The sequence below is a fragment of the Botryllus schlosseri genome, chromosome 7 (assembly GCF_051294905.1).
Source record: "Botryllus schlosseri isolate E-star chromosome 7, Bs_hap1, whole genome shotgun sequence".
Lineage (NCBI taxonomy): Eukaryota > Metazoa > Chordata > Ascidiacea > Stolidobranchia > Styelidae > Botryllus > Botryllus schlosseri.
The window spans coordinates 6,665,670-6,789,270 of record NC_137242.1 but is presented as its reverse complement, the minus strand read 5'-3'; the positions used below and the strand labels follow the sequence as shown (position 1 = coordinate 6,789,270).

Sequence of the window (123,601 nt, the reverse complement as noted above, 5' to 3'; positions counted from 1 at the left end):
GTCCCCTTTTTTAAGAATTTCTCTTTTTTTTTTGAAATTTAAGTATAGGTTAAAATTCGACTGAATTATAGGGAATCAGTTCTTAAGTGACGTTCCGGCGGGTATTTCAGGAGTTGAGCCGGAAAAATGACATTTTTTTAATAAACTAACGGATAAGTTCAAGAAAGTGTATAGTTCTGGAGTCGAGCTGGAGAAATGAACTTTTTTTCACGAAGTCGGGAAAATGTACCATTTTTCTGTTTTTACTTCAGTATTGTAAGTCTGAAAATTTTGAAAAAGTGTCCTCTTTTCACATTTCCGAAAAGATGATAACCCTACATAACACCTTCTATGCTACCATAAAATGTATTGGAATCGCAAACATTCTGGTTGCTCCTTTTAATATTTTTTGATATGACGATGAGGCGGGCGCAAAAATTTTCACCCATACTCTTATAGAAAGAGACTACGCTCAAAAACTCGATTTTGAAGATATTATCGCTGATTCTGCTTCAGCGAAAGCTCGAAAAGTTCAATTTTGAGGCTACTATTGATCGTTTATTTTCCTTATACAGTGGTTCTCGAACGGGGGTCCGCGAAGCATTTTCAGGGGGTCCACGACGCCTCTAAATTTGCAACACGATTGATAAACTAATTTTTCAATTTTCTAAGCTAGGGAAAGGGAAGTCCAAGGCAGTTTCGCTTCATAACTGCTAAACCTTCAGGACTCACATTAACTAAGAATAGACATTAGAATAAATAATACATTCTCTGCAAACTTATAATATGGGTAACTTCGCATTGTTTGCAAAATATTTCCGACTTGAAGTAGTCAGTCTCAGCACATAAGTGAACAGTCGTTTGAGATAGACATTCCCAAAGTTTTTTTCTAATATGTAGCCTACCAAAGGGTTTGAAACCACAGCACGGAATCTCTACAACAGTAGGCCTACAAACTGGTACACCAGTAGATTGCACAATGCACATCGGGTGGTTTCGAACCTATAATGGCCGTGAGCTCATTTCCAATTTGAAAATGTTCCGCGGTCCAGCTCAAAAATGACAGGCTGATTAATAAAAAAAGTCAGTTTGACAAAACTTACTGGCGGCCTATTTTGGAAGCTGATAACATCTTCGCGTTTCCCAGAATACAAGCAAACGACCCTAAGGTTTAGAACAACTGTCTTCGACTAAACTAAAGCATCCAAACGGCCTTAACCAACTCTAGGAATATTCCGTTATCTTATCATTGCATTTACAATTACACCTATGTCAGTAAATGATGGTTGTTTTTATTTATTTCGATTGCATTTTATGCAAAGGTGGTGCGTGGTCCCCACATAAATATCAAAATACGGCGTGTGAAATCGCGCGCAGCTCGAAGAAAATTTTCAAATAGCATAAATCTTCTTGAAAATAATATTATTTATCTTGATATACGAGAAACTCTGAGCCTACTTCAAGCCTTCAAAATTCCGGACATTTAGGCATATTTTAGAATTTCCTCCCGGACGCAGTTTTAACAGTGATTTTCCGGACATGTCCGGGAAATTCCGGACGTATGGCAACCCTACCCTAGTTATCAAGAATCCTATGTGTGAGGTAAATGTGTGACCTCCAGCGGCACTCCTGACACGTCCCAAGGGAACTCCGGTTAAGAACCAATGCACCAAGAGTTATATAATCATCAACCGGAATTGTAGTGTCTATGCTTTCGTTTCACCGAGGGACGTAAGAGCATTGAAACCTCGATGAGTCCAATCACCGCGCGCAGCAGTTGAAACGACATTGCGTGATGAGAGGATAAAATGGAAGCGTTGTCAGAGTGGAGTACAATAAGATATGTAAAAGGTACGGTTGAAAACAGTGACGTGAGTTGAGGTTTGCGGTTGGTGAGGCACTGGCCGCTAAGGCTATAGTCAGATTTACAAATATATCAACCCTATAGAATAGCTTATATTGGCTTTTGGCTACTTGCTTTTTCATGTTCTATAAGCATTCTTCACACGCAGGCTACGTAAAAGAGGTACTGCGTATTCAAAATTGAAGGAGCAAGCATGGAAAATACATGTAGCTGTTCAGTTCAACCGTTAGGTATTTACTCTGCACCATTGCACTACATGTTGGTCATCGCAACTTCGCAATTCATACCGCGCAGTCGGTTGGCTTGGCGAAGTCGATAGCAGATCAATAGCGTATTTTTCAATGCGCTGCGACTGTCGGACATCAATCGGCGGAGTACCTAATTGTTTCACTGCGCTGTCGTGGTACGTAGTCACATTCCTTGTCGATTTCGGATGCGTTATGGTGCTAACATTATTATTATTATTTGGATTTTCGGAAGCAGTTCGACAATAGCTTTCGATCAACACCAATCATGATGAATACGGGCGAGAGCTGTTTACGATGAATTGGGCTCAAGTCACAAGTAAGGCTTGACTCAACTTTGCCTCACGCCCTCACCTCTCTTTTAGGCTTATATTTTTTAGCAATATATATGTAAATTGTGTGCTTTGGGGTGTTTATTTATTTATTGGAAGAAGAAAAAGAGTGGCGCCTATCACCGTTAGGTCTTGTGCGCCACGACAGTACTCAAATTTAATGTAGCAGCAAATCCAATATATCGATTACAACTCAGCACATATTCTACAACGTATTTCAAAATGCCTGGATTCGTTCGTTAGTAAGTTGACGAGGCCAAATGGAATATTCATACAAACACAAGCACGACGCAGGAACGTTCTATGAAATTCATGCGAATGGCAATTCATTATAAAGTGCTCAACCGTCTCAGGTTCATTGCAGGAGCTACAATGTGGTGATGGCGTGATTCCAATCTTAAACAAGTGAGCGTTCAGTCCGCAATGACCTGAGCGCAATCGAAATAATATTCGGTCGCTTATGCGATTTTCAAGAGGTGGTGTACAGCACCGTAACTGCCGCACCCCAAACCCCCCAATTGGGGGGGGGCTGAGCTCGAAGGGGGCCCAAAATTATTTCGTGAATTAGCATAAATCAGAGAGTATTTTTTGAAAATTTGTGCAATTTTTTCGCGCTGCGCGCGAATTCAAGTAGCCACTTATCTATATTATTGGGTATTGGCCCATTATCGCGCCACGACCAACCAAGACATACAATAAAGTTTTAGGCCATATAACATGCGACTTCAAGAAGTGTGCCAGAACGATCGGCAGCGAGAAAAGCTTGGCCGAAAAGGTCCATATGCCCTTTTGCAGACCGAAGACTTCTTTATATAGGCTATACAAAATACATATAGGTTTAATTGTCCATAGGCGCCTAAATGACTGGCGCCGAATGTTCCTGTCTTTGCAATCTGAACCTCACACGACAAATACCATCCTGCTGGGAAAAATTTTATGCCAGTGAAGAAATACAAATTTGAAATCGTGTGCGTCTCTTAGTTTAGAAGCCTACGTTTGGGCGATTCTATATTTTGTGATATAGCAGACCGGAAGTCACGAAATAACATCATGTAACGAATTCATATCAACGGTTCCGCCCGCCCGAAGATATTTAATCATTATTTACGGGCCCTCCCGTTTTCAAGACATTTCACTCAGCTCTACCGGTAAATCTAATTACGTGAATAGAGAGGTCAATAAATCGATAGCATAATATATATGCAATCGCCGATCTGATTGACCGATTTTATCATAAATTATCGAAAATTTTCGCGCTTCGCGCTGGCTCACAATACAGTACAGTTAATTTCGTGACAAACGCGAACAACGTGATGGGGGGGGGGTCGTTTTATCACCCTATAGGAGCCATAGACCCACGTTTTTGGGGGCCTGACGAGATGCTGTTTCGTTCTTGCCAACGGGTATACGCCTGAAGATGTTAAATTATTATTGAGTGGTCCTACCTTTTCAAACACACCTCACTCAGCTCTACCGGCAAATCTGATTAGCTGAGTAGAGAGAAGATAAAAATTGATAACAATATATGCAATTCCTGATCATTCTGACCGAAGAAATCATGAATTCTATAATTTTTTCGCGCTTCGCGCGCTTAGGCGACAAAAGCTGACTCACTAAACAAAGTCCCAATAAATCTGATGAATAGCGGTAAACAGTGTATCGCCGGAGGGGGGGTCTGGGGGGCGAAGCCCCCCAGAAGTTCGGTCTATAACCCTATGGGGGGCCCAAGACCAAAGTTTTTTTGGGGGGCCTGACGAAGTGCTGTTACGGCCCTGGTGGTGTAGTATGATGAAGGGATTCACGAAAAAGTTTAAAATGAGAGCCTTTATCTTCTTCGAGGTAATGTTGGTTCCAAATTTGCTTGCAATATTTCAGTATGACTTGCTTCGCTTCACGCCTTGTCAAAACTGTATTTGTAGGGTTCCGCCCTTGAGATGACGTTGCTGCGGACTTTGCCAATTGGTCTGCCTTCTCGTTGCCTTTAATATTGACGTGTGCTGGTATCCAAATAAAGATATGTATTTTCTGGAATTCAAGCTCAAATAGATTAGTTGAAATTTCATTTGATACCTTACTAATCCGTCGGAAACGCGCTTTTTGTAGATGTTGCAATGCACTGCAACTGTCCGACAGTAGTAAATATTTCATGACGTACGAAACGTTTTTTAAAATCCACTTCAGTGCCTCGGAGATAGCAGTTAGTTCAGCTGTGAAGCTTGACGAATAGAAGGAACATCGTTTGGTTATCGACACGTAGTTTGGGATATGCACTGCACATCCCGTTCCAAAGTCGTTTTTTGAGCCATCCGTATAAATATGGTCGTATCCAATGTATCTTTCTGTTATGCATGACATGGAATCCGAACGTAACTGTTCAAATGAGGTATTGGACCGCTTGAAATGCAGTAGATGAAAATCTACGCAGGGGACAGGAATTTTCCATGGTTCCACAATCCACAGTTGTGTGTCGATACGTATCTATTGTGAAATGCTGGAGCAAGTCGACTTTCGACGGAAGGTTGAAGGTTCGAAATTTGGGATTTGTCAAACTGTGTATTTCGTGCCAGATATCATCAAATAATTCCTTTGCTGGATTGTTGTCGGCGGAATGGGCAAGCAGAAAACAGCGATAATTAAGGCAGAGGTGTAAATGCTGGGTGTGAAGCGGCATCTCGTTACATTCGGCTTCTAAAGCGCAAATCGGAGTGCTTCGCATTGCACCGCAACAGAGCCTCAGAGCTTGATTATGTGATTATGTGTACAATGTTCAAAATGAATCCTCAACATAGATAAAAAATTTCAACACTGATCGAAAGTTTACTACATTCTCCGTACTTATCCTGACGAGAAGTGAGGCTCTGCCTCACTTGCCTACCCTGATGGGACGTCACTGGTTGAAAAAAGATCAATTTATATATTTGATGTGGTGCAAACCTGTTATTGTTATTTTGTTTGTGGTCGCGTCTTTGATTTTCCTCCTCATCTCTGCTAGCGGTTCTGAACCTTTTGAACCTCGCGAACCGGTAAATCTTCAAAATAATTGTTGCGGATCGGTGAACCTTTTAAAATCAAAATTAACCCAAAATTTACCTACGACAAATGTATATAGCTCAAAGAAAATGAAGATTTGTAAATGTGGTCCAACTGAAGTTTCTGCAAGGATAAGCTCGCGAAGCCCTGTTAAAGACCACTATCTTGATTGTGATTGTTCAGTAAGATTTGAATGAAATACAACTTTGCTGTTTGCGATAGCCTCTATTATACGGATGGTGTGAACGTGATGTTCATGTTCGCGTTCTGTGTGTGAACCTCAGAAATTTAAAGGTTCAAGTTCACAAACGAACCTATGCGCACCTGCGCCTGCACTGTGAACCTTTCTCATATAATACAAATTTTAACGTCATTATAGCATCTGTGGTTGAAATTCTCTGAATTTCAGCTTCAGACCACTCTATCTATACATGGCGCTGGCAGCAATGTTCCCTCTAATTTTTCGCGAGTCTGCGCAAACATGCCAACTCACTGCGCAGGCCCTTGGACAACAGTGCGCAACCAGGCCCCCCATATTGTGATAAGCAGAACTTCTGGGGGGCTTCGCACCCCAGACCCCTCTCAGGCTATACGCTGTTTCCCGTTACTTATCCGCTTCATTGGGTCTGCGTTTACTGAGTCACCTTTTCTCGCCTAAACGCGCGAAGCGCGAGAAATATTTACAGTTCATGACTGAATCGGTCAATATGATCGGGAATTGCGTATATGTTCCTATCAATTTTTATTCTCTCTCTGCTCACGTAATCTGATTTACCGGTAGAGCTGAGGGATGTGTTTTTGAAAAGGTAGGACCCCTCCATAATAATTTAACATCTCCCGGTGTATATACCCGTTGGCAGGAACGAAACAGCACTTCGTTAGCCCCCCCCCATCCCCAAAAAACTTTAGTCTTGGGCTCCCATAGGGTGATAAACTGCCCCACCCCCCAGTACATTGTTCGCTTTTGCCACGAAATTATAGTTGTACTGTTTAGTGAGCCAGCGCTACGCGCGAAAATTTTCGATAATTCATGATAAAATCGGTCAATAAAATCGGGAAATGCATATTTTTTGCTATCAATTCCTTGTCCTCTCTGCTCACGTATAATCAGATTTTCCGGTAGAGCTGAGTGAGGTGTCTTTGAAACTGCAGAGCCCGTAAATAATAATTGGACATCTTCGGGCGGGCGGACCCGTTGGTATGACTTCGTTATATGATGTTATTTCGTGACCTCCTGTCTGTTATATTAAAAAATATGGAACCGCCCAAACGTACTAAACTGAAATATCACGCGATTTCGGATTCGTCGCATGTTACATGGCCTAAAACTTTATATGTCTTAGTGCGTCGTGGCGCGGTAATGGCCAACGCCGATATGCCCATTTCTATAAATCTAGCGTATTTTTATTGGGGGAGGATTACCCAACAATCAAGATATTTAGCGACTTGAAATCGCGCACAGTGCGAAAAATTTTTGAAAAAGTTGCATCAATTTTTGAAACATACCCTGTAATTTATGCTAATTCACGAAATAATTATGGGCCCCCTTCGAGCTCGCCCCCCCCCGGGTGCGGCAGTTACGGCCCTGCGACTACGAAGTGGGAGCAATGTACCATTTTTCAGTATTTTCCTCCGGTATTGCAAAAGTGTCCTCTTTTCAGATTTCCAAAATGTGGTAATCCTAGATATTACCTTATCGACAGAAAACTCCCGTTCAAACGAATTGAATAATATCAAATTTTTAAGCTGATGTAATTCAACGCCCTACAGTGCACAGTTGCAGCGTTTCTCGATCAACGTTTGCAAGGGGATGGATTTTTCAACTATGTTGGTGCTTGTACTTGCATATTCTGCATATTATCCTATCTCACCATGTGATCAGATTTGCCTGATGGAAGTGATGACTTCGAAAATTCACGGCATGTAATTGTACGGTAAATCTTACGCAATGTTTATGCCACACGGAGAAGACTATTCGTTAGTTTCTCGCAGATTAACTTCGCGCTAGCCCATTGGTATTTAGTTAAACCATGTTATTTCGCCATTCCCAGAAAAGATTGTGCTACTGAAATGATATCAGTATCGCTCACGCGTACGAGACCATACTAAAAGAAAAATCTCTATCGTGAGGCGCACGTCATTGCAAATTATCATTTCTTCACAGAGCGCAATATTTACCTTTACTGGCCGCACTTGTACCTCGGTTTCAGACTTCACCGATAACACTATTGGCCCCTGGCAATGTTCCCTCTGATTTTTCACGACTCACGAGTCTGCGCGCTTGCGCGGTCACTTGGAGAACAACAAGAAAAACAAGAAAAAAAGTCATCCCTACGGATTTTTTGTGCGCAGCTAAGATTTTCTGTGCGCAGAGACCGGTTCAGCACTGCGCATTTGCGCACGTGCGCAGCTTAGAGGGAACATTGGCTAGCAGCATAACAAAATCAACACTAAACGATCATGCACCTTGCCAAGCTAAACATTTTTACTTGCTTTGTTACAAAATCTTGCTCGAAATATTCAGCTTTCGGTTTGTGAATGTTTAGTGACTCTCCTGCTGTGAGCTTGACCCGCAATCACGCAACACCAGTCAGTGAATGATGCTTATTCAACCAATCAATTGATAAAAAGAATACATCGCTGTCCAACGTGAAAAATCTAGCAGGCGTACGGGATCCATCTCGATTTAATATGTCTATCGTATCATAAAAACCAAATCCGCGCGATTAGGGTGTTGGCTATCGGACAACTTGTTTATGTGGTAATATCGGTAGCAAGTATAGAAAGTTAGAAACCCGTATTACGGTCTGTTCAATATCAACGTAGCGATAGTCAGAAGCCGAATACATTGTCCGGTCTCGCCTAGAACGTTGAGACGTCAGCTTATATTCCGTTGCATTGCAAATCCTCATCGAAATTGTCGGTAAAGCGACGCGGAAGGTATTGATTTCATGGGAATATAATAGCATTCGATTGCTACAGTTGATACATTTGGTGACGTTTAAAATGTCAGCATTTACTTCAGCACTATCCTCTCTCTGCCAACTTTATCAGATTTACCGGTAGAGCTGAGTGAGGTGTTGTCTTGGAAAATGCAGGACCCATATGAGTAATAATTAAACATATTCGGGCGAGCCCGTTGGTATAATGACTTCGCTACATGATGTTATTTCGTGACCTCCTGTCTCCATGTCAAAAGAGATTAAAATCGCCCAAACGTACTAAACTAAAATAAGCACACGATTTCAAATTGGTATTTCATCACTAGCACATAAGTTTTGTTTACGGGATGGCATCTGTGTTTAGGGGTTCAGATCGCCAGGACAGGAACATTCGGCGCCAGCTATTTAGACGCCTATGGACAATTGAACATATGTATATTGTATATATATCGATGTTTTTTTGTCAGCATAAGGGAAGTCCTTTTCGGCCAAGGTTTTCTCGTTTCCGATCGTTCTGGCACACTTCTCGGGGTCGCATGTTACATGGCCTATAACTTCATATCAGAGATGAGCGAATTTGGAATTTCTACGTTTCTAAGTTTTCTAGGTTTGTCGCCATTCACCACACGACATATCAATCTCCCAGAAAATCGGTAAATCCAATCCAAATCCTAATTCGTCCAGAAAAAATATCTTATTCTATTCCAATCCTCATCCGACAAAATTTCACAGATCCGTTTTTTTCAAACCTTAATCCTAATCCATGCTCATCTCTGCTTCATATGTCTTGGAGAGTCGTGTCGCGGTAATGGCCGACGCCTAAATATCTATTTCTATAAATCATGCGTATTTTTCATGGGGATGGATGCCCAATAATCAAGATATTTGGCGTCATTAAATCGCGCGCAGCGCGAAGAACAATTGAATAAAGTTGCTTAAATGTCGAAATAAATACTCTATAATTTATGTTCATTCACGAAATAATTTTGGGCCCCCGTCGAGCTCGCCTTCAATTGTAGGGTTTGGGGTGCGGCAGTTACGGTCCTGACTGTAACACAAAAACCAAGTCCGCCAGATTGGTGTGTTCTGTTCAATTCAATTCAATATATTATTAATAATTTCATCATTTCAGTACACCACAAGACTGCGATACAATAAAAAGATAGGAAGGTGTCGAAAGGAGTCTTTGAAATCAGACACTCACCTGTCCTAGGCGATGTAAAATGGAGGCATGCATTGAAAAGTACAAGTAAAAGAAGTTGCAATGAAGTTGCAATCAAATTAAAAGAAGTTAATATAAAAGGACAAGTGGCAAAAGAGGTAGCATGTGTCGGAAGGCGAGATCGATATGTCAGTTCGTGGTCCGGTAAACTTGAGGGCTGACTAGCATTGATTCAGTAGAAATTGTTTGTATTTTTACTTTAATATGGACATGATTGGACTGTCAGATAGCCGGTGAGATATTGTTCCACACTGCTGGTCCGGCATATTTGATAGAGCGATGTTGGCTCGCACTAATTATTATCAATAATTGACCTCAACGAAGTTGATGTAAAGAATGCATCCTTGTCTAATGTAAAAATATAGCAGGCATACGGGATCTATATTGATTTGTGTATCATAAAAACCAAATCCACCCTATTTTATGCGTTCATGCAAAGAGGGGCAATGTGTATCGACCATTCGTGAGAATAGCAGCCGCGCGATATTTGAGAGCCCATAAGTTTTTGATCAATTGCAGCCGTCGTTACTGCTCTTAACTCGTGACTTCAAGTCGCGTTCCAGAAGTGAGTTGTAGTTGCGTCGCGTTTCCTTCCGGCTTGACGCTCTACCGACAGAGCAGATTGTTTTTCCTTCTGAACGTGAGTAGTGTACAGGAAAAGTCTATTCCAGAAAGTTTGGTTCGGTTTATTAGCAATTTTTAGAACTGTATCGTGCTGTAAGCTATCAGGTTCGTGTCAATAGAGTAAAAATTGAAGATCACGGTTGTGGCAGGGTAAGAAGCGTTTGATGCCCGATGCCCTGTTGAAGTCGTAACCCTGAATTCATCGTAAACTTCGGCTAACTCAACAGTTACATCCGACAACACGGTTCCGCGAAAGTTCTTGCCTAGTAGCTTTAGCGTATATATAAATACAGTATAGAATCGTAACGACGGTTTGCCTCAGGTATTTTATATTGATCAAAGACAGAACCATGACATATGCGTCTAATACATAATTTAAATACGTCTGGTTACATACGTGACCGGCTAAGAAGTTCGTACACTACAGCGTGATTTCCATACTCCTATCGATACGGGCAGAGAGTGATACGATATATTATGATGTGATGTGACAGATATCACAGACCAAGCCTAAGAAACACTCCAGTAGTGAATGCAGCAGATTGGCGTCGAATAAAGTGATTTATTTTGGAATGATCAGCCAAAAACATTATTTTGAGTTGCCTTGACAAAATTCTACAGCGCCAACAGGCCGGGAATATTGCATCGGACAAATATTACCCGTCTAGTTTGCTACGTACTTCGTGTCATGGCAAACTAAGCTTGCTGTCGCGCCGGCAACCAACGTCACACCGCACGCCTTGAGATCTTGGATTGCGCGATACCTTGATCAGTTGTGGCAAGTCCGGATGGTTAAAAATCGATAGAATGGTGTAGAAAATCGCTAGATATCGCTAAATCGTGAAACAACATCGCTATAAAAGTCGGTAAATCCGCAGTCATTTCTAAATATGTTAAATTGAACCATATATTCTTGTCAGCAAAATTTTGACGGTCTGTGTCAAACTACACTTATCATATTTCTAGTTCGTGATGCGCTAGAGTCATGTCAGTCCTCTCAAAACAGGACAAAATGCAGGGTTGTAACCAAGTCACAAGGCCCCGAGTCACAAGTTAATCTCAGTCGACTAATCGACCAGCGACCAATCCAGCGTTTTTTTTCGAAAATATCTGATATCAATCAGTTTTGAGCAGCAAACATGCACGTTTGCCATATCTTATGCGACGGATCGCCGATCTGCATTCAGGTAGCGTGCATGGATAGGAACGTCCATACTGACTCTCCTGGTCAATTACCAGTCGCCAAGGAAGCGAAGTTGGCCCTAACTTTTTCCCCGCCATAAAAATTTATAACTTTGTTCGCCAAACTCGTCAAGATCCTGAACAATCGACTCCAAACACGAAATGAATGTAATCATACTCGCCCAATGCAATGTTGTGTTGTATACAGGGTCCGATATATGAATTCTTTTACGACTACGCCAGACGAATATAGGGTTCACCCCCCCCCCAATCCAAAACTGAAATCGACACTTCCCTTTCAGTGCCAGTTCGTGTCACGCCTATATAGTGAGTGGTCATAACTGCAAACCTGGTCACACAGGCAGTGGCGTGTAGGAGCATATGCTGCCGCCATGCCCTGGCTTTCGTTGAAAATGCCGCCTAGAAGTAGACTGCAGCAAATTTTAAAATAGTTTCATGTTCACGCAATCTTTCCAATAAAAATAATTGGAAATATTGTGTCGCGTCTCAGAAGTTCTCTATTGCTTGAGAAGAAAATCGTTAAGGCAAAAAAAGACAAAAATTGGATATCAAATGTATTAGGCAAATTGAAGATAAATAATGCCCCCTCAATATTTCACTTTTCGAGTTTTCGCCGAAGCAAAATTAGCTCTTATATCTTCGAAATCAATTTTCTGAAGGCTGATGGTCTTTCTATTGATAGAATCGGTAGAGATGATAGCCGATCTTCATTCATGGTAGAACCAATGTTCCCTCTAACTTTTCACTAGTCTACACGCACTCAGCAACTCACTGCGCGGTCCCTTGGACAACAGTGCTTATAACGACTAAATAAATCATCACTTCGTTTTTTTTTTGTGCGCAGCTTAGATTGTCTATGCGCAGAGACTGTGTCAGCGCCGCGCAATTGCGCATGCGTGCAGCTTAGAGGGAACAGTGGGTGGAACATAAATACGAATTTATCACCAATCGTAAGATGAAGATTCAGACACAAGCATAAATATGGTGTCGAATTGAGGATAGGTAGGGTTACCATATACCCCTCTTTTAAGAGGACTTGTCCTCCTTTTTAAACTTTTTTGAAAGTGTCATCGGAGGACGCCCTTTTGTCGTCTTTTTTGAGATTTTATGCTCTTTTTCGAGAATTTTGGTCATATATACAGCAAAATCCGACTGAGATGCCGTAAATCAGCACCGAAGTGACGCTCTGGCGGGTATTTCGGGAGCTGATCGGAAAGACCTTTTTTTGTTTTAGTCAACCGACCACCGAGTGGGTAAAATTTACCATTTTTTGAGAATTCTCCTCCGGTTTTGCATGTCTGAAAATTCTGAAAAAGTGCCTTGAGGTGTAATTTAGCTAACCACTGTAAAACATCAAACGCTATTGCAGTACGATCAAATGTGTAGCACGACCATTAGGGTTGTTCAGAATTGATCGACTTTCAAAATGTCGTGGTTTTCAGTCCGATTCCCATGCCTTATACCATAAAAACATATTCTAGGTACTTTTTTTCGTAATTCATCCTTTGCGTCCGTGTGCACATTGAGCTGGAAGAATATCGGCTAAAAATAGGAGATTCCCCTAAAATTTGAGTGTCGCTATTCGGACTAGGCTAGTAAAACGTCATATATAAGCTGGTTTTTTGTAGCTATTGCGGTTGGAGTGCTACATAACCTCACTATAGAAAGTATTGTCAGTTCAGGACACCATTTTCATGTCCCACACTGCCTTAAAACTCCTCAAAACTGCCTAAGACTGATAGTCATTTTGTTGGATCAACTTGGCAAATACTACTTAAATCAGGTCCGGATGAAATGGTTGCGTTAGAGATATCGGCATATCTGTTTCCGTTATCTTCCACGGCTTGTAAGAGGCTCGCTCGCTGTTCTTTGTCATCTGTTTTGAATGCATCAAAGTCGGTATTCAATTTCACCAAACGCTCTGCTGCGCCGTTAACTATTTCAACGCTACTCACAAATTCTTGAGCAGTCACGAAATGCGAATCAGTATGCCATTCCGAAACTGGAAGACTACACCAATTATGTTCGACGTGTATAGCATTGGATAGAAACCATGATTCCGGTTCAATTAAAGCAACCATACTCTTCGACTCAGAGACATAGTCAGAGATTAGACTCAGAGGTATAGCCGACCTCTGCGAAATTGTTCAAGGATTGGCATTTGCAGCAATTTAGCAGCCATCGCTTCCTTCACTTTGTCAGGAATCTTTGGTTTAGCCGAGAACATTGTTGATACCACCGTTTCCTCGTTGAGATGCCAATGATGTTCTCGCATCTTTTTATATGCCACATCAGCAACTGTGAAATCTCACAATGAAAAGTCTGTCATGCCATGAAGGAATTTGAGATCAATATACTGTGCGTCACATGCATTACCAGTTTTCAACCAAGCTGGGACATAAAACAGGGCAACTTTCTAATGAACTCTTCAGAATAGCCCATTTGCTCTCTCCACATGAACATTTTTGACAGTACAGCACTTGACTCATCCATCCAGTGCTATTAGTAGCACCAGGCTTGCGAAAACGATTATCAATATATTGGGCAGCTACAATCGCCAAGGTGCCTGTTGCACATTCTCTGTAGTCATTTATTATCAAGACTTATTTCTGCTTTCCATTATATGGCTTCATCAGTGGAATTATTTCTTGCTTAGCTTCATCAGCTTTGATCGCCAACCAGCTGCATTCATCAAACTGAAGTGTTTTAGAGCTTCTTAATTGATCAATATCTTTCCACTTCTTGGAAGGTATTAAAATCTGTGTTTTCAGGGCCTGTGGTCGCAGATCCAAACACACTTCACTTCCAGACCTCCCCGGATGATTAGTTCATAAATATGATGGCGACAAGCAGAAGTAGAAAGTAGAAAACTTTCCTGTTTATCAATTCTTCAAGTAACAAAACCGCACCTTTATTTTTTCCATTGTTTGAGGATGTTGTGTCAAACACAAGAGCTCTGACATTATTTGTTAAATTATAGCAGCAGTTCAAATGACAGATCAGCCTGTGCTTTTCCTGTAGCACTCTCCAGAGTTCGCTTGCCAAGAAGTTTGCCTTTCTCAAATGCGTTGGAATACGCAGACTATGCCAGCACTGCCAAGGCATCAAATTTCCCTCCGAAACGACTTCTAGTGAGCTCTGCATCCCAGTGCAATGCAATGTGCCATGTTGATCTGTTTCTTTGCCTTTTTGTTTCGTTTCCTTTGAACAACGTGATGTTTATAATGTGGCTGTGAGTGAATGATACATTTGCAGTTGTATTCTTGCACGTGGTGATCCCGGCAATTGATGAACAATCTCTGGTACGGTTGAGGAGTGTAGGATAGGTGATCCAACAAAATGACTATCAGTCTTAGGCAGTTTTGAGGAGTTCTAAGGCAGTGTGGGACATGAAAATGGTGTCCTGAACTGACAATACTTTCTATAGTGAGGTTATGTAGCACTCGAACCGCAATAGCTACATAAAACCAGCTTATATATGACGTTTTACTAGCCTAGTCCGAATAGCGACACTCAAATTTTAGGGGAATCCCCTATTTTTAGCCGATATTCTTCCAGCTCAATGTGCACACGGATGCAAGGGATGAATTACGAAAAAAAGTACCTAGAATATGTTTTTATGGTATAAGGCATGGGAATCGGACTGAAAACCACGACATTTTGAAAGTCGATCAATTCTGAACAACCCTAACGACCATAGGTCATCCTTTATGAGGATTTGTCCTCGTTTTTCAGGTTTTTGAAAATGTCCTCCGAGGACGCCTAAATGTCATCCTTTTGGGCAATTCGTCCTCCTTTACTGCTTTTACAGCTGAGATAATGGATATGTTCGAGTGAAAATGGGCCTAAATGACGAAATTCGGAAACGACGACCTTTTTTTATTTTAATCAACCCACCAAATTTTTCAGCAAAAATAGTTGATCCAAACTGAAAGGCGATTTAGCTATTTAGCTTTAGCAGATTTAGCTTTCTGATTTGGTAAAAGTGCCCTCCTTTCACGATTCCAAAATTTGGTAACCCTACATGATGTAACCACTGGGATTCTTCATAGAGCCAGATTTCGTTAAAATTAAGATTTTTCATGGAAAACTTTGTCAGTTTTTGAGTCAAAAAGTTTTTTCAGTCCAAACTACTTCGTGAGGACAGACAGTTTCAACCAGACATGAAGATGAGTAGCGCAAATTTAACATTATGTGGGAAAACACCTAATTTGCATACGTTAGGTCAAATTTCGGTCAAAATCAAGTTTTTAAGATGGTGTCAAAATGTCAAAATTTTGATTTTTCAGGTCAAAATCTTCCGTTTTTAGGTAAAAAATCGCCCCACTCATAACAGATTCAAATTACAAACATAGCCATCCTAATTCCAAGTTGGTGGATTACTGGCTATTGACAACATTGCCGCTAAAATTTAGGCTTGTGGCGCAACGTTATTTTAACGCCGAAGAATGTGATAATTGAGTGGTAAAGCTAACCAAAAGATTTAAATTAATGAACAATATTCTCCGAAGTTATTAATTCGATCTGGTGGAACTGATTGAACCGTTCGGGACTGCCATAAACCAAGAAAGATTAATTGTAACTGCAGTCATTCGCGCCAAACCACGAATGAATAATAATGGATATCACCGTGGCCGTTATTGCGTATGGCGATATTGGTCCCCTCCAACAAATAGCATCATAATCAGTCACAACCGGACTATGGCGATTGAAATAAACCTGTCGATTAGATAGCTCTGCCATTCATATGCGATTATATTGTTTTCTAGAAAAAAAGTATAAAAAATTGTATCATAGCGTCACCTTGAAATCATAGTATCGTAATTGAACTATCATCATAATCACATGCTGAATCAAGTGACGGTAGTGAACCACAACAAAATGTTTGGTGACGTAACAACGAGAGAACTCCATCCCGATCCTTCTTCAGACAGGTCGCTGCAAAACTAAATGCGCAAATGCATCGAATTTACCAACATGGAAATGGTCTTAGTAAATATGCCAAGTATCCGAGACAGTGAAAAACTCCGTTTTACATGCGTGGGTTACCGCTCCCCAAGCGGATATTTACTGAGAGCTTGCGATTAGAACATTTTCTGATGAACCTTAATTGTGGAGCAACCCTCGGAAGGTACACCTATTAATATAGTTCGCAATATCGACTGGAAACGGACAGTGGGGCAAGGGGTGTACGCGATTTTAATTGAGCAAATGACGTCACAATAGTGTATTCCGACGTGAAAATGTGACTTTGTGGTGGTCACACACAGTTTGTATGGAGTATAGACATTAGGCATGGTTAACAAGGCTTACGTATTTCAAATTCTTCGAAAGAAAATATGAAGTACAGTAGTTCATACCTGCATATTTTGTATCGGTGGGTCTATTGCGCGCCGCGGGATTTCATATTCGCAAAATGTTCAATGACGAGTTCATTGAAACCTGGAATACCCAGAATGAGAGCGTTGAGAATCGTGAGCACATCGAACGCATCGAGCCTAATTACTGTGGCAAAGACGATAGAAAGCGATTTTTCAACTACAGCCCCGGCTAGGCATTTACAAAGCGAAAACACAGAAGATAATTCGATTTCCGTAGACTTCGCTATATATGGGCAATGGGCAATTTTGGGCGTGGGCTAGGCATTGACAAGCGAAAGCACAAAAAGAATGCGATTTTTGCCGTGATTTCGGTATCTATTGATTGTTGAGCGTCTATAAATAGTAAATCACTGTTGTTGAACAGAATTTCAGGCGGGGCAATGTCCCGGTTTCCCTATATGACGAAGTGGCGCAGTGCAGTGCACCACTAGCAGTGGTTCGAATCCCGGTTTGGACCAACTTCTATGTGTCGGAGGTTTCTCTGGGCTCCTCACTGCCTCACTGCACCTCACTGCACTGCAGTTGCAGTGAATTGAAAAGCCCAGACTGAAAGTGAGCCGTGCTTACAAGTCGGCGGCAGAGACCACGACGGGGACGCATGGGTGCGAGAGAGACTGACAACTGAATGAGCGAAAGATTGTAGAAGTCGTCCCCAAGATTACCAAAGACCAAGAAAAATGAACATTACAAAAATCAGTGTCGTGGTGCACATAGCCTGGAGAAGGCGAAAAGCACCACTGTAATATGTCAATAATAATAATAAAAATTCTGTGGGATGTACCAGTTATAACTGATCGCGAAATCAGAAGCAACCGCCCGGATATGATCATCAAACTAAAAAAGAAAAGAGAATGCTTGTTCTTTGAACTGGCTGTCCCAGCTGATCACAATATACAACAAAAAGGATCAGAAAAGCAGTCCAAATACGCAGATCTTAAAATGGAATGTGAGAAAATGTGGCGATGCAAAATAAACATTGTACCGATAGTCATTGGCGCTACAGGGGTCGTAAGCAAAAAAAACTCATGACACATATCCGACAGATTCCTGGTAGCGTTCGATTCGACATGATCCAAAAGATCACGTTATTGGGCACTGTGCATATTCTTCGGAAGGCGTTGAATGCACCACTGGACTAAAATTATACTAGTGAATCACAGCATCATTTCTGTAATTTCGATTCTTCATTTTCAATCATCTCTACCTCTGCTCTGTTACTCTTGCCAATTCTTCATCTACTGCAATTCTGTAATCTGACTTAGACTCCATGTATTGCATAGGAATAACAATTTGACTGCATTACTGAAATTTTAAAAAATTTACTCCAATCTCGCCATTTTCCTTTGGGTGCAGGTTGCTCCCCGGATTATGTGTGTATTGACCAGTTTCTTACTGTCGGCCAGGCCTGAGGTTAAATCAGTATCCCAATCCATCATGCTCGAGCCAGCAACTTCCACGGAAGTGGTACTTGCCATACATGAACTTAAATCTAACAAGGCAGTTGGATATGATCTAATTCCAGCCTGGTTTTTAAAACTGATTAGCCCACACATCGGTCATCTCATCGCCCATTTTTTCAATTTCATGATAGAAAATGGTGTCTACCCGAATTATCTGAAAACTGCCAGAGTTGTCCCGGTTTACAAAGCCGGAGATAGAACTAATGTCACCAACTACCGACCTATATCTGTCCTACCGTGTATTGGAATTGTTTTCGAAAAATTGCTCCTCTCCCGCCTGTCTTCGTTCCTCGCCAAGATGTCTATCATTTCTCCACAACAATTCGGCTTCCGCAGAAAACATCAAACCTCGCATGCCCTGCTAACAGTGGCTGAACAGTACTATGACATCTTGGAGAAACGAAGTGTGGGATGTAGCATTTTTCTTGATTTAAAAAAAGCATTTGACTGCGTCGATCACAGTATTCTTCTCTCAAAATTGGCGCGCTACGGGTTCCGGGGTCCACAACTAGAGCTCATGAAAAGCTACCTTACTGGGAGATATCAAATGGTTTCGATATCCAACACTTTGTCCTCCCCCCACCTTGTTACCTGTGGTGTTCCGCAAGGCTCTGTTCTTGGACCTGTCCTTTTTACTTTATATGTCAATGATATCTTTGAAACCTCATCATTGAATACCACACTCTTCGCTGACGATACTCACCTCCTATCTCACGCACCTACTACCGCAAGCTTGAATGCCGTCACCAGTGATCAAATGCCCAAAGTGCATGAGTGGACGTCCCATAATAGCCTTCGGGTTAATGCTGCGAAATCCCAATTATTGGTCGTGAACTCCTGCGATAACCTAACCGTTGACATCGCTGGCCAACCAATTTCCAACACTAAAAACGCCAAATACCTTGGTGTTTTACTGGATTCGGACATGTCCTGGAAGAGTCACATACAATCACTCAAACTCCGACTATCGAAGGTATGTGGTCTATTTCGCCGCCTTAGCTACATTCTGCCAGTCAGCGTGCTGTTGATACTCTTCAACTCTCTATTCCTATCAAAGTTACAATACGGAATTCTTTGTTGGGGTGCTGCCTGCAAGAATACAATTGACCCACTGCAAAAACTTCAACATCGGATCATCCGTATCATTGCCAAAGCCCCACGGGGGCCTGGATGTGCAACTGATAAATCGCTTCTCAAAAGATTTGGTGCTCTAAACTTAGAAGATATGAGGAAGCTAGAAATTGCCAAGTTTATGTATCAGTTCCATTGCGGTCAATGTCCCTCAAATTTCAATGACTACTTCACCTCGGAGACAAAAGCGCACAAGTACAGCACACGCGCGTCAACGAAGAACAACTACCATATGATCAGGACTGAATACAAGAAAACGCATTGCTCTATCAAGTATGCCGGACCCCAATTGTGGAACAGCATCTCGCCGGCTATCCGTCAGTCGTCGAGCATGTCCGCATTCAAGTCGAAATACAAGCAATTTCTTCTAAATCAACACTAGCCAGTCTTCAGGATTACCGGACCACGACCTAACATCGACCTCGCCCTCCGCCACATGCCACCCCATTTTGTCGCTTGCGTCTTATATTTCTCTGCATTACTTTTCATTCAGTGTGCATGCCTCTTATTTACTTCGCCTAGGCTAAGGTGGGTGTCTGATCTTAATGGCTACTCCAAGTTGTTTCGACACCCTCCTATCTTTTCATTGAATCGCAGTCTTGTGGTGTTTTGAAACGATGAAAATATTAATAAACCTGACTGACTAATAAAGAATATAATAATATGACGAGCCGCCACTAGAAACGGAATATAGCCCCGCGCGCACAAAGCCCTACTTCCTGAGCGCTAGTCAGCACTGTCTGAACTAAAAGATATGATGATATCGCCAGAGCATGGCGTCGGAAATTACCAATCAATTGGTTGCGCTCTCGTCTGCTACAAAGATGATGGAAATTTCGCCTTCGGCGATGTAGGCCTATGTGCTACGCTTTGATGCCCTCACTGTAACGCAGCGCTTATGAAGTTTTTGCGACAAACAAAGATGAGGAAGTTCACGTGGTCTTCCCTCGACTGGGTAGGCAGATTTTGAATTAATCTGAGATTTCAAATTGCTTGACACCACATTTTGTTGTATAAATTGTCATATTAGCAAATTTAGGCGTTATCCTACGGGAATTAGCAAGAACGATCGTTTGTCGCAAGATTGAGATGAGAAAGTTACCGGTAGCGGGTGTTTACGCTTACTGCTTACTATAGTTTCTTCGTAACGTCACGTGACTGTGGTTTCAATGGCAGATAGCAGGATATTCTCCTAATCACCTCATGAGCAATGAGCATTGAGCAATCTATTCCAGACAGTTCATAACTGTACCGCGCGGTAATGTATCAGGTTCGTGCGAACACGGTTCTGGCTGGGAATAGGCCGACTTCAAGGGATGGAGGCTTGCTACTGAAAAGTTTCGCAGTGATAGATTTCTCGGAGCCTGTACGTTTAGACTGGTATCAGCACTTTCATAGGTTTTACGCATAGTGAGTGGGACAAAATTAGTCTTACCATACGCGGTTTCAGGCGACATAGTTTCGCTTTTTATCGTGTCGTACAGACTAGTTAGCCAAATGCACCGCAACATTACCGTGTTGCTGCCGCGCGGGAGTGTCGAGGTCGACTCATTTTACAGCCAGCTGGTTCGAAATGTAGCAACGCTATGTGTAGAGCTTTGTTGTCGTAAATGTCCTGCTTGGATTTGCTCTTTATAGTGGTTTCGAGTTTTAATAATAACATTTTAAAATCTCCACGTCCCGTGATGCCAAGTCGGTTTCTGGTGCGAGTCAAAAGCTTTCTCATGGCATGAAAGAACGTTCTACCAAATGTGCGCGGGGAAGTGCAATGAGGAAAATATCACACTGATTTCACCCGACTCCAGGGAAAGTAATTCTGTTTGACTTAATGGTGTATCCAAAGCGGTTGATAGGGGATATCGAACTTTGGTTTGAACTCAAAATTGTTCTACAATGTATTCATTTCATGCTCGGAAACTTCGCAGAATGAATTGATTATCCAGTTAGGAATTTCTGATTGGGAATATTATGAAGTTTTTCGAGATGAATGATTGCTGTATGCTTCTACGTCGAAATCAGCATTACCCAGAAAGGTTAGAGTCATAGAATTTGGAGAATATATCCATCAAGTAAGCGATATCGTTTTTTGCAACCAGAACGTCATGCCCAATGCCAAGGTCGCAGTATTGTGAAACTTCTACGATCATATGAGTAAAACCGTAAAAGTCTGTTTCCCATAAAAAGTCATCTCACCTCGCTGTGTTGCTGTCCAAATAGGCCGTACTTAGTAGTTATCACAAGCACAATGAACCACGCTGTCTGGTGCTTCTGCGGACTGCTGAATAAGTCCATAAATGGAAAGGACCAACATTGTCTACTTTTCTGGTACATAGTTGATTGAATAGACCAGCGCCTAGGCCCTTCATGAATTGCCTTGACTGAATCGATTTTGCATGTTTACTGCGTAATGCATATTGTTCTGCTTTATTCATCAATAGTTTCAACCCTGCTCAGCAGTTGCATTCTAAACATCTGCCACTAGCATCTGCTCTCAGCGTCCCATACCGCTTAATTTATAGCCAGCGACCCCTACCCAATCGCCTCCTTCTTAATCGCCTATTTCACGGCCAACGCCTCCTTCAGGCTGGCGAAAGATTAACTTTATCTAGTGCTAGTGGAGCAGTCACCCTCGTGTGCCGTACCTGGTTAATTCATGCGCATTCGTCTCAATGTTCCCCTTTTGTACCTGCTTGCGTGTTCGTCACTAGAAATAAAGCATGTTATTGTTATAAGATGATGATTTTATTGATATTATGTCATTGAATAATTGAAATATCGGTGAATAAATTCAATTAATTTTAGTTACTGAGACCATTATTCTCTTTGATAAGCTATTAATCGTTTTAATTTACCGTTATAGTTGTGGTTGGGTAGTGCCTCGCTCCATCGATCCGTTTCCCTACTGCGGCTACAGTTTAGATATACTATGAGAAGGATTTACAAGGTGTTTTGTATACTGGCATTGACATGGATGGCCTATATATCTGTCTCTGTGATGAATACTCACCTGGCTACGGCCCACATGGACCCTGTGAAAGATGTCGGGCAAATGAACAAAAGATGGGAGTGGGATAACCAAAGCAATACCGTAACCGTCCAGATTTCGGTAAGATATGAATGTTCGGTATAGTCAGGCAGGACCGTAACTGCCGCACCCCTAACCCCCCAATTGGGGGGGGGGGGCAGCTCGAAGGGGGCCCAAAATTATTTCGTGAATTAACATAAATTATAAAGTATTTTTTGAAAATTTACGCAACTTTTTAAAAAAAATTTCGCGCTGGGCGCGATTTCAAGTTGTCAAATATCTTCAATATTTGGTACTGTCCCCCCCAAAAAAACTCACGTTGGCCATTGCCACGCCCCGACTCACCAAGAAATATAACGATTTAGGACATATTACATGCTCCAAGAAGTGTGCCAGAATGATAGGCAGCGCGAAAACCTTGGCCGAAAAGGACTACCCTTACGCTGACCGAAAACTTCGTTATATATACAAAATAAATATAGGCGCCTAAATGACTAGCGCCGAATGTTCCTGCCTTGGCAATCTGAACCTCAGAAGACAAATACCATCCCGCAGGGAGAATTATATGCCAGTGAAGAAATACCAATTTGAAATCGTGTGCGTCTTTTAGTTTAATTTGGGAGATTCTATATTTTTTGATATAGCAGACAGGAGGCAGGGTTGTAACCAAGTCACAAGGCTTCGAGTCACAAGTCAATTTCACTTTTACAGTTTTGACTCGACTCAAGTCGTGTCATTTTCAATTCACCTCCGAGTCAAGTCCGAGTCCAAGTCAGCGAGCAGAGGGTCGAGTCTGAGTCACGGTATTATGACTCGAGTTCAATAAGTCATTGTGTTGACTGCTCAGTTTCCAGTTAAAGTCTTGTTAAACCCACTTTTTACAACTCTGTTTGGGATATCGAATGGTTAGCATTTATATTATACTCATTTTCCTCACTTTTAGTAGTTTCTGGTCGTATTTTCAAGTACCAGTACCAATAGATAAAATTCCGATAGTGTGGTTACTTTAATATTCTTCGGAATTGCAATGAAATGTCGATCTTGGCCGTCTGAATCTCGGGTCATATTACTTGGTTCGAGTCGAATAGTATATTCATATTGAAATGAACCCGGATATTTTCGGCTGACACTCGTCAGGGGTAATCGTCAGCAACTAGTTGAGAATTGGAAAGAACATTGTATATCAACAATCGTATACAATGTTCTTTCCAATTCTCTACTAGTTGCTGACGATTACCACTGACGAGTGTCAGCCGAAAATATTCGGGTTTATTTCAATATGAATATACTATTCAATTGTATATATATTGAAGTTCTGTACCTCCAAGAAGCTCTTGGTTCGAGTCATACGCAATGAATCGAGTCCAAGTCGAGTCAATACAGAGATTGACTCGAGTCGAGTCATTTCCGAATTTTGAGAAAATGACTCGAGTCAAGTCGAGTCATCAGAAAATCGTGACTCGAGTCATTACACCCCTGACAGTACGTCACAAAATGACACCATGTAACGAAGTCATATACCAACGGGCCCGCCCGCCTGAAGATGTTTTATTATTTACGGGCCCTACAGTTTCCAAGACACCTCACTCAGCTCTCTCGGTAAATCTGATAACGTGAGCAGAGAGGACAAGAAATTGATAGCAATATATATCAGTTCCCGATCATGTTGACCGATTCAATCATGAATTACTGAAATTTTTTGCGGTTCGCGCGTCTAGGCGAAAATAAGTGCATCGCTAAACGGACACCCAATATAGATGACAAGTAGCAGCAAAGAGCGGCTAGCCAAAGGGGGTCTGGGTGGCGAAGCCCCCCATAAGTTCGGTTTATCACCCTATGGGGGGCCCAATGCCAACATTTTGGGGGGGGGGGGGCTGACGAAGTGCTGTTACGGCCCTGTAGTCAGGTATAATATTTGTATAGTAAGCAGATGCCATTTTCCTGTAATGCAGAAGTGAGGTCTTTTAAGAACTGCCGAGGGCATGAATTGACTAAAATTTTAGGAATAGCGAATTATTTTATAATTTTAAATTTCCTGCAAAATCACTCTTACTCTCGAAGCACACAAATGACATAAATAACGAAAAAAGTCACAGAGGTACGACTGAATGATAATTTCCTTGGTGCGAAGCACACGGTGACTAATTATCTCGATACAGGCGGTTACTGGTTAGTCATCCACTCTATAGTGCAGTCTTTAGGCAGGGCAGAATCTCTCATTATGACTGCAAAAATAACATACGGTACCTAAAAACGATTTTCGGAAATCAAAATGTCGACGTCTGTTGTGGAATCTGTTCTGTAGGCAAATATCACCGATTTCAGTTTATTCAGACCATTCTCGGTTTTGATTACAAAAGCCTGTTAAGTATTAGCGGAAATCAATTACGCAGGCGGAAGTCTGGTACCGAAGATTCGATGTCGCGATGTCGCTTGAACCAGTATGACATAACAATCGCTAATTAGTATGAGCCAATAGCACGCGAGGCACTATAATTGACACTTTAACGGGCCGGCCCTACGCCTTTCTTTAGGTGTGTGATACGCATCTTATTATTACTATTGTTATTACTAGGGCGGTTTTTTGACATGTCAAAGTTTTGTCAAAATTGTAGCGTTAGGTCAAAATTTGTCAAAATTGTTCATAAAGTCAAAATCTTTTTGACGTCTTTATTTCGTTTGTATCGTAGATTTTGCACTTTAGGTGAGCGTATCATTTGATACTTTACAGCTTGTAGCCTACTTTATAGGCCTACTGTTGTAAACGGGTATTGTCTGCTCATTCTGAATCATAAACGGTCAAATAAAACAAATAGGTAGACATGGTATTATGGTCAACGTACCGCAATAGCCTAACTGCAGAAAGACTTCTTGGGCATTGCATCATTCTTATATTGAGAAGCGCATGATGAAAAATTGTAATAGACAACATTGTCAGAATGAAGCAACATGGTGTGTCACCAGCAGTGTACGCACAACTTGAGTGTTGTCAGCCAATAACTGCTGCTGTTGAACGTCCCTGGCAAGTTTCTTAGTAAGGACATGCACTTTCTACCCAAGAATGTAGGAAAGTATCTCTCGTTGTATTACAATGTTTTTTAATTATTTCAACTATAACACGTATTGCAACCACTGGAATTCTTCATAGGGCCAGATTTCGTTAAAATGTTTTTTTTTTTTTATGTACAAAGTTGCCTGTTTCCACGCCAAACACGTTTTTTCGGGCAAAACTACTTCGTTAGGACAGCTAGTTACAACCGGAAATGTAGATAACTGGTACAATTTTGACATTATTTGGGAAAACACCTAATTTGCATACGTTAGGTCAAAATTAGGTCAAAATTCAGTTTGTGTAGGTCAAAAAAAGTCAAAATTTTGATTTTTTAAGTCAAAATTTTCCCTTTATTAGGTAAAAAAAACCCGCCCTAGTTATTACCTTGTTTGATATCATAGCAAATATAACATATTAATCCAATATTATTCAAAAAGGTGTTACATTCAACGCGTGTTCCGTTACACTAGAGTCAAGACTTCTATACCGAGGAAGAATTACTCCCGTGGGTTAAAAGGCCAACCTTTGATTTCGATTACCCGGGGAAGAACGGGGCCGGCTACGAAGTACCTTACCCTAACCGAGAAGAAAAACGGCTAATAAAGCAAGGCTACGACACTTACAGATTCAATGAATACGTCTGTTCGAGAATACCCTTGCACAGAACCATCGCAGACGGCAGACCAGATGAGTAAGTAGCGGGCATTTCGATGTCAAATTATTGTCTGAGACGCATCCACATCCCGTATCTGTGCATAGATGTAAGGCGAGGCGCTGGAAGAAACCAATGCCGCAAACGTCGATCATCATAACTTTTTACAACGAGGCCTGGTGTACTCTGATGAGGACGGTATTCAGCATATTAGAGACGACACCCAGAATTCTACTGAAAGAAATTATCCTCGTGGACGACGCCAGCACGATGGGTATGTCTATAGTTTTTCTGTGTGAAATACAGGCTCTTCCTCGATGATTTTAATATAGTGTTGTTGCGGTGCTTGCGATTTTAGAATGGGATCGTTACATAGTCAGCTCTCAAGTTCACCGGACCACTACCTGGCATAACGATCTCGCCTTCCGTCACATGCCACCTCATTTTGTCGCTTGTCCTTACACATTATCTTCGTTTATTTTTCATCCAGTGTACAGTCCCTCCGTTTACAGTGCCATGCCCAATAGGGTTGTTCAGATTTGGACATTTTTTTGGAAACTTGTTTTGCATAATTCCAAATGAAAGGTTAGCACATAAAAACACTTTCACAAGCGATTTTGGTCATTTTCATCGCGATCTGCTTTGCCCGCAAAGCCCCCAAAGACCCACGGGTTCATTCTCCTTACTACTGACGATTCACCAGAGTGTTTACGTCATATCTTTTCTGTTGTGTTGACCGTGTCACTGGTTCGCAGCTTTTGTGAAGTTATCTGTTGAAACGGCTGTGTAGGGATGGAAAATATATCTGTTTTAATAACTGTACTGAAATGCAGTCCTATAAAAGCCAGATATATCTTCGTTTCACCATGCACAACCAGTCTACCGTGTTCATGGGAAACATGTATTGGTTGCACGTTTGTTATGAATCCTATACCGAAGAAGCATTATCGTGTTGTGGTTGTGAGTCGGGAGCAGATGCGCAGATATTTGCAGCTGGTGTTAAGCTAGTAAATGTTACTGAAAGGTATGTAATATGTTATGTTAGTAATCTTTGCCTGTATTTTAGTGTATCTGTTGAATACCGGGTTATCTAATGTGATGGTAGACTAGAATTTGGTTGGAGAATAATTTCTGAAACAAAGCGGAAAATGGTTGTGGTCGGACATTCATCTGAGTGTATTATTCCATCCAATTTACCTACTCTACGCCAGGTTCTGCAGTATTTGCTGTATCGGAAAGAAGAATGCCCTAAAACTACCATGTATTGGAGTTGGTGGTAAAGAGTGTCTTGTCTGGTGCATTTTTGGACGTGAAACCACAGGTCCTGAAAATACATTATACAACAATTTCAAAAAAAGCTGGACAGAAATATACTTAAATATTGGATGTCCAAGAGCGCCACAAAGAGAGAGCGTTGGCTGTTGAATACCATTTAGCACAGGCTTAGCCAAAAAAGATTTGTTTTCAGGGGATGATTACAAGCTATGCGTCATCAACACCTTGACCGTTTTAGGTGATGCATTTCGTGCAACTCATCAAAAGCCTGGTCCTATTCATCATGTCATGTGGATGGGGACTGTTCTATATTCTCGGAATATGTTTATGTGGGCTGATCAGATGCATACTCTGGAAGTTTCATTACTCAACTGGAACGCATGAACTTGTTTCCAAGCTTATTCTATGTTCCCGCTTGGCTGAACTACGCATTGGGCGTGACACGCGGGGAAACGGCTTGCGATTCATTCAGGAGATGCGCGGTTACACAACTACCAATGAAGATGTTGCTGAATCTACTCAATAAGTTGAAGTAGCATCCATGATACATTGTAGAAGAAACTGTGGTTTATGCCCTATTCTCAAAGAAAAAGACACGTATGACACCAGACAAAGCATTGCAAGCCGCCTACTGAAAGTGGAAAAGCTGCAATCTTATCGACTCTGGCCACCCATTCTCTCATCGGAAATCATGGCATCTGTTCAACGAATTTGAGTGTTCTGGAGAATGGTTGAATCAGCATTTGGAAGAATGGCCTCAGTATGAATCATGCAATACAATGAGCCCTTTTGCCTTTTGTAAGTAATGTCGCAGTCATTACTCAGTAATGACGCTGCTGAACGAGGAGTTAAAACTCAACGCCGACTTTGCTTCGATCATCACAGATGATGAACTCCCAAAGGAAAATCTGCTGCTAGTTGTTGGGCGACACCATCAGAAGTATCACAACTTCAACAAATCCACACTGAAATCCTTATAAGCCTGCTTGAGACAAGAGCCTGTCGCTATCCACTTATTGTTTTTATGTTTAACTAATTCTCAACATGTTTTTTAATAAATTTCTTTCCATCTTTCACAATTGTCTCAAGTCACGTAATTGGTAGACCTACTATGTGCGGATTTGTGTTTTGCCTTATTTTGCTTTCAAGTTTGATAATGCAAATTTCATAATAACAAATTCAGAAACATAGTCTGTGCCAGATTATTTTAATGTGAACTCAGCTGTAAGCACATACCATAGTGGGTGACGACAATGACTAATATCATCATCATCATTGGTTTATTAGCAATTTTGTCAGTCCAATACACCACAAAAAAGGCGATACAATGAAAAGACAGGAAGATGTCGAAGCGACAAGGAGTAGTCTATGGAATCTGACACCCACCTTGGCCTAGGCGATGTAAAGAGGAGGCATGCACACTGAATGAAAGTAAAGAAGATAGTATAGAAAAAGAATGCGACAAGAAATAGGGCGGCATGTCATGGGAAGCGAGATCGATAGGTCAGTCGTGGTCCGGTAATCTTGAGGATGGACTGTATTTATTTAGTAGTAATTGCTTGTATTTCGACTTGAATGTGGACATGCTCGTCGACTGTCGGATGGCCGGCGGGATACTGTTCCACACATCAGGTCCGGCATATTTGATGGAGCGATGATCTTTTCGGTCGATCATATGATATTTGGACGACGTGGACGCGCGTGTGTTGTACTTGTGCGCTTTTGATTCAGAGGTAAAGAAGTCATTGAAATATTCGGGGCAACGACCGCAGTGAAACTGATACATAAACTTGGCGATTTCTAGTTTCCGCATATCTTCTATGTTTAGGACGCCGAATCTCTTCAGCAGCGACTTATTGGATGGGCAGCCAGGCCCCTTTGGGGCCCTAGCTATGATTCGGAGTACTTTATGCTGTAGTTTCTGCAGTGGCTTGAGTGCAGTTTTACTGGCAGCCCCCCCAACAGAGGATGCCATAATGTAACTTCGATTGGAGTAAGGATTTAAAGAGTATCAGAAGAACCCATGCTGGCATGAAGCGCCCAAGGCTGTAGAACAGGCCGCACTTCGGTGATAATTTAGTTTCTAGGGACTGAATATGACTCTTCCAGGACATGTTCAAGTCCAGTAAAACTCCGAGATATTTGGCATTATCTGTGTTGGAAACGGGCTGACCAGCGATATTAACGGTTAGGTTATTTTTTGAATTTACTGTCAGCAATTGCGATTTCGAGGCGTTTATGCAAAGGTTGTTCTGGGCCGTCCACTCATGGACTTTGGGCATTTGGTCACCAGTCAGGGCATCTAGCTCTGCCGTCGAAGATGCGGAAGAGAGGAGGTGAGTATCATCAGCGAACAGTGTGGTGTTCAATGAGGAGGTTTCAAAAATGTCGTTGACATATAAGGTGAAAAGGACCGTATTGAGATTATTGTTCCTGGTTCCGTAGGAACACTATGGACGTTTTCTGATAGTATGACATTAGTAGTTGGGGAACAGGTCCCCCAATTTGGCACCATGGCTTAACTGTCATGTTCTTTTGAGAAGCCTAGTGTCAGAATGTACCTAGGTATTCTATAATGTGACAACGTCTTGAACAGGGCAGTCCTGGGTTTTTGTGGTCTTGTGTGTGTGTGGGGGGGGGGAGTCGGGGGGTGCAGCTTTCTTTCAGACGTATCAAATACTGCGAAACATGATGTAGTAAGATAAGTAGACAGATTAAATGGACAGATGACTGAAATTGAGGCAGAGGTGACATCACATTTATACAATATGACTCATTAACATTTAAGAAGTGATAACCAGACAAGAATGGCTGTATTTGTTCATAAGTATTGCCAGGCTACATGTTACCAAATTCCGAAAGGTGGGACACATATGGCATGTAGAGGACTGTAGTTATGTTCAATCGTCACAAAGATTTGAAAAACTTATATTTCTAACCTCTACTCAGACGTTTTCTACCTCACACTTCACAAAAGCTACAAACCGGCAGTAGTGATCGTCGGTAGTAAGGAGAATTGACCTGTGGATCTTTGGGGGGTTTGCGGGCAAGGAAGATCGCGATGAAAATGACCAAAATCGCTTGTAAAAGTGTTTTTATGTACTAAACTATCATTTGGAATTACGCAAAATAAGTTTCCGAAAAAATGTCCACTGAACAACCCTAATGCCCAATGGGGTGTCTGATTTCAAAAAATTTCTTCAAGTCGTTTCGATAACTTCTTTTCTTTTCATTGTATCGCAGTCTTGTGGTGTTTTGAAATAACGAAATTATTAATCAAACTGATACTGATACATCTAGGGCTGCCATGTTTCAAACAAATGCCATTTCAATATTTTGTTTTTAAAAGTTATGTAACTTTGTAATAACTGTGTAAATACCTTCGAAAAACAACTCCTATGAGCCGTATGGACGACTTGCACTAGATCAGTGTTTCTCAAACTTCTATAGACACGCCCCCCCTTTATGATACTGAAAAATTTCGACGCGCCCCCCTTATCGTCATATTACAGAATGCAACCAGAATGCTAGCAATCCCAACGGGTAGGTTGATGGCATGGAAGGTTACGACTGCTGATGAGATGATTCAAAAATACGAAATTCGGACTATACACGGATAATAAACTATGAATTAGATGTAAATCGCGCCTAGCGCGAACAAATTTTTCAGTTGACCGCAGCTTCGCGCCCCTTCAGGTGCTTTCACGCCGCCAAGGGGGCGCGCCACCCTGTTTGAGAACCACTGCACTATAGCTAGTCTGAAATATCGGCATTGTTCAGAACAATCGGGTAACCGCAACACAATGGCCATAACAATGACCCGTTGCGACTCTCCGATTGTTCGAACAATGCCGATATTTCAGACTTGGAGGATGGATTCTAGGTGGATCAGTGCCTGATCATATTTCAATTTATATTTTTTGGAATCGGTGCAACAGTAGCTTTCGATCAAGACCAGATTCAGTAATTTCTGCACTCGGGAAGATAGCTTTTGGATTGCCTGAAATCCTACAGTCGCTTACGCAAAACAATTCCCCACTCCGGCCTCAGCGAAGCGGAACGAAGCTGCAAAATCGGTCGTTGCCGTTCCATGTTTAATTTCTATACCGGAACCCTCGAAATCAATGTCGGTTCAACAGTCACAGCACGTAGCTATACACAACTGGATCGGAATGGATGTTCTGATGGTGCCGACCGCCGACGGTAAAAATGCTGCATGACGAAGGGGTCCTGGTGGAAGCTTAAGACAGTGGTCGGAAATGTTGATCCGATATTTTCAATTATAATCTTAAGGAACAGTAGAACAACGCCAATCCCCTGTGATGCATCAAATGAAGATTCATTATGTCATGGCGGAAAAAAATACATGTTTTAAACATGTTTCTTTTCAATTGATTTTTGTTTTGAACGCAACTCTGTTTACATCAATTCCAAATTCGTGACTAGTACAAACAAGCAATAATTTTGCTCTATGATATCAATGTACAATGTCGGATTTGTTGGTGCCTGGGATAGCATAATAAAACCTTCCGTTGGTGTCAATTTCGCGTCAAAAGCAACTCGCAGGTTATCTGAATCTGTTGGATTTATACGGCACCGATACCTCTCGACTTGCGTAGGAACGTCATGTCTATAGTAGCCTACTCATTTTCCACAGAACATCTCAAGGGTAAGCTGGACGACATCCTTCCTAGTTTGAAAATCGTCAAGTTGGTTCGGTTGAAGGAAAAGAAAGGCATAGTTCCTGCGCGCATGGCCGGAGTGAAAGAGGTCACCGCTGAAGTCATCACTTTCTTAGACGCTCACTGTGAGTGATTGTATTCGGAAATTATGTATTATTTAAACTTGCTTTCGATTTGGTCTCCACTATACACCAGTGTTGGGATCAAGTCACTACCTTCGAGTCACGAGTCATTCCGAGTCATTGCACATTTTGACTCGAGTCAAGTCAAGTCAATCGATTTTCAAAGGTGACTCGAGTCAAGTCAAGTCACTCGATTTTTGGAGGTGACTCGAGTCAAGTCGAGTCAAGTCAAGTCAAGTCACGAGTCAAGTCACATTTTAAGTCAAGTTGCCTTTTCGAAGTATGAGGCATGATTACGTCATTGCAATTTGCTAGCTGTCTGAAATACAGATTGAGGGATCATTGATTCCGAACCAATGAACGAATACAGAGTGAAATATACCGGCAAGAAGGCGCTGTATCGCCCACATACACGTAGAACTGTTGAGCTACGTAAGTTATTGCATAGCCTTAGTTTATATAGTTACCAGCCACAATAGTGAATAGCGAAACGAATTGATAAGATGCAATACATTCCTCATTTACACATAGATATGATAAAATTCGAGCTTGCGCTAATGGTTGAGGACAATATAAACTATATTCGAATTCAATTTCAATAAAACAAGAGGTTCGGTAAAGGTAAGAACAGAGAATAGAAATAGACATTTTGCTATTTTATTATTTTAATACTAGAGTTTGCGATAACGTAACTGTAAGCTTCGATCACTTCGTTTGCGATCAATTTATTTATGACAGAACAATCGAGGCTCAGTGAAACGCTCGATCATTGAATCATTGGTCGCTTTCAAGGGTTACACCAGCGTTTCGTGAACAATTCGAACATATGCAAGATACAGTGATTTTTATCGACACCGATTACTTGATGACTTGAAATTGACTCGTGAATTTTGCTCCGAGTCACGAGTCAAATCGCATTTCTGATGCGTCGAGTGAAGTCAAGTCAAGTCATTTTAGCAAAGTGACTCGAGTCAAGTCAAGTCATACGAAAAAGGCGACTCGAGTCTGACTCGAGTCAAGTCATGACTCGAGTCATCCCAACACTGCTATACGCGCCAATAATGTGATTTTACATATATCGCAGGCTGTAGCGTAGGCTATTCTGACTTCAAGATGTTGCTCATAACGATGTATGGGCGTTGTGTCAGGTGTCAGCACCAAATACTATAGTAATGAAATCTGGATTTACGACGAATCCGTGGATTGACCAATTCAGCGATTAGTTAGAGATTGGAAGGAGATGATCCTTCTCCGCAACAGCAGGGTTTTCGATAGTAATCAGCATATTTTGGAATCCGTGAATGAGAGCTGTTTTGCTCAACGCATATATAATATATATTTCACTTCACTTTTACCTTGCTATTGAAAAATGTCTGCATGGTTCAAGCACTGATAGATAGACTGTGTCACATTCGACAATAGTGATATAGTTTCATCAATCAACATGAACATGAACAATGAACATTGAACATACACGGTACAAAAGGCCACAGTATAGCCAAGAAGCAACCCCAATGCGTATTATACACACATACACGCAGTCCTCTCCCCGATTTTTTTTGCCGGGTGGATATTTTTCATGTTATATTGAAGATTAAAGCCACTCATGATTTTTAACCATCGGTTGGGAAGGTAGTGAAGACTCAATCAAACGTGCGCGAAAGCCTCAAGAAAATGTAACGCGTACGAAAAGCGTAGCCCAAATATTACAGCATCTTGACAAGTTATGGTCTTACTATGATGTATATTTTATTGCTCGGGCAATAGCCGTATTGCAAGGCCCACGCATTTCCGAAGGTTTCAATTGGTAAGCATCACAGGAAGTCGAAACGGAAATGCAATAATTCGGATCAAGAGTGTGATTTTAAATTGCAACTCGGTCAAGTTTAGTGCTTTTAGTGCTGTACTTGGGAAACCGACACGCGCATATGTTAAGTAGATTCGTCCTAGATATATGTAGAAAGTTTATATTCATATTACCTATATATTGTAGAAGTGTATTTAAGGCAACATGCTTCTGTCAGCATTCTGTGTCCTGGAGGTAAACCAAAAGTAGAATCAGCAAATCTATGAACAGCTCGTTCCACACACATTCAACTTCACATCCTCTTCTAAGAATCGGCACAACCGACTTTCCCCCCTGATTTTGACAATTTGATTATCGAGGATGAACAGTTACAAAATCTTGTGAATGTTTCTGACACGCATATACTTTGTCATCAGGTCAATGTTTGGTTTGTTTTAAATAAATAGATATTATCACCATACTTGCTCGGTCGCTGTTTAATTAATTGAAAATAGTGCAGAAGCAGTCGGTTTTGTTGAGTGAATTCAGCTTTTATTCTCGCTGTTCGATGGAACAGAGTGAATACTGCACTTTCGTTTGATATGAAATGCCAAACTAACGCATTTTACATGGTTAATTCGGGTATACAAATGTGAATTCATGGCGATGCCAAAACTGCCGAAAATAAAATCTGAAAAATAACAAAAATATGATATTTTTTGGCATCTGACATATGTCAAAAATAATCATGCGGTTCAAGCCCGCTGATTATGATGTCGTAAGAGCGTGGATAATGCGAACAAATCAAATATGTACCTTCATGGCAGTGGTTTCCAACCGGTGGGAAATTGCCCACTGGTGGGGAATAGACGCATTTGTTCAAAATTATATACAGGACAGTCTACTACTCTACATATTCACGGAGACACATGCGCAATTACCGTTACCAGTCAACTGCTCCGGGATGTATATATCGGAAATTATATTGCTTGTTGTTGACAAAACCTCATTTTTACCTCTGGATAACCAATGATGGCGTCACAAACGCATCCAACACGACTAGTATGACGTTAAATAATGCTTTCACTGAATTTTGAGGATTACCGGAATAGGTTCGCAATACGTATTTTGAGGCAGTTATAGACAATTGTCTTGCGTGCTGGTGTGGTTCTGCGTCTTGTGTACTCAAGCAAGCAAATAGCTGCTCCGTAATGACAAAAGTTTCGGGTAGTGGGGAATGAAGGCTCAGAATAAATCTGAACCGGGGAATGAAGACAAAAACGTTGGGAACCGCTGTTTTATGGCAACCACAAAGATAATAATAATGCCAGTTATCCACCACATTAAATATAATTTAGCGCATTTTCAACCATATCTATTACATGGTACTTTGTGAAAATGCAGTGGATTGATGACGGCTTAACACAAAAGCTATATGTCAGCGAACTTGCGTAGGACGCTTTGGATTCTGTGATAGTGTCAATTGGGGTTTCAAGTCTTCTACAGTGGGAACGGTATCGAATCTATAAATTTCGATATTATAAATCGGAAAAGGGCTTACAATTTCAGTACGGTGCTCGAAAAAATCGTCTCTCGCAACTCGATTTGAATAGTTACAATAAATAAAAATCGACCCGGAATCGAATGATTGTGCCGCACGCTACCAGATACCAACGGCCGGGGCTGAATTCACATATGCGACTGCGTTAACCAGCAGCCGCCTATTTCGAACTTACTCCCACTCGGAAATCATTCTTGTCGATACGTTTTTGTTACAGTCATTCAGGATGTATTTTTCAGTCATTGTTTCGATGAAGTTGTTCAATCTAACCACGCAGGTGAATGCACTAAAGGATGGCTCGAACCGCTTTTGGAGCGAATCGCCGAGGATCCGACAGTGGTTGTGAACCCCGTCGTGGAAGACATGCCTCCGGATACGTTCGGTTTTAGCTTCAGACAAACTAAGTGAGCTAATGTTCAGCAAAAGCAAATATATGCGGAACTTGGCAATTGCACGTAACAATAACAATTTATTCAGTCAAAACTTTTCGAATGGCTCTCATTAGTAGCGAAAGCCGGTAATGCTTTGAATCAAATTCGAAATAAATAAGTGAATGTGTACTTGCTGAAGTTTGTTTTATACCATTACGATCTCACTATGTGGTATGGAGCAGCAGTTCTTAACCAGGCCTCCATGCGGGCCCTAGGGGGTACAAAACACCAAAGTAGGAGGTACGATATTCAGTGTAAAATTATACGCTATTTAAGGACCAAAATTATTTCGGAAATCAATATAAAGTAGAAGATCATCAGGTGTTTTTTTAATGTTGCAAATTCTCTTCGCGTTTCACGCGATTTCGTTTCAAACTAATAGTAGTCTGATAATAAATGATAGGACGTTAGTTACAGAAATTAGTCTAGCCTTTTTTCGCAATTATGAGAGAAAAGAGTCATTTGAGGCCATTAATGCTTCAGTCAAGGGGTGTGAAACCTGCTAGTGCGGGACTATCAGACACCGGCATTTCGATGCCGACGGTAAATTCCGCACCGGAACACACCGAGACATATGGCGTTCGGTGCACCTGTGGCCAAGCACCGTGAATTGCAAAAGAGAACGGCGGAGAACAACAATTGGTCCCATGGGACGAATCCTACGATATTGATATCTCCACTCGATGGAATGTCTACTGCCCCCGAAACCCAAAAGAAGTCGTACTGAAAACCCTACCTGGGGCCAATGCCATCGTTGGGGGGCGCGGCCTAGCAAAGTACTGTTTCGGTCCTGGATAGGGGGTATGAGAAACATTTCATGACGTCTCAAGAGGTACGAGCGTTAAAAAGGTTAATAAACATTAGTATTCAGACTGAGTCCAATAGTCACTATAATCTCACGATACTGTCTGCTAAAGAAAATATTTCCAACATTTCGAATTTGATTCGCAACTGATGGGAGTTTGTTGAAAAGCTTTTAATGAATATATTAGAAACATCACGGTTATTGCTTGTCATTTTTATGTCATCTGCTGTACACTTTTCATTCTGTGTGCATGCCTTTTTTACATGTTCTACGATCGAGGCAATTAGGGGTAGGGTTGCATTTGAAACGAATTGTTGTTTAAAACACTTTGTTTAAAATATGTTCTAAACAGTGTTTCAAACAAAGGCCTTTTAAAGAAATTTGCATTTTTTACGTATCATGTCATATTTGTGGAAATACTTTCCAAAAAACTTGTTGTATGAGCCTACAGCTATGCTTACCACTAGGGATGGTGCGAACCTCTGAAAGGTTCAGGTTCGTGTGAACGCGAACCTTTTTGAAAGGTTTTGTGTGAACACGAACGTGAACCTCATGGCGTCACGTGACGTCATATTGCTAATTCCACCCTACATTTCACCGAAGTGACAGCCCATAATAATATACACTATACTTAGCGACGACTCGTGCCACATAATGCTACAATGCTGAAGTACATATTGACGTTTTAAACGTCGCAAAATGTATCAACTGCGGGGAAATCAAGTGATATAATAATTCCGTAAAATCAATATCTTCCGTCGCTTTACATACAATTTCGACGAGGAATTGCAAGGCAATATAAGCCTTAACGGTCTAGGCCAGACCGGACAATGTATTCGACGTTTGAGTATTGCTACGTTGTTGATATTGAGCAGAGCGAAAACGGATTTATATACTTGCTACCGATATTACCCCATCAACAAGTTATACAGCAGTAGCCAACACTCCGATCGTACGGATTTGGTTTTTATGATACAATAAACATATGAAATCAAGATTGACCCGTACGCCTGCTAGATGTTTTCACCAGAACGGTATTAATTTCATTGATTGGTTGAATAAGCATCATTCGCCGACTACCTCGTGTATGCTCGGTTAGTGTTGATATTTTATGCTGCTAGCGTCATGCATAGAGTGGCCCGCAGTTGAAATGCAATAAATTCCAATCAAAGATGTTGTAATGAAGTGAAAATTGTAATATATGAAAAAGGTTCACAGTGCAGAACCTACCAAGGTTCACCCACAGAACGCGAACGTGAACCTCACGTACACACCATCCCTACTTACCACCCGATATAGCTGACATATACGATATAGGTTGGTTGGAACCCTAAAAATAGTCGGTTCAACAGCTGTAGTACGTAGATACTTTGTCAAAGGAGCTATATTTACCCTATATTTTCAATTGTCAATGTCAATCCACTATAACGTCACAATTGAATATTCGTGATGTCATGGCTTAAAAAAACAAAAAATGTTTCAAGGAGGGCCTCGTTTTAAACATGTTTGTTTTAAATGCAACCCTAATTAGGGGTGTTTGAGTGTACGACTACACCAAGACATTTCGACTATGCTTCCTATACTTTCAACTTGGCACCGTCTTGGTGAAATGAATAAAAAACTGAATTACACTGAGATGAACTTATATATAAACTATACGAAAGTTCTGAACTAGCTTTGGGATTAGGATTTGAAGCTTCGGATTTGGATTGGATTAGGACATACAAATTTCACATCCGCTCATCTCTGATACTTAGGGACGTGCCGATCTACACACTTCGATGGGATCTGACTTCCTTTTGGGGGCGTCAACGCCTGCGTACCGCCCAAACGCCGAACGATAAGCCCATTCCAACGCCCCTTATGGTGGGAGGTATGTTTTCGATGAAAACCTCGTATTTTCACTCGCTCGGCACTTTCGACGAAGGAATGGAGGATTACGGGGCGGAAAACGTGGAAATGTCATTCCGGGTGAGCTGGAGCTTCGTATTTCTGATTCGCGCGTCCCAAGAATTGCCAAAACTACTTCAAGTAGAAGAAGGAAATGTAAGGTCTGAAATGTACTACTGCGAGTACTTTCAAAAGATATATTTGGTCGATGGGTCACCGCATACATCTAGCATTCAATCGAAGGTGACCGCTTCGAAATTGCATGGAGCAGCTTCTAGACTTACGCCAAACGACCAACGACACTTGAAATATAGGTGCACTTGACGAAAATATGTTCATTTAGTTACCGTGATACGACGGCTCTTTCACTCAATTGTCATGGCAATTTTCTCTCGGAAAAGTGATGCAAGCATATACGAAAACTACAATGCACTTCGCACAATCCTAAGTATTTAGAGTAAGTAGTTTTTCCCCGGATCTGTTAAGTATAGGAGTAGATGTATAGTTAGGGTTGCATTTAAAATGAACGGCGTTTTAAAACCCTTTGTTTAAATAAAACATGTTTTAAACAGTGTTGTAAACAAATGCCTTTTTGAAAGAAACAAAGTCGTGTTTTTTTTCAAACGTTGTATAATTATGCGATAATGGTTTAAATACTTTCGAAAAACATGTAGCATGAGCCTACAGACGATTTGCACCCAGCATAGTCGACGTATACGACGTTGAGTGGCTGGAACCCTCGAAATCGTGGTTGAGTCGACAGTTATAACAAGAGTACACAGATAAATTGGTATGGAATGGATGTTCTGATGATTATGACCGCTGACCGTGAAAATGCTGCATAACGATGTAGTCCCGGTGGAAAATATTTTTGGTCTGTTTATGACAGTGGTTGGAAGCCTTTTTCGTCGAAGGAGCCAAATTTACCCTATATTTTCAATTGCCAAAGTCAATCCACTGTGACGTCACAATTAAAGATTCCTGAGTCATAGATAGAAAAAAAACAATCAAAACATGTTATAAACAAGGGCCATGTTTTAAACATGTTTGTTTTAAATATAATATGTTTTGAATGCAACCCTATGTATAATAAAATCAGTGCGATACTCATAAAAGCGGAGGTACTTGTTCGACTTTTCAAAGTATTACTACTTTATACAAGTTGGAAATTCTTAACTGACTACCACTGTTTTGATTCCATATTTACAGATATGGCTGTGCAATGGGTCGATGGAGATCCATCCCTGTTCACACGTCGGTCACATGCACCGACACGGCTTTGCATATCAAATGAATAAGTGGAACCGCAACAGCGTACGGGTGGCCGAAGTTTGGATGGACGACTACAAGAACACATTTTACTATGCAGTGCCGAACGCGCGTCAGGTGTTTAACGCGGGAGTTTTTATGGAACCCTTATGATTACGAATCGTATGCAACATATAGTAGTAAATTTATAATTGGATCTATGGAGTCTTATACTTGTTAGAATTGAACAGAGGTGGTCAAAGTAGCCAATAAAGCTACTCAAGTAGAAGTAGAAGTAGCGAAGAAAAATCTACCCAAGTACGAGTAGAAGTACTTCTTCCATAAGCAACCTAAAACTGCTTGAAGTAAAAGTAGAATTGACTGACTTTAAATCTACTCAAGTAAGCAAGTACTTGTGAAAACTATTGTAATTCGTTCGCATGGATTGTCAAAAGCAGCAAATTGAGCTATGCGAAAAGTGCCAAGCTTGATTCACATTGATGCATACCAGAAGCAGACATGGGGTAATCGCGATTAGTAATCGTAATCGATTACGACGATTACAGCATTTTCAAGTAATCGTAATCGCAATCGATTACATTCTAGAAAATTCAGAAGTAATCGTTAATCGTAATCGACTACTTCCAATATTTAATCGATTTCTTTGTGAAAGAACGATTACTTTTTATTTGTACGGGACTATGACATAAACTGAATATTCGTGAACAAGGAAGAGGTATTATAACAGTTAGTGATAGCACAAACGTCAGATTTTCGAATGCCACTGCTCATTATTACGTCAGAGCTGACTTCATTGCGTAAAAAGTATACAGCCATCCACACATAGTGAATAGATATTCGATATACATTAGTGTGATCGTAAGAACACTCACCGTGCTGTATATCATGTTATCAATACATTACAGACGCCACTACCCCGCAGCAGGATAATTAATCACCACTCTCCCTAGTTTAAAATAGTAACTTTTGTATCGATGTTTGTTTATGCTTAGTTAAACGCAGTTTACCGTTGCTGCTTGGCGAGCAGTAGGCCTATGTAGTACGAACGTACACTGAACAAAGGTTTGAAATTTTTTAGCCTACTCGTCAAATAAAACATTACGGTTTCCTCGACGAAGCATTAAAAATCAACAGCTCCTGAGATATATCATAACCCACCGTTTCTCGTAATATCCGCTTGCATTACATTATCTGTATTAAGTTGAAGGCAGAATTTTATGTTCACTTTCTCTTATTCTGATAAGATTCTGCTTGAAAAGTGCGCCAATCGCTATTTCACAATTCTTTACTCAACATTTGGACCTGCCGCCATAGCCATCGGCTTATATACAATGTTAGCGTGGCTTGCAGCTAGAATGAGGACAAAAACAGCAAATCGTCCCCCTCTCCAAACGCTGGTCTTGGGCCCCCGTGGGGAAGTTAATTTTCAAGTTGAAGATTTAATATCGTCGATAATATTGGTAATTGCATTATATTACTATTCATTTTTAATCCTCTCGCAGTCCCCGATGGTCAGATTTACCTGAAGAGCCGGGAGCACGTAATTCATAATTATAATAGGATTACCATATTTTGGAATCAGTAGAGGAGGACACTTTTTCAAAATTTTCAAACTTAGAATAGCTGTGGAAAATCCTGAAAAATGGTAAATTTGTTCCACTTCTAGTCGGTTGACTAAAAAAAAGGTCAACTTTCGCTCGGCTCGGCTCCCGAAATACCCGCCTGAGCGTTAATTCAGTGCAATTTTATGGTATCTCGGTCCAATTTTAACTAAAATTCTAAAATAAAAGAGGACAAAATCTCAAAAAGGAAGACATTTGGATATTTAGTCTATAATTTGTGTTGGTTTACGAAATACTTTTGAGTCCCCTTCGAGATCGCTCCCCACCCTATTAGAAAAGTTGGGGTGCGGCAGGACCTGGCAAGAATGCAAATCGTTGGGTGCGATATATCGTCCAATATAAAATGCGCAATTGGTAGTTTATGACGTAACAATCAAATGTCGCATCTTGTTAAAGAAAGTTTTTATCTCATTAGGCCTTTTCAGCGCAATCCATATATTGTCTTCCAATATAACTTCTAAGACGCAAAATAAATGTAATCGTGAGTAATCGTGATTACTTTTCCAATGTAATCGTAATCGTAATCGACTACTTCTTGATTTTGCTGTAATCGTAATCGTAATCTTAATCGCGTCATTCAGAAGTAATCGTAATCGCAATCGATTACATTCACGAAGTAATCACCCCATGTCTGACCAGAAGGTATCCAATTTTCGACAGCATAAGCATTCGTCCGCGTCATGGGATTTAAAATGATAATATCGATATGGAAATGCGATGCTAATCCTCTGTTTACTCGAACAGCACGTTTTAGAAATATCATGGTATGGCGCACTTCCCCATATTAAAAGGCCCGTATAGTTTGGTCGAAGAGCAATGCGGAGAAGTTGCATAGGATACGGGGTAAACACTTTGCGCGATTAGTAAACATTAATAAAAAATATGGTGATTCGTAAAAATGCCATATTGTGTATAGCTTTATTTCCGGAAATTAAAGGCATTACTACACGTGCTTTTATACTTACACATGTATGCTATCCAGACGAAAGAACTGACATTTATTACAACTCAAAGTCTATGATACTGGGAGTTGATTGTGAAATATAAAAGCGGACATGTATTTCGCGTCTTTAGTCCAGAAAGTTTCAAAGGTGGTATGCTAAAACAGCTCTAAAACTAAAAAAAAGTCAGAGTCCACTTTTCCAGATTAGGACACGCCATGGACTGCTAGATTACAATATGATAAGTAAATCCTAGATTGCGAAAAATCAGTTTCAAACGCTATGATGGGCCATATTTACCGTGATGAAATATTTCATATGGGCGAAGGGCGACAACCGACAATGCGGTGTGAATGGAACCACGCCAATCTACTACCTAAATTATATTCACCGATACTTTCGTGAAATCATCTTGGTTACTCCGTATCCACTGACCGCGAAGCGCGACGAAAATTCTGGGCTTTACTCAACTATTATAAAAATTAAATGTTGATACACCGTGAAAACAGCCCCGAAATTCCTATAGGAGGAAAACAACCTGAGTACTTCGAAAAAGTAGAAGTACTTCGTTACTGATCACCTCTGGAATTGAGCCAAATTTGGTGTGCAACGTTTTTTAGGGTAACCTGACAATTTGATCAGTGAATGGCTGGAATGTGAGAAAAAAGGGTATTTTCGGACAGCCCTGATGAATACACTATTCAATTGTATATTGAAGTTCTGTATACCTCCAAGAAGCTCTATTCTATATATGCGATTCATGTCTAGGCTATAGAATCCGACAATGCGTGGTGATATCGAAAAACTGCTCATTGGTCATGGCTCAATCCATTCAATATCTGTATTTTGCTTCCCAGCTCGACGTCGGAAACTACTCCGATCGACGGAAGCTGCGGGCCAGACTTCATTGCAAAACGTTCGACTGGTATCTGGACAACGTTCACCCGGAACTTTACGGATACCCCAACAGCGGGAAACTGTACGGAGAGGTGAGGCAACTTGACTTGCCAAAAATGACTCGTATCGACCAGAGGGGGCAGAAACGCAATGCCTTTGCCATGGTTGTCATGATTAGACTCGAGTTGGACTCGAATCGCAATTTTTTGGTGACTCGACTTGACTCGAGTCATTTTTCAAATGCGTAAAATGACTCCACTCGAGTCAATCTTTGTATCGACTCGACTTGTATTCGAGTCATTGTGCGTGACTCGAGACCAGGACGGCCAAGGCAGACATTTCATTGTAACTTCAAAGAATAGTAAGTCACCGCAATATTGGATTTCGTCTATCAGTCCTGATACTGGGAAATAGGGCCACAAACTGTTAAGACTGAGTACAATTACTATATTATGAATGCGAGCCATTCTATATCACCCTATAGCAGAGTTGAAAAAGGTGGGTTGAGCCGGACTGAACTAGAAACTGAACAGTGAACATAATGACTCGGACTCTACCCTCTGCTCGATGACTTTGACTCGGACTTGACTCGGTGGTCAATTGAAAATGACTCGAGTCAAAACTATAAAAGGGATATTGACTTGTGACTAAGAGCCTTGTCACTTGGTTACAACCCTGCTCTTAACGCCCATAGGAATTTCGGAGCACAATTTATGTTCATTTACCTGGATACAAGTGAAGCAATCTAACTCGGGAAGATCTTTACAAATATATACCTCCGGCGACACATATAGATATCTTTATCCAGCCGCGTACCATCGAAATCGATACCTCCATGGCAAAGAGCAATCAAAATAGCACGTAACCTAACCGCTTTAGCCTTGATTACCAGCTTATCGAGTGACTATCAACTTAGCACAAATATGACTGCCATTTGATCATGAAAATATCGCGCGTAGCGCACTTCGTTGTTTATGTAGCTCAGTGGTGTATAAGATCAAACAGTAGCCTTCCTTAGCAATATCGACGTAACAGGGTACCAAATTTCTCCTACGCGCTCTAACACTATTTCCACTACACAAATAGTTTTTATAGTCTTCATGAAGCATTTCAGTGAATCGACGTCACTTGCGACGAGTTACAATCCCATACTATATTGGATGGAGCAGTGTTTTCAATGTAACTAACTGAGGGAACTCATGTCGTTTTAGCGATATCAAAAGATCATGAGACCAAACCTTCTCTATGCGATCATGCCTATGCCGAATTAAACATGCCCATTTCTCTGGTAACGCTTCCCGCGCCACTATTGTACCGAATGTAGCTTGTCTGAGATGCTTTTTTTTATTGCCTAACACTTTCATGAAGCGGCCGCTTGAATGCCTCTAATAATGTAAATTCATACATTTGTGTCATTCCACTAGTGGGCCAACGAGGCCGCAAATGCAACACTTTGTCTGGACACCGCCGGGGTGACGGATCAACCGCTGATTCTCTGGGAATGCCACGGAATTAATGAGAAGCAGGTAAGCCCAAGTAGATATGAATTAAATCATTTGGTTACCATGCTTCTACTGAAATCAACGTAATCCGAATCACCCTTGATACAGAAATTTTCCATATCCCTCCGGAACGAATTCCGGAACGACATCCATTGTCTTCAACCGCGTGACTCTGACGTCATTTTAAGACAATGCGTGACTGGTGCGCAGGAACAGCAGTGGTCCTTTGATAAGGTAACCGGCCGTTCTTGGCTGAAAACTGACGTGCGATTGATTGCATGTTTATTGCGATTGTTTAGAAACATGGAAAACCGCGAATTCTGGACAACGGGGTTGAATTAACGGGCGAGGTGAGAGGCATTATTTTAGACTTGGGCGAAGTCAAAATATATCTTCCGTTATTTATCTGCTTAAAAGTAAAATACCAGTCAGTGCGGTGTCAACACACATCTGAAAGATGATTATTATTCGGAAAGACACTACCATGACCAGTGAGAACATATGATGTTAACGTACACTATTCAATGAAACTAACGCTTCACAAATTACCGTGGCCCGCTCTGCTTTCATGCGCTAGTATCGTTCCTTCGAATAATGCATTTTCATCGAACAATTTGAGTATATAGCGTACGGTTTAATCGGGACGAATTCGGGAGAATGGGCCGGTATCAAGACGTGGCAAAATTGGATAGTAGACAGATTCGGTTCCAGATAAATATTTATTCATGCTCATTCTTTCGCAAATCACACTTCCAAGTTCCAGTTCCATTTTATCCTATACTGCTTACGACCTTCATTGAAAGCGTGATGCGAAGAGAGCTTGATCTCAGTACGTTTTCAAACGCAGTTTTATAATTTTCGTCTCGTCTAGGAGAAATATGCCCAAAATAGACGACCTATAACTACTTATCAGACGGACAGATATAGAAATATTCGAGTCCATATGCGCTATGATGCTATAATATTGGAAGGAATTTTACATGGTTTTCATCATGTCAGCACCTATTATGAAGGACTGCGTCTTGCAAACCACGGCGGTTTAGTTACCGTAAATAGGCGTACGAACGGTACCGGCGCTCAATTGCTGACGTGACGACAACTGACAAAGGATAGTGCCGGTAACACACAAATATACCTTGCTCAACGTCTTTTCCGTACGACGCCACACTTCCATACGTCAAATAGCCTGTACAAGTGGGACTAAAGAACCCTATACGAAAAATATTTCTCTCTAGCTATTAGGCAATATTATATGATTCCATATTTTGGGAACTTCCAGACGGGAAGCATCAGACACGCGTCTGGGAAATGCTTGGAGGCGGTCTCCAATACAGTTCAACTCCTACCGTGCACTGATTCCAAGTCACAACTGTGGCGATTGCGGGACATGTCGTCAGAAAGAGTGCCCGTTGCCGGCGCATAGCTTCGGATCGAGGCGATTCGTCTCGCTACAAAGTTCGCGAGTCGCATCGCACGAGCAGCGTGTAACTGTAACGAGAGGTGACGTATTAGTACGCCACGCGAAGCGAGACGAGTACAAGCCTAACTGTTATTGTTTGCATATGCAGAGCAATGCGTTTTTTTTTACTGCACTCAATATCGAGTGTGTCATGAAGCTATGGACTCCAAGTTCATAATGGAAGATGACGAGTTTACACAGTGATGTCACAATTTTCTATGACTTAGAAATATTCGTGATTTGCAGCCTGGCTGAAGATAGTGCTCTTTGTATCCCTTTTTGCATTCGAATATTTACAAGAAAAACGACAAAATACTGACTATCATCTATTGAGTACGCATTTACCTGTTTTATTTTTACCATCAGCTTTCATTTATTAATTTCACACAACTGCACAGTTGTACAATGTACGTACATCGACATCACTGATTACATGCTGTCTTTACGCTGGATTATTTATACTGAAATGATTATCATTCATCTCTGTTCGTGTTCGACTGAGAAAGCATTAGTGGTGGAGCACGTACTTCTATCCTCCGTGATCTAATGTAGTACTGCATATAGTTCATATCGTTTCGGATCATCGTTATATGCAATACAGGTAGCTCAAATGTTCGTAACGCTGACCCCTAAATGTTATCTGCGGGTATTATATAATACATAGCATGTCACGTGCTTGATCTCCCTTTAAAACTATCTTCTACTACTGTCCGTCCATTGCGTACTTTCCAATATTTTTTCAGTTCAACATTCACACCTTTACAAGGTAACTGTGTAATTTCTCTGTAGATAGGTTTCAGAACTACATGCTAGCAGACGTAGGCCCTATTATAAATAGTTCACAGCCTACGTTCTGTTTATTCAAAAATTGCTGTAAGTTTTTTAACCCATGCACCGCGGGGCAACGCATGAGACGAAACTAGGCACTGTATTTATTGGCCGTAAGTCCGTGTCCGTTTTTAATAAAAGAATAAAGCATCTACGGAATATTCCTCACTTCAATAAATTGTTCAATAGAAACTGATTATTACGGTTCAAGAACCTGGCCGATTCCTGAGCTGCCTACTTCTAGCGCGGTCCGCTTTCGTTACAAGATTATGTAAGACTACAGCGCTTATGCTAATTGGATGACGATGAGGAGCCTGTACCTCCATAAATGAGCAAAGGAATAATGGAGTTGGCCTCAGGCGAATACGATTAGGCTCATTGTTCATTGGTGTCTCAGCAATGGCACAACAGATATACCGGCTCTAATACCGAGGGTCGATTATTATTAATAAGGCTAATCAGTCTTGCTAATTTGGTGGTGAACACTGGACAGCATCGAGGCGAAAAATAGTATAAGCATTTTGTCGTTGTACAGTGTAACTATATCAGAATGTGATGGCTACTTTACTTCAGGTTCAACTAAATCGAGAGATATGCAGGTTCGACGGTTATATTGCAACGACTGCTGGCTCATATTCTTGCGTAGATATCATGTTCTAGGTCAGTGGTTCCCAGCGTGGGCGATATCGCGGGGGGCGAAAATAGCGAAGGGGGCGTTATTGGGGGGGGGGGGTGATGACGCGTCAAACGGCTGACCTTTTTTTTTTAGTCAACCCACGGAAATTAAGTTACAAAAGTGTGTCAAATTAGACATCGAGCCGAAAGTTTGACCTTTTTTTTTTAGTCAACCCGCCGGTGATTACAGTTTGTATGCCCAATTTTCGGTACACAAAATTTGGGGGGCGATGATCGGTGTTGACCTTGAAAAGGGGGCGATGTGTCGAAAAAGGTTGGGAACCACTGTTCTAGGTGAAGCCTACATACAGGACCGAAACAGCAATGCCTCGCGTACCACCTGCACAAGTTACGCACGTCGAAGGCGGTCAAAAATGTTTCCAACGTGTTGACTGTTGAGCTGCCGAAGGCTGCCCATTTTAAGGTGTAGTATATATGATTTCTGTAGTGGATCCATTTGGAATTCCTGTGGTCAAACATTTCAAAATAGAATTTGGTTAGGTCTGAATCCCAATGCTTTACGACTAGATCTCTTTCCAGAAGGCCGTCATTGGGTGGGATTGCCCATACCCTAGGGTTACCATATGTTTGTAGCTCAAATTCCGGACACTCTTTAGCGCCCCTAGCGGGGTTTACAATGAGATATTGACACATTGTCAGTCAATATGAAGTCACACTAGCCAAGCTTCGCCTATCGACTGTAAGCAGGAGTGGATCAGTGGTACCTATAGGTTCTGAATTGAGCCATCTCTAATAATGTGAGATCTGATGATGGCTTGTGTCTGCAACAGATTTCTTTATGGGTTGGATGAAATCACCTGGTGAACCGTATCCGATCCGCCGTTCGTCTGTTTTTCATCCCTGCTATACTGCTAGATAGGTGCAGTTACTTGGATGTGGTTTATTTGGATGTGCGTTGTAGCCAGGTCCGAAACAACATTTTTCAGCCCCCTTCCGCCGAAAAAAGCAATGATCTTGGGTCCAGCATCGGGTAATCGAGGCAACCTCGTGAGGGCGTACTATCAGAGGGGGCCATAACGAAGTAATTCTACTTTTTGAAGTACTTGACGTAGATTTGGCCTACTCGCACTACTTATTAAGTAGTCATGATTTTAGACTACTTTTATTTCTACTCGACAGTTTTCAGTTTTTTAGTCAAAAATAAGCATCGAATCCATATACCTACTTACTTACTTGTGAACAACAACCCCTACTTCTACATGAGTAAAAATTCTGGCGTTACTTCTACTTCTACTTGAGTAGCGACGGTGACTACTTTGAGCACCTCTGCTGTGAATGAATTCTGCCAATACTTTTGATTTTTCCATATATATAAAATGCATCGGCAGGTTTCACTTCCGGTGGTTTCCAACATTTTATGGTCGCTACGTCATTTCCAATTTGAAAATCGTTCGTGGTTAAAAAATTGATAGGCTGATTTTTTATTTCTAAAAAGGTCAGCTCGCCCAGACTTACTCACGGCCTATTTTGGAAGCTGATAACGCCGAACATCTTCGCGATCCCCAGAATTAAGACATATACGATCCCCAGGTTTAGAGCAATTATCTTTAACTTATAAAGTATCCAGACGGCCTTAACCAACTCTAGGAATATACCGTTGTTTTATGATTGCGATTACAATTAGATTTATTTCAGTAAATGATGATTATTTTCATTTATGATTTGATTTTTGCGAGGGCAGTGCGTGGTCCCCATATTAATATTAATATACGTTGCACAGCGTGGGGAAAAATTCCAAATAGCATAAATCTGATTAAAAATAATATTGCGTAAGTTGATTTACGAAAAGATTTCAAGCCTACTTCAAGCCTTCGAAATTCTGGACATTTAGGCATATTTTGAAATTTCCTCTTGGACGGAGTTTTTACAGTGAAATTCCGGACGTATGGAAACCCTACCCGACCTATACGACGACGACAGCTTCAAAAATTTAGAATCATCCCCACCTGAACTAATAACAACAACAAATCTACTCGCGTACCACCTGGAAGATCTTTGCGTATAGTGGTACGCTTACTACAGGTTAGGAACCCTGGTTTATAGGCAGGCATACATGATAACACACTGTCCAATTACGCGCTACGATTTAAATATATCACCAAAGAACGTGAATTTCCCCGTCTAATTAAGAAAGGAGACGGTGTTTCGCGGTATACGCGGGTCGAAAGTAACATGTGCCGCAAGTAGTGCGGAGCGGATCGACAAATTCTCTGGTCCGGCTCCGATCCGGTCGTCCAATTCTCTGGTCCGGCTCCGATCCGGCTCCGGTCATATCAGGGAAAGTACTGATCCGGCTCCAATCCGGTCCGGCCAAAAATGAAAAAGTCCGGTCAGAAATCCGGCCCTACTCGGTACGGAGGTTCCGTGAATTGATGAATATGCTTCGTTTATGTTCACGCTGGCTAGGAGGTTACTTTTACGTGCGGTTGGTTGGTTGTTGTATAGTTATAAAAGTCATGCTTATCCATAAAGATTCTGGCCGGATAAAAAAAGTAGTGATCCGGCTCCGGCCGTAACAGAAAAAGTACTGATCCGGCTCCGATCCGGTCCGACCGAAATTGTAAAAATCCGGCCGGATATCCAATCCGGCTCCGGTCCATGCTCCGCACTAGCCGCAAGGTCACGTTTTTAATCTGGCGTCGCTTATATATTCGTCTGATTACTAAGTATATAATTTTTTTCTCATCGCACAAGCCTCGGTCCCGATTTTTGAAATGCATAGTGATCAATATTTTTCGAATCGCTTAATTGGCCATCAGTGGTGTGCTGATGACGCAATTACAGGTATGATGAATACCAACAATGCAGTAATTATATGGGGTAAGCGGTGGCGCATATAGCCTATCCCGGTTCGGTGGATATGTATGAGCAGTATGAACATGATTAATTTAAAAAGGTGGCGCCAACGAGGCAGCGATTCCTAAATTACCGCGGAATTATGGGAATTCAGCCGATAGTAAGTAGTATTGCATCTTATGAATTGTACTCGAGTATTGGTTGGAGCTAATCTCATCTTATAAGGAAATTGGCGGTGTCCATTTCGTTGCTTCGAAAGATCTAGGACCTCATTACGGTGCTCATTGACGGAATGAGTGGCTATATTTGTTCCTGATGTGTTTTCAGCCGATTGGGCTATGGTTGGATAAATTTGCGGCTTCCCGCCATAAGAGAGGGCAGCAAGAGTATTCGTGATGACATCGGCTATGAAGGTGAAAAATTGTTGGAAGAAACTGTAATATTTCTATCCGGTGTGAGAGATGGCGCGGATGGAGTGGTGACACCCGTACCTGAAAATGGTGACGGATATGTAGGACGTAAGTGCTAGTGAGCTCCCAGTAAATATGTCTTTAGCATTATTGTAGTTTCTTGCAGGTCGAGTAAGCGTGGGAAAATCAGTTTCCGACGACAGGTTATGTATGCGCTTGGGTTCGGTTTTGTAAGGTTTTTGTGGCTTCCCAATAGTTTATTTTGTTTTGCGCCATAATCGAGTTTATTCCGGCCTCTTGCTTGTATCTAGTACAGCCCGCGTACCCGGCAGAGTGTGATGAACTGCAATTCACGCAATATGTTTCGTTTTTGCATTGATCATCATATCTATGCCTCATTCCGCACCTTGTGCAACGTTGCGCGCTTCGGCAATGCTTAGCTTTATATTCGTAGTGGCTGCAATTGAAACACCGCATACGTGGCGGATTATATATAGGCTACGTGTCCGGAACATTAGGAAGCCAATAGTCACAACCGAAGGCAGCATGGTAGAACAAAAAAACTATTAATACCGAGCGCCTCGGGCATACTTTACCATCAGGTATGGTGAAACGTTTCGCAAGAATAACGTGCTGGTTTTCTAACACGCTTTCCAATTCGTCATCAGTCATAATCAAGAGAAACATCAGTTATTACGCCGCGACCATCACGACTCCTCATTTGATATAACCTCACACCGCACCTCAATCTTCTTACCTGCCTCTCCCGGATCTGCGGATGCGAGTATTTGCTATAGTTGTCACGAATTACGACATTCAACGAATAGATCTCCCGACAGCATGACCTTTATTTCCTCGTAAGACCGTCTGAGAACACGATGCAACGCTTTGTTAATCGCGATAGGGCTGTACTGTCGCAATGGCTTGGCTAAACCTTTATTGACCGCGGTGAGGTTACCCCTGGCAGCCATATCATTACCGGCGATACCTTTAGAAGCGGGACCAATTAATTCATCGCTCGCTGTACGCTTGTGACCGAGGGCTGGCCTAGGCATCTAAATTTCAGTAACACTAACTAAATATATATAGGGGTTCCAATATATATTACTATATATTACTTCAAAGCGACTACACCTGAGCTGCAAGTAGAAGTAACTCTAGGGTAACCATACGTCCTCTTTTAAGAAGATTTGTCCTCTTTTTTTAAAAAGTTTTTTGAAAGTGTCCTCGGAGGACGCCCTTTTGTCCCCTTTTTTGACATTTTGTCCTCTTTTTTGAGAATTTATGTCATATTTATGGCAAAATGCGACTGATATGCCGTAAATCAGCACCGAAGTGACGCTACGGCGGCTATATCGGGAGCTGGGCTAAAAGTTTACCTTGTTTATGTTTTAGTCAGCCACCTGACAATGTGGAGTAGTAAACGGTATTTTGGGCGCTGAGCAAGAAAGTTGACCTGACAATGTGGAGTAGAAAACGGTATTTGCGAGAAAGTTGACCTTTTTTTCAGACAACCGACCACAAAACAGGAAAAACTTACCGTTTTTTGAGAATTCTTCTCCGGTTTTGCAAGTCTGAAAATTCTGAAAAAGTGTCCTCTTTTCCGATTTCCGAAATATGGTAACCCTAAGTAACTCCGTTGTTGACTACAAATGTCGCTCGTTCCACAGAAAAAAGGGAGCCTCCGACCTCAATGACGTCCAACACTCGAGTGGGGGAAGGGTAACTAATAATGACGAGATTTTGGGAACACTAAATCTCGCGTAGCGCGAAAAAAATGAAAGAAGTTGCATAAATTTTCCAAAAAAATACACTCGGGGTCATTTACGTTTTACTTTCTGTGATGTTCAGCAATTCAAACCTTTGAAAATGCACGAGCCGCGAGGTTCGGATATCGCGCCATCAATAAAAAATGCTATGGTAAGAATAAGAATTTAACTTACAATTCTTATATGTTGAAGTATATTACCCCTTTGGAAGGGGGTGATGCATATTTGCATCAGTTTGAAGATAATTGTTGAGATCCAGATCGTTTCAATTTACAGTTATAGTTGTGGTTTTACCAGAGGTGGTCAGTAACGAAGTACTTCTACTTTTTCGAAGTACTCAAGTAGTTTTCCTCTACTTCTGGTACTTACTCAAGTAGATTTGATTTTTGCTACTTCTACTTCTACTCCATAATGTTTTGTGATCTACTTACTTACTTTTCGCTATTTTCAGTTTGTCAAGTAGAAGTAGTTCAATCTTCCAATCAGAAAGATAGCCTGAGGAATTTCGGGGCTGTTTTCATAGAGTACCAACATTTTATTTCCATAAAAGTTGAGTAAAGCCCAGAATTTTCGTCGCGCTTCGCGCGCAGTGGTATGGTCGTTGCCAGTATCATTTCATGAAAGTATCGATGAATATAATTTAGGTAGCGGGTTGGCGTGATTCAGTTCACACAGGGATATCTAGAACTAGGTATATAGATATCCCTGAGTTCACACCACATTGTCACTCTTCGCCTATATGAAATAATTCATCGCAGTATATATGGCTCATCATAACGTTTGAAACTGATATTTCGCAATCTAGCATTTACTTGTCATATCGGAATCTAGGGTGTCCATGGCGCTTCCTAACCTGGAAAAGTGGACTCTGACATTTTTTGTTAGTTTTAGAGCTGTTTCAGCATACCACCACCTTTGAGACTTTCTGGACTAAAGGCGTGAAAAACGTGTCCCACTTTTAGAACTAGTATTTATGTTTCATTTCCAATTCCCAGTATCATACACTTTGAGTTATAATTTATATCAGTTGTTTTGTATGGATAACATACATGTTGAAGTATAAAAGCAAGTGTATTAATGCCTTTAATTTCCGGAAATAAAGCTACAGAATATGGCATTTTACGGTTCACCTCATTTTTTATTAACGTTTACTAATTGCGCAAAGTGTTTACACCGTATCCTATACAACTTCTCCGTATTGCTCTTCGACTAAACTACGGACCTTATAATATGGGGGATGGCGCCAAACCATGCTATTTTCTAATACGTGCTGTTCGACAAAACAGGATAATTATCGCATTTCCATATCAATCCTATCATTATCATCCCATGATGTGGATGAATGCTTATGCTATCGAAAATTGGACACCTGCTGGTAAGCGTCAATGTGAATCAAGCTCGTCACCTTTCGCATAGCTCAATTTGTACCTTTATACAATCCATGTGAACAAATTCGGATCGTTTTCACAACTACTTACTTACTTGAGTATTTTTAAAGTCAGTCAATTCTACTTCTACTTCAAGTAGATTTAGGTTGCTTATGGAAGAAGTACTTCTACTCGTACTTGAGTAGATTTTTTCGTCGCTACTTCTACTTCTACTTGAGTAGCTTTCTTGACTACTTTGACCACCTCTGGGTTTTACTACCTCACTGCGTCTGCATCGATCCGTTTCCCTACTGTGGCTACAGTTTAGATATACCATGAAAAAGATTTCCAAGGTGTTTTGTATACTGGCATTGACATGGATGGCCTATATCAGTGGTCGGGAACCTTTTTTGGCCGAAGAGCCATATTGGCTCCCAACTCCCAACTCCCAAAGAGCCATACATTTCAATCAACTGTTACGTCACAATTGAAAATTCCTGACGTCATCGTAGCACAAATTCGAACTCACTACATGGGATTCCTCGTGTCCTGTGCGCCATATTTTCTCTGTAAGGACAGGTATTTATTGTTCGAAATATAGCTCGAAACGAGAGGTAAGGCGCAGACGGGTCAAGCCTCACCATTGATAACGCAATTCGAAAGTAGCTTGATATTTATAACAACTGATATTTATGGAATGTGACTATTACACCGATTCCGAAAATCTAAATACTTCTCAATTATAAACGAAGTATTCGGCGGTAACATAACGTTACGCTACACGCCTACATTTTATCGCCGGCACTACACGGAGCTGTACTTACCAATCAACGTGGATTATAGCTATGGCGTTGTCTGTAATCGAGTTTGTAATTGTGAATGTCACATCCACAACAGTTCATTTCGCGCCGTAGATCAGGAAGACAGTGTGTATTTGAAAACTGCGTTGGCATGTCTGCTATGCTCTTTGATTTATCAACGTATCGCCCAATTCAAGATTTCGAGTCGGGTACATATAATTCGCGAGTGATATTGGTCGCCGGCGTGACAGTAACTTAAATTTGATGATTTTGAAAAGAGGTGTGTCCGACCCTATAAACCTGAAGACGTCATTGTATTTACCTCTCAAAGACATGTGTATATAATGCCACGAGAATAATTATTCTGGCCGTGATGAAAATTTACCAACAAGTCGCTGCAGTATTGATCAATTCAGTACAAAAATACATATTTGGCAAAGAGCACTATCTTATACCCAAAAGAGCCATATATGGCTCGCGAGCCATAGGTTCTCGACCACTGGCCTATATGTTTGTCTCTGTGAGGAATATTCACCTAGCTACTGTCGAAGATGTCGAAGAAATGAACTAAAGATGGAGTGGAATAACCAAAGCAATGTCGTAACTGCCCAGAATTTCGTAAGATACGAATATTTGGTGTGGTTGAGTATAATATTCGTATGGTAAGCAGAAGTCATTTTGATGTAATGCAGGAGTGGGGTATTTTAAGTAGCCTACTGTTGAGCGCATGAATTGAATATCATTTTAGGACAGGGGTTGGCAAACTTTTGAGCTCGCGGGCCGCATTCAACATCTGAATCCATTCGCGGGCCGCATTTGAGTGAGGTGATAGCCTTTGTACATGATACCTAGCGACGACTCGGGCCACATAATACCACAATGCTGAAGTAGCCTAGATATTGACGTTTTAAACGTCGCCAAATGTATCAACTAGGGCAATCAACTGATATAAATCCCATAAAATCAATATCTTGCGTCATTTTACCAACAATTTCGACGAGGACTTACATGGGAATATAAGCTAGGGATATATAGAACTCCATATATCTCTCTCTGATATAGGTTTGCGCTTCAACTGTGTAGGCCAGACCGGACAACGTCTTCGGGGTCTGAGTATTGCTACGTTGATGTTGAGCAGAGTGTCAAACCGGTTTCTTTACTCGCTACCGATATTACCCCATTAACAAGTTATACAGTAATCGCCAACACCCCAATCGCACGGATTTAGTTTTATGATACAATAAACATATGACAGTGGTCGGGACACTTTTTCGTCTGAAGAGCCACGTTAGCCCTATATTTTCCATTTTAACTCTCAAGGAGTCATACATGGCAATCAATTGTTACGTCACAATTGAAAATGCGTGGCGTTATGGTAGTACTGATTCGAACTCACTACATCGGATTCGTCGTGGGTGCCAGATTTTCTCCGTAAAAACTCGTTGGCTACTAATCATCCTGTGATAGCGCAATTCATCGTAAAAAGCCCAGAATTTATGGTAACTGATATTAATCTAATATAACTATAGCACTGATTTCGAAAATCTAATTATTGGTCATATTTTTAATTCGGCGGTAGCGTAAACGTTGCACTACACGCCTACATTTTAACGACAGTACTAGGAAGCTACGTATCAATTTGGACGTGGATAGTGAAGTGTTGTTTGTATTTTGTATTTGTAATTGGAATGTCACATCCAAGGCAGTTCATTTCTCGGCGTAGATCAAGAAGACAATGTGTATTTGAAAACTAGATTGTCATATAGGCGTCCCCACGCAGACTTGGACAACTATAGAAATTTTTCAGCTTTTCCAAATTAGATTAGAATTAGATTACTGGCATTTCGCTCTAATTTAGTGAAATTAGACAACTAGAATTATCTAGTTGTCCAAGTCTGTCCCCCTGTCTTCTATTCTCTAGGTCAACCAACGTATGGTGCAATCCAAGATTACTCAGCGCAGCGCGCGATGCCGGGTACATCGAATTCGCGAGGGATATTGGTCGCTGGCGCTACAGCAACTTAAATTTGAGGATTTTGTAAAGGTGTCGAGGCCCGTAACCCTGGATACGCCACTGCCTTGACCTCTCAAATATATGTTTATGCTGCCACGAGAAAAATTATTCCGGTAGTTAAGAAAACCTGCTAACAAGTTGCTGCAATATCGATGAAATTAAGTAACAATTTAAAAATATGTCAAAGAGTCATATCTTATACCCAAAAGAGCCATTAGGTTGCCGATCACTGACATATGAAATCAAGATTGAACCCGTACGCCTGCTAGATTTTTTTCATCAGATAACGATATCAGTGACGTGCGGTGAGGTTCATGACTGGTGAGGCACGCCCCCCTCCCACATACAAGCACACACACAAACACGTACGCACGTAACAATGGCAGCGGGCATAGATGGCATTTTATGTGCACACCAATAACCGTTGCAATTCCATATTTTACAATACATGTAGGACTGGTCGCTATTTTGCTAAATGGGCAAGTTTAGACGGATAGTACTAGACCAAGTCAAAATACGCTAGATCTAGTGTAAAAACACTAGGAGTGGCACCACTGACCAAACAACGACAACGCAGGCTATGTAACAGTAGCTATCACATACCGCAATTAGGGGTTATAGGTATTGCAGTCGAACACAGCACAAAGGGCATTTTCAAGTGCCTGTACCAATAGACGAAATCCCAATACTGTGGTTACTTTACTATTCTTGGAAATTATAATGAAATGTCGGTATTGGCCTTCTGATTTTCGAGTCATATGACTTGGTTCGAGTCATGCGGAATGACTCGAGTACAAGTCGAGTCGATACACATATTGACTCGAGTCGAGTCGAGTCATTTCCGTGTTTTGAAAAAATGACTCGAGTCAAGTCGAGTCATCAGAAATTCGTGACTCGAGTCGGACTCGAGTCGAGTCATTACTCGAGTCATTACAACCCTGGGTTTGCATGACTTTTATGAGCAAAAATATAATAGCACCCGAGTGGAATATCACGGTATTCGAATATCTTTTCAAAGCTTCTACTTTATTGTAGTAACTTTCGTACTTTTGCGTTAGTCGTAAAGTTACAATTTCCAATTTTTAAAGTATACACTTCCAATTAACTGCTAAAGTATGCAAACCTTAACACATATCTACTACTACTTTTTGGACCTTTCACTCCACTTGAAATAGTTTTGACATGCCTTTGAAATCACTAGCCAGACTGTATAGAGTCAAGTGTACCTGTTTGATGCGGGTGTGATATGCGATTCATATCAAGTCTATAGAATACGACACTATATGATGTGATCGTAAAACTGCTCATTGCTCATTGCTGAATCCATTCAATATCTGTATTTTGCTTCCCAGCTCAATGCCGGAAGCTACTCCGATCGACTGAAACTGAGGGAAAGACTCCATTGCAAAACGTTCGACTGGTATCTGGACAACGTTCAACCGGAACTCTACGGATATCCTAATAGCGGAAAACTGTTGTACGGTGAGGTGAGGCAACTTGACTTGCCAAAATGACTCGCCCTGACCATAGGAGATCAGAACGGTTTGCTTCTGCCTTTCTGGAGCGCTCACGCTGTTTTTTACCGTCTTGCCCTATTCACTTTTGGACTATTCCCACTTCTACATGACGATATTTAGGAAATACCTACTTCTACTTGTAATTGAATATAAATTGATGGTATTAGTTCTACTTCCACACAAGTGGAAACACAGATTACTTATAGATCACCTTTGGTCTGGACTTGATTTGAACACAACGCGATAGAAATACAATAATACTCGAGACTGGAAAACCGAGTCGGTATATTATAGTCATTTATTACACATCAGCAAGCGTTCAGTTGGAGAGATGTTAGGCCATATCGGGGTCTATGATATTCAATGCCGTAGGCCCCGGCCATATAACTTCTAAAATACCCATATATTTATTGATTCCCAAGCCACATGCGAATACCGAATATGTCTCATAGTATTCGCGAGCAAATCATTATTCAAATTTCATTTTTACGATCCGCCACATCAGCGCTAAACTTTCATTTGTGTGTGTAAGCCGAGTCTTGTGATATCACAACCACCCCGGATGAGCGAAATAGTCGTGGTCATACTCGCACCACAAAATGTCAACTGTTAAACCACTGCGCACTGTACTTATCGATATCGAGCTATATGCAGTAGTTTTAAGATGACTTGACTCTCGAGTCTTGTTTTGTGAATGACTTGACCAGAGGTTCACTACCCTTAATGACTTGACTTGACTCGGAATCAACGTATGAAAAATATGGAATGACTCGAGACTCGGAGGAAAAATGCTCGAGTCATTTCCAGTCATTGAATATTTTACCTTACCAAGGCCACTTGATCAATACTAATCTTATGTTTGAATAATATATTAACATTTATTCCCGAAGCTTATCGGCTGAAACTCACCAGGGGATACCGTCAGCTTTGGGAATAAATATGAATCTATTATTCAAATATGTCATGAAGTTCTGTACTGCAAAGAGTCTCTTTAAACTTATGCTCACTGGATTCCATTTGGTTCTATATTTTCGACATCGTTAGTTCCATCAGCGTCGACATACCTGTAACTGCCTTCATTATGAGCTGAGTGGCATCATAATATCATCAGAACCATGCGGTGATATATATTGTGTTGGAGGAACTGACATTAGTCCTTAGCAATATTGACGTAATAGGGTGCCAATTTCGCAATTATATGAGAACAGTATATTCCTAGAGATCGTTAAGGCCGTTTAAATGCTTTATTCAAAGATAGTGGTTCCAAACGTGGGGGTCGTTTGCCTTTATTCTGGGTTCGCGATTATGTTGAATGTAATCAGCTTCCAAAATAGCCTGTGAGTAAGTCTGGGCAAAGGTTCTGACTTCTTTTAGTAATCAGCTCATCTAAATTTGATCTGGGCCACGGAACATTTTCAAATCGGAGATGGAGTCTCGACCATAAAAGGTTGCAAACCACTGGATGTGGGGTGTTTATAAAGCTCCGTGATGCGCACCGGCATAAGGCTGATAAACGATCTTATCGGTTGGGCATGAACATGACTTAACGATGTACAATTACGCTCCGTGTATTTTCGAATTCATCATCCTCCACCAGCTCTACCACTAACTCTGATCATGTGGGCGGAGAGCAGTAACTATCGATAGTAATATATGGAACAAACGAACAACCAATATTATTGACAGAATTCTTCGAAAAAATATAACGACAAGATGCATATAGAAACCAGATTCATATAGCAAGCCCCCCTGTTCAAAATCATTGTTGATTTGGGCGGGAAGGGGCTGAAAACATGTGCTTTCGGTCCCGGTTACACAACACACAACCACATACTCCTGAACCGGATCGTGACCACCTCTGGTCTATGAGCAAAGCTTTGCTAGTGTGACGTCATAACTCATTTTCAAATCCACTAGTGGGCGCTAAAGTGTGTCCGAAATTTGGGTCACAGAAATATGGTGATCCTACCATAGCCCCTTCCCCTAAAACAAGTCAAATACCACATTCAAACAAATCCCCTAGGTCATAGGCTCAGACGGGCTGATATACACTGTATGTCTGCCACTACACAAGCTTCCAGGCTTTTGGTTACGTAATAATTATAGTGCGAAAATATTAATTCTCTACGACTTGTGAGAGTTACGATTAGTGGTGCGTAGTAAGTCAAACAAGTTTTTACAATTGCGTCGCAACCATAAAAGTTACATTGACCTTAAATTTCCTAATAGGTTTACTTGAATTATTCCACGTCAGAAAAATGAAAATTACTCCCGAATTTCATTCGCACTTGATATGGATTTTCATTCGCACCATTCCCACCACCTTCGTCATTCGCACTGCAATTTTATTCATTCGTACAAGTGCAAACTGTCACACAGGGTGAAAGGCACTGCTCTACACAAATTTTTTGTAGCCTTCATGCCGCATTTTATCAACAAACGTTGCTTGCGATGAGTTAAACTGCAATACTATATTGGATGGAGCATTGTCGTCAATCTACATAAGTGTGGTGACTCATATCGTTTTAGTTTAAAACTGACACGACACCAAGTCTATATGCAATCATGCGTATGCCAGTGCCAAGTGCCGAATTAAACACGCAGACTTCATTGATAACCCCTCCCACACCAGTATTGTACCGAATCTAGCTCGTCGGAGATGCTGTTCCTGCATCGCCGAAACTTTTGACGAACCAGCCTATTCAATGCGGCCTCTAATGCTAGAAATTCAAACTTTTGTGTTATTCCACAAGTGGGCTAGCGAGGACTCAAGCGCAACACTTTGTCTGGACACCGGCGGGGCGATAGATCAGCCGTTGATTCTCAGGAAATGCCACGGAATCAATTAGAAGCAGGTAAGCCGAAGTAGATATAAGATAACTCAGTTGGTTAACGCGGTTCTGAGGAAATTAACGTAATCCGAATATCTCTTGATTCAGAAATTTTCCGTATTGGAAGGAATTCCGGAACGACCGCAATTGTCTTCAACCGCGTGACTTCTCCGTAATTTTAAGCCGTTGCGCGTCTGGTGCGCAGGAGCAGCAGTGAACTTTTGATAAGGTAAACCGCCGATCTTGGCTGATAACTGACGTGCGCTCGATTGCATTTTATTGTGATTGTTTAGAAACACGGAAAACCGCGAATACTGGGAAACGGGGTGAAATTAACGGGCGATGTGAGAGACACTCTTTTAGATTCGGGCGGGGCTTACGATATTGTAGGCTCCGTTGGGGCAATGTAAAAATATATCTTTTCCTTCATTTAGTTGTTTCAAACTAAAGTAGGCCTACCCGTCATTTTGGTGCCGACACACACCTGAAGGATGCTTATAAGTTGAATAAAGACCTTTATCGAGCAGATCACGTCTGATGTTGTTGCTTGTGGTATTCATGGTGTTTTCCGACTACATTGGTCATTTACAACAGGCCGATATTATTTACCACGATTCCTGTCGGATGTCAGTGTCAATAAAACTAGCGTTCCACCTTAAAAGCAGATCAAACGGTGGCAGGCTCTGCTTCCACGCGCTTCACGTCTTTGAATAATGCATTTTCATCGAACAATTTGCGTATGGGTGGTTTAATTACAGATAACTAACCTACGGATAGATGCGCAACACGTGATTCACGGTCGACTGATGCGACAACGGCAGATTTGTTGTCTCTTCATAGCATGAAACGGCAACGTAATTGCTAATCCCATAAATGACGACCCGAGCGCTCAAATTGAATAAAGTTGATCTTATTTGAAAGCTACAGTCGCGCTGATTCTGATAATATACATCAAACTTTCATCAAGGCAACGGAACCACCCCAAAAATAGCATTCAAAATCTGAAAATCGGCATTGTTCTAAACTGGCGCTGCAGAGCCTCAGTATGCAGTTGAAAGATATATTCTAGTTGGGTTTATCTCAAAATAAATATATTATTCAAGCTTAGTCTTTCGCAAATCACAATCCCAACTCGGCCTGCATTTTACTGCTTGCGACCTTCCTTGAAACGTGATGCGAAGAAAACTTTTGATCGTAGTATACGCTTCCAAACGCAGTTTTATAAGTACCGTTCCGTCTTGGTGTTAACAGCCCCGTAACTGCCGCATCCCAAATCTCCCAATTTGGGGGGGGCGGGGGCGAGACCGAAGGGGGCCCAAAATTATTTCGTGAATTAGCATAAATCATAGAGTATTTTTTTAAAATTTATGCCACTTTTTCAAAAAAATTTCGAGCTCGGCGCGATTTCAAGCTGCAAATATTTTTGATTTTGGGGTAGGCTACTCTTCCCCCAAGAAAAAATACGCAAGATTTATAGAAATGGGCATATCGGCGTTGGCCATTACCGCGCCACGACGCACCAAGACATATAAAGTAGGCCATGTAGCATGCGACTCCGAGAAGTGTGCCAGAACGATCGGCAGCGAGAAAACCTTGGCCGAAAAGGACTGCCCTAATGCTGACCGAAAACTTCGTTATATATACGTAATACTGTCTTGGTAATCTGAACCTCACAAGACAAATACCATACCGCAGGGAAAATCATATGCCAGTGAAGAAATACCAATTTGAAATCGTGTGCGTCTTTTAGTTTCCTAGTCTACGTTATGGCTATTCTATATTTTTTTATATAGCAGACAGGATGTCACGAAATAACATCATGTCAAAGATTTATACCAACGGGCCCTAAAGGTTCCAAGACACCTCACTCAGCTCTACCGGTAAATCTGATTACCTGAGCCGAGAGGACAGGCAGTTGATAGCAATATATTTGCAATTCCTAATCTTATTCACCGACTTTATCAAGAATTTTCGAAAGTTTTCGCGCTTCGCGCGTTTAGGCGAGAAAAGCTGACCCACTAAACGGCCCTCAAGGTAGATGATATGTAAGTAGCGGTAATTAGCGAATACCCTGAGGGGGGTCTGGGGAAGTTTGGTTCATCAACATATGCGGGCCCAAGACCAGCGTTTTTTTTGGAGGGGGCTGGCGAAGTGCTGTTACGGCCCTGGGTATAAATATGCCTAAATAGACAACCCAAAACCTTCTGATCGGACCGACTGATACAGAAATATTCCAAGTCTACAATACATACTATTATACTACAAGTCTTTCCGCACCCTCCTCTCTTTTCATTATTTCGCAATCTTGTGGTGTGTTGATTTGACAAAATATGTAATAAAATGATGATGTAAATATGCGCTGTGATGTTATCTTATCCGAAGGAATTTTAGGTAGTTGCCATGTCAGACAGTGTTATGAAGTACTATGTCGTACGAACCACAGCGGTTCACCACCGTAAATAGGTGTTCGGTACCGGCGCTCATCAGCCGACGTGACGACGACTGAAACAAAACTCGTGCCGGTAGCTGAATGTCGTTTGTTGAGCGTCGGTACATTACGGCACCACACTTCCATACTTCGAATAGCCTATACAAGTAGGACTGAAGCTCCTTAAGAAAAGTATTTCTACCCAGCTATATGCAATATGATTCCATATTTTGGATATTCCAGATGGGAAACATCAGACACGCATCTGGGAAATGCTTGGAGACAGTGTCCAATACAGTTCAACTCCTACCGTGCACTGATTCCAAGTCGCAACTATGGCGATTGCGGGACATTTCGTCGGAGAGAGTGCGCGTTGCCGGTACATAGCTTCGGATCGCGGCAAGTCGTCTCGCCGCAAAGTTCGTGAGTCGGCATTGCACGTTCATCGTGTAACTGTAATGAGGGGTGACGCAGCACGCCGCGTGAAGTGGGACTAGCATACGCCCAACTGGCATTATTTGCATATGAGAAGCAATGCGTTATTTTTTGCTGCACTTAATATCGAGGTTTGCATGAAGCTATGACTTTCAACCTCGTAATGGAAGATGGCGAGATTCAGCTATGCCTAGTAACCGGTTACGTCCATCCAATGTGAATACGGGTCAAAATATAAGACGAAGCTATTGCTGTGTTTATTGACCGTGTGTTCATGTCAATTTTTACTACAAGAATAAAACATATTCTTACTTCAATAAACTGCACGTTGCACATTTACCCGCGTTATAGAATCTGATCGGTCAAGAACGTGACCGATTCCTGAACTGCCGACTTCTAGCTAGGGTTGTGTTTAAAACAAAAATCAATTTAGAACAAACATGTTTAAAACAAGACCCTTGTTTAAAACATGTTTTTTTAGGCCATGACGTCATACATATTCAATTGTGACGGAATAGTGGATTGATATTCACAATTGAAAATATAGAGTAAATATGGCTCCTCTGGCGAAATAGGCTTCCAACCCTTGTCATATACGGACCAAAAATATCTTTCACCAGGATAACATCGTCATGCAGCATTATACGGTCGTTGGTAATTATCATCAGAACATTCATTCCGTGCCGATGATCCTTATATTTACGTAGGCTACTATAGCTGTTGAACCGACTATTTCGAGGGTACCAACCATTCCATATCGTACACGTAGGCCAGGCGCCGACAACCTTTTGTGGGCAGCGTGCCAAAATGTCAAAAATATCAAATTTTTACCAGCTTGCGTGCCAAACATTCAGTTTATTAATATTTACCGTTTCAAGCAAGGAATACCACCTATCGTTTTCTGCAGCTGGCAATGGCATCCGTTACGCCAATGGTTCTTGAATTATAGGTCGCGAATGGAATAAATTTTGGTCGCTACCGCACCCGACCTATCGCTTACGTGTACGCAAATCTACATAATTTATCTTCAGTCGCGCAATGATCGATCTTCTGTGGTTGATTTGGTCGTTTCCAAGTTACAGTGTTCGGCACCATATCCCGTAAGTGACAGGCCGATCAGTGTTGTTACGATGATATGGTGTGATGATGATGATGAAAAATGTACCCACGTCTGTATCATTCAAGTCGGTTTGGTGTTTATATACATAGCTCAGTGGTTTGGTGTCACATTAAGGTTGACTGACACTAGATTTGTCGGCAAGGGTCGCAGTGAAGCGGTGAAGATTGCCGTAGCTCCAGATATATAGGAATCGCTTGCACACCAGACGAAACTTAAAAAAGAATATCTCCTTCCACGAACACGATTCCAGATTAGCATTTTGACAAGGGACTCATTATTTTCCTCGACGGATCTCATTTGATACGTGCGGCTCTAGCTGCGGACGCTGGACTATTACGCGCTGGTCACTTCGGCGCCTTGACAGTGGACATATCAATGTCCAGCGTTTTAGTCGGCATGCGGCGGTTATTTTATTTAAAGGTTTTATCGCTAGCAATAATTCGCATGGCCGCATTTTGTCCAAACTTTATGTCTAGGTCAAGTCTTCTATAGCGTGAAAATGCCCACCGCCGGCATACAGTTCATGAGTTGTGCTACCGTAGGCTGCACAGAGAACATTCCTAGACTTAAGCATCCAAACGGTTTCATGCGATATTCGGTTGAGATTCTTTCATAACTACTAAAACGGTTGGCTCATTTCTGTACATTATACATAGCTTTTAAAAACATTTTCTATGTACATATATGTTTCTTTATTGGAGGTTCCCGCATTATAATTAAGTCATCAGGTTCCAATAAATCGCGCGAAGCGCGGAAAATAATTTCAAGATATGTAAAATCAGCCCTAAAAGACTCTATTTTATGTTGATTTATGAAATAATTTGGATCACCTACGAGCTTTGTACATTTTGAAAACTTCTGTTTCAATTTTTGCAAAAACGTGGTCTCACTAAGTCGTTTGCGTGAAATCATTTGGCGTGCCCTGAAAAATCATGTCGCGTGCCACAAATGGCACGCGTGCCGGGGTTTGGCGACCCCTGACGTAGGATGGTAATCGTCGCCCGTAGGCTCATACAACATGTTTTTGGAAAGTATTTAAACGATCATTGCATCGTTATACAACAAAATCTTGTTATTTGGAAAGGCCTTTGTTTAAAACATGTTATAAACAACCATTTGTTTTGAATGCAGCCATACTTTTAGCGCGGTTCACGGCCGTGTATGTAAGACATCGCTTATGAGGATTGGAGAACGATGAACAGACTGTATACCTCCATAAATCAGCAAAGAATAATGGAGTCAACCTCGCGCAAATACGAACATGCTCATTGGTGTTACAGCAGTGGAACGACAGATATATGTCGGCTCAAGTTCAGAAGGTCGATTTAAGGCTAACCATTACCCAGACTTGCAAATGTGGTGGTGAACACAGAGCTGAACAGCATCGAGGCGAAAGATGGTGTAGCAATTCGGTCGTTGTTCTATTTAATTATCAGAAGACAATCGCTATAGTGTATATTAGGGATGGCGTGAACGTGAGGTTCACGTTCGCGTTTTGTGTGTGAACCTCAGAAATCTAAAGGTTCACGTTCATAAACGAACCTTGGTAGTTTCTGCACTGTGAACCTTTTTTATATATTACGATTTTCACTTTATTATATAACATCATTGGTTGAAATTTATTGCATTTCAACTGCGGGCTACTCCATCAATGGCGCTGGCAGCATAAAAATTAGCACTAAACGAGCATGTACCTTGACAATCTCAAAAATTTTACTTGGTTTGTTATAAAAGTACGCTCGAAATATCCAGCTTTCCGTTCGTGAATTTAGTGAGTCTCTGTTGTGAGCTTGGCCCGCAATCACACAACATCAACAGGGAAATACACGACGTGTAGGGTAGGTATAGTCAGAGAATGCTGAAGCTTACTCAACCAATCAATGAAATTGATGTAGTTGTCTGATGTAATAAAATCTAGCAGGCGTACGGAGTCAATCTTAATTTGGTATGTGTATTGTATCATAAAAACAGAATCCGAGCGATTAGGGTGTAACATCGGTAGCAAGAATAAAAACCCGTTTTACACTCTGCTCAATATCGACGTAGCAATACACAGACGCCAAATACATTGTCCATCTGGCCTAGACCGTTAAGGCGTAAGCTTATATTCCCTTGCAAGCGCCGGAAGATATTAGTTTTGTGGGATTATCATATCATTTGATTGTCCCAATTGATACATTAGGCGACGTTTAAAACGTCAATAGGTAGCATTGTGGCATTATGTGGCAGGAGTCGTCACTGGGTATCGTGTACAATGTACATTCATATTAGCCAGCGCTCGGTAACCTATGGCTCGCGAGCCATATATAGCTCTTTTGGGTATAGAATATGGCTCTTTGCCATTAATTTTTAACTGAATTGATCGATATTGCAGCAGCTTGTTTGTAAATTTTCATCAGGACCAGAATAATTATTCTCGTAACCGTATAAACATGTCTTTTGAGAGGTACAGACAATTAATTGCCGTCTACAGGGTAAGGGGCTCGGACCCCCTATTTCAAAATCCCCCAATTTGAGCTACTGTCGCGCCAGCGACCAATATCGCTCGCGAATTCGATGTACCCGACTTGAAATCTTGGATTGCACGATACGTTGACTGATGAAAGAGAATAGCAGACTTGGCGACGCCCATATTACAACGAAGTTATCAACTAAATACGCACAGTCTTCCTGATGTACGGCGCGAAATCAATTGCCGTGGAATAAGTGACATTCACGATTACAAACTCGAATTACAAACGACGCCATAGCTATCGACGATCTTGATTGGTAAGTCGCTTTGTAGTACAGGCGATAAAATGTAGGCGTGTGGCGCAACGTTATATGTTCCCACCGAATACTTTGAGAATTAAGAAATCGATCAGTATTTGGATTTTCGGAGTCAGTGCGACAGTTACATCATACATTCAATTAATATCAGTTTATATAAATTCTAAGCTATTTACGATCGATTGCGTTATCAATGGCGAAGCTTGGCTCGTCTGTGCCTGCATAACCTCTCGTTTCAGGCTTTATTTTCAAATAATAAATATGCAAATCGCCTATTTTAGGGAGGAAAATGTTCAAAATTCAGCCATTCATGAACATCGATAGAAAATGCCAATATGAATTGAAGATTTCACAATTTTCGTGGCGACAGGTGCCTGCCTTGCCTTGCCTCCCCTGACCCCACGCCACTGATGTAACACACCATACATTGGGTATATACTGCTGTAGTGACCATGTTTGGCTCCACTTACGCATGTGATCATGGGTTCTCGCATTTAAAAGGAGGGTAAGTACGCAGCAACGTTCTCGTAACTCAAGGTTCGCATGCTCAAATAAAGTTATACCAGCATGATTAGTACGAGTTTTTACAGAGAAAATGAGGCGCAACACGATGAATCCCATGTAGTGAGATTGTATAAGTGCTATCATTACATAACAAATTTTCAATTGTGACGTAACAGTTGATTGACATTTATGGCTCTTTGGGAGTTGAAATGGAAAAAAATGGCAAATATGGCTCTTCGGACGAAAAAGGATTCCGACCGCTGATGTAGGCTATCACTTCACTGAAATGTAGGGTTGGAATTAGCAATATGACGTCACGTCACGTCACGAGGTTCAGGTTCGTGTTCACACAGAACCTTTCAAAAAGGTTCGCGCTCACACGAAACTGAACCTTTCAGAGGTTCGCACCATCCCTAGTGTATATGGTACTGATAACGAATTTCTCATTTTTCCGCAAAATATTGTAGGCATGGCTGATCCTGCCAACCGGAATTACGGAGTGATTGTGCCTCTGAATGAAGGCGGTTAGAGTAGATTCGATAAAAGTAAATTACCCATGCATCATTTTGTAAATAATTATCACCAATCAATTGGTTTTACTCTTGCAAATAAATTTGGCCTCGTGGATGTATCTGATGCGCTTTGATGCTGTCATCCAAAAACGGGCAATGTAAATTTGTATCACACCTACGCGATTATCAAAAACAATTGGAATAGCAGCCGCGCAAGATTTGGTCAATATTCGCAAATAATGCCGTTGACAACGGTCCCTAGTGTATCGACTAATAAGTAGTATGTTGTATGTGCAACCCGCGGGAAATTTGTACATTTTCGTAAATTTGTATTTTTGGACAGGATTATTCAACTTGAATTTCTTTTAAAACTTCACGCAACTAAGAATCACTGCATTCTGGATTCCAATATGGGTATACGTAGGCCTACCCACAAAAGATGACAATTTATTAAATTGGGTCTCTAATATATCACTGAAATATTCTCTAGTATATTACGAATATAATATACTACACATGCGCATATAACCGGAATAAATATGCTGTATAACGTTCCTTCCGTCGATCGAACATATTCGACTGCATGTAGCAGTAGGCTATTTGCGGATCGTTAAGTAGACTAAATATGTCGATAAAGTTTTGTTATTCACCCCTGCATGGTGTCCTAAGTAGAGCCCGACTGAGATCGGTTCGTCGATGATATCGAGTCGAGATCACACAGGGAAAGAATTAAATTATCGGTGTCGGCCATCCGCTGTGAAACATATCCTCAATTTTCGTGACGTCACAGCATGGTGATAGGAAGTCAAAAAACTATAATCCTTGACCGCTAGACTGGGAATATTGCTGTATTTCATATAGGTTACACTTTCAAGGCGTCCACATGCAGCCTTTTTAGTTCATTTCATGTTCGAGTATGACAATGGCTGTAAACCCGTTGCCATAATTGCTCTGAAGTTTTGAAAATGCACCGACTGAATCTGTGCTGGAATGACAGCTACAACCATAAATCTACTGATATGCACCATATTATGGATAGAGTTAACATTGACAAGCTTACCTTCAAACAGCATGGTCACTGGGTCAGATACCATATCTGCAGTCACCCTTCCAGTTGAATGTTCTGAAGGCCGTCTGGCATCATCAGTTTTGGCACTGTCTCTTGTTTTTGAAGCAACCTTCAATTGTTGGTTGGTGAGGTAGCATTTCACGGCTTGGCTAATTGTTGCCAATGCAAGATAACGGCCAAAATCATCTATTTCATGTTTTGTGCAATTATCAATAAACAATCTATAATAACATGATCATCAGTCAATTTAGTGAAGCACAATTGAGTACCGGTAACAAAATATCGCCTACATGTAATATTCACTATCTTTACAACGAACCTTAGACAAGCAAATCAAATCTACAATGTCCTGATAATTACAACCCCCCACCCAAATTTCAATGCAGGGTTGTAATGACTCGAGTCATGACTCGACTCGAGTCACGATTTTCTGACGACTCGACTCGAGTCATTTTCTCAAAATGCGGAAATCTGTGCATTCACTCGACTTGGACTCGAGTCATCGCACATGACTCGAACCAAGTCATATTTCTCGAGACTCAGACTGCCAAGACCGACATTTCATTGTAATTTCGAAGAATAGTAAAGTAACCGCACTATTAGGATTTCGTCTATTGGTACTGGAACTTGAAAATTCGACTAAACTGCTAAATATGAGGAAAATTAGTATATTAGAAATGCGAAACATTCGATATCACCAGAGTTATAAAAAGTGACTTTACAAGACTTTAACTGGAAACTGAGCAGTCAACACAATGACTTGGAATCGGACTCGAGTCATAATACCATGCCTCGGACTCGACCCTCTGCTCGCTGACTTGGACTCGGACTTAACTCGGTGGTGAGTTGAAAATGGCTCGACTTGACTCGTGTCAAAACTATAAAAGTGAGGTTGACTTGTGACTCGGAGCTTAGTGACTTGGTTGCAACCCTTTGTTAATGATGCATGTGCTTCTTAATCCAGACTTTAATCCTGGTGGCGAGCAGGATCAAGAAGCAGCAGTCGATACTCAGTCGATTCTAGCAGGATCTAACTAATTTAACTTTCTGGTCCGCAGAAAATTCAGCAATCTGCAAAATCTGCAGATCTAGTACGTGATCTATATTGTCGATCTCCACCAATAATCATGGAGATAGTATTTGCTCACATTGAATTTAGTACTGATATTACCTTTAACATGAATGTATACCAAACAAAGGAACCCATATTATGTAACGTTCATGCAAGGTTGTAGGTCGCAACACTAACTAGTACCATCCTTTATGAGACGTTGGATAAATATTCTGAAGACTTAATTTTATATCTCTCAAATACACGTATATTTAGTTAATCATATTCGCCAAAAATCGTCAAAGCTTCTTCAATGTACAAATGGCTCTCACTCTCTAAAGTTGCACAGCGCCTCTTCCTTTGATTTCGATACGCTGTGAGAAAGTTACAGATGCGTGTTAACGGTAATCACTCGATCTAAAATTACGCGCAATCAATTTTACCTGAATTTCAATAAACCACTGCATTCATGGAAACATATTACAAATGGCAATTAAAGGTGTATTTGGCGCGAAGCGCGACGAAAAATTGGGAGGTTTGACAGCTTTTGTCGAATGTTAATTTGCAATGAGAAGAATGCATAGAACAATTGTTAAATAATGATATGTCCCAACTACATTATCTACTGTGACGCGACTTTTCTTCAGCGCCCCCTCCCCATATAGCCCCGAGCCCAGCGCCCCCATATCGCCCCTGAGCGTTTCCGCCCATTCAAACTCGAAATTGCCTCTTGTGTGGCGGGCTGGAGCCAGTGTCACTGGTGTAGAGTGTAGAAAATACCCAGTGGTTTATTTACATGCATGTTTCTGTCCGTTATAGCTTGTTATTCACTAGCATAAAATATTTTTCTTGGCATTGAAATGGCTACTAAACTTATGCCGGTAACTTTAAGTTTTGTTATTAAATCTTTTATTGTTATTAAAATGTTACGCAACGATCAAAGCCTGAGAAACCCTGTCAGATCACTGTAGTCGAGACTATGATCAGGCCGTGGCATTTTTCAGATTTTATTTTTGGCAATTTTGGCATCGCCATGAGCTCATATTAACCATATGAAACGCTTTAGTTGCCGGCTGGAAAATGGCGGTAACCCCCAAAGGTCAATATAATGGAAGTTTGGGGTATTTGTCGGAACCCCTTTTTTCGATTTAAAAAAATCATCATTTTCACTCTACCTAAATATAATAATATAGTATTCATTTGAGAAACAAGAAAATCTATTTTGAGGAAACATTTTTGAGTATCTTGACCGATCCGGCCCGCGAGAAACCTGAAGATTTGAATCGGATGCGCGACTCAAGTTGGGTTTGACACCCCTGCTTTAGATAGACACGAAAGTGCTCGATTGCTGGATCTGGATCTGGATTCCAGATTGCTGGGCTCCACCCTCAAAACCACAAGTCGAAGATGAACGATTTGTTTTATTCAAATAAGAAAAATAATTTGCTTCGGTGTCGTAGAAATGTAATTTGTATGAATGACATAGACAACAACGAATCTATTTCTACAATTTGGAATGGGACTTTGAACAAAAGACCTGACGAATTGTATCTTAATATTGACAAACGCTGATTAGTATGACCAGTTTACAAAATCAAGATGATGTTTTTGTTATATGTATGTTATCATCAAACAAATGTGTGATTTGTTTCATGTCTTACGATTATAGATGTTATCCTTCGCGGTTGGAATAAAATGAAAGTTCGTTGAAATAGCATACTTACGAGTTCAATAATATTCTCAATCGACGAATGCGAATAATCCGACAGCTACAAGCAGAATTAAAAAAATTGATGCTATTTTGTGGTTATAGGGACCATGTTTGCGTTGATTTCAAGAATGACCATGACGAGTAAACCGGATAAATTAGTTAATGTGGTAATAACTATACCCGTAAGAGTTGCTGACATTACGATATCTTTTACACTGTAATATACGGATTCCCTTGCGATAAATTAATTCTCTTCTGCGATTGACATAGTGATCAAGTCTTGTATACTCGAAACATGATATGTTTATGTCGAGTGGTATATGCACCGAATAGTAATTACTTTGACTTACAGAATAGTAACGATTTTGCAGTTAAATAAAAAAAGACCGGTCATATGAATACAACCAGGATGAATTATTCCAGTTTGCAAGCTGTAGTGGTATAATCAAGTAAGTGAAAATTGGATTTAACACTTGTGAATGTTGTTGTGAATAACTTTCTTGAGCATGGTAAGATGTACTAGCAAATACATTTCCAACTACGACAAAAATAACAGGATAGCTAATAAAGTTGTAGGAGTTTCCTTAGCCTTGATTTGTGTAAACGATTAGGTTTGTGAAATGTTAGCTGATAATCACAACATACCATTCTGTAATACACCATCGCGATATCTTGCAATATAACACATGGATTCGCTTGTGAGAAATTAATTCTCACAATCTATCATTGATTGATCAGACATTCAAATCTGTTAGGATTTTGCCAAACTCATTCGTGACTCGACAATAATCAGGTAGCCGACCCGGTCGACTCAAGCGCTCGAAAGCCTGTTTCAAATCTATGTGACATTACCCACGGGAAACAATAACCACATTCACGGTTTTACTACAGCATGTTTCTAGGTGTCGGAGGTTTATCTGGGCTCCTCATCGCCGATCCCGCTGTAATACAGCGCATTGAAAAGCTCAGACGAAGAGAGAGCCGAACTCTTGAAAGGAGGCAGCGAATGATCCGGAAAAAGACTCAAGTCAAGTGGACAAAATGACATTATGAAATTTACTGTGCGGGCGAAAATGACCAAGTTGTTGAAAGCGCCAATTATATAGGTCAATAAAACAAACAAACAAACTACAGCAGTGATTCGTTACACTCGATAGGACAGTTGGGTGCTGGGTGGTTATATTTGTCATGTATGTATACTAGGGCTGTTCAAAAATAACCTTTTTTCCTGAATCTTGTTGGCTACGTGATTAAATTGTTAGGGTGCCTTAAAAAATGACGCACACCAAATTTGAATTCATTCCAACCAATATTCGCGGTTTTCGTAGAGTTTGAAAATTTTGAACTTGCCCAAAACGCCAAAATTTTTTTTTTCAAATTTTTCTGCCAACCCCATGAAATTGTTGGGCTGTCTTCAAAAACTATGCAAAACAAATTTGACTCAATTCCAAGCCGTAGAAGCGGAGTTATTTCAGTTTTTATTCGATAATTCTGGTATTATCCTTGATCGGTGGATAATCCAAGAATTATCATCGAAAAACTGGAATAACTCCGCTTCTACGGCTTGGAATTGAGTCAAATTTGGGGCAACATAACAATTTATTCACGTAGCGAACAAGATTTAGGAAAAAAGGTTATTTTTGAACAGCCCTAATGTATACTCAACGTGTACGCGATTATTCCGACATGCAGCTTGCGGAACGTTCATCCGTCGTATCACATTCAGCCTACTCATATACTGCCTAAGGTATTTATTAGAATCGATAGGATGTCAGAGTCGTTGCTGCACAAAACATGTAGGTGACTACGCGCTCGAACACCTGTTTTGAAAATTCGCACGTGGAAAATCAGCCATATGCACGAGCACGGATATCCAGAGTCATTAGTTGAACGAAATAAACAACTCGCGTACCACCAAGCGCCAAGCACGCTTTTCTGAAGTTCCGGTGTTTAGTTTATTTGTTATATTTCACGAAACGATACATGACGCTTTTTGCACATGAAGCATCTCAGAATGCCGCTTCTGTTAATTTCCGGTGTCTTGTTTGTTTATTATATTTATATGTCACGAGCGCGCGCATATAGGCTACTACTTACGATTCAGTTCACGGACTAATCAGGAATAGTGGATCCGTCGGTTGCATAGAGAGTCGTTCGGCTCAGCTGTCGTGTAACATTTGTAATGCGTTGTGAGACGACAGTTATAGCTGTCTTTGTATCTACCAGTCGGCGTAGAAAAACATTTACGTCATGCGATCGCGTATATGAAGTAGTAGCGAAGAGAATCCAGTGTACGTGGCCACGCTATGCAAAGGCTCGGTCATGTCATCGACGTTTTGCGATTATGCGAGCTAGCAAGTGATGAAAGGAGGTTTTCTTGCTGCAGAATTCAGTATGTAGATCACTGTCATTCCGGAAATATTGATAGGACGATCTGTCAGCAATTCGATGCGCTTCACCGACATAAAACTGATGTCAGCCCTCGAAGTAATCCCGGTCAAGAAGTGTCGTACGAACAGTAAGTACTTTATGGTGAGTTCCGTAATTCCGTGCGATTGTAGCTCTGCATGCATGAAGACAAACTAACGATTCCAGTGTTTCCAGTCCAAGGTTTTCCAATGACAGTCGTTTTAAATACTACTAATATATAATAACAAAGTTGAAACTAAGGCACTTACAACTAACCAAAAAAATCATAATTTTGTTCAATAGCGCTCAACCTAACAGAAGAAGGTAGAAGTTAATAGATACGTATGAAAAGACGATGCAAAACAAATTTGACTCAATTCCGACCAGTAAAAGCGGAGGTATGTGAGTTTTTAGATGATAATCCTCGGATTATCCTTGATCGGTCGATAATCCGAAAATTATCAACGTAAAACTCACATAACTCCACTTCTACTAGTTAAAATTCAGTCAAATTTGTTTTGCATCGTCTTTGAAGACAGCTCAACACTTTCATGGGGTGAACAGAAAATTTTTAAATTTTTTGTTATTTATTTTTATATAATAAATAGAAACTTTCTTCCCCTGTAGCAATGCGGCTACTGGTTGGAATTGAACCAAATTGCTGTGTAGGCTTAAATTAGGTAGCCTAACAGTTTTATCAAGTAGCCAGTGCGATTTGAGAAAAAAAAAGTCATTTTTGAAGAGCCCTAATGTGTAATTGTCCATGTCCATAGGCGCCTAAATGGCCGGCGCTGAATGTTCCTGTCCTGGCGATCCGAGTCCCACAACAAGACAATACCATATCGAGGGAACATCTTTTTCCAGTTAAGAAATGCCACTTTGAAATCGTGTACGTCTTTTACTTTAGTACGTTTTGGCGATTTCAACATCTTTCGACATGGCAGACAGGAGGTCACGAAATTGCATCATGTGACGAAGTCATTATATCAACGCCAGAAGATGTTTTATTATTATTTAGAGGGCCTATCTATTCCAACACACCTCACTGGATCAGCTCTACCGGTAAATCTGATTATGTGAGCAGGGACAGGATAAAAATTTACAGCAATAAATAGGCAATTCCCGATCATATTGGCCGATGCAATCATGAATTATAGATTTTTTTCGCGCTTCGCGCGTTTAGGGACGCTACTACTAATTGGGCACCCAATATAGATGATAAGTACCGGAAAAAGCCTAGAGCCCTAGGGGGTCTGGGGGGCGAGGCCCCCCAGTAGTTAGTTTTGAATACATTGAATATCCCCATTATTGATGCTGCGGCCCGCGGCGTCATCAAAAACTAGGAAATTGGCCCGCGAGCACATTTGAGTTTGAGACCTCTGCACTATATTATGGCTATAATTAATATTGACAAGCTTACCTTCAAACAGCATATGGTCACTGGGTCAGGTACCATATCTGTAGCCACCCTTCCAGTTGAATGTTCTGAAGGGCGTCTGGCATTATCAGTTATTGAAGTAACCTTCAATTGTTGGTTGGTGAGGTAGCATTTCACGGCTTGGTTAATTGTTGCCAATACAAGATAACGGCCGAAATCATTTATTTCATAGTTTGTGCAATTATCAATAAACAATCTGTAATAACTAAACGATCTGCAATAACATGATCATCAGTCAATTTAGTGAAGCACAATTGAGTACCGGTAACAAAATATCGCCGACATGTAACATTCACAATCTTCACAACGAGCCTCAGACAAGCAAATCAAATCTACAATGTCCTGATGTCCCTCAACTCGAATCACAATTTTTTAATGACTCGACTCGAGTCATTTTCTCAAATACGGAAATGACTCGACTCGACTCGGGTCAATCTGTGCATTGAACCAAGTAATATGACTCGAGACTCAGACTGCCACGACCGACATTTCATTGTAATTTCGAAGAATAGTAAAGTCTATTGGTACTGGAACTTGAAAATGCGACCAGAAACTGCTAAAAATGAGGAAAATTAGTATATTAGAAATGCGAACCATTTTATATCAGCAAACAGAGTTATAAAAAGTGGGTTTACAAGACTTTAACTGGAAACTGAGCAGTCAACACAATGACTTGGACTCGGACTCGAGTCATACGGCAGGGATATCCAGAACTAGTTTTACATATCCCTAGTCTACGGACTCTCGAAGGATTACGGACCTTAATTTAAGAATTCTGCTTTACACACACTTTCTTTGTTGTTTCAAACAAACTCCTGTGAATTCTTGTTGACATATTTATCAAAAACTTTTATAAATAACTATCTTTTCTAAAAAGTCTTATTTTTGGCATTTTCTTGATTGTTTTGGGATTTTGTTCTCGAAATGCCAAAAATAAGACGGCTTGCCTGCCTATGATCCATGGTAATACAATGTAACATACTATCATGTAGAGTGATAATATAGTATTCATTTGAAAAACAAGGAAATATATTCTGAGGAAACATTTTCGAGTATCTTGACCGGTCCGGCCCGCGAGCAACCTGAAGATTTGAATCCGGCCTGCGACTCAAGTTGGTTTTGACACCCCTGCTTTAGATGGACACGAAAGTGCTTGATTGACGAGTAAGCCGCTAAAATCTCGCGATCAAATGCGGAGCACTTGGGCTGTGTCGGGTTCAAGGTTTTCGGGAAGAAAGCTAAGCGGAACCACGAATCATCACATTTCTGTTGCAAAACAGCTCTGATTCCGACCTGACTAGCGTCTACCACAAGAGAAAGATCAGCATCGTGAATCGGATGGTCTAATATGACATTATCGTACAGTTCGGTCTGGATACGTTCGAACGCTGTATTAGCACTATCTGTAAATTTGACACGATCACGTTTATTCGATGCTGCATTGGCCACGTCATACAGTGGCTTCAAAAGTTCGGCCCAGTTTTTCACAAAATTATGGTAATAGCAAACTAGTCCTAGTAATAAACGTACTTGCCATACATTTTAGGGGCTAGGATAGTTCAAGGTTATTCAACCGTTGACGGTAAGGGAGTAATTCCCCTTGCATTAACAAGGTGGCCCGAAAATTCGATTTCTTCCTTGCCGAAACTGCGCCTATCGACATTTGACCAGTCCTAACTTACGAAACCTTGAAAACAATTCTTACTTTATTGTTGTCTAATCTTGCGGTACACAAGTAGGTTGGTTGTGAAAGCTTGTGGGCGTACGAGATATCGCCATAATTCGCCGACATAGTGGAAGTTAGTGCAATCACATCACGTGATGAATAATCCTTGAAGCAGTTTTCGGATATGCAAGGTAAAATCGTGACTAAAGACGTGACATAATGATAGCATAAGTAAGTGTTAGGCACATCCTGCGTAACAATACATTCGAGGAAACGGGGAAACTGTCAATGCAAATTAAGAAATAACTGAATACACAGCTTTGTTACAGTAAAAAGTAGGCATCAGCATCTACGGCGCTGAATCGTTCGATAAGTACTAGGGATGGTGTGAACCTCTGGAAGGTTAAAGTTCGTGTGAACGCGAACCTTTATGAAAGGTTCTATGTGAACGCGAACGTGAGCCTCATGACGTCGCATGACGTCATATTGCTAATTCCAACCCCACATTTCAGAGAAGTGATAGCCTATACAATGTACACGATATACCAGCGACTCCCCGGGCCACAAAATGCTACAATGCTGAAGTACATATTGCCGTTTTAAACGTCGCCAAATGTATTAACTGGGGCAATCAAATGATATATTAATCCCATGAGATCAATATCCTCCGTCGCTTTGCCAACAATTTCGACGAGGACTTGCAAGGGAATATAAGCTTACGCCTTAACGGTCTAGGCCAGACTGGAGAATGTATTCGGCGTCTGAGTATTGCTATACGTTTGGGATGGTGTGAACGTGAGGTTCACGTTCGCGTTCTGTGTGTGAACCTCGGAAATTTAGAGGTTCACGTTCACAATCGAACCTTGGTAAGTTCTGCACCGTGAACCTTTTTCATATATTACACTTTTTCACCTCATTATAGCATTATAGGTTAAAATCCATCGCATTTCAACTGCGGGAAACTCATGACCTTGACAATCTCAAAATTTTTACTTGCATTGTTACAAAAGTTTGTTCGAAATACCCAGCTTCCCGTTTGTAAATATTTAGTGACTCTTTGCTGTGAGCTTGACCCGCAATCACACAATATCAAGAGCGAAATACGCTACAGTTTAGTCAGCAAACGATTCTTATTCAACCAATCAATGAAATTCATATAAAGAATACATCGTTGTCTAATGTAAAAAAATCTAGCTGGCGCAGGAGGACCATCTTGATTTCATATGTTTATTGTATCATAAAGAACAAATCCATGTGATTGGGGTGTTGGCTACGCCTGCATAACTTGTTAATGGGATAAAATCGGTAGCAAGTATAGAAATCCTTTTTACACTCTGCTCAGTAACAATGTAGCAATACTCCTGTCTGGCCTAGACCGTTCAGGCGTAAGCTTATATTCTCTTGCAAAAGGTTTTGTCGATATTGACTTTATGTGATTATTATATCATTTGCTTGCTCCAGATGATATATTTGGGGACGTTTGAAAAGTTAGTATGCACTTCAGCTATGTGGCATAATGTGGCCCGAGTCGTCGCTAGCAATCGTGTTGTACATTAATCTATCACTTCACTGAAATGTAGGGTTGGAATTAGCAAAATGACGTCACGTGACGTCATGAAGTTCACGTTCGCGTTCACACAGAACCTTTCAAAAAGGTTCGCGTTCACACGAACCTGAACCTTTCCAGAGGTTCACACCATCCCTACTATACGTTGATATTGAGCAGAGTGTAAAACGGGTTTCTATACCTGCTACCGATATTACACTTTTAATAAATTATACAGCAGTAGCCAACACCCCAATCGCACGGATTTGGTTTTCTGATACTTATGAAATCGATATGGACTGCGTACGCTTGCTAGATTTTTTGCATCAGACAACGACATCAATTTCATTGATCGGTTTAATAAGCATCATTCGCTGACTACCGTACTACTGTAGCGTATTTCGCTTTTGAGGTTGTGTGATTGCTGGTCAAGCTCACAGCAGAGAGTCACTAAATATTCACAAACAGAAAGTTGGATATATATAAGCAAACTTTTGTAACAAAGCAGGTAAAATTTATAAGATTGCCAACGTCCATGCACGTTTAGTGTTGACTTTTCATGCTGCCAGCGCCATGCATAGAGTGAAATGCCGTTGAAATGCAATATATTTCCACCTAAGATGTTCTAATGACGTGAAATTGTAATACGTGAAGAAGGTTCACAGTGCAGAATCCACCAACGTTCGTTTGTGAACGTGAACCTCAAGATTTCAGCGGTTCACCCACAGAACGAACGCGAACGTGAACTTCACGTTCACACCATCCCTATAATAAGTAGGCCTATATTGGAAACGGATTATCGGAATATCTGTGAGTAGATTCATCTTCAAGCGTTATTGGCACATCACATTGCCATCGTCGCACGAGCTCAGATCAGCTTAGTCGCTATTCATCAGAGGTGGTCAAAGTAGTCAAGAAAGCTACTCAAGTAGAAGTAGAAGTAGCGACGAAAAAATCTACTCAAGTACGAGTAGAAGTACTTCTTCCATAAGCAACCTAAATCTACTTGAAGTAGAAGTAGAATTGACTGACTTTAAAAATACTCAAGTAAGTAAGTAGTTGTGAAAACGATCCGAATTTGTTCACATGGATTGTATAAAGGTACAAATTGAGCTATGCGAAAGGTGACGAGCTTGATTCACATTGACGCTTACCAGCAGGTGTCCAATTTTCGATAGCATAAGCATTCATCCACATCATGGGATGATAATGATAGGATTGATATGGAAATGCGATAATTATCCTGTTTTGTCGAACAGCACGTATTAGAAAATAGCATGGTTTGGCGCCATCCCCCATATTATAAGGTCCGTAGTTTAGTCGAAGAGCAATACGGAGAAGTTGTATAGGATACGGTGTAAACACTTTGCGCAATTAGTAAACGTTAATAAAAAATGAGGTGAACCGTAAAATGCCATATTCTGTAGCTTTATTTCCGGAAATTAAAGGCATTAATACACTTGCTTTTATACTTCAACATGTATGTTATCCATACAAAACAACTGATATAAATTATAACTCAAAGTGTATGATACTGGGAATTGGAAATGAAACATAAATACTAGTTCTAAAAGTGGGACACGTTTTTCACGCCTTTAGTCCAGAAAGTCTCAAAGGTGGTGGTATGCTGAAACAGCTCTAAAACTAACAAAAAATGTCAGAGTCCACTTTTCCAGGTTAGGAAGCGCCATGGACACCCTAGATTCCGATATGACAAGTAAATGCTAGATTGCGAAATATCAGTTTCAAACGTTATGATGAGCCATATATACTGCGATGAATTATTTCATATAGGCGAAGAGTGACAATGTGGTGTGAACTCAGGGATATCTATATACCTAGTTCTAGATATCCCTGTGTGAACTGAATCACGCCAACCCGCTACCTAAATTATATTCATCGATACTTTCATGAAATGATACTGGCAACGACCATACCACTGCGCGCGAAGCGCGACGAAAATTCTGGGCTTTACTCAACTTTTATGGAAATAAAATGTTGGTACTCTATGAAAACAGCCCCGAAATTCCTCAGGCTATCTTTCTGATTGGAAGATTGAACTACTTCTACTTGACAAACTGAAAATAGCGAAAAGTAAGTAAGTAGATCACAAAACATTATGGAGTAGAAGTAGAAGTAGCAAAAATCAAATCTACTTGAGTAAGTACCAGAAGTAGAGGAAAACTACTTGAGTACTTCGAAAAAGTAGAAGTACTTCGTTACTGACCACCTCTGCTATTCATATGTCGCTAGTCGTGACGTTAAGGTCTGCGAGAAAGAAGTATAATAGATTTCAAGATATGTGGGCGGGTAACGGAAAGCAGTAGGTCGAAATCGTCTGGCGTGGGGGTAAACAGTAGTGCGGAGCGGATCGACAAATTCTCTGGTCCGGCTCCGATCCGGTTGTTCAATTCGCTGGTCCGACTCCGATCCGGCTCCGGCCGTATCAGGAAAAGTACTGATCCGGCTCCAATCCGGTCCGGCCAAAAATGAAAAATTCCGGCCAGAAATCCGGTCCTACTCGGTACGGAGGTTCCGTGAATTGATAAATATGCCTCGTTTATGTTCACACTGGCTTGCAGGTTACTTACGTGTGGTTGGTTGATAGTTATATAGTTATAAAAGTCATGTTTATCCATAAAGATTCTGCCCGGATCAAAAAAAGTAGTGATCCGGCTTCGATCCGGCTCCAGCCGTAACAGAAAAAGTACTGATCCGGCTCCGATCCGGTAGGCCAAAATTTTAAAAATCCGGCCGGATATCCAATCCGGCTCCGGTCCATGATCCGCACTAGTAAACAGACGATGGGCGTTTTCCATCCGAAATAGACCTGTCAAGATAACAGGTTGGTTTCAAGCATTCTGTTACCTCGACAAGATTCAGTGTGGGGTGGTCTGCGTTTGGGCGCATTTTTTTGCAGTTCCTGTCAAAATCAAGGGGATAAGGTTCAGTCCACGAACTCATCAGGAATAGTGGATCCGTCGGCTGCATAGAGATTCGTTCGGCTCAGCCGTTGTGTAACATTTGTAATGCGTTGTGAGACGACAGTTATAGCTGTCTTTGTATTTACCAGTCGATACCTAGCCACGATACCTAGCGACGACTCTGGCCACATAATGTCACAATGATGAACTACATATTATGTATTAAACGTCGCCAAATGTAACAACTGGGTCAATCAAATGATATAATAATCCCATAAAATCAATATCTTCCGTCGCTTTGGGAATATAAGCTTACGCTTCAACGGCCTAGGCCAGACCGGACAATTTGCGGCTGCCCGCCATGTGAGAGGGCAGCAAGAGTATTCGTGATTACATCGGCTATGATTGTGAAAAAATTTTTAAAGGTATTGTAGGGTTACCATACGTCCTCCTTGAGGAGGATTTGTCGTCCTTTTTCGGGTTTTTGAAAATGTCCTCCGAGGACGCCTACATGTCCTCCTTTTTGAGATTTTGTCCTCTTTTTTGAGAATTTCGGTTAAATATAGGACAAAATTCGACCAAGATACCGTAAAATAGCACCGAACAACCACCTAATAATGTGAAAGAAAATACTGTAATTTGGGTGCTGAGCGAAACAATTGACCTTTTTTAGTATAGCCTACCGACCACGAAGTGGGAAAAGTTTTCCATTTTTCCAGATTTTCCTCCGGTATTCTAAGTTTGAAAAGTTTGAAAAAGTGTCGTACTTTCCCGATTCCAAAACATGGTAACCCTAGGTATTGTAATATTTTCATCCGGTGTGAGGGATGGCGCGGACGGAGTCGTGGCACCCGTACCTGGAAATGGTGACGGATATGTAGGTGCTAGTGGGCTACTAGTAGATGAGTATTTAGCGTCATTGTCGTTTCTTGCAGGTCGAGTAAGCGTAGGAAAATCAGTTTCCGACGTCAGGTTATGCGCTTAGGCTCGATTTCGGGAGGCTTTTCTGACTTCCCAATAGTTTTGTTTTGCGCCATAATCGAGTTAATTCTCGCCTCTTGATTGTATCTAGTACAGCCCACGTACTCGGCAGAGTGCGATGAACCGCAATTCACGCAATATGCTTCGTTTTTGCATTGGCAATATTTATGCCTCATTCCACACCTTGTGCAACGTTGGGCGCTTCGGCATTGCTTAGCTTTATGTCCGTAGCGGTTGCAATTGAAGCAGCGCATAGGTGGCAGACTATATATACGCGTTACGCGTCCGGAACATTAGGAAGCCAATAGTCACGACCGAAGGCAGTATGGTAGAACGAAAACCCGGAAATATCGAGCGACTCGGGTATAATTTACCATCAGTGCGGTATGGTGAAACGTTCCGCAGGAATAACGTGCTGGTTCTCTAATACTAGAACGAACAGGTGGCATTTTTGACGCATTTTCATTTTTGAAGAGCTGACGCTGTTCGAAGTTCCCGTAGTTCTAGTGCTAACGCGCTTTTCAATTCGTCATCAGTCATATCAAGAGAAACATCAGTTATTGCGCCACAAACCTCAGGACTCCTCATTTGATCTAACTCACACCGCACCTCAATCTTCTTACCTGACTCTCCCAGATCTACGGATGTGAGTAGATTGGCTAGCTGTCACGAATTACGGCATTTAACGAATAGATCTCCCAACGGCAAGACCTTTATTTCCTCGTAAGACCCTCTGAAAACACGATGCAACGCTTTGTTAATCGCGATGGGGCTGTACTGTCGCAATGGCTTGGTTAAACCTTTATTGACCGCGGTGAGGTTACTCCCGACAGCCATATCATTACCGGCGATACCTTTAGAAGCGGGACCAATTGATTAATCGCTCGCGGTGCGCTTGTGACCGAGGCCTGCGCTAGGCACGTAAATGTCAGTAACACTAACTGAATGCATATAGGGGTTCCAATATATATTACTCTATATTACTGCAAAGCCACTACACCTGAGCAGCAAGTAGAAGTAACTCTGTTGTTGACTACAAATTTTTCGTTCCTCAGCAAAGGGAGAGCCTCCGACCTCAATGACGTCCAGCACTCGAGTGGGGGAAGGGTAACTAATAATGACGAGATTTTGGGAACACTAAATCTCGCGTAGCGCGAAAAAAATGAAAGAAGTTGCATAAATTTTCCAGAAAAATACACTCGGGGTCATTTACTATTTACTTTCTGTGATGTTCAGCAATTGAAACCTTTGAAAATGCACGAGTCGCGAGGTCCGGATATCGCGCCATCAATAAACGAATACTATGGTAAGAATAAGAATTTAACTTACCATTCTCATGTTGAAGTATATTAACCCTTTTGAAGGGGGCGTTGCATATTTGCATTGGTTTGAAGATAATTGTTGAGATCCAGGTTACGATTTTGTATTTTCACTGCGTATTTTTCTGCTTTAATCAGCAACAGTTTCAACACTGCTCAGCAGTTGCCGTTTAAACTAAACCTACACGACCACCATTTGCTCTCAGCGCCACCTACTCTTCAATTTATAGCCAGCGCCCTCGAACGCAATCACTCATTTCGCGGCCAGTGTCCCCTTCGCGGTCGCCAAAGATTAACTTTATCTAGTGCCAGTAGAGCAGTCACCAGTGTGTGCGGTAACTGGTTAATTTATTCACCTTCGTCTCAATGTTTCCCTTTTTGCCCCTACTTGCGTGTTCGAGACTATAGAACCAAAAGCATGTTATAGGTATAAGATGGTTATTGATATGTTATTGGAATAATTTTATTGAAGATTTTATTATCAATATTATATTTTATGCTATAATGATGCGCAAGTATAACATTATGACAAATAGTGTAGTAGGGAATTGACAGATCGGCGTCGGTATTGTTGCATTTTATTGTTTTCCTAAGTTGATTTATTTTTCAAAATCCAGGCTTAAAAACATTATTTTCAGTTACAGAGACCAAACATTTTTTTGATAAGCAATTCGTCGTTTCAATTTACAGCTATAGTTGTGGTTTTACTGCCTCACTGCGTCTGCATCGATCCGTTTTCCTAATGTGGCTACAGTTTAGATATACCATGAAAAAGATTTCCAAGGTGTTTTGTATACTGGCATTGACATGGATGGCCTATATGTTTGTCTCTGTGATAAACACTTACCTAACTACTGTCGAAGATGTCGAAGAAATGAACAAAAGATGGGAGTGGAATAACCAAAGCAATGTCGTAACTGCCCAGAATTCCGTAAGATACGAATATTTGGTGTGGTTGAGTATAATATTCGTATAGTAAGCAGAAGTCATTTTGATGTAATGCAGGAGTGGGGTACTTTAGGTACTGTTGAGCGCATGAATTGAATATCATTTTAGGACAGGGGTGGGCAAACTTTTGAGCTCGCGGGCCGCATGCAACATCTGAATCCATTCGCGGGCCGCAATATATAAAATTGGGATTATAAACCATAAACGCAATATTGGTATTTGATTATATAGTGAGGACATAGAGAGTGTGATTATTTTAAACAAACCAAACATTGCTTTGATGATATCGTACACGCGTCAGAAACATAGTGGCGAGATTTCATAGGTTGGTCGACCTCAATAACCAATTTTTCAAAACTATAGAGATTTTTTTGTTGTTTTGTGGTATATTGGTGGTGTTTGTCGACTACTATGGTCATTTACACCAGGCCGATATTCTTCATTTTTCCCCGTAACTGCCGACTTATAGCACGACCAACTTCTAGGCTTTCTGTAAGACACCGCTTATGCGGATGAGGTGACGAGGAGGAGCCTAGATAAACCTGCACCCCTTGGTGTTGCAGACGCGGATCATACCACTGCGCTCTCTCGCCACCTGAAACTACCGAGATGAAAGTCGGTTGTAACGATTCTTAGAACAGGATTAAAATTTTATTCGGTGAGCAGCGATGTGTTCATACATTTACTAATTCCACTTTTGGTTCTGTTCCAGGACACACAACGCTGACAGCATCATAACCATGTTAGCTTCAAACACGCTTCTATACTATGTGTAGAAAAAATATAAATACCCTAATTCTACGCATACATAACACGAATCTACCTAAGACACGTGCGAATCGTTTTTTATAAGCACATCACAGAAATAATTAAAACTAGAGAGACCAAACTGAAATCACACTCGTGATCCGAATTATGTCAATCTCGTTTAGGATTTCTGTGATTTTCGGCAGTTGAAACATTTCAAACTGCGTGGGCCTTTAGATCGGTCTGTCGCGCCTGAAATTAAACAGTAATTATTTACCTTAGAACAGTGGTTCTCAAACTTTTTAAAACACAACCCACCCCCTACCCATTATGATGGTGAAAGATTTCGCGCTCCCCTTATCGTCATATCACAAAACGCAACCAGGATGCTAGCAAGCCTAACGGATAGTTACGTCTGTGGCTGAGATATTTTTAAATTTGAAATTCAGACTAGATACAGAGCAACAATTACAAATTGGATGTTAATTTTCAGTTGAGCTCAGCTTCGCGCCCTCCTTCAGACACTTTCACGGTACCAAGGGGTGCGCTCCCCCTGTTTGAGAACCACTGCCTTAGAATTATCATGGTGAAATAGCCTATACTAAGAAAAAGTTTAATCAAGTCCCTGCATTAATTCGATTTTTAGTGCGCATTTTATCAATGTTTTTAATAAGTTTCTTCAAACTCTCGCGGGCCGCACAAAACGGTGTTGCGGGCCGCATGCGGCCAGTGGGCCGTAGTTTGCTTACCCCTGTTTTAGGATATGCAAATTTTTCCTCATTTTCAAATTTCGTGCGTAAATACTCAAAGCACACAAATGACATTTATAACGGCCCAGATTAGACTTCCAGGGGTATGACTGAATGATAATTTCATTGCTATACGTAGCGTACGATGCCTAACTATTAGGGATGGTGTTAACCTCTGAAAGGTTCAGGTTCGTGTGAACGCGAACCTTTTTGAAAGGTTCTGCGTGAACGCAAACGTGAACCTCATGACGTCATGTGACGTCATATTGCTAATTCTAACCTTGCATTTCAGTGAGGTGATAGCCTTTTTACACGATACCTAGGGACGACTCGGGTCACTTAATACCACAATGCTGAAGTAGCCCACATGCTCACGTTTTAAACGTCGCCAAATGTATCAACTAGGGCAATCAAATTATATAAAATCAATATCTTCCGTCGTTTTACCAACACTATCGACGAGGACTCACATGGAAATATAAGCTACGCCTTAACGGTTTAGGCCAGATCTTACAACGATTCGTCCGCATACGGCCCGCGGCCGTGTGTTTGACACCCATGTGTTAGATAGATAATCGAGGTTTCAACGCTCCCACTATCGAAAATATAAATTTAAATATGATCAGGCGCGGAACCACCCGGAATTCGCCCTCCAAGTCTGAAATATCGGCGTTGTCCGAACAATCGGAAAGCCGCAACGGGTCATTGTTATGGTCATTGTCATCCGATTGTTTTGAACAGTGCAGATTTTAGATGTTTAGGGTGATTTTTCGTCAAGGTCTGGGGCCTTAACGTATTTTAATTCATATTTTCGGAATCAGTGCGACAGTAGCTTTCGATCAAGACTAGATTTAGTAAATTCGGAGCTCTGGATGATAACTTTTGGATTGCCAGAAATCCTACAGTCTGACTCAAAGCAGTTCTGAATAAAGCCTCAGCGAAGCGGAACGAAGTGGCAAAATCGGTTGTTGCAATTCCATGTTTACATTCGATACTCCCACAGCAGTAAAAAATAATGGTAACGATATCCATCGCTAATTAAAATTTCTGTCAGTAGCAAGAGGCATAAAACGTTGGTACGCAAAAACATCGACTCTTTATATACGCGACTCGAATCATGAAAATTGATACTATAGATTGTGCCAGCCCGGTTAGTAACTACATCATGTGTATAATATCCGGTGTAATAATCCGAGTGGTAAGCGTCCTATTAAGACTTACTGGAACTAAGTTTTATTTAATGTGCTCTAGAACCGGCACTTTATTCTTTCTGGTTGCGTAATAGGTCGGCCCTACATAATACATAACAAATATTATTTGGACTTTCCACGTCTTTCATGATGTCATAATAAGTGATACTCGGCGCATCCAATGCACTCGGGTAGGCCTACTCGTGTTCGGCTATCCCTTGTTTGATATTATAGCAGATACAGCAGAGAATCCAATATTATTTAAAAAGCTATTACATTCAACGAGCGTTACGTTACACTAGAATCAAGACTTCTACACCGAGGAAGAATTACTCCCATGGGTTAAAAGGCCAATATTTGATTTTGGCTATCCGGGGAAGAACGGTGCCGGCTACCAATTACGATTCCCTTACCGAGAAGAAGAACGCATGATAAAGAAAGGCTACGACACTTACAGATTCAATGAATACGTCTGCTCGAAAATACCCTTGCACAGAACTATCGCAGACGGTAGGCCAGATGAGTAAGTAGTATAGTCTACATTTCGGTGTCAGTTTGTTTTCTGATACGCATCCATGTTCCGTATCTGTGTGTAGATGTAAGGCGAGACGTTGGAAGAAACCAATGCCGCAAACTTCGATCATCATAACCTTTTACAACGAGGCCTGGTGCACTCTGATGAGGACGATATTTAGCATTCTGGAGACGACGCCCAAGATTCTACTGAAAGAAATTATCCTGGTTGATGACGCCAGCACGATGGGTATGTCTTTAGTTTCTCTACGTGAAATTACAGGCTCTTCAACTGCAGATTTTAACATAGCGGTGATTGTAATTTCTAGAATGGATTCCTTACCAGATAATTCTAGTTGTTTTTAGATGTCAAATGTAGCTTTGCTCTAATTCCAATTCTAATCTAATTTTTGAAATGTTTCCATGCTCTAATTTTCATTTTAATCTAAATACCGGTTTCCTTGAAAATGTTACAGGCGAACTGTATAGTGCGAAACGAGCTAATTTTATTGAACAGACATTTACTATGATCATTGCTCATGCTCATGTTTACGAGAATGAATTCTAATTTGATATGAACTAAATTTGATGTTGATTCCAAGTTTTAGCAAATTCAGTAATTCTAATTTTAATCTAATTGGGCAAAGAGTGTTAGCTATAATTCCAATCGTATTCTAACATGGAAAAATGTGTAGCTGTAATTCTAATTCTGATACTATTTGGAAATGCTGAAGTCTATACTCTGATCTTTGAACGATCATTTGTTCGCAGTTCGGCTCACTCATCGGGTGAGTCACCGATGTCCTGATTTTTGAACTGTGTTGTGGGCAGAGGTGGTCAAAGTAGTCAAGAAAGCTACTCAAGTAGAAGTAGAAGTAGCGACGAAACAATCTACTGAAGTACGAGTAGAAGTACTTCTTCCATAAGCAACCTAAAACTACTTCAAGTAGAAATAGAATTGACCGACTTTGAATCTACTCAAGTAAGTAAGTAGTTGTGAAAACGATCGTACTTCGTTCACATGGATTGTCAAAAGGTGCAGATTGAGCTACGCGAAACGTGCCAAGCTTGATTCATATTGATGCATACCAGGAGGTATCCAATTTTCGACAGCATAAGCATTCGTCCGCATCATGGGATGAAAATGATAGTATTGATTTGGATATGCGATACTAATCCTATGTTTTCTCGAACAGCACGTTTTAGAAAATATCATGGTATGGCGCCCTCCCCCATATTATAAGGCCCGTAGTTTAGTCGGAGAGCTATGCGGAAAAGTTGTATACGATACGGTGTAAACACTTTGCGCGATTAGTAAACGTTAAATAAGAAATACGGTGGACCGTAAAAATGCCATATTGTGTTTGTGTATATTTATTTCCGGGAATTAAAGGCATTGCTACACTTGCTTTTATACTTCAACATGTATGTTATCCAGACAAAAGAACTGATATTAATTAGAACTCAAAGCATATGATACCGGGAATTGAAAGCGGAAAATGTATTACACGTCTCTAGTCCAGAAAGTTTCAAAGATGGTATGCTAAAACAGCTTTAAAACTAAAAAAAGTCAGAGTCCACTTTTCCAGATTAGGACACGCCATGGATATGTTAGATTACGATATGATAAGTAAATGCTAGATTGCGAAACATCAGTTTCAAACGTTATGATGAGCCATATTTACACTGTGACGAACTATTTTATATGGGCGAAGGGCGACAGTGTGGTGTGAACGGAACCACGCCAACCCACTACCTAAATTATATTCACCGATACTATCGTGAAATTATACTGGTTACTCCGATTCCACTGCGCGCGAGGCGCGTCAACTTTTGTGAATATTAAATGTTGATACTCCGTGAAAACAGCCCCGAAATTCCTCAGGCTATCTTCCTGATTGGAAGATTGAACTACTTCTACTTGACAAACTGAAGATTGCGAAAAGTAAGTAAGTAGATCACAAATCATGAAGTTGAAGTAGTAGTGAAAATCAGATCAACTTGAGTAAGTACCAGAAGTAGAGGAAAACTACTTGAGTACTTCGAAAAAGTAGGAGTACTTCGTTACTGACCACCTCTGGTTGTGGGTATATATGGCTGTGAGCAATAGTTTTGATCACTGATATCAATTTTCAATGTCGAGTTTGTTACTGCCTGGAATAATTAAACCTGTCGTTTGTATTAATTCCATGTCGAAAGCAACTCGCGGCTATCCGAATCTCTTAGATTTTCTGCTGCGTCGATATACCCTGCACCGTAACTGCCGCACCCCAAACCCCTCAATTGGGGGAGGGCGAACTCGATGGGGGGCCCAAAATTATTTCGTGAATTAGCATAAATCATAGAGTATTTTTTCCGCGCTGCGCGCGAATTCAAGTAGCCATTTATCTTTATTATTTGGTATTGGGCCATTACCGCGCCACGACCCACCAAGACATACAATCAAGTTTTAGGCCATATAACATGCGACTCCAAGAAGTGCGCCCAAACGATTGGCAGCGAGAAAAGCTTGGCCGAAAAGGTCTATGCCCTTATGCAGATCAAAGACTTCGCTATATATACAAAATACATATAGGTTTAATTGTCCATAGGCGCCTAAATGACTGGCGCCGAATGTTCCTGTCTTCGCAATCTGAACCTCACAAGACAAATACCATCCCGCTGGGAAAAATTTTATGCCAGTGAAGAAATACCAATTTGAAATCGTGTGCTTCTCTTAGTTTAGAAGCCTACGTTTGGGCCGTTCTATAATTTTTGATACAGCAGACTGGAAGTCACGAATTAACATCATGTAACGAAGTCATTTCAACGGTTCCGACCGCCCGAAGATGTTTAATCATTATTTACGGGCCCTCCCGTTTTCAAGACACTTCACTCAGCTCTACCGGTAAATCTAATTACGTGAGTAGAGAGAACAATAAATTGATAGCATAATATATATGCAGTCGCCGATCTGATTGACCGATTTTATCATAAATTATCGAAAATTTTCGCGCATCGCGCTGACTCACAATACAGTACGGGTAATTTCGTGACAAACGCGAACAACGTGATGGGGGGTCGTTTTATCATCATATGGGAGCCCAAGACCCACGTTTTTGGGGGCCTGACGAGGTGCTGTTATGTTCCTGCCAACGGGTATATGCCCGAAGATGTTTAATTATTATTGAGTGGTCCTACCTTTTCAAACACACCTCACTCAGCTCTACCGGCAAATCTGATTACGTGAGTAGAGAGGACAATAAATTAATAGCATATTATATATGCAGTCGCCGATCTGATTGACCGATTTTATCATCAATTATCGAAAATTTTCGCGCATCGCGCTGGCTCACAATACAGTACGGGTAATTTCGTGACAAACGCGAACAACGTGATGGGGGGGATCGTTTTATCACCCTATGGGATCCTAAACCCACGTTTTGGGGGGCCTGACGAGGTGCTGTTTTGTTCCTGCCAACGGGTATACGCCCGAAGATGTTTAATTATTATTGAGTGGTCCTACCTTTTCAGACACACCTCACTCAGCTCTACCGGCAAATCTGATTACGTGACCAGAGAGAAGATAAAAATTGATAACAATGTATGCAATTCCCGATCATACTGACCGATGAAATCAGGAATTCTAGAAATTTTGCGCGCTGGGCGCGCTTAGGCGACAAAAGCTGATTTACTAAAGAAACTACCAATGAATACGGTGAATAGTGGTAAACAGCGTATCGCCGGAGGGGGGTCTGGGGGGTGAAGCCCCCCAGACGTTCGGTCTACAATCCTATGGGGGGGACAGTTTTTGGGGGAGGCCTGACGAAGTGCTGTTACGGCCCTGGATATATTCATCGTCTTACGCGGGAACGTCATAACTCTGGTACTCATTTTCTATAGAACATCTCAAGGGCAAGCTGGATGACTTCCTTCCTAGTTTGAAAATCGTCAAGTTGGTTCGGTTGAAAGAACAAAAAGGTATAGTTCCTGCGCGCATGGCCGGAGTGAAAGAGGTCACTGCTGATGTCATCACCTTCTTGGACGCCCACTGTGAGTGATTGTATTGTGAGATTTTGTATTATTTAAACAGGCTCATCGATTCGGCATCCTTCACTTGTCAATAAATTGATTTTACGTATGGTGCACCATAGCGTATTGGCTATTTACTTCAATGCGGTGTTTATGACACTGTATAGATGTTGCGTCAGCACCAGAAAATGCCAAGAATAAGGTATTTTGAAAATATAGATGTTTATGAAAGTTTCTGATAAAAATGTCAACAACAATTGGAAGTAGTTTGTATTAAGGGACGCAAAATTGTTAAATTCAGGCCTTTGAACCCTTCGGCGGGCGCCGGACTAGCTTCCAAGGGTTTCATGATAGGCGAATGAAAATCTTAGGGTCGATGCCAAAATGTGGAGTAATGAAATCTGGATTGACGACGAATCTGTGGAATGATCAGTAGATTATATCCATCGACTAGCAACTACATACATAATCCTTACCCGTAACAACGGAGTTTTCAACTGTTATCAGCCTATTTCGGACTGCGTGAATGAGATCAGTAATTTTTGGATTTAGCTCAACGACTAGGCATTTCCCGTTTCAACCGCTCTTGCATTTTGTTATATCATGTAGCCGTCACTCGCGACGTATGCTGCACTTAGCTCAATGCTTGTGTATAATTCCATTTACTCTTAACTTGCTATTGAAAAATGTCTATATGGTTCAATCACTGATGGACTGTGTCGATAGCGATATAGTTTCATCAATGAACGGGAACGTGTACTGTGGAAAAGGCCTCATTCGCAGAGAAGCAACCCGCTCAATGCGTACTATACACACGATTTCCTCGACTTTTCTTAGCCGGGTGGATATTTTTTTTCATATTATGCAGATTACTAGTCAATACACTCATGATTTCTAACCATCGGTTAGCTGGTGAAGGCTATGATCCAATTGTGGATGCAACCATTTTGACTTGGTATCATAAGTGGTATTGTGCAGGTAATTTTGCATGCATTTCAAATCGACTATTGAGATTAGATATTATAGAAGTCGGTTTTGTGTTGGGGTATTCGCTCTCCAACATCCTGTAACTTCGGCTTCTTCTCGCTGTTTGATTTGACAGAGTGGATACTGCACATTTTGCGACTATTGTCTTATATGAAACTCCAAGCTGAAGCGTTTTACATGGTGATTTCTGGTATGCAGTTGCAAATTCATGGCGATACCAAAACTGCTGGAAATGGAATATTAAAAATTACAAAAATAAGCTGGTTTTGGTATTTTTGGCATATGGCATAACCATGCCTGCTCAGTGCTCATTGTGATGTCCTAAGAGCGTGGCTAATGTGGAACAAATCAAATATGTACCTTTTATGGCAACCTTAAAGATAATTTAGCACAATTTCAAACATATCTGTTTTATTGCATTTTGTGAAAACTAGGGTTGCATTTAAAACAAAAATCAATTTAAAACAAACATGTTTAAAACAAGGCCCTTGTTTAAAACAAGTTTTTTATTGTTTCTTTTTTGTTTGTCTTTAAGCTATGACGTCACGAATACTCAATCGTGATGTCATAGTTGATTGACATTGGCAATTGAAAATATGGGGTAAATATAGCTCCTTCGACGAAATACTTGCTGTTGCACCGACTATTTTGAGGGTTGCAACCATCCCACATTGATATACGTCGGCTATACCGGGTGGTAATTGTCCGAAGGCACATACAGCATGTCTTTTGAAAAGTATTTACACAATTATGGCATAATTTTACAACTTAAAAAAACACGTTTTTTCAAAGGCCTTTGTTCAAAACACTGTTTTGAAGAAAATGTTTTAAAACACGGTTGTTTTAAATGCAACCCTATAGTGAAAACGCTGTGGGTTGAGGTCTTGAGGACGACTTCATGCAAATTCCACCACCTCCGCTAACGTGCTTACGTTCATACTACGTGTTTTGGATGCTGTGATATGATGAATCAGGGTTTCAAAGCTTCCACGGTGGGGAAAAAGTATCGAAACTATAAATATCGTTATAATATGACTCCAAACGGAATGGGGTGCATAATTTCAGTACTCAAAAATGTCTAACACAGCTCGACTCTGGAATCATTACAATAAATAATCGATTCGGATTTGAGTACTCGCATCATTGCGATAGCTACCAGATACTAAAAGCTGGCGCTGAGTTAATAGCGGATACTACGCTAACGAACAGCCGACTATTTCGATTTCAAGCTTACTCGAAAATCATTCTTGTCGGAATGTTTTCGTTACACTCATACAGGATCTATTTTTCAATCGATGTTCTGATGAAGTTGTTCAATCTAATTATAGATTACCAACCTACGTATAGGTACGCAACTGCAGGTGGTTACGCTTGCGCAAGTGTCTCCTATTGCTGAGCAATCTGAAAGTATAGCGTAATTGGTAGTGCTATAGCTGGCGACTCGAGCGCTGAAACTTAATATCATTGATCTTAAATTAATACATTAAATTAGGAACAATGATATTAAATTTCAGTGCTCGGATCAGTGCTATATATAGCACTACCAATTATGCTATTTTTAGATTGCTCAGCAATAAGAGAGACTGCCTGCTCAAACGCAACGACGGTTTTTCGGGAGCGGCGTATCTATCCGTATAGGTTAGTAATCTATAATCAAATTACGCAGGTGAATGCACCAAAGGATGGCTCGAACCGCTTTTGGAGCGAATCGCTGAAGATCCGACAGTGGTTGCAAACCCTGTCGTGGAAGACATGCCTCCGGATACATTCAGCTTGAACTTCCGACAAACGAAGTGAGATAAAGCTCGGCAACGCAAATATGCAGAACTTCAAAATTTCACGAAACAATAACATATGAGTAGCGATAGTCGGTAATGATTGGAATCTAATTCGAAACATATAAATAACCGAATATGTACTAGTCAATGTTTGTTGTGAACCGTCACTACTTTACTATCGATTGGATACTGGCCCCACCGCCAGTCACTGTATTCTTGCAACGCTGTCTACTTTCCATCCACGTTTTATTGTGCGACGCAATATCAGTTATGACACACGAATGAGAACGTAATTCAACGCCCAAATGCGTCGTGTAACAAATTATACTAGACGCATTGGTAATACGAATGTACCGAGCAGACAAGAATTAATACACGTAACAGATGATTACAAACGAAAAAGCGCGTATCCAATCAGTATTGTTACGCCTTTTACGCTGAACACAAGTTCTGAGTAGCATGAGTCGTGGCAATCGTTTCCTCATTGTAACACCAAATCAGCCTGGATAGCTGTTCTCCCGAGCAGCTTTCGCAAAGCCTTTGGGGATGGAATTAATTCCAATTCTCAGGCATGCACGATAACACACTGTCAAATTTCGAGCTCCAATCAAAATGACTCGAAAATCTGTCTCACGAATTATTCTGGCGCGAGAACGTGGCTTGCGGCGGTTATGGCCGCAATAACAATTTAATTTAGTGGGGAAGAGCGTGTATTTGCTTGTCCAATCGTGAGAAGATGAGGTGCTTGCCATATTGAAAAGGGAACTGTAAGCTGTAACATTTAGAAATTCTTCGCGACCCACCTGAAATAGCATCACGGGCCAGTGGTGGGTCGTGACACACTGGTTGGGAAATTCTGTGTTAGCATGGCCTACTAAAACCATGACTTACTAAAACTATGGTGAGCCATGGTACTAGACATAATATTCCCAACATTTTGAATTTCAATCATAACTGATGAGTAGGGCGATTTTTTTGAACTAAAATCGGAAGATTTTGACCCCAAGAATTTGACCTCTCGTATGCAAATTAGGTGTTTTCGCACATAGTGTTCAAATTGTACTACTTATCTTAATTTCTGGTTGGAATTGTCTGTCGTAACGAAGTAGTTTGACCTGAAAAAAAAAACGATTTTGACTTGAAAACTGACAAATTTTGACGTGAAAAATTAATATTTTAACGAAGTCTGGCCCTATGAAGATTTCCAGTAGTTACATCACGTATTATGGTAGAAATAATTAAAATTTGTTGTATTACAACGAACAATGCTTTCTTACATTCTCGGGTACAAAGTGTCTGTCCTTACTTAGTAACTTGCCGAGAATGGAGAAAGAACGTTCAACAGCAGCAATTGTTGTCTGATAACACTCTGAAGTTGTGCGTACACTGTTGGTGACACACCGTGTTGCTTCATGCTGACAATATTGTATGCATCATAATTTTTCATCATGCGCTTCTTTAGATATGAACAAAGCAATGCCCAACCAGTCTTGCTCCAATTAGAATATTGCGGTGCGTTGATCATACCACCATGTCAAATTATTTGTTTGATTTGACCGTTTATGATTCACAATGAGCAGACAATGGACCGTCTACAACAGTGGGCCTATTAAGTAGGCTGCAAGTTGTAAAATATCAAATGATACGTTCACCGACAGTGCAAAATCTACGACGCAAACGAAATGCAGAGGTCAAAAATTTTTTGACTTTGTAAACAATTTTGACAAATTATGACCTAACTCTACAATTTTGACAACATTTTGACTTATTTTGACGTGTCAAAAATAATCGCCCTACTGATGAGAGTTGGAAAAGCTTTCAGTGAATAAACTAATGATATCAACTTCATCGCTTGTCATTTTTATATCATCTCCTGTGCACTTTTCATTCCGTGTGTATGACTTTTAGTTACATGTTCTAGAATCGAGGCCATTGGGTTATTTGAGTGAAAGTCTACTCTAATTTCGACTTCTTTCTATCATTTCATCTTAACGTCATCTCCATGAGATGATTACTGAACTGAGCTAACCTGAACTGAACTTTTAGATAGACTATGACCATTAATCATGCTGGTTTTCTATTTCGATATACTTAGAGACGTGCCGATATATCTTCTCCGATGGGATCTGTCTTCGTTTTGGGATATTCCACGCCGACGTACCGCCGAAACGCCAGACGACAAGCCCATTCTCACACCCCTTATGGTGGGAGGCATGTTTTCAATGAAAACCTCGTATTTTCATTCGCTCGGCACTTTCGACGAAGGTATGGCGGATTATGGAGCGGAAAATGTGGAAATGTCATTCCGGGTGAGTTTTAGCTTCGAATTTCTGCCATTTGATTCAATTAGGAAAGTATCGACGTCTCTCCTTGCTTTGGGATACGTGTCTTGATTTCGAAACGAGGTAACTGGACCTGCAAGTTCAAATAGTATATTGCCGTTGTTCGATAGCACAATAATTACAATAACTTTGCAGGCCTATTTTGGTACTTGCACAAACAGAAGTAGGCTACTTCATTCGGTTTGGTAAGTTTAAGTATTACAACTTCACGTGACTTGGAAATTATTTACGGACATCGCTGTTTGATTTGTATATATTTGCCAGAGGTGGTCAAAGTAGTCAAGAAAGCTACTCAAGTAGAAGTAGAAGTAACGACGAAAAAAATCTACTCAAGTACGAGTAGAAGTACTTTTTCCATAAGCAACCTAAAACTACTTGAAGTAGAAGTAGAATTAACTGACTTTAAATCTACTCAAGTAAGTAAGTAGTTGTGAAAACGATCGTAATTCGTTCGCATGGATTGTGAAAAGCTGCAAATTGAGCTATGCGAAAGATGCAGAGCTTGATTTATATTGATGCATACCAGCAGGTATCCAATTTTCGACAGCATAAGCATTCGTCCACATAATGGAATGAAAATGCTATTATTGATATGGTGCTGCGATACTAATCCTGAGTTTACTCGAACAGCCCGTTTCAGAAAATATCATGGTATGGCGCCCTCTCCCATATTATAAGCCCCGTATGGTGTAGTAGAAGAGAAATACGGAGAAATTGTATCGGATACGGTGTAAACACTTTGCGCGATCAGTAAACGTTGATAAAAAATATGGTGGTTCGTAAAATGTCATATTGTGTAGCTTTATTTCTGGAACTTAAAGGCATTACTACACTTGCTTCTCTACTTCAACATGTGTGTTCTCCAGACAAAAGAACTGAAAGTAATTAGAACTCAAAGTATGAAAATGGTATTAAAAGATAAATATAGGCTAAATACTCTTCTAAAGCGGAAAATTAAATTCATGTCCTTGGTTCAGAAAAGTTTCTAAGGTAATATGCTAAAACAGGTCTAAAGCTAAAATAAAGTCAGAGTCCACTTTTCCAGATTCCGACACCCCATGGACTGCTAGATTACAATATGATAAGTATATGCTAGAATGCGAAACATCAGTTTCAAACGTTATGATGGACCAGATAAACTGTGATGAAATATTTTATGTTGGCGACAATGCGATGTGAACGGAACCACGCAACCCGCCTCCTAAATTATATTCATCGATACTTTCGTAAAATCATACTGGTCACTCCACATCCACTGTGTGCGAAGCACGACAAAAATTCTGGGTTTTACTCTCAACTTTTATGAAAATTAAATGTTGATACTCCGTGAAAACATCCACGAAATTCCTCAGGCTTTCTTCCTGATTGGAGGATTAAACTACTTCTACTTGACAAACTGAAAACAGCGAAAAGTAAGTAAGTAGTTCACAAAAAATTACGAAGTAAAAGTACTAGTAGCGAAAAAAAAAGATCTACTTGAGTAAGTACCAGAAGTAGAGAAAAACTACTTGAGTACCTCAAAAAAGTAGAAGTACTTCGTTACTGACCACCTCTGATATTTGCAGATATGGATGTGCAATGGGTCGATGGAGATTCACCCCTGTTCTCACGTCGGTCACATGCACCGACACGGCTTTCAATATCAAATGAGCGATTGGAACCGCAACAGCGTACGGGTAGCCGAAGTCTGGATGGATGACTACAAGAACGTATTTTATGATGCAGTGCCGGGCGTGCGTCAGGTGTCTGTCTAACACGGAGTTTTTACGTAACCATAGCGATTCGTAGGCTACATGGCATGTGACGATGCCTCTCCAATTTAAGTGAACTGATCAGTAAGATACTTTCTTACTCCGGCGGTTATGTCCTTAGAATACTTCTGCTTGGACTTGAAGGGGTTTCAGACAGAACTATACTTCATTTTCTCAGTTTCAGTTAGGTAGTGTACAGTAGAGAGTAGTAAAGAGTAAAATACAATGTGGTTTTGGGATGAGTAGCCTACGCATCGCTCTAACGGGTGAAAATATCATAACAACCAGGTGAAATATCACGTTATCCGAATATATTTTCAAAGATTCTACTTAAATTTGTAGTGTCATTGGTACTTTTGTGTTAGTCGCGGAGATACATTTTTCAATTTTGAAAGTATGCATTGCCGATTGACTGCCAAAAGTATGCAAACCCTAACAAAGATCTGCTACTACTTTTTGAACCTTTCATTTTCTGCCTCCACTTGAAATAGTTTTGACATGCCTTTGAAATCGCTACTTCCTCTTGTAATTGATGGGAAATTTACTATATTATTGCTACTTCTGTTTGAGCAACGCTGACTGGTTGAACAACATCTAGCATATATTTTATTTAGGTTCACTTCGCTATGAATATACTATTCAATCTTCTATTGAAGCTCTGCACCTCTAAGAAGCTCTATCATAAATATGCGATTCATGTCTATAGTCTATTGCAGTGGTTCCCAACCTTTTTGTCTTCATTCCCCACTTCAGATTTATTCCGAGCCTTCATTCCCCACCACGACATAAACAGTACTTTGCCAGCCCCGCCAAAAAAACGTTGGTCTTGGGGCCCCAGAACCACCTCAGCCCCGCTGAGCCTGTACGCTTTATCCCTGCAACTTGTCAGTTACATTGGGTCTACTGTTTAGTGCGTCGCCTTATTTCGACTACACGCGTGGCGCAATAGCGCAGTATGGTATAATCTGCGGCTGCAACACCAATGGGCTGATGGTTCGAGTCCGACCGATGTCGACTTCAGAATTCCTATAACTAAGTGTTAGAGGTTTATCTAGGCACCTCCTCGCCACTTCATCCGCGTAAGTGGTGTCTTACAAAAAGCCTATAAGTGGGCCGTGCTATACGTCGGCGGCTACGGAATAAAAATGAAAGATGTAGGCCTGGTGTAAAGGACCATTGTAGTCGACAGAACCATGAATACCCCAAAAACATATCGATGAAACGCGCGAGGCGCGAAAAATTTATGTAATTCGTGTTTCAATCGGCCAATATGATAGGGAATTGCATATATTTTGCTATCAATTTTTTATCGCCTCTCTGCTCACGTGATCAGATTTGCCGGTAGAGCTGAGTGAGGTGTGTTAGAAAAGGTAGGACCCCTAAATAAGAATTGAACATCTTCGGACGGACCCGTTGGTATATTGACTTCGTTACATTATGCTATTTCGTGACCTCCTATCTGTTATGTCATAAAATACGGAAATCGCCAAAACTAAAAGGCACACACGATTTCGAATTGGTATTGCTTTACTGGCAAATAATTTTTCCCTGCGGGATGGTATGTGTCCTGTGGGGTTCAGATCTATACTGTACTGTATAAGTGTATATACATCAAAGTTTTGGGACACAACAAGAGCATTCATTCTCGGTGAAGGTCTTCTCGCTGCTGATCGTTCTGGCAGACTTCTCGGAGTTGCATGTTACATGGCCGATAACTTCATATGCCATTGTGCGTCGTGGCGCAGTTTTTCTATAATTTCTATGTATTTTCGTGGGGGAAGGGTAACAAATAATCAGATATTCGGCAATATTAAATCGCGGGGGGGGGGTGGAGTGCGGCAGTTACGGTCCTGTTCCCCACTACCCAGCACTTTTGTCATCACGGAGCAGCTATTTGCTGGTTTGACTACACAAGACACACAACCACACCAGCACGCAAGACGATCGCCTATAACTGCAACATAAAACGTATTGTGAACCGATACCAGTAACGCTGAAAATTTCGCGAAAGCGTTATTTCACGTCAACTAGTCGTGCTGGATGCGTTTGTGACGCCATCATTGGTCATACAGAGTTAAAAATGAGGTTTTGTGAACAACACGCTATATAATTTTCGATACATACATTCCAGTGCAGTTAACTGGTAAGTGGTAACGGTAATTGTGCAATGGTTGTTCAAAAAAAACTTTTTTTTTCCAAATCTCACTCGCCTACTGACTAAATCGTCAGGTTGTCCAAGAAAACGATGCACACCAAATTTGACTCAATTCTAACCAGTCACGGCCGTGCAATCTTGAATTGAAATTTTTAATTTATTGAAAAAAAAAAAAAAAAATCTCTAATTTTTCTGTCAACCCCATGAAATTGTTGAGCTGTCTTCAAAGACGATGCAAAACAAATTTGAGTCAATTCCGACCAGTAGAAGCGGAGTTATTCGCGTTTTTCGTTGATATTTCTCGGATTATCCTAGAGCCGGGGATTATCAACGAAAAACTCAAATAGCTCCGCTTCTACTAGTCGGAATTGACTCAAATTTGTTTTGCATCGTCTTTGAAGACAGCTCAACAATTTCATGGGGTTGACAGAAAAATTTGAGAAATTTTTTTTTTTTATTTTTTTAATAAATTAAAAATTTCAATTCAAGATTGCACGGCCATGACTGGTTGGAATTGAGTCAAATTTGGTGTGCATCGTTTTCTTGGACAACCTGACGATTTAGTCAGTAGGCGAGTGAGATTTGGAAAAAAAAGTTTTTTTTGAACAACCCTATTGTGCATGTGTCTCCGTGAATATGTAGACTGTCCTCTATATAATTTTGAACAAATGCGTCTATTCCCCACCAGACACCATTGAATTTCCCACCAGTGGGGAATTCCCCACTGTTTGGGAACCACTGGTCTATTGAATAATAACACTGCATGATATCATCGAAAAACTGCTCTGTGCTCACTGCTCATTGGTGATTGCTCAATCCATCCAATATCTCTATTTGCTCCCAAGCTCAATGCCGGAGACTACTCCGATCGGCTGAAGCTGCGGGAAAGACTTCATTGCAAAACGTTCGACTGGTATCTGGACAACGTTCACCCGGAACTCTACGGATACTCTAATAGCGGAAAACTGTTCTATGGTGAGGTGAGGCAACTTGACTTGTCAAAGATGACTCGTCTTGACCGTAGGAGATCAGAAACCGAGTGCTTCTGCTTTTCCGTAGGGCTCAAGTAGTTTTTTTCCGACTTGCACACTTTACCGTATTTCCACTTCTACTCAATGATATTTAGGAAATACCTATACTTGTACTTGTAATTGAGTATAGAAATTGATGACATTAGTTCTACTTCCACACAAGTAGAAAGACAGACTACTTGGACGACCTCTGAGAGAGAGAGAGAGAGAGTCTTTATTTTTTCATCGAACCAAAATACATAACAAACGGCAGTGATGGTGGTACAGAAAATATGCATGCACAGTATTCGGTATTAGATAGGAATGATCGATAAGACCGTGAAGGTCATCTAGTCTGATCACACCAGCATCAAACAGGTACACTTGACTCTGAACAGTCTGGCTGTAAAGAAATGTTTAGTTAAAGGAAAATAGAACAAAAATTAAACAATGGTGGCAAATGATCAATGAAGCAATGTATGGGCGAGGTAGAGCAACAGTGTCTGGTCTTGACTTGATCTAGACACAACGCGATAGAAACACAATAATACTCAAGACTGCAATACCGAGTCGGTATTACTATAGTCATTACATATTACACATCAGCAAGAGCTTACAGGGAGATATGTTAGGCCATCACTTATATATTCATTTATTTATTGATTCTCACATCATAAGCAAACACCGAATACGCCTCATTGTAACGATGAGTAAACTATTCTTGAAATTGTAGTTATAAGTCTTGCCAGTGGTAGCTTTTGAGGTGGGTGAGGTGGGCGGTCGCTCGCCCCCCTGGTCGAAGGCCCCCTTCTTTGGTCAATCATTAAATCTCTGCATTTGTTACAAAAATCCAATATCCCGATAATCATCGAGTCTCTGCATGCGATAGAGGTACTTAGTTTTGATGTAGCCGATCCTTGCAACTATATACAATTATAGATATAACATAATCCAGCACCTGGCTCAAACCTTGACGTGGTGTGCTGGCTCATTACTAATGTCAGCCGATAGCTTTCCAGATTAGTGTGGGTCTATTTAGCCTGCAGCAGTTGTATCGCTATTCTATTATTTCACGCTTCATGCCATACATCTTCAGCATGAAGGCATGAGTTATAGTTTACTGGTTCACTTCTTTTATAACTTGACAACGTATGATAGAAGAAGGTTCAGGAGCTAGAGAAATTCAACATTCCGGATTGCTTCAAAGGCGTGTTATACTGTCGTATACACATCACGTAATCGCATCCCATATGACGCACTAATATGAAGGTGGTAACAATAGATGCGAAAGGGGGCCTGAGTCCCCCATAAGCTGCGATTACATACTTATAGCGCCCCTCCCCCAGAAGTATCGCACAGTGTGCCCCCCCCCCCCAAATCGTGGGGCCACCACTGAGTGTTGCCACATAGGCACCAATTCTTCATTTTGTATGTGTATGCCGACTGCCGAGTCTTGTGATCTCACAACCGCCCCGGATCAATGAGATCGTCGCAGTCATAGTCGCTCGAGAACGCATTTTACCACCTGCCATTGGATATATCCACCACATGCAATATGTAAACTGTTAAACGACTGATGCATTGTTTTGATACCCGCACTGAACTCATCAATATCAAGCTCCATGCAGCAATGTTGAAATATCTTGACCAAGGTCTCGTTTTGTGAATGGCTTGACTTGAGATTCACTACCCTAAAATGACTTGACATTGACTCGATTCGGAATCGACGTATAATAGATATGGCATGACTCGAGACTAGGAGAAAAAATGTTCGAGTCATTTACATGTTATCGATAGCAAGGCCACTTGATCAATAGTAATATTATGGTCACTGGATTCCATTTGGTTTTACATTTTCGACATCGTTATTTCCGTCAGTAGCGACATTAAAGACAAGACTGTTCCGACATACCTGTAACTGCCTTCATGATGACCCGAGTGGAATCATAGTATCACTCGAACCATGCTTTAATATATATTCAGATTGGTGAAAAAGAACTAACATTAGTCCTTCATTTGCAATATTGACGTAATCGGGGGCCAAATTTCTCCTATACGCTCAAACACCATTTTCCTCTTCACAATTTTTTTTATAGCCTTCATGCAGTATTTTAGTCAATAAACGTCGCTTGCGATGAGTTAAACTCCCATACTATATTGGATGGAGCATTGTCGTCAATCTAAATAACTGAGGTGACTCATATCGTTTTAGTAGTTTGGAATGACATGACACCAAACCTATGCAACCATGCGTATGCAAGTGCCAAGTGCCGAATTAAACATGGAGAAATCTCTAATAACCCGTCCCAGACCAGCATTGAACCGAATCCAGCTCGTCTGAGATGCTGTTCCTGCATCGCAGAAACTTTTGACTAGCCAGCCTATTCAATGCAGCCTCTAATGCTAGAAATTCATGCATTTGTGTCATTCCAAAAGTGGGCTAGCGAGGACTCAAGCGCAACACTTTGTCTGGACACTGGCGGGGCGATAGATCAGCCGTTGATTCTCAGGGAATGTCACGGAATTAATGAGAAGCAAGTAAGCTCAAGTAGATATGCAAGTTGAATCAAATGGTTCACGCATTACTTAGGAAATTGCCGTAATCCGAATTTCTCGTGATTTAGAAATTTTCCATATCTATTCGGAAGGAATTCCGGAACGACCGCAATTGTCTTCATCCACGTGACTCCTCCGCAATTTTAAGCCAATGCGCGTCTGGTGCGCAGGAGCAGCAGTGGTCTTTTGATAGGGTAAACCTCTGATCTTGCCTGATAACTGACGGGCGATAGATTGCATTTCTTTGCGATTGTTTAGAAACATGGAAAGCCGCGAATACTGGGCAACGGGATAAAATTAATGGGTGAGGTGAGAGACGGTATTTTAGATTTTGGCAATGTCAAAATATATATCTTCCTTTGTTTATTCGCTTCGAACTATAGTATCCGTCATGTTGGTGTCGACGCACAGTTGAATAAAGTTGTATAAAGACACTATATCAGTGGTTCCCAACCTTTTTGTCTTCATTCCCCACTTCAATTTTATTCCGAGTCTTCATTCCCCACTACACAAAACTATCGTCGTATTTCATTTTGATTTTTGTCATTACGGAGCAGCTATTTGCTTGATTACACAAGACACACAACCACGCCGGTACGCAAGACAATCGCCTATAACTGCAACATAAAACGGATTGCGATCCGATACCGGCAACCCTTAAGATTTAGCGAAAGCGTTATTTAACGTCATATACTGGTAGTGCTGGATCAATTGGTGAATGCTTGGTAATCCAGAGTTAAGACTCAGTTTTTGTGATCAACACGCCATATAATTTTAGATTTATACATTCCAGAGCAGTTAACTGGTAACGTTAATCGCGCACGTGTCTCCGTAAATATGTAGACTATTCTGTATATAATGTTCAACACATGCCTCTGTTCCCCACAAGACATCATTGAATTCCCGTCAATGTGGAACTCCCCACCGGTTGGGAACCGCTGCACTATATTGATCAGTGAACACATCTGATGTCGTTGTTGTTTGTGGTAGCCTATTCGCGGTGTTTTCCGACTGCAATGGTCATTTACAACTGGCCGATATTCTTTACTATGATTTTCGTCGGATGTCAGTGTCAATAACGTTCTACAATGACTGACGTTCTACATGAAAAGCAGTTCACGCAGTGACCGGATCTGCTTCCATGTGCTTGTATCGCGGCTTCGAATAATCCATTTTCATCGAACAATTTGTGTACGGCAGTGGGTGGTTTAATGGTGCAGAATTCAAGAGAATGGGTTGGGATTCGAGCTGGGCAAAATACTTGACTGATTCGGTTCCGAGTCGAGAGTTTATCTCTGTGGGCTGATGATTGCAAACTCGTGCTTTCTCTTGAAGGTGCAGTACCTCAATATGCAGTTCAATAATATATTCTAAATGGGTTTATTTCAACATAAATATGTAATTCGTGCTCACTCTTTCGCAAATCACAAACCCAACTCGCCCCACATTTTACCGCTTGAGACCTTCCTTGAAACGTGATGCGAAGAAAACTTCTGATCGCAGTATAGCTTACGCTTCCAAACGCAGTTTTTTAATTACTGTGTTCTGTCTTGGGAGAAATATGCCTAAATGGAAAGCCCATAACCTTTTGATCCACAATACATGCTGCTACTACTACAGGTCTTTCGGCACCCGCCTATATCCTTTCATTATATCTCAATCTTGTGGAGTATTGATTTGACAAATTTTTACTAAAATGATGATGAAAATATGCGCTGTGATGTTATTCTATCTGAAGGAGTTTTTGATATTTGTCATGTCAGACAGTGTTATGAAGGACTGTGACGTACGAACCACGGCGGTTTGGTTACCGTAAATAGGTGTTCGGTACCGGCCCTCATCAGCCGACGTGACGACGACTGAAAAGGAAGACGTGCCGGTAGCTGAACGTCGTTTTTTGAGCGCCGGTACAGTACGGCACCACATTTGCGTACTTCTAATAGCCTATACAAGTAGGACTGAAGCTCCTTAAGAAAAGTATTTCTACCCAGCTATATGCAATATGATTCCATATTTTGGATATTCCAGATGGGAAACATCAGACACGCGTCTGGGAAATGCTTGGAGGCGGTGTCCAATACAGTTCAACTACTGCCGTGCACTGATTCCAAGTCGCAACTGTGGCGATTGCGGGACATGTCGTCGGAAAGAGTGCCCGTTGCCGGTACATAGCTTCGGATCGTGACAAATCGTCTCGCTGCTGAGTTCGTGAGTCGGCATTGAACGATCATCGTGTAGCCTATCTGTAATGAGGGGTGACGCAGCATGTCGCACGAAGTGGGACCAGTATAGACGCAACTGGCATTATTGGCATATGAGAAGCTATGCGTTATTATTTACTGTACTCAGTATCGAGGTTTGCATGAAGCTATGAACTTCAAGTTCGTAATGGAAGATGGCGAGTATGCGCAGTGATGTCCCATTTTCCATGACTTAAAAAGAGGAAGACAGTGCTTTTTGAATCCCTTTTTGCATTCGACTCTTACAACAAAACTATATAATAATGACTATTTCCAATTGACTACACGCGTTATCTGTTTTACTTCTACTATCAGCTTTCATTATTTATTGATTTCACACGACGTTACAGTTGTACAATGCATGTACAAACCTGCTGGTTTTTACACCGGATTATTTACTGGAGTGGTTATCATTCGTCACTATTCCTGTTTAACTGACAAAGCATTGATGGGGGAGCGGTTACTTCCATCCTCCATGATATAATGTAGGCCTATATAGTACTGCATATAGACGACATAGTTCATATCGATTCGTATCATCGTTATATGCAATACGAGTATCGTAGATGCTCGTAACACTGACTCTAAACATTATCTGCTGATATTACATAAATTTATAGCAAGTCTCGTGCCTGATCTTCGGAAGTATTAATTTCCTCGTAAAAATGCTTGTTTAAAACTATCCTCTGCAACTGTTCGAGAATTGCGTGCTTTCAGATATTTTTTCACTTTATCTTTCGCATTTTTACAAGGTAACCGTGCAATTTCTTTGTATATGGGTTTCAGAACTATATGCTAACAGAAGTAGGCCCTACTACAGATGGTTCACAACCTGCGTTATGTTCCATTATATAAACTGCTGCTACATGGAATATCTTAACTCAACAGTGCGCACGTCCAGTGGTTACTAGAGATGGCGATTGAGCTATGCCTAGTAACCGGTTACGTCCGTCCAATATGAATACGGGGCAAAATATGAGACGGAGCTATAGCGCTGTGTTTATTGATCGATTTTTAATAAAAGAAGAAACATCGTCTGGATATTCCTTACTTCAATAAATTGTGCATGTACCCGCGTTATAGAATCTGATCATTAACGGTTAAGAACCTGACCGATTCCTGAGCTGTCGACTTCTAGCTAGGATTGTGTTTAAAACAAAAATCAATTTAAAACCAACATGTTTAAGGCCCCAAGGTACTGCTGGACTCACAAAATTTTCTATTTTTTTATTGCAGAATCCTAAAGTATGAAACTAGTTTTTTTCAAAAATGTATTGTTCTTGTCTGATTTCGAATTAGAAGTATGTTAAAATACGATTTGAAATCTCCCATTTCCGTAGAAAGTCTTCCCCATACAATTTCATTTATTTACACTCACTCAAAATTGTCTATAAGCCAGGGTTGCCATCCACATGGATCCAAAAATAAGGACAGTTTAAAAATTATATTAGAACTAAAAATGAATTTTTGTACATACTTTGGATTTATACGAGCCGCGGCATATCACACTCCATACTTTGCGCCAGAAATAATAAAATGTTCCAGCAACTCCTCGTTATTACAAAGTTCTTCATGGTATCTCACGACAGCTCAGGTCTAGGTTTACCTTTAATTGTAACTCGGATTTTAATTCTATTCGATGTATTGCTAAAGATTTCATCATTTCACCACCACATACAATGAAAGATATGAAGGTGTCGAAACGACTTGGAGCAGTCTTGAAAATCAGACACCCACCTGGCCTGGCCGTTGTAGAATAGGAGGAATGCACGGTGCACAGTGAATGAAAAGTAAAAGAAGATAATATAAGAGGACAGTAGACGAAAAAGGTGACACGTGTCGTGCTATGATCACTCACTGCCTTAACTATCTCTATCTCACCAAATAGAAGTCAAATCATGTGGTGTGTATTCCACGGGAGTTCCTTTCATTTATGATGTCATAAAATCTCGACGCAAAAGCAAAATTTTCGAATATTATGAAACACAGATACCAGAGTAATCTCCATAACAATGAAAAATTAGAGGCTGATTGTGGGAGTTCCAGGGCCACGAGCGGATTAGAATTTATATTTTCGTAATCAATACAGAAACAGCTTTCGATTGATACCTGTTTTACCAAATTTAATGCTCGGCAAGCCGGTCAAAAATGACCGTAAAATTGCCTGTAGCCAAATGGAAATTGTGACGTGATACAATTTCACTGAAGCGTGAGATTCGCCAGTGTCGACACCATATAGGACACTATGGTTAAAATTTACTATTTATGTCCCGCTTGATCGGTATTGGCAAGAATTTGTTTTAAAATGTTTGGAGCTTTGGTGTGACTGGAAAGCCACTTTGCTCGTAGGTGAAATTGTAATAGATCTCAGTTTTGTATCTTTGCACGAAGTAAGCTATTGTAGGGATGCTCTGAGGACCCTTGAAGACCAAGAGACCAGAAGACCTATTTTACACCACGGACCCAAATACATTTCTCGTCAAGCACAGATGATTCGGTCACAGCACTGGATTATACCGGCCCTGCCCAAGCACGCAGAACTGGCTGATGTGACTCGTTTTTCTATGAACAACTGTAACATCGTGATATGCTTAGCAACATTCTTGAAACTCAGCATAATTTAATACGTCACGCGGCTCCTCTCAGATTTGTATTGAATTTAAATTACCTGTCATCGTCATACGGTCGAAATCCAAGGAATTTCGATCATTGGTCTTAAAATTACTGGAAAATACTTCCATGATTCTAAGGTTCATTTGCAATTGCGAACCTCCGAAATATTAAGTTTCGTACCATCCACATATAGTATAAATATCAATTCGTATAATTTCATGTCGTCCTGTTACCACACCGTGCCAATTTAAGTGATCTCGCTCACCCAAACGTTTATTGCGTGGTACGTTAAACGTATAAACTCGCGTTACAAGCCTTGTACAATACGACATTATATACAACCGGACTACTACCGCACGAAAAAAAGGACATGGCCTGTGTTACGATAAATCTATCGTACCACCAAATTCCTGTATACGATCAATTTTGAAGTTTGGTATTATAATTATTTGCTGTTTTCTCGCTTGTCCGAATGCTATACAGCACAGTAGTAGCAAGACTGGCCTACAAAAACCTTTACTCAACCTGATATGAATGAATTAATTGAACATTAATCCCGCCTGTATTTCGACAAAGTTCACATGCCATTGTACTGAAATTTATCAAGTATACTGTTCAACACAGTGGTGAAAAAGCCGTATCACACGAATCGCACCAGGTTAATACGGTCAGCAGTAGGAATTTTCAGTCGTTAATTGAAAGCTGCTAAATCCCGACACCATGTTCGTGCTCTCTTCTCTCAAATAAGATTCAGAGTTGACCTTCGAATCCAGGCGGTGCTGGCCCGCCTTATTCGCCCATGGCGGACAGCCGTACTTTCCTTTGCAGCGGTAGAACAAGATGAATATGATGAAATAGACGAGCGGCAACAGGATTACGAGCAGAAGGCTGCCAGTAATGTCGCTGTAAGGTATGGACAAGTTTAGATGCTGATGACATACACGCAGCACAGCTGATCGGGCTCGCCTATCACCTAGCGCGCTGTATTGACATTCGAAAAATCCACACATCAATTGTCAGGGCTAGGGTTGCATTTAAAGCAAATGGTATTTTTAAACGTTTCCTTTGAAACATGTTTTAAACAGTGTTCTGAATAAATCACTTGATTTGTTTTCAAGTTGATTACTGAAGCTCTGTACCTCCAAGAAGCTCTTTTTTCAGGTTGTATAATTATACCGCAATTGTGTAAAATCTTTCGAAAAGACATGTAGGATGTGCCTAACGACGATTTGCATCCGATATTTAGTCTACCTATACCATATGGAATCATTCAGTGGTGGCATTTGGGGTGGGCGAGGTGGGCGGTCGGCCACCCCCTGGTCGAAGGCCCCCTATTTGGATGATGCGCTTTTTCAAGGATGATAACGAATAAACATGGAAATCCGTGTACCGAGCAAGAATATGATTCCGTACAGATGTGTCAATCATCATCAAATCTCTGCATTTGTTAGAAAAGTCCCGTATCCCGACAATCATCACGTCTCTGCATGCGGTAGAATATCTTAGTTTTTAAGTAGTCCATCCTTGCACACATGCAATAATAGACATGGCCGAATCCAGCACCTTACCGCGGTGAAAGATAGATGATAATAAGAGATGGGAAAAGGGGCTACGGTTCGAAGCTTATAAGGGCCCCCCGTTCGTAGAGCCTCCACTGGAATCATTAGAACCCTCGAAATCGTCGTCGGTTTAACATTTATAGCACGTCGATATACAGTACATTATATATCATTGGTACGGAATAGATGTTCTGATGATGATGACAGCCGACCGTAAAAATGCTGCATGACGATGTAGTTTTGGTTAAAAATAGTTTTCGTCCGATTAAGACCAGGGTCGCAAGCATTTTTCGTCAAGGAGACGCATTTAACACATATTTTCTAATTGTCAATGACAGTCCATTGTGACGTCACAATTAATGATTCTTGACGTGGTTGATAAAACAACAAGAAAAACATGTTTTAAACAAGGGTTATCTTTTAAACATTTTTTTTACATGCAACCCTGTAGTCAGGGCCGTGGGTGGATTTAGATTTTAAAGCGACAATTGGCTACTGTTGTGCTATACTTTGCGTAAATAGCTTATATAATAATTGGTTCGTAGCATTTAAAGTTGCGATGTCGCTAAGTTGAGTACCCAACGAATTACTCTGTAGAGAGCTAGCGCACTTAAAATTGAGCGCATTTAAATATTTTCAAATCCAAATTTCTGTAAAATATGAGTCCCGAGTCATTCTAAAAGTGGTCACTGGTCTGGTCAGTAATGAGAAAACTTCTACATGTTCGTAGCACTCAAGAATAGATCCCGACCGATTAAATCGGTTCGCCGATAATATCGAGTCGATATCACACTATCAAATAATTATCGGTATCGGCCATTGGAGGCGAAAAAATATTGGCAATTTTTGTGCCGTCACAACATGGTGGTAGGAAGTCAGAAAACTATAATCCTTGACCGCTAGAATGGAAATATTGCCGTCTTTCATACAGGTCACACTTTCAAAGCGTCGAGATGCAGTCTTTCTGGTTTATTTCATGTTCGAGTATGACGATGACGATGGCTGTAAAGCTGTTGAAATAAATGCTCTAAGGGTCCAAGGTTTTGGAAATACGCCTTTTGAGGTAGATTCGGCTGTATACTTCGGTGTTGTCGGTGAAGGTGTTAGATATCGGTTGGATAGGAATTGGCCCAAAAATCCGAAATCGGTCGGGCTCTCTACTCGAGAAGAATTTGCATATTTGCATTACTTACTCAAGCGGTCAAGATTTTTGGCTATACTTACGTTTCTCCGTAACAGTTTTCAGATTTAGGCAGAATCAAGCCTAGAATACTTTCCCTTTACTTACTTGACAATCTCTACTTCTATTCGAGTAGAAATACACCGCGATGATTACTTCGACCAACTCTGGTCATTTCACATTTCTCAAACATCGAGTCCGAGTCAACTCAAGTGATTATATGACTGTGAGTTGTGACCGGAGTGAAGCCTTTCAAAAACGTGATTATACTCAATTAGCCAAAAGAATGTGTATTAACACCAAAAGGGTGTTACACGAAACAGAATGCAACTCAGAATTATGTACTCGATTTATATCGCGGTATAAAGTATAGTGTCTGGTTTCGTGTGTCATGGGTGTATACTGTGCAAATGTACATTCATACCAGTATATCACGGGTGGTACGCGGGTGCGAATGCACATTTATTCGCTGAGAGTCATCCTAACGCTGCCGTGGATACAGTCTTGCTTACCTGCACAGAAAAGGATCGTCAAATGTTTCGGTGAATACTAGAAAAGGTTGAATTTGAATCGACTTGAATTCCACCCTCACTGTCCAGTCAGTTTGTTCGCCGTTTACGTCGACATTCTCCAACTGTATGGTAGTGTTGGTGTCGTCTTCCTTTTCGCATTTATACGCGCGCTTTATGTCGATGCCTTTCGAAAGGTCCGGAGAGTACAGTTTCAGATTGTCGGGTTCCATAGCAGCGTGTACTTCGTGTTTCTCGTCGATTTTTGCTCTTATCGCGAGCGTGGTGAGGTTCCACGTGCCGTAATCGCAGCTGAAATAATTGGTCATTTAAAAATAAGGAGTCTATTGTAAGTGGGGCTATAGGTGAAAACGACTCAGTGTTGAGATCAAATCACTACCTCAGTCATCTCGAGTCATTGCACATTTTAATTTGAGTCCAGTCAAGCCAATCGATTTTCGAAGGTGACTCGAGTCCAGTCAAGTCACTCGTTTTTTGGAGGGGACTCGAGTCACGTCAAGTCAAGTCACGTCACGAGTCAAGTCAAATTGAATTAACGAAGTATCAGTAACGATTCAAAGTCATTATACATGTTTCTAGGCGAGTAAAAGACAGAATAATCGGCCTTTTATCGTGAATGAAATAACGAATATAAAGTTAAACATGCATACAATAAGGCGTTGTATCGCTCACGTAGAACTGCAAATAAAATACATTAGTAACTGCATAGCTACATGCTACAGTCTGTTATTATCAGCCAAGAGAATCAAATACGAAGCCTCTAGAAGTTTGAACAAATTGATATGGTACAAACGCACTATACCCACCTACACACCTGTGAGAATATAAACCTATAAACTATATTCGCTCGATTTAAATCACACAAGATGATTGGTAAAGGGGATCATTGCGTAATGTAACTACTGAACCATCTAAGAAACAGAGATACGTTGCTAATAGATCAATCTACTGCTACTGCGAAAACGTAAGCTGTGATCATTTCGTTTGTGGTCAATTGTACTGCGACGTACCAATAGAGGGATCAGTGAAACGTACAGTCAGTGTAGGACTGGTTACTCTCACATGTGACACAGGCGTATCGCGAACAATACGAGCCGTTTACTTGATGACTTGAAATTGACTCGTAAATTTTGATCCGAGTCACGAGTCAATCTGCATTTTTGAAGCGCCGAGTCAAGTCAAGTCAAGTCATTTTTGCAAAGTGACTTAAGTCAAGTCAAGTCATACGAAAAAGGTGACTCGAGTCATCTCAACACTGCTATGCGGGTGATTCGATTCCGAGTTGATAATATTCGAGTGTTGTTTTAGGTATTATGGCAACATAACAGTAACAATGACACGAAAGGTTCAAACATAATGCCCTGTAGTGGTGTGGACGCAAGCAAATCTCGCGGGTCACTGCGACTGGGTTACGTCATATTTTCAATTTGCTCAAAGGCGATTAACAACGCTATTTAGACCAGTGGTACCCTAGGGGTCCGCGAAACTTCCAAATTTGCAAAATGGTTGATAACCCGATTTGTACTTTTTAGTTGGAGAAATCATAAGGAAGACTCGTTCCATAACTGCTAACAAAGCGTCAGAATTCACATAAACAGAATGACCGTCGGAGATAAAAATATTCTACTGTGTAGACTCATTTTAATTGTCAAATTTGCAATAGTCTACCGATACACACAGATTGCTGATTAGAGATGTTTTGTTTGGGTTTTGAAAAGAGTTTGTTACAAATATTCATTTTCTTCTGTGATATACATAACCGTTATTCCATAATAACTTTAAGATGAGCTGCGATACAGAAATGACAAGGACAAATGACACCTCAATTTTGGTGCCATATGTGTTGTGATCATACCCCATGGTATCGCCGGCAGCTTTTCTCGTTATTATTACATTTGCCTCGCCCTATCTTTGTGGAAATAGATTGTCGACGCTCGTTCATATCAAATCAACGTTGCGGATATTTAAGACACGCCCGCGTATTACAAGAAATGCAAGTACAAAATTCGCTTTTAAATATTAAAAGCCTTCGTAATTTCTGCATAATAGTATGATGTTATTTTCAAGAAAATTCATTCTGTTGCTGTTTATCGCTAGCGTACAGTTGATATTTTCAGAAAACAGATGACGGTTGCACGATAATTGAGCTAACTTTGAACTAACTTTGGCCTTTGGGAGGGATTCCGTGACGGTTCAACGGGGTCCACGTAGACGAAAAGATTGAAAACCACTGATTTAGACTGACTTGCCGTGCGCAAAATTTGATAAAATTGGCATCAATCGAAAGCTACTGCGTTGCTGACTGCGAAGATAAAATTTTATTCTGCTCGTGGTGTGATCCTGGAACCCCCGAAAATCAGCCTCGAATTTATAATTGTAACGGAGTTTGGTAATGTGACGCAACAACCCATCTGGATTAAGATACCACAGCTGAGCAGCAAGTGAGGAACCGCGCAAACCGCAAGCGTATCGACCGTTGTTGCGCAAGCGATTGAGCATTCACACTCTCACTCTCGTTGCGCAGAATGCGCACTTACTCCTGAGCTTCGGCATCTTATTCATATCATTTTCTACTTGCACTTGTATAGTAGTTTGTCTTCGAAATCGGTATACTTCTAATTGTAATTGAGTAAAAATAGACGTCGTTACTTCTACGGGAGTAGCAACGCTGGTACATTGACCACTTCTGCTGCTGAGTCATGTCGAACTTCGTTTCATATTTCTAATTTGTGATTGACGGGAACACTGAATTAAATTATTTAGCTGCTTAAAAATGTCCTCGCAGACAGAGTTTGCCCAGTGATAACAATCGAGAAGCTCCTGGCTTTAATTTCATCACAGACCTAGATTATAGAAACAAAATCTTATCACAGCCATGGATATCAGCAGCGGGTTGTTATCAGCACAGACTACAAGCGTCGTGTTTAAGCATCTATGTTAAGCACCAACCGCAATCTTCTACAAGAAGATACCAATTTCCGAAATAGTGCGAAGCAAAAGCCGCACTTGGAGATAACTACTAGGGATGGTGTGAACCTCTGAAAGGTTCAGGTTCGTGTGAACGCGAACCTTTTTGAAAGGTTCTGTGTGAACGCGAACGTGAACCTCATGACGTCACGTGACGTCATATTGCTAATTCCAACCCTAAATTTCAGTGAAGTGATAGCCTATATTAATGTACACGATACCAAGCGACGCCGCGCGTCACGTAATGCCACTATGCTGAAGTGCATATTGACGTTTTAAACGTCGCCAAATGTATTAACTGGGGCAAACAACTGATATAATAATCCCATAAAGTCAACATCTTTCGTCCCTGTGCCTACAATTTCAACAAGGAGTTGCAAGGGAATATAAGCTTACGCGGTAACGGTCTAGGTCACACTGGACAAAGTATTCGGAGTCTAGTATTGCGACGTTGATATTGAGCAGAGTGTAAAACGGAGGGTTTTTATACTTGCTGCCGATATCACCCCATTAAAAAGTTGGAGCTGTAGCCAACACGCCAATTGCACGGATTTTGTTTATATGATACAATAAACATATGAAGTCAACATTGACCCCGTACACCTATTAGATTTTTTACATCAGACAACGATATCAATTCCGTTGATTGATTGAAAAAGCATCATTCGTTGACTACAGCTGACTGCTACTGATTTTTTATGCTGCCAGCTCCATGCATAGAGTGGCCAGCAGTTGAAATGCCATAAATTTCAATCAGAGACGTTATAATGAAGTGAAAATTGTATTATAAGAAAAAGGTTCACAGTGCAGAACCTTCCAAGGTTCGTTTGTGAACGTGAACCTCTAAATATCCGATGTTCACACACAGAACGCGAACGTGAACCTCACGTTCACACCATCCCTAATAACTACTAAAACGCACCAGAAAAGTTACTATCAGAAATACATGCATGTCTTGTTTTCAATTCGCAGCCATCATTATCTATAAATGTATGGGAATTGAGCAATCTGGGCGCGAATTAAAATCGATCGATATAGGGTTATAAGTATGAATCTCTAACAGCATCAAATATTAAGATGCGTTACGCACGCATATGTCCGATATCAGTAACGTAGACGCGTATCTGTTCCATCCAGGAATATTTAGACAAAATCTAGATACCCATGGTTCTATCGAACGGGCTGGGCGATAGCCTATATCATACCCGTAGCAATACGTTCTCTTTTCGGATGACCTCAAGCGGCGCGTATTTCTGGCAAATGTCATGTCGACGGCATGGTGATGGAATTTCAGATGAAGACTCGATTCGAAATTTCGATCACACGTGCTCCCATCTGTTGACGCATCTTGAGGTATTGGTATTATGTGTTCTTTGCCACTGGAAATTGAAAGATATCATAGGCGTATAGCGATGTATAATGAAAATCACAGAAAATTACAAATGGAATATTAAGATGTCTAGGTATTGTTGTTATAAGGATGGGCTTAACAGAAACACTTCTACATTTTCTGAGTGTTATGCTCAAGCAGATTGTCACCAATTTGAAAACTTTCTTACGACGTGGCTTGCAGTCAGATAGCATCTATTCCATACTTAATTCATAGAGTTGTGAGGAATTTCAGGATTAATCTGCAGCAGTTCTATAAACAAAGCAGTCATATATAGCCAACCGGCAGCATAGTCACGGAAACAAGTTTCGCAATCGACCCATTTCCGATGGACGCCCTGCTTAACCATACACCCAGCCATAGAAGTGTATCGAGATTTCGAATAGTTGTGGTACAGCGACACGAAATCTTTTGAGACATACACACACAGCGACCTAAACCACTTCTTTTGTGTAGCAGTGTATGTATGTACTTTTTTTTATCTTTGAAAATATTCATTGCCTACATCAGGGGTCACCAACCTTTTTAAAACCAAGAGCTACTTCTTGGGTACGCTCATTGCCACTTAAGAGTATATTTATCAATGATCGAGAAATATATAGTTCGATGCCATTTTCCTCTGTGGAAGGCTGTACGCTTCGATTTGTGGTAGCAGACGAAACATAATACAAAGCTACGTACATTAGTGATCTCTGTGACGTTGGGATCAACCATAATGGCCTAGTCATTGGTATAATTAGATATATATTTCCTAGTCATAGTTGTCCGTTGACATGATTTGAAAGAATCTTCAAATTAACTTCACGAAGTAAATAATTCGAGGATCTAAAACTACCAGTATTTACCCAGCTATATAGCTTTCACACCGCACTATATTCAAATTTCAAGATAACATTTCGTGGTATTGTCAGCCAGTAGTGACTACCGATCAAGTGATACAACGTGTTAGCAACTTCATATTTGTGAAGCACAGCAAATACACAATCATGTCTGAAAGACAAGCTGTTGTAACAGATAACGAGATTGTGTCAATATCAAAGGTAATTGGCATCTATATCCTTGATTTGCGTTCATGAAGTTTTGTATCTCACATCTTTCTTCGTACTTATTTGATGCGCCGGTTATGGTCAGACTAGTTGACCTCCAAGGTCGTATCAATCATCCCCATCCTACCAAATACTATGGTGCATGTTTTCCATATCATCATTGTTGCCGTTTGTTTGTTTTGTATTTGGTTGGATAAAAAATAAAGACTCCCTCTGATGAAAGGCCACCACAATATCTATTCATCCCATTCCAAGTTTCAACTACTTGTAACTGATCTTAATGACGACACGTTATATGGCTCCATTGTGACGCCACAATTCACATGATGAAATTGCCTGCTCGCTGTTCACTCTTTTCTTTATCGCTAAAGGAATATGATAATACACCATTCTAGGCTTACCTGCGATCAGTCAGGACTATTGTTGCATTGAATTCAGCCAGTAGGCAGACTTTCTGGACTTTAGAGTTTTCAAAGTCGATATCGATAACTCTGTAGGTCGTCAGGCTATTTCCCTCTGCTTGGTGCGAATGACTTCTGACTATTGCACTAACGGCATAGAGCACGCTCAAGAGCAGCAGCATCTTCCTACCGTATTTAGCAAACTCCACCTTAATGCTACTACATCTAATATGCAGAAAGATCATGAATTACTGATGAGCGAATGTGAATGCTACTGAAAAGTGGCCCAATCTGATACTGAGCATAATAATTTTCAATCGAGCTTGATTTGGGTAGATGCAACATGATCAACCTTCCGATCATTTTCAGCCTTCCTTTATGATGCGCTAGTCCAGCGTTGTGCAACCTTTTCGACGAGAGGGCCTGATGTTTAATCGCAATCGAACCGCGGGTAGCACAAATAGGTTTTCTAGTAGTCGCAAGACCACGATATTAATTAAAACTGGGTAACGGCAGAGGTGACAGTAACGAAATACTTCTACTTTATCGAAGTACTCAAGTAGGTTTGCCTACAACACTACCTACTCGCGTGGTTCTACTCCTATCTTTACTTAACATTTCCCGTCATTTATGCCGATTTTGACTTGAACCTGTCCATTATATTAGCTGTAAAAGCTGTAAAGGAGGACGAATTGCCAAAAAAGAAGGCATTTAGGCGTGTCCTCGCTAGACATTTTGAAAAACCTCAAAGAGGAGAATGTATGGTGACCCTACTCAGCAATTTATTGGTTTTTAGGCCTGGAATACCCATTTTTTATTAACTTCTAAACAGATACTTCGATTTGAATAAAAATTTGCATCGTCAGTTCTAATTGTACTTGAGTAAGCTTAACATCTCCAGATAATGGTGGATATGGTGGTGGTGAGACTTATCAATAACCTCAATATCCGTCTGCATATAACAATAACTATCAGTAAAAATATCAGGTTATTAAATTCATTATGTCATATAATGTAGCGATTTTAGCGCTTTCTCCCGTCCCTTAGATCACTTTCGCTTCGCTCAATCTCTCCAGACTATTAGGTAAATTAGAGAACGATTTCAGGAGCCGCACAGTGTTCAAAATTGGCTCTTCTTCGTGAAACGCATTTGACCCACCGGCCACATGTTGTACACCCTGGTGCTAATTATTAACTCTCCCTTTCACCCTTAACAACTCCTTATGAAATTTTCGTCTTACTTTAATAGTTTCCGAAACTATTTTTGCCCGTGTTCAATTATCACGCGTTTCGTGGTTTCACCAAGTTATATTCACATCTGGTCCTTGTAATAACGCTCTCAAAAAAATCAAAAAAAGAGAGGACAAATCCTCTTAAAGCGGACGAATGGTAACCCTACCATATACCAGCGGGTCTGAGAGAGGCATTATTCAATCGATCGGCTCCAATGTTAACTCATAATTAATAATGACGTCACAGTGCTCGGAAGTCGTCATTTATTTTAGGTAGTGTTACCATATGTCCTCCTTTAGGAGAACTTGTCCTACTTTTTCAGGAAATTGAAAATGTCCTCCGAGGACGCCTAAAGGTCCTTCTTTATGGAAATCCGTCCTCATTTACAGCTTTTACAGCTAGGCTAATGGACAGGGTCAACTGAAAATCGGCATAAATGACGCGAAATAGGTACTGCAGACAGCCGGACACTCGCGCGGATCATTCGGGAGTCGAATCATAGTGATGACCTTTTTTTAGTCAACACTACAAGATTACCGAACTTTTAGGATTTTGAAAATCTTTCCTCCCTTGCGGTTTCCAAAATATGGTAACCCTATTTTAGGATTTCTACACTACTACACACTCCTTGCACTATATACAATGGTTGATACAGGCTCACTTATACACGAACTCGTTTCGGCGTTGCCTTACTTTGTGTCTAACACTGCATGGCAGGAAACTGCATGTAACTAAGAGTTGGCTTAATTCAAGTGTTAAGACTGCTTTGAAATTCACTTTTAATTTACCATGATGTATGTAGGCGATTTTGTCGTTACAGAAAGGCCATATGTGTCTTTAATGGTTGAACAACTACTTTTAGTATGTCGACGAGGAGCCCTGACAAATATGGTAACAAGTTTATAAAAAGTTATCCCGTGGGATTGAGTATAAATCACTTGTGCGGAATCCACACAATTCAATAGAACTGACAATGACAACTCGTGAACCCACAGTCCCACACTCCTGCAGTCAATACCTGTAAAGAAAGTCAATGTTCGTGCGCGACCTTGATCAAACCTCTAGCACAGACGATTACAGATTTGTTACGTCTCGTACAACACTCGACTGCGCTTCTACTTTATGTGCCCATACCTTACATTTCTAATAGGCTGCCGATCTACACTGATGCATCATCGATTTACCAAGCACAATCTCATGTATTCAATCCAACATGAAATGATTAAAGCTATGGTATCGATCAGTCGTGCCTATGCGAATATTTAAGCTTCTTTGCCCTCATCGCTTCACGATATTACGTCTCTCATGACAGAGATCGCATTTGTTCTTGAGACAATATTTGTTATGTTGTCCAAACTTAGCGAAGATTGTGTAAACATCGCCCATTTCATAGTAGTAGCGGCGACAGTACTTCGTTTGATCCATAATTCCCAAAGGACTTACATTATAGTGCTTTATACATACATGTTCTGTGCATTCCAAGTTGTCTGCATCATAATAAATATGTAATGTTGTGCAGACAGTTAGTTATCTGGCTGCATTATTTATCTCCTAGTGGCAAGTCTAAATGTCAATGTAGGATGTAGAATGTAGATCAGGGGTTCTCAAAGGGTGGGCCATGGCCCACTGGTGGGCCACAGACCATTTTGAGGTGGGCCACAGAGCTATTTAGAAAATTTCAGAATTAATGTAAGTTTAGTTATATTTTTTATGTTATTCGCTAAAAATATATTCGTATTATCTAATTATACGTAGGCTACATAGCTACAAAGCTTTTCATCCGACCCCGATTAGACGTAGTGGCACGTAAGAAGTCAGCATGTATAAATCGAAAACATTAGGGAGAAATGGTGGCTTTTTCTACTGGCTATGACAACCTACGGCTAACAGCAACGAAAATAATTTCAAACGTATAATAACTGGAAGATAATGCTGAAGTAACAAAGTATTACGGCAGCGTCATATGCCGTATGCTGTTGAAAAAGGTATGCAATGAACTCGCAATGAAGTGAAATTGATGTACAGATTTACTGTACTTCGGCAGGCCGTATTATTGTAAGCTAAAATAGCCATAATTGCAAATTATTAGCAACTTCTGGCGAAGGTATACTGGACCACCTCAACGAATCCTAATGGATTGAGGATTTACCAGAGCGTATTAATCTTTGAAGTCGGTTTAAAATGTCCGGCCTGGAAATCATTGTACATAATGAAAGAGTCACAGGAATTGAATTGATTGTATCTTTGGATTGAATATTCTGACATCGCAACTTCAGTTATTTTGGTACAATACATACATCATTTCTCTGTAGTGCCCCATCCACCAATGAATTGTTCGATGCTGGCCCATAATGATGAAAATATTCCCCACAATAGTATCACTAAAGTCTCAATCACACAGTGCGGGGATC

General features: G+C 40.9%; 3 protein-coding genes and 1 long non-coding RNA gene across 5 annotated transcripts; 2 read left to right on the top strand and 2 right to left on the bottom strand.

Annotated features, from left to right (window-relative positions):
* Nucleotides 1–16,612: 16,612 nt before the first annotated feature.
* Nucleotides 16,613–20,292, bottom strand: LOC145443887 (uncharacterized). The gene is made up of 2 exons (XR_013916568.1): nt 20,054–20,292; nt 16,613–18,214 (listed from the first exon to the last, which is right to left on the bottom strand). It is a non-coding gene; the product is annotated as an uncharacterized LOC145443887 (long non-coding RNA).
* On the top strand, nt 20,289–47,408 carry LOC145443856 (polypeptide N-acetylgalactosaminyltransferase 6-like). Its single transcript, XM_080321818.1, has 12 exons — nt 20,289–22,519; nt 25,961–26,181; nt 26,250–26,416; nt 32,075–32,224; nt 35,846–35,972; nt 38,562–38,775; nt 39,904–40,080; nt 43,384–43,515; nt 44,848–44,949; nt 45,034–45,159; nt 45,225–45,275; nt 46,205–47,408. The coding sequence occupies exons 1-12, from the start codon at nt 22,340–22,342 to the stop codon at nt 46,346–46,348; spliced, it is 1,791 nt and encodes a 596-aa protein (XP_080177944.1). The 5' UTR covers nt 20,289–22,339; the 3' UTR covers nt 46,349–47,408.
* A 27,690-nt stretch (nt 47,409–75,098) lies between these two features.
* On the top strand, nt 75,099–109,312 carry LOC145443855 (polypeptide N-acetylgalactosaminyltransferase 6-like). 2 transcript variants are annotated; one of them, XM_080321816.1, is made up of 13 exons: nt 75,099–75,529; nt 85,212–86,225; nt 89,231–89,451; nt 89,525–89,691; nt 93,324–93,473; nt 96,106–96,232; nt 98,313–98,526; nt 100,125–100,301; nt 103,311–103,445; nt 105,912–106,013; nt 106,100–106,225; nt 106,290–106,340; nt 108,060–109,312. In XM_080321816.1, the coding sequence occupies exons 2-13, from the start codon at nt 86,037–86,039 to the stop codon at nt 108,201–108,203; spliced, it is 1,803 nt and encodes a 600-aa protein (XP_080177942.1). In that variant the 5' UTR covers nt 75,099–75,529; nt 85,212–86,036; the 3' UTR covers nt 108,204–109,312. The 2 variants fall into 2 exon arrangements, with proteins under 2 accessions (XP_080177942.1, XP_080177943.1); XM_080321817.1 differs by lacking the exon at nt 85,212–86,225 and having other exon boundaries at nt 75,100–75,529.
* A 2,115-nt stretch (nt 109,313–111,427) lies between these two features.
* On the bottom strand, nt 111,428–120,207 carry LOC145443872 (uncharacterized). The gene is made up of 4 exons (XM_080321836.1): nt 119,958–120,207; nt 118,326–118,499; nt 114,136–114,444; nt 111,428–111,787 (listed from the first exon to the last, which is right to left on the bottom strand). The coding sequence occupies exons 1-4, from the start codon at nt 120,200–120,202 to the stop codon at nt 111,553–111,555; spliced, it is 963 nt and encodes a 320-aa protein (XP_080177962.1). The 5' UTR covers nt 120,203–120,207; the 3' UTR covers nt 111,428–111,552.
* Nucleotides 120,208–123,601: the final 3,394 nt, after the last annotated feature.

Excerpts from the sequence above, each read along its gene's own strand:
- LOC145443856 (XM_080321818.1), top strand. The coding sequence starts at position 22,340 with ATGAGAAGGATTTACAAGGTGTTTTGTATACTGGCATTGACATGGATG. Across the intron at positions 38,776-39,903 it reads ACGTGGAAATGTCATTCCGG|ATATGGCTGTGCAATGGGTC; the intron begins GTGAGCTGGAGC and ends CCATATTTACAG. Across the intron at positions 43,516-44,847 it reads GCGGGAAACTGTACGGAGAG|TGGGCCAACGAGGCCGCAAA; the intron begins GTGAGGCAACTT and ends TCATTCCACTAG.
- LOC145443855 (XM_080321816.1), top strand. The coding sequence starts at position 86,037 with ATGTGGCTACAGTTTAGATATACCATGAAAAAGATTTCCAAGGTGTTT. Across the intron at positions 89,692-93,323 it reads TGATGACGCCAGCACGATGG|AACATCTCAAGGGCAAGCTG; the intron begins GTATGTCTTTAG and ends CATTTTCTATAG. Across the intron at positions 103,446-105,911 it reads GAAAACTGTTCTATGGTGAG|TGGGCTAGCGAGGACTCAAG; the intron begins GTGAGGCAACTT and ends TCATTCCAAAAG.
- LOC145443872 (XM_080321836.1), bottom strand. The coding sequence starts at position 120,202 with ATGATCTTTCTGCATATTAGATGTAGTAGCATTAAGGTGGAGTTTGCT. Across the intron at positions 118,500-119,957 it reads ATAGTCCTGACTGATCGCAG|TGGCAAAGAACACATAATAC; the intron begins GTAAGCCTAGAA and ends TTCAATTTCCAG. Across the intron at positions 114,445-118,325 it reads AAGAGAACGTATTGCTACGG|CTGCGATTACGGCACGTGGA; the intron begins GTATGATATAGG and ends CAATTATTTCAG.